Source organism: Euphorbia lathyris, chromosome 3 (genome assembly GCF_963576675.1).
Source record: "Euphorbia lathyris chromosome 3, ddEupLath1.1, whole genome shotgun sequence".
Taxonomy (NCBI): Eukaryota; Viridiplantae; Streptophyta; class Magnoliopsida; order Malpighiales; family Euphorbiaceae; genus Euphorbia; species Euphorbia lathyris.
In genome coordinates, this window is record NC_088912.1 from 29,707,629 (window position 1) to 29,851,807 (window position 144,179).

The 144,179-nt window shown below is 36.8% G+C and overlaps 7 protein-coding genes across 10 annotated transcripts; 3 read left to right on the plus strand and 4 right to left on the minus strand.

The window, feature by feature from the left end:
- Nucleotides 1–57,344: 57,344 nt before the first annotated feature.
- Nucleotides 57,345–60,685, plus strand: LOC136223954 (transcription factor MYB54-like). The gene is made up of 3 exons (XM_066012129.1): nucleotides 57,345–57,747; nucleotides 58,568–59,029; nucleotides 60,328–60,685. The coding sequence occupies exons 1-3, from the start codon at nucleotides 57,633–57,635 to the stop codon at nucleotides 60,516–60,518; spliced, it is 768 nt and encodes a 255-aa protein (XP_065868201.1). The 5' UTR covers nucleotides 57,345–57,632; the 3' UTR covers nucleotides 60,519–60,685.
- A 12,817-nt stretch (nucleotides 60,686–73,502) lies between these two features.
- LOC136223356 (uncharacterized) lies at nucleotides 73,503–74,186 on the minus strand. The gene has a single exon (XM_066011308.1). It carries the CDS (start codon nucleotides 74,144–74,146, stop codon nucleotides 73,628–73,630), a length of 519 nt encoding a protein of 172 aa, XP_065867380.1. The 5' UTR covers nucleotides 74,147–74,186; the 3' UTR covers nucleotides 73,503–73,627.
- A 1,531-nt stretch (nucleotides 74,187–75,717) lies between these two features.
- Nucleotides 75,718–84,184, minus strand: LOC136223074 (uncharacterized). Its single transcript, XM_066010869.1, has 20 exons — nucleotides 83,946–84,184; nucleotides 83,801–83,835; nucleotides 83,596–83,717; nucleotides 83,380–83,469; nucleotides 83,123–83,242; nucleotides 82,931–83,014; nucleotides 81,794–81,871; nucleotides 80,980–81,105; nucleotides 80,769–80,858; nucleotides 80,348–80,383; nucleotides 80,200–80,255; nucleotides 79,549–79,696; nucleotides 78,426–78,861; nucleotides 78,240–78,331; nucleotides 77,594–78,140; nucleotides 77,349–77,484; nucleotides 77,089–77,130; nucleotides 76,773–76,938; nucleotides 76,501–76,584; nucleotides 75,718–76,048 (listed from the first exon to the last, which is right to left on the minus strand). Exons 1-20 carry the CDS (start codon nucleotides 84,182–84,184, stop codon nucleotides 75,947–75,949), a joined length of 2,829 nt encoding a protein of 942 aa, XP_065866941.1. The 3' UTR covers nucleotides 75,718–75,946.
- A 145-nt stretch (nucleotides 84,185–84,329) lies between these two features.
- On the plus strand, nucleotides 84,330–85,899 carry LOC136223076 (pentatricopeptide repeat-containing protein At1g62350-like). Its single transcript, XM_066010870.1, has 3 exons — nucleotides 84,330–84,641; nucleotides 84,719–85,108; nucleotides 85,614–85,899. Exons 1-3 carry the CDS (start codon nucleotides 84,330–84,332, stop codon nucleotides 85,641–85,643), a joined length of 732 nt encoding a protein of 243 aa, XP_065866942.1. The 3' UTR covers nucleotides 85,644–85,899.
- A 12,070-nt stretch (nucleotides 85,900–97,969) lies between these two features.
- Nucleotides 97,970–109,233, minus strand: LOC136223531 (uncharacterized). 3 transcript variants are annotated; one of them, XM_066011583.1, is made up of 10 exons: nucleotides 109,037–109,233; nucleotides 107,827–107,989; nucleotides 107,543–107,726; nucleotides 105,364–105,434; nucleotides 101,922–102,059; nucleotides 101,739–101,830; nucleotides 100,545–100,816; nucleotides 100,034–100,119; nucleotides 99,770–99,871; nucleotides 97,970–98,387 (listed from the first exon to the last, which is right to left on the minus strand). In XM_066011583.1, exons 1-10 carry the CDS (start codon nucleotides 109,108–109,110, stop codon nucleotides 98,226–98,228), a joined length of 1,344 nt encoding a protein of 447 aa, XP_065867655.1. In that variant the 5' UTR covers nucleotides 109,111–109,233; the 3' UTR covers nucleotides 97,970–98,225. The 3 variants fall into 3 exon arrangements, with proteins under 3 accessions (XP_065867655.1, XP_065867657.1, XP_065867656.1); XM_066011585.1 differs by having other exon boundaries at nucleotides 107,827–107,963; nucleotides 109,037–109,220; XM_066011584.1 differs by having other exon boundaries at nucleotides 107,827–107,978; nucleotides 109,037–109,220.
- A 3,707-nt stretch (nucleotides 109,234–112,940) lies between these two features.
- On the minus strand, nucleotides 112,941–116,369 carry LOC136223254 (protein GAMETE CELL DEFECTIVE 1, mitochondrial). The gene is made up of 4 exons (XM_066011158.1): nucleotides 116,128–116,369; nucleotides 115,160–115,926; nucleotides 113,983–114,172; nucleotides 112,941–113,578 (listed from the first exon to the last, which is right to left on the minus strand). The coding sequence occupies exons 2-4, from the start codon at nucleotides 115,876–115,878 to the stop codon at nucleotides 113,360–113,362; spliced, it is 1,128 nt and encodes a 375-aa protein (XP_065867230.1). The 5' UTR covers nucleotides 115,879–115,926; nucleotides 116,128–116,369; the 3' UTR covers nucleotides 112,941–113,359.
- Nucleotides 116,370–130,458: 14,089 nt separating this feature from the next.
- On the plus strand, nucleotides 130,459–135,102 carry LOC136223683 (uncharacterized GPI-anchored protein At1g61900). 2 transcript variants are annotated; one of them, XM_066011805.1, is made up of 8 exons: nucleotides 130,459–130,683; nucleotides 131,778–131,911; nucleotides 132,092–132,946; nucleotides 133,536–133,781; nucleotides 133,879–133,893; nucleotides 134,293–134,433; nucleotides 134,569–134,616; nucleotides 134,890–135,102. In XM_066011805.1, exons 2-8 carry the CDS (start codon nucleotides 131,881–131,883, stop codon nucleotides 134,961–134,963), a joined length of 1,410 nt encoding a protein of 469 aa, XP_065867877.1. In that variant the 5' UTR covers nucleotides 130,459–130,683; nucleotides 131,778–131,880; the 3' UTR covers nucleotides 134,964–135,102. The 2 variants fall into 2 exon arrangements, with proteins under 2 accessions (XP_065867877.1, XP_065867878.1); XM_066011806.1 differs by lacking the exon at nucleotides 130,459–130,683 and adding an exon at nucleotides 130,916–131,122.
- Nucleotides 135,103–144,179: the final 9,077 nt, after the last annotated feature.

The following is a 144,179-nucleotide window of genomic DNA, read 5'->3' on the forward strand; positions in this document are numbered from 1 at the left end:
TTGAAGCTTCACATACACCCAGTCACCAATTAAAAACTCCCTATCTGTCCTGTGAGCGTCAGAATGTTGTTTCATCCTGTGTTGTGCACGTTGCAGGTGATATTTCATAACCTGGAGTGCCAATTCTCGATCCTTCAGTAATTGATCCACCGATTCAATTTGAGAATCCTCTGGGAAATAAGGGATGTGCAGTGGTGGAGGAAACCCATACACAGCTTCAAAAGGAGTTAATTGCAAAGCAGTATGAAAGTTTGTATTATACCACCACTCTGCCATTGGAAGCCACTTTTCCCATTCCCGAGGCTGCCCATTAGTCATGCATCTCAAATATGTTTCCAAGCACCTATTCACCACCTCAGTCTGTCCATCAGTTTGAGGGTGATAAGCAGAAGATTTCAGCAAAGCTACTCCCTGCAGCTTAAAAACTTCTGTCCAAAAGGAGCTGATAAAGATGGGGTCTCTATCACTGACTTTAGAAGCTGGCATACCATGTAATTTAACAATGTTGTTGAAAAAGAGAGAAGCTACGGTTGTGGCAGTGTAAGGATGGTTCAAACTCAAGAAATGAGCATATTTGCTCAGTCTATCAACAACTACCAATATGACCTCCTTACCATTGGATTTTGGCAAGCCCTCAATAAAGTCCATGCTCACTTCAGCCCATATATTCTCTGGTAGTGGCAAAGGTTGCAGCAGTCCTGGTGTGCCACTAGTATCATACTTGCAGACTTGGCAGATAGGGCAGTTTCTTACATAATTACGAACATCTCTCTCTAACCCCTTCCAATAAAACAAGAGTTGCATTCTCCTCGAGGTAGCCTGTATACCAGAGTGTCCACCTAGCGCTGAGTCATGAAATAATTGCAAAAGTTTCAGCCTGGTAGCTTCATTGTCTCCCACTACCAGTTTTCCTTTTCTCCTTAACAGCCCACCTTGCCATGTATAAGGGCTATTCAACAAGGTATCATCTTGCAACCCTTTGATAATTCCTTGCAAATGAGCATCTCCACCCCAACTGGCTTCAATCTCAGAAAGTAAGCTGCTCTCAGGTGTGGAAATTGTTAATGCTACAAGTTCAGCAACAGGTAACCTCGATAATGCATCCGCAACCGTGTTTTCTTTACCCTTCTTATAGGTAATTTCAAAGTCATAACCAAATAACTTGGCTATGTATTTCTGTTGATGAGATGTAGTGATCCGTTGCTCCAACAGGAATTTCAAGCTTTTATGATCAGTTTTTATGAGAAACTTCCTGTGGCCCACATAGTGATCCCATTTCCTAACTGCATATACCACAGCAAGGAGTTCCTTCTCGTAGACAGAGAGGGCTTGATGTCTTTGGGCCAGTGCTTTGCTGATGTATGCAATGGGATGAGATTCCTGCATCAAAACTGCTCCTATCCCTATGTCACAAGCATCGGTTTCTATGACGAATTGCTTGTCGGGAGATGGCAATGCAAGCACTGGGGCAGTAGTGAGTGCTAACTTGAGCTTCTGAAAAGCATCAGTGGCTTTGCTGGTCCATAGAAACCCATCTTTCCTCAGGAGATCAGTAAGAGCCTTGCTGATAACTCCATATCCCTGAATGAACCTCCTATAGTAGCCTGCCAGACCAAGGAACCCTCTGAGCTGTCTGATATTAGTAGGAACTGGCCAGGTAGCCACTGCATCAATTTTCTTTGGATCAGTAGACACTCCTCCTCGGTGAATGATATGGCCCAAGTACTCCACAGAGTCACTTCCAAAAGTGCATTTGCTTCTCTTAGCTAAGAGTTGGTTCTCCTGTAATTTCTGGAAAACAAGCTCCAAGCTGCAAGTGAGAATTCATGTCCTGGCTGTACACAAGAATGTCATCAAAAAAGACAAGTACAAATTTGCGCAAGTAAGGTTTGAAGACCTCATTCATCAAACTCTGGAATGTAGAGGGGGCATTGGTAAGGCCAAATGGCATTACAACAAATTCATAATGCCCTTCATGTGTCCTGAAAGCAGTTTTATGCACATCTGCAGGGGACATTCTAATTTGATAATAACCATAGGTAAGATCTATCTTACTGAAAATAGTAGCAGCATGTAATTCATCAAGGAGTTCTTCAATTACTGGTATAGGAAACCTATCTTTCACAGTCTTGTTGTTGAGCTCCCTATAGTCAATGCACATCCTCCACGAGTTGTCTTTCTTTTTTACTAGGACCACTGGTGAAGAGTAAGGACTGACACTGTGTTGTATAGTGCCCCCATCCAATAGCTCTTGAACCATTTTTTCGATTATATCCTTCTGCATAGGAGAATGTCTGTAGGGTCGAATGTTAACTGGCGAGGATCCCTCAATTAAAGGAATGCGGTGGTCGTGTGACCTATGTGGGGGAAGTGAGGTGATTTTGTTAAAGAGGAAATGGTATTGTTCAAGTAGAGGTTGTAGTTCTGCAGGAGGTACATCTGCTTCAGTTACAGAAGGTGGGACTTGTTGAATTTGAGCTAGAAGATTGAATAGCCATGGTGAATCATTCTGAGCATATTTCCTTCAGTAATGACTTTCACCAAAGTGTTTGACAGTCCCTGTAATTTGTAATGAACCCCTCCTAACTGGAATGACATACTAAGTGAATTGAAATTCCATTTTATATCTCCCAATGTTGCCAGCCATTGTATTCCTAACACCATTTCACATCCTCCCAAAGATATAACTAAGAAATCTGCTACAAACTTCTGGCCCTGCACTTCCCATTCAAACATCTCACAAACATAGGTACAAGTAATCTCCTGACCATTAGCTACAATTATCTTAATTGGTTCAACCAATTTCAATACACATCCCAGTCCTTTAGCTATAGTTAAGTCAAGGACATTAAAGGTACTACCTGAATCCACTAGGATGTGGAGTGCCTTTCTCTTATGACTTCCAACTAGCCTCATAGTCTGCGGTGATTGCTCCAGGATGCTGCCCATTGCACAAAGAGATATGGTAGGAATAGTGGACTGCTCTCCTTCAATATCTTGGATCTCTTCCCCCTCCTCTCCTTCAGGACATTCCTGCACCATGATCATGTGCAGGTACTTCTTCTTGCATTGATGTCCTGGGGTGAATCTCTCATCACACCAAAAACAAAGGTTCTTGGCTCTTTTCTCTGCCAATTCTGCTTCTGTCAATCTTCTGGTCTTAGGTTGAACATTTGGTTTATTATTTGGGAATAAGGGAGCCTTGGTAACTGGTTGGGTAGAATTTGTAAGTAATTTTGGGACATTTGGTGTGGGAAGCAAGGGTGGTTTATAGGTATTGGATGTGGATGCTGGCTGTGAGTAAGGGGTCAGGGCCTTGCTGGTGCTCATAGCTCTGCCTGGTCTAGTGGCATTGAGTGAAGCATCCTGCAATCGAGCTAATACATAGGCTTGCTGTAACGATTTGATGCTAAACATTTGTAAGGGATAACTCAGTTCATCCTTGAGTCCACTAAGGAAGCAGCTCAACACATTCTCCTCAGAGAGGGTGACCTTATGTGCACAAATATCAAAAGCTTCAATGTATTCTATTAAGCTTCCTGTTTGGGTGAGTCGTTTAAGATCAGCCATGGGATCTTCATACACTCTTTCCCCAAATCTTCCCCTAATGGCTATTAGGTACTCCTCCCAAGGTGGATCACCAGCGCTTCCTCTATGCTTAAGGTAAGATTGATGCCATTCCAGTGCTTTACCCAATAGATGCAGAAATGCGAGTTTTACCTTGGAGTTGGGAGGGGTCGCATCAATTTGAAAGAATCGCTCACAGCGAAAAAGCCATCCATCCAATTCAGTTCCTTCAAATCTGGGAAACTCTACCTTGGTGAATCGAGTCGATAACTGATAAGAAGGTTGCTCCAAATCATTTGTGTTGAGATTGACAGAAGAATGAGGATTAATTGGTGACTGATTGATGTGCAAAGAAGCGATGAGAGCCTTGAGTTCTGTCATGGAGTTCTGCTGTTTGTCCACAAATTCAGTGATGAACTGCTCATGTTTCTTGTTATTCTCGTTGATCATTCCCTTCATCATCGATTTCAGGTTGTCCTCCATTCTCTTCAGTTCCTGCGCTCTAGTTTCAGTCATCGTAGAGTTTGGATTTGACGGGAATCGGAGTTACAACGGAAGACGGCGATCCGATGAGAATCGAATGCTCTGATACCAAATGATATCACTAGAATTCTGATAATAAGAATCTAAGAGAGAAGAGAAGATTTCTGGTATTTTCATTCATGAAATCACAAGATGACGATTACAACCTAGATATAGAAAAGGCAAAACAGCAAGGATGGTGCTGCCTAACACGTGGCAATAGGAACTCTCTCTCTATAACTAACTTCTTAACAGCTAAGAAAACAAAACGCAAACAAGGAACCCAAAACGACAATGAACTAAATTTCACTCATAACAAATTGTTTAGGTTGTAGTGCTCCAGAGAAAAAAAAGAGAAGCTCTCACAAAGAAACTCTCAAGAAACATGAACTTGATTGATAATAATTGATAAACAAATTACAACTTATATTCTTAGGGTTTAAGTACCCAAAGAGATAGAAAAAATAAGACTAATAAACTCTAAAACTCCAAGGCCTAAAATGTAAATGAGCAAAGCTAAAATAACAAAAACCAAAGAAAAACTCGTACAACCCGTGCTTGACTATGAATTAAAACCAAAGCGACAGAACAGTAGTCTTTCTCTTTTCTCTCTTGAAAGGATACTTGGGCTTGAAGCGTCTTACAGAAATAAAATGGAAAGCTAGAAGCTTTTGTTACAATGGAAGGAAGAAAGTCGAACAGGTGAGCGAATGAAGAAGGAGAGAAGAGAGACCTTTCGGTTTCTATCTAAATCCAAGAAGAAGAAGAAGAGTTTTTGAAGACTTAATCAAGTACAGGAAAGGTTAAGTACAAAAGGAGCCGCCCCCTATTAATTACAACAAGGGCTTTTTTGGTCTTTGCATTAGACCAGGGGCAATTCGGACCTTTCACCAACACAGTAGATTCTAGAAGGGGTTCCACAAGGCTATCATGGAATCAACCTCATCCAATCTTCTCACAAAGTCATCTCCACCATCCATTGTATCAAAGGCTGTGATTAGGACATCTGTTTTTGTTTTCTTGCCCATTAAGTTTACTTGATTGGCACACCTATCATTTTCATATAAATGTAATAGTTAGCTAAAGTTTTATTTTAATGAGAAATCAAAAGGATTAAGCCTTACCTCATTCAATTTAATATGGTATCAGAGCAACTCTGAATTTCTTTTTCTGCTTCAAGTAAGCACCAATGGGTACCCCCATCATTAATTCCGGCAGCCCTTACCATTTGCCCCCAAATGAGACCCCGGCCTTGTCCCTCGTCTCGCAAGTGCTTGCTGGCCCTAATTACCACCAATGGTCACGAGCCGTCAAGGTGGCCCTTATGTCAAAAAACAAGTTTGCCTTCGTTGACGGAACTATTAAAGCTCCTGCTTTAGACGACGCCATGTACAACCAATGGGAGAGATGCAACAACATGGTTATATCCTGGATAAACCATGCCATCTCTCCCTCAATAGCTCGGAGCATCATGTGGCTAGATAAAGCGGATCAAATCTGGGCCGATTTGAAGGAACGTTTCGCTCAAACAGATTCATTACGAATCTTGGAGCTCCGACGAGAAATCCACAGCCTGAAACAAGGTAACGGCAATGTTACTGACTACTATACACATCTGAAAATACTGTATGATGAGCTATTCAACCTGCGGCCTATGCCTAAATGTACCTGTCGCATTGCTTGTGCCTGCGGCGCTTTCAAGGTCCTACGAGATCAACAAGATGCAGATCAGGTGATCACCTTCCTTCAAGGATTGAACGAGTCCTACTCTGCTGTCTGCTCTCAAATCCTCCTCATGGAGCCACTACCTTCACTCAACAAAGTCTACGCTTTGTCAATCCAGCATGAGCGGCAAATAGGCCTTGCACCTGTCAAAAACGACGAAGGAAGTGAGAGTAACCCATTCGCAGGATTTACAAATGCACAGAACAAGGGATACAAACCAGGCAACTCAAGGTATAATAATCGAAAAAACAACAATAAAAACTCATGTTTGTGCACATATTGTGGCAATACAGGACACACAGAGGAGATTTGTTTCAAGAAACACGGGTACCCACCAAACTATGGCAATAGAAACAAAGGGAGCCCTTTCAGAACTAATTCATCCAAGGCAAATGCAGCAGTAAGTCAAAATAGGGACAACGGGGAATCAGGAGAGGAGGATGATAGACAGCCAAACACAGAACCTTTCGCCCTAACAAAAGAGCAATACCACACATTAGTCGCCCTATTGCCACAGAAGCCTTTGGGGAAAGCTCCGGCCTCGGGGAGTAGCGTTAACACCTTCGTCAAGGGAGAAGGTTCTGGTAATGCTCAAAATCCTAACTCTCTCTCATCATTTTGGATAATAGACACAGGGGCCACTGATCACATCATTTGTGACACTAGACTATACAGTTTGTATATTCGAATAGAAAAGTGTTGGGTCAATTTGCCAAATGGAGAAAGGGTTCGAGCCCAGTATGTGGGCACAGTGATTCTTAGCACACAACTCATACTACATAATGTCCTATGTATACCTGCTTTTGATTATAATTTGATCTCAACCAGCAAATTGTTGCAAACAGGAGAGTTACGCATAGTAATAACCGGTTCCATATGTGAAATACAGGACACAACAAGTTGGAAGAAGATTGACTTGGCTAGAGAGCATGAGGGACTATATTACCTGGAACACCCACAACCAAACACCTTTCATTCCGTTTTTTCAATTAAAGCCGATTTGTGGCATTTACGTTTTGGCCATCCCTCTTACGATCGATTAAAAGGCCTTAACTTACCATGTAATGATTTCAATTCCTTCAAAGCAATACCATGCGATATTTGCCAAAGAGCCAAACAGAAAAAACAGCCATTTTCTTTAAGCCACAATATAGCAGTAAAATGTTTCGACTTAATTCACGCTGACATATGGGGACCAGTAAAGGAATCCTACTCTAGCAAGCATTATTTCTTAACCATACTTGATGATCACAGCAGGTATACATGGATAACATTACTGCAGACCAAAGGTGAGGCAAGCATAGCACTGCAACAATTTTGCAAATACATTGGCAATCAATTCAACGAAACTGTAAAGGTCATCATAACAGACAACGGCCCCGAGTTCATCATGAAGGACTTCTATGCCACACATGGGATTATACATCACACATCATGCCCAGAAACACCACAACAGAACGGTCGCGTAGAAAGAAAACACCTCGACATCATGAACACTACAAGGGCCCTCATGTTCCAGAGTTGTTTGCCTAAAGAATTTTGGTCAGAAGCAGTCAGCCATGCCGTTTTTCTCATAAACAGACTACCCTCAGTGCCTATTCAGGGACAGACCCCTTATGAACGCCTCTATAGGGAGCAGAGCAATTTGGAAAATCTCAAAGTTTTTGGGTGCCTAGCTTACGCATCACCCTTAGACAGGCACAAAACCAAATTTACAGACAGAGCAATCAAGTGTGCCTTCTTAGGCTACAGACATGGCACAAAAGGTTTCAGATTACTGAACCTAGCAACTAACATCATTTTTTTTTCCAGGCACGTCAAATTCTTTGAGGATCATTTCCCGTTCAAACAAATGACAGGCACATCATACTGCAGTGAGGAGGAACTAGACACCCTACACATGGCATCTATGAGTGATGATGAAATTGACTTAGAAGATGAACAGCTACCACAAGAAGAGATACAGCAAGTGGATATCATACCAGCAGAGAATGAAACAATAGAGGAAACACATGAACAACCAACAAACAGACCAACAAGAACAAGGCAACCACCCTCATATCTAAAGGATTACCACCTGGCCTTAATACAAGGCACCACTCTGCCTTGCCCCACGAATTCACCGCATGCCCTTTCGAGGTATCTCTCCTATGATAAGCTGTCCACCACCAAACGCATCTTCACCATCAATCTCACTTGTCACAAAGAACCTGCAACATATAACGAGGCCAAATCAGATATACAATGGCAGAATGCCATGCAACAAGAGCTTAACGCTCTAGAAATGAATCACACATGGGACTTAACCTCATTACCCGTTGGGAAAAGACCCATTGGCTGCCGCTGGGTGTATAAAATCAAGCACAATGCAGATGGAAGTGTTGCACGGTACAAGGTCAAGCTCGTGGCCAAGGGCTACTCACAACAAGAGGGAGTTGATTTCACGGCTACATTCGCCCCTGTAGCAAAATTTACAACCATTAGAACTCTCTTGGCTGTAGCAACATCAAAAAACTGGTATCTACATCAACTAGATATTGACAACGCCTACTTACATGGGGATCTTGACGAGGAGGTCTACATGCAACTACCACCAGGAATGTCACCAAAGGGTCCTCACCAGGTCTGCAAGTTACGAAAGTCCCTTTACGGACTCCGGCAAGCCGGCAGACAATGGAACGCTAAGCTTACAGCAACCATAAAAGCCATGGGCTTTGTTCAATCCGTTGCAGACCCCTCCTTGTTCACAAACCGAGGTAAAGAGCACACAACCGTTTTGTTGATATACGTTGATGATGTTCTATTGGCAGGGAGCGACATGCAGATGATTGATTTTGCCAAAAAACATCTCAACCAATCTTTTCGCATCAAGGATTTGGGGCACCTTCATTATTTCCTCGGTTTCGAGTTCACACGGAACAGGCACAGACTCCACATGTCACAAAGAAAATATCTGTTAGAATTGTTACAAGAAACAGACTTTCTACACAGCAAACCAACCTCCTCTCCCGCACTACCAAATCACAAACCTAGCCCAAACACAAAAGCACTCCCAAACATCACACCTTACAGACAACTCATAGGCAAGTTATTATATCTCACACATACAAGGCCAGACATTTCATACATCATAAACCAACTTTCACAACACCTTACTCAACCAAACACAGACGACCAAAACAGGGTACACAGAGTGCTACGTTACCTCAAAGGGACGATTGGTCTGGGTCTATTTTTCCCTGCATGCAATGACTTGCGTCTCCAAGCCTTCTCGGACTCCGATTGGGCAACTTGCCCTGAAACTTGAAAATCCGTCACTGATTACGCAGTTTTTCTCGGCTCCGCCATCATCTCCTGGCGTTCTAAGAAACAGAACACTTGTCTCCCGTTCGTCTTCCGAAGCCGAATACAGAGCCATGGCGTCTACATCGTGCGAACTCCACTGGCTCACCAATCTCCTCAAAGATATGCACCAACCGTCGCCTACGGCGTCTCTCCTCTTTTGCGATAACACTTCGGCTATGCACATAGCCCAAAACCCCGTCTTCCATGAGCGAACAAAGCACATAGACATTGATTGTCATGTGATCAGAGAACGGGTTCAGGCCGGACTTATTCGTCTCATGCCGATCTCCTCCGCTCTCCAGCTCGCCGATCTGTTCACAAAAGCTCAACATGCGCCACATCTGCGCTTTCTCATTGACAAACTAGGCTTGAAAAACCCCTATCAAGTCTAGTTTGAGGGAGGATCTTAATCAAGAAGGAGAGAAGAGAGACCTTTCGGTTTCTATCTAAATCCAAGAAGAAGAAGAAGAGTTTTTGAAGACTTAATCAAGCACAGGAAAGGTTAAGTACAAAAGGAGCCGCCCCTTATTAATTACAACAGAGACCCATATTACCATGCCCTGCAAATAACTCAACAAATGGGACTGCCAGGAATCGAACTCAGGACCACTTGATCACACTGGCTCTGATACCATATCATGAAACCATTTTAGCTAGAAGCTCAAGCTGATAGTTAAAGGTCCACTTCATATTAATAGCTGACACTTTCTACCAGAAACTGTAAATTTCTGCTCTACAGGAGATTGCTGATTGCTTTTTGTGGAAAATATGAATTTTGTTTTAGTGAATACCATACGTTCTCAGAAATTGTCTTCTTGGTGATATTCTTTTTGCTTCGGTTGTTTCTCATACAGCTATTGACAGTATGGTATTAATACTTCTTTGGACAGAGTAGTGTTATTGTATTGTAACGTGGCACTTGATCTTGAATTTTCAAGGTGTCACTGTATAATCTTGATATTTCTCATTACTGAATTGTGCTATAACCAACGTATCCTTCCCTACTTATCAGGTCTTAACATTACATTTTAAAGCTTATCCTTGTAAAGCTACTTAATCTTTTGTCCCTTCTAGAATTTTTCTTAAATGTGGTGCTGGGTTGTTAATTGTTGAATTTTATTTCACATGAATTAACTATTTTTTCCCCTGTCGGTACTATCCGAAAAGCATTAATTCATCATTCTTATTTGTCCTACTTTTTGACTAGTTCATTTACTTAATCCAACTTTTATCATCTTTCACTTGACTTTTATGTTCTAGAGTTTTGTTGTTGATCCCACTCATGATGAGACTAATGCTAATTATCTCACTTTTTTGTGATTTTTGTTTTATTAATTAATGTGGTGTTTATTGAAGGAAAAGTGGATAATGGGGAAATATGTGAGGTAGGAAGGAAGTAGAAGGGGGATACTCTTTTTAGATTATTTGGATTGGTTCCACAATTACAAATCTTTTCACTGATGAACATTAAACAACTCAAGGGTAAAATTGAAATTATAATGTTCTATTTCACAGTGAAGTGATATTGTTAAATTCAATTAGTAGCATTGATTATATCCCTTTGAGTTTTTCATCCATCATATACAAACTATAGAAAAGAAGGATGTGTGCAGCCTTTGTCCACTTCTTTTCACTTATCTCTTCCTTACTTTCTTAACTTCAGCCATCATAGTCTATTTTGTACAACAACAACAAAGCCTTAGTCCCGAAATGATTCGGGGTCAGCTAACATGAACCATCATATAGAACCATCATATAGTCTATTTTGTACAAAAAGAAAAAAATGGAAAAAGGAGAAGAAAAATGCTAGCCTAATTTTGATACCATCTATATCAATTAAAAGCATAAGGCTGTTCAATTTTGTTAAATTAAAATAGACGTATATCATTTCTAGCCATCGTTTAATTTATTGTTCTCTGTCCCACATTTCAGTTCGGACTTCTTGTACATCTTTATTTATATTTCCTTGTACTATTGTCACACAAACCTTTTGTTGACTTAAATTACTTGCTGTTCATCTACTTAATTTTTTTTATTTTTTATTTTTTTATCATTCCAACGTCATTGGGTCTACTTTTTAACTGAAAAATGAAAATAAACGTAGCCAGGACAGAATGGTATAAACAATTTTGTATTCTTGGCTTTTGAATACGTAGATGGACCAAATGAAATGTGTTCACATTGAGCCATGTTAGATTACAAGCTACCGGGAAGACAATACAGCCTAATTAGTCATAAATCATAATTGATTAAGCTGATAAAACAATGCAATTTATCAAGCACTTTAGTGAACTTCCAATCACTTCAAATCACCAACAACCAAATATATAGTGAAAGTTACTATGCATCACTATTTTTTTAAATTTTTTTTTAAAAAATTATGTCCCTTTAATATCATTAAATTTTGACTCATATGCATCAGAATAAGATATTGTGTGGGAGAGTAGACAAACTAGATGTCTGGATATACCTTTGTCTAAACACAGACATTATATAATGATTTACAGCTATGTGGATTAAACTGTTTCAGTGATTTTGACAACTTGGATTGTTTAACATCGTTAATGCAGTGTGATTGTTGTGTAATAATGTAAGTGCCCTTTGCTGCTGAACTTGTGTAGCCTTCAAGATTCTTTTCTTTGTGATTGTCTTGGAGAGGGTTGTTATATGACGTATTCTGTCGGTCACTGAATCTAAATGAGACTAAAATTTGGACTTCTGAGTTATTTTATCAATCAACACTTTAGCCGAAAGTAATGTTCAGTGCATTTGTTCTTCTTGCTATTGATATATTTGTACTACTTGAGAGGATTGTTTTCTTCAACTCCACGTTCATTGTCATATTGAGTTTCTCAAAGTGGGAGTTACATATTGTTGAAAACTACTTATTGATGACAGCAAGGTGGTTATTTTTGTAAATATCCCCTTCAGTTATACTTTATGATTGCTAGTTTGAAACCTTGAAAAATAGGTAATGAAATTAAAACCCCATTAGATTAGAATATTGTTTAGTGGGAACTAATACGTTGTTTGAAAGGCACCTTATTGTTATTTGAGGCATGTGTTTGTTTTGCAAATATCACAATCAACTGAACCTTTTGATGCATATTTCAAAACTCTAATTAGTTGTTGAGCCTGTGACATAAAATATGTTATCCCTATTCAAAGAAATAAAACTTTGATCCCAAAAGACTGAGATCAAATTGCATTAAGGCTTTCGTTAAGAGAATGTAAAGGTGCTGTATTACATCATGGTTAGTATAAAAATTCATTTGAAGGAATGTACCTATGCCGACATTTGACATTTTGCATCCTTGTCTTCTACCTAATACCCACAAGATTAAAAATTGTTTTGTACTCAAAAGAAGCATTTCTGAGTCCATTACTATATTTTTGTGGTCTGGAAAAGTCAATATGGTGGTGGTATATCTATTGCATAGGAGTAGAAAATGATAGAATTGAAGTATAGACAGATATTTATTTGAAAATACTTGGTTTGGCAGGTTGGTGTCCCTTTTGGTGTTAAGCTAAAGAAACTAAAGAAACCTTTTCAGATGGGTTATGAAGCTAGCTTTCAGCAGTTATACAGTTGAGAAGTTTAGTTAACTTGTGGACCCAGTTACCCCTGATTCTTAAATTAGGTAACTTAGGTGTCATATCATCATATCAAAGAATTTTCATCAAAACATCAAGCAGAAAAGGACCTTTTTGGATAGAAATAGAATGGCTAATTAAGGAATATAATCAACCCTGTGTTAGCATTGCAGCTATTTGGTAGGTGGAGTTAATGCTAGTGCAAGTTATTCACCAATTAGATGTTACTCAGGACATTCTCTCAACCACTTTAGCTCAAGTTTATAACTCATACTTGCAAAATAAGAAAGTAAGAAACAACAAAACCTTTCTGGAGAATAAATTAGTATGTCTGTGTGTCACTGAAGTTGCAAAAAAGATTTGAGCTTTAACTCTTAGGGATAATTATGATAGTGTCTGCAGGAGTAGGTAAAATAGGTGAACAGTCAAGGAAGAGTTTTATATGCATGAAATAGCCGATACTTGTGAAACACACTGGTGATGCTATGAACATGGACTTGGAGATTCTTAGACGTATTTAGTTTCCAATTTGCATCATTCAAGATAATTTTATTCTAATTTGTCACGAAGCATTTAATCCGAAAAGTTTAAGTTGATAAGTAAGACTTAAAAATAGTTTTTATGTATTTTTTTTTTCTGATACATCCATGCACATAAATGCTTCATAGAATTTGTCAGGTGATTAGACTCATATTATTTCATGGAACTATTCAACTCAAAAGTTTAAAATTAATTGGTAAGACTTAATAGTATAGTCCCTACCTTATTTTGGGGTTGGAGATCCACGTAAGAAATGTTAAATTTTGTCTAATACCATGTTATGAAACCGTTTGAACTAAAAACTCGAATGGATAGTCAAAATCCAATCATATATATATATTAATCTCTGACAACACCGTTGCTTCCGCCTTTGAACCCAAATAAGAATCTCGTTTTATAGGCTTTATTATTTAAGTCCAAAATTATTTTAAATTGGAAACATTAGGAAGAAAATTTTACTCTTTTTTTTTATATATATTAGATGTATATTTGCACTTCTCCAACCACTTGAGAGGTAAATTTGAAGCTTATTTCCGTTTATATAGTATTTGTGACAATTGAAATTGACAAGATTCAATTCAAGCCATGATTTCATGGTGTAGAAGTAATGAAAGCATATAATTCAAAAGAAAATATTTGCAAGAATAGTTTTGTTTGTATGTATTAATTGTTACAGAAGTGAAGGTTTAGTTGTGCAGGGCAGGGTATGTGATGATCACAACAGTCTACATGGTTTACCTGTGCAGCGTATTTCAGACATGTGTTTAGAGAGAGAGAGAGAGAGAAAGTTTTGTTAAAAGTTGAAGAAAACGGCTGATGAGATGAGATGAGAAAAGGTATGGTGGGTGTAAGATGGAAGATGGCTTTCTCTCTCTGTTTTAACAAGCTATTTCTCCTACTTACACATTGGTAGGCCAACGGTCTAAACAAGTCACTGCTCCATCTTTGTTTTTTCCTTTTATTTCTCGCAAAAATACCGCTGCATGAGTAATTTTACTCCTAACGTCTAAAATGGTGCAATTTTATCTCTAACGTTGATAGCTAAAAGTAATTTTACACCTAACTTTATCAAGTTTAATCAATTTGAGGAAAAATTTATCAAACTGATTTCTCGGTCTAAATCTTATCATTTAGGGGTAAAATTACTCATGATTGCCAACATTAGGGGATAAAATTGCACCATTTTACACGTTAGGAGTAAAATTACTCATAAGTGTAAACTTTAGGAGTATTTTTATACCTTATCCTTTCTCAAGGGATGATTTTATGTAATATTTTACATTTCAAGTTTTTTTTTTAGCTTAAAGCTCTATTCACGTTTGATCTATCCAAAATGTTAGTCTTTATTTAGGTTTATTATTTAGTAATCATGGTTCAAAACCAAGACCGTTTGTATGTTTAGGCCATCTTTAGATGCCTAATATTATTCCATGATATGGTTTAGTACTAAGACATTATTTAATAACATTTGATGAATTATATTATTTGTAAACATTATATTTTATTTGTTTGAATTGTTTCAATGATATTATTACTGAAATGTTGATGTTTACACATTTTTAAAGATATATATTACAAATATACATGTTTTTAGATAGTATAATACATATTTAATTGAATTTATGTAACAATTTTATTGATTTACAAATAAAAATACAACAATACACATCCGATTAATTCTTGGTTAATCTCCGATTAATCCTCAAGAGCATGTTCGTCTGATTAGGACCTAACGTTTTTTACAACCTTATTAGTAATATTTGTCTTTTGACCCATTTAAAATGTTGATCTTTGACCATTAATATTAGTATAATATTTAGTAATATTTTTGCACTTAACCTATCAAAATTTGTAAAATCTCAACCAATTTTTATAAATTGTATTTTCATTAGTTTGATTAAGGTTTTAAGAGAATTGTTAAAATGTTATCAAATAGTAAACTTGTTGTCAAAAATTAACATTTTGAATGGGGGCCAATAATACTTAAACCTTTTTTTTAATGTTTTTATAGTTGTGGGCAAATTTTATGGAAATAATCATTGTTCTTTTTTTTTTTTTTTGACACTGGAATAATAGTTAAGATGTGTTTGATATAGGGGATAAATATGGTGAGGTTGGGATAAAACATGCAATGTAAGGTTTTTTTTTATCCCATATTTATTTTAGGGACACGGTAATTGAATCTTAAGATATAAATTAAAAATCTAATTGACTTTTGAGATATATATTAAGTTTTTGTTTGGGAGTTGGGAAGGTTAACAAGAAGAGAGTTAGAGAAGGTAACGGATGGACAGGAAAGTGACGGAAATGAATGTTACTCCCTCCGTTTCATATTACATGTCGTTTTAGAGAGTTGTATAGAAATTAAGGATATTAGAGAAAAGACGTTGTTGCCCCTTATTTATTTATTCTATAATAAGTACATTATACTAATTAATTTTTATAAACTCACGTTTTATAGCAGGAAAAAAGATAACTTAACACGTACTGATCATATAAAATGACATGTAATATGAAACAAAAAAATAATCTCTAAAAAGACATGTAACATGAGGAAAAAAATCTGTTAACAATTTTTATCTTTTATTAACCCTGAATTAACTCTAACTCAGTTAAGACTCTAGTTAACTGCCCATTCCCATTCCCAAGCTTCAGATTCTTTCTGAACGTCTTTTATTTTCAGCTTCTCCCTCTTCCAATTTCTTTTTCTTCCGATTACAATTTCATTCTCTTTTAATTTTATTATTGTTATTGGTGATATTTCTTCCTCTCTTCCAATTTTGCTGATATTAAACCCCTTCCAATGTCTTTCACAACAAATTTCTTTTTCTCCTTTTCCATGAAAATGGACTCTAATTTTTCCTTTTGTATTTGAAACTAACTGATTCAAAAGAAGAAAAAAGAGGACTCGCCTTAACAGCAATCATAATGGAATTGAATCTCAAATATTGGGCAGAATTGGACACAACGGATTGTAATAATGTCAAGTTACCAGGGAAAAAAAAGAACTTATACCCAATTCTGTGGCAATGGATTGCAAGCATTCCCTTCCATAATCAAACATAATTTCATACATGAGAAAATTAGTCATAAAGTGTGTTGGATTATTATTAGAATTATACTATTTGAATTAATGAATGAAATTGAAAAAACCAGAAAATGAAACTGGAATAAAAACAGAATGAAATCCCAATGTTTTATGAGAAAGAGAAACAAATTTTTTAATGAACCCAATATATACAGAAAGAGAAAAACATGGAAGGATGAACAACAATATAAAGTTCAAATGGATGTTGGTGTTCACACAAAGACAGAAAATGACTATGTAAATATCAATAGAGAAAAAGAAGGACGTGAAATATTGAGTTACTCATGGTTAACACAGGTTAAAAAAATTTTAAATGATTAGAAATACATAACACATGTCAAAAAATAAAAGGGAGACACGGAAGGGGATAGACAATTTGAGACAGCAGATTTTTTCCCGTAATATGAAACGAAGGTAGTAAAATTTAATAGGTGATGAAATATAAATGAAAGTTAAAAGATAAATTTTTATTAAAAAGTTTTCATTATTCCAATTAATCCCATTTTGGAGCTTAAAATATAGAAAAAATGATACTTAACTTTCATTTACTCTAAGGTTCAAAAAAAAAAAAAAAACTTTCATTTACTCTAACAAAAAAAACTCTTAAATAGGATTAATTTATTTATTTTTTTTACATTTCATTACTTACGATTTTCCACTCTAAGGATCTACTTGAACTTTAATTTCATTGTTTTCATATTAACAAAATACAAAAAATTATGTGTTATCGATCTGTAACAACCCGAATAAGTAAAATTCAAACCTTTCCAATTTCATATATATTGAATTTATGTCGTCTTCGCTCATGGTTTTTTTATCCCGTATTTATTTTAGAGATACGGTAATTGAATTTTAAGATATAAATTAAAAATCTAATTGACTTTTGAAATATATATATTAAGCTTTTGTTTGGGAGTTGGAAAGTTAACGAAAAAGGAGTTAGAGGAAGAAACGGGATGGGTGGGAAAGTGATGGAAATGAATATTAAAATTTAACATTATCTGAGAGTTGATGAAATATAAATGAAAGTTAAAAGATTAGTTTTCATTCAAAAGTTTTCATTACTCCAATTAATCCGCATTTTGGAGCTTAAGATATAGGTCATGTAGTTTCTTTCAAGCAAGAAGAGATTTGAACCACTGGTTGGGAGTGGAGGAAGCTTTTTGGAAGCAACGCTCGAAGAAGTTCTGGTTGAAAAGCGGAGATAACAATACCAAGTATTTCCACGCTTGCACGAAGGAGCGAAGAAAACAAAATCTGATCCAGCAACTGAGGGGTGATGATGGCGTTTTGTACACAAGCCAGAATGATATGGGTAATGTCATCCAATCCTATTTCATACAATTATTTGCTGCTCCTCTTCCTAATTCATATGATTTAGTAAATGTGGTGCCGACATTAATCAACAATGAGGATAACCGATTGCTTACTGCTGATTTCGTGATTGAGGAATTCAAAACAGCAGTATTTCAGATGCAAGCAGACAAGTCTCCTGGGCCGGATAGATTGAATCCGAGTTTTTTTCAGCATTATTGGGATCTGATCGGGGCTGAAGTGTTCTGTGCGTGCAAGGGTTGGTTGGATAAGAACGATTTCCCTGAAACACTAAACGATACCATTATTGTTCTTATCCCGAAGAGTGACAACCCTGAATTAATGAAGGATCTTCGACCTATATCACTATGCAATGTTCTGTATAAGATTATTGCCAAAGTACTGGCAAATAGACTGAAAGTGCTGCTTCCTAAGGTAATATCAGAATCACAATCGGCTTTTGTACCTAGGCGATCTCTGATTGACAATGTGCAGATAGCTTTCGAATCTATTCACTACATGAAGAGGCAAACACGAGCTCGAATTGGGGAAGTGGCTCTGAAACTGGATATCAGCAAAGCATATGACAGGGTTGATTGGGGTTTTCTGAGGGCAGTCTTGACCCGAATGGGGTTTAAGAACACTTGGATAAACTGGATTATGTGGTGCGTTTCTTCGGTCAAGTATACAGTTTCAAGCAGCGGAATGACTATTGGTCCGATAAAACCTGCTAGAGGGCTTCGACAGGGTGATCCCTTGTCCCCCTACCTTTTTATCCTGTGTTCGGAAGTTCTCTCTAGACTTATCCAGCAAGCTGAAACTGCAGGACATATACATGGATGCTGTGTGAAGAGAGGTGCCCCTAGTGTCACCCACTTGTTATTTGCTGACGACAGTTTTTTGTTTTTTCAGGCTACTACAGATGAATGCAAAATTATCACTGATATGCTGACAGAATATGAAATTGCATCTGGGCAAGCCATTAATCACACGAAATCCGGCATATTCTTCAGTTCAAATGTGAAAGCCCATGACAGACAAGCAATTAGTTCCGCCCTCTGGGTTCACACCCCTCTCAATACGGGTAGATACTTGGGCCTTCCGTCACTGATTGGAAGATCTAAGAGAGCTGTTTTCGGTTTTCTTAAGGAGTGACTTTAAAAGAGGTTCAACAGTTGGAGTTTTCGTTTCCTTTCAATAGCTGGTAAGGATGTGCTGCTTAAATCAATTGCACAAGCTATTTCCACGTTTTGTATGAGCACTTTCCTGAACCCCAGGTCTATCTTAAATGATCTCCAAAAAATGATGAACTCCTTTTGGTGGGGTTCGAAGGACAATGGAAGAAAGAATATACACTGGTTTAGGTGGGAAAAACTGTGTAATAAAAGAGACAAATGAGGTCTAGGTTACAGGGACCTGCATGACTATAATCTATCGCTGCTACGAAAACAAGGGTGGAAATTGATCCACAATCCTCATAGTCTGGTAAGCGGAATCTTCAAAGAAAAATATTTTGCAAATGGTTCTTTCCTATCTTCTCAACTCGGAAACAATCCCAATTACGTTTGGAAGAGTATGTGGAGTGCGAGGTCAGTTATATCCATGGGAGTGAGGTGGAACGTGGGTACTGGTGAACTAATTGACGTTTGGAAAGACCCTTGGTTACTACAGGCACCCCAATTCAGAGTACAAACAGAGAGCCCACCAGGGATAGAAGGAATGAAAGTGAAGGAACTGCTGTTAGAGGGAACCAGAGTTTGGGATAGAGGCAAAATTGAAACACTTTTCTCATCAAATGAAGGTGGGCTGATTAGAAGAATGGCAGTCCCGCATACCTCCCGTGCAGACAGGCAGATCTGGCACCACACTAAAAACGTTATTTACTCCTCCAAGTCCGGCTACAACCTACTGGCTGATAGCCATCACGCGCAAACCACCACACCAGACGGGGGATGGACTCAGATTTGGAAGTTGAAGATTCCCCCAAAAGTAACTTTCTTCCTTTGGAAACTCTGCTCAAAGGTGATACCTTGCCGCTGGCGATTACAGAACAAGCACGCACAAGTCCCATCTACGTGCCTGCACTGCCCATCTGATATTGAATATGATTTTCATTTATTTTTGGGATGCCCATATTCTATAAGTTGTTGGTCTGCTGCAGGTTTGAACACACCAGTATGTGATTTTGAAGAAGTTAGTGACTGGTTCTTGAATGTTCGCACCACAACTGATGGGGAAACTACCAGTCAGATGGCCATGGTGTTATGGGGGATTTGGCAACAGAGAAATTCTCTACTTTGGAACGGTTGTGCTGCTGAACCGTCCTTTGCCATGCGATCGGCTCTCTCATTACTAGAGAAAGGCGCATGAGAAACCAGTAACGCATCAGCAGGTGGGGTCGGTAAATCGAGGCAGAAAGGAGGTCCATTGGAGGCCGCCGGATTTAAACTAGTGGAAATGCAACTTAGACGCCTCATTATTCGACATGGAGGAGAAGTTCGGGTTAGGGGCTGTCCTACGCAACAGCAGCGGGGATTTTATCGCATTACATAGTAGCTTTTGTGAGGGAGTGGTGGACGTCTGTTTTGCTGAAGCTGTCGCACTGCGACAGTGCATTGCGTGGGTACGAGGAATGTCTTACCGCCGAGTCGTCTTCGAAACTGATGCACAAATCGTTGTCAACAGCCTTGCATCTACGACTCCCGACTTCTCTGATTTCGGTTTGATTATTAACGATTGCAGAGAAATGTTACTTTCTAGGCCAGAGTTTATTGTGTCTTTTGTTCCAAGGCTAGCAAACGGGGTTGCTCATGCTATTGCATGCAAAGCCCTTTCCAATGCTAGTTCTTATGTTTCGTTTATTTTCCCAAATTGGCTTGAAAGCGTTTATTGTAAGGATTACACATCTGATTAATAAAGCTTTCAGTTTATCTCATATATATATATAGGTCATGTTTGGCAAATAGCTGTTAGCTGATTACATTAGGTGTTAACTTATTACCTTTTTGGTTAGCTGATTTGACCAGCTGATTGTGTAAACTTGTTCGGTAAAACTTAGCTGATTGCTAATAGCTGTTTGTGTAAAATGGCAAATAAGAATATGACAAAACCTTTATTTGAAGTTAAAGGGTAGTAATTAGGGGTGAAAATGTCATTCAAAATAAGTTAATTGAAAAAGCTCATAAAACCAGTTTTTTTAAAATTAGCTTTTTGGATCCAATAAACTGTTTCAAACCTCTCTTTACCAAACAACACTATTAAAAGTTTGACCGGTCAAAACTTCTAAAATAATTCAAACCTCTAATTTTACTTCAAAAAATTATTTACTTTCATTAATCTTTATTTATTCTAAAAAATTCTTAAATATGATTAATTTAAAATTTTACATTTCATTACTTAGGGTGGAAACCCTAAGGATCTACTTGAACTTTAAATCAATCTAATTTCATTGTTTTGATATTAACAAAATACAAAAATTTATGTGTTATCGATCTGTACCAACCCGAATAAGTAAAATTCAAAGCTTTCTTTTTTTTTGGTAGGACAGGAAAGAAAAAACAAACCACCATAAAAACAAAGAAACTTAGTCCGGGATCAGTCTAGGAAAACTGACCCCCACCATATCATCCATCAGAAGAGAAGAAAGGAAGTTAGGAGGAGAAGAGAATGTAGAAACTCCCAAAATCCTCATGTGGCCCTCTGCTGCAAGACGGTCCGCCACCCTGTTCTGCTCCCTGAAAATATGACAGAAACTGATGGTCTCAAAGGAAGAACAAAACCTTCTAATCCCTTTGATTAAGTTCTCGCTATTTAAACAAGTAGCATTAATATCAGAGATCATTCTGATAGCTTCCATATTGTCAGATTCTACGATCAGCCTTTTCAACCCCAGATTAATAGCTAAATGAGACCAGAATAAATCCCCCAAAGCTCCACAGAAAAGGAAGACCACATACCCAAATTCTGAGTAAACCCAGACACCCAACCACCTCCTGCATTTCTCAACACCCCTCCAGCAGAAATTTTACCATCTTTTCAGGCAAGAGCCGTCCGTGTTTAATTTCACCAACCCTTCACTAGGCCTACTCCAGCCAAAGAGATGGACATCCTTCCTCTGAATAGACCCAGCTAAAGTGTCCTCTTTGAAGCTATCCACAATAGTTCAAATCTTTTTTGGAGAAGAAATTAAACAGATTGGGAATAGCTACAGTTTCTCCTCCAAAAATCTCCTTATTTCTCCATTTCCAAATTTGGTGACATACCACTGCAAAAATGGTAACACCATGCTCAAGATCAGCCAGCAGTTTCCCACTAACACCATCAACAAACCAGTCGAGATCAGAATGGGACAAGAACGCAGGCAACAACTGGTCAGGGAGAACTTTTCTCCACACCTCTTTACTCTTAGCATAATCTCTAAGAGCATGGCAAATGGTTTCTTCATACCCACTACATCTACTACAATCTCCAGATTCCACCAAATGCCGCCTTTTCCTATCCGTATTAGTAAGCAGCCTGTTTTTAACACCCAGCCACAAGAAGCTCCTAATACGGTAAGGCACTTTCAAGTCCCAAATAATTTTCCACAGCTTTGGGTACGGAGTCTCCAAGCCTTGACTAAAGGCCTCAAATGCAGATTTATAGGAATAAACCCCATTGTTTGTCATAGACCAACAGTGACCATCCCTATCCTCCTCCTTGCTACTCACTTTGATTTTTCCTAATCCCCAGACCTCCCTTATTTTTAGGTTGACAGACCTCATTCCAAGGAACGAGGTGAATTTTTTTCCCCTCCTCAGATTCCCCCCATAGGAAACGACGATTAATTTTATCAAGGTCATTAAGCACAGGTTCAGGCAGCCGACAAGCTTGCATAATATGATTAGGAACCGCACAATTAACTGACTGAATTAGAGAAAGGCGGCCTGCAAGCGAAAGAGTCTTAGCTTTCCAACTGGCACATTTACTATTAGTTTTATCCAACGTCTCCTTAAAGGAAGCTTTTGAGACTCTATCACTATGGAGGGGAATCCCCAAATACTTCCCCAGAGAATTAGTCAGAGGAATGCCAGATATATCACTCAACCTTTTGCAAACTTTCTGACTCATCTTTTTTGAACACAACATCCGGGATTTTTGGATATTCAGCTTTTGGCCAGAAGCAGAGCAAAAGCAGTTAAGGATATCCATAATCACACCAATTTGCTCCTCATTACCTTCCACAAAGATCATAACATCATCAGCAAAGAACAAATGGGTAATCTGGGGACAAAATTTATTGATCGACACCGGATGAAAAACCCCATTACCGACGGCTTCTTGGAAAAGGTGAGTCAGCCTCTCCATAGCAATTACAAATAAAAAGGGGCTCATAAGATCCCCTTGGCGGATACCCCGGGAAGGAGAAAATTCCTCAGACATATCTCCATTAATCAAAACTTGAAAAACAGGAGAAGAAATGCAGACCTCAATTAAACTCCTCCAACTATCCGGAATCCCCGCTCTCTTCAGACTATCAATAAGAAAACTCCAGTTCAGACGATCATAAGCTTTTTCCAGGTCCAATTTAAGAGCCACAATACCCCTTTTTCCCTTTTTGATCTTCATAGAATGGACCATCTCTTGGGCAATAACCACATTATCCAACATCTGTCTCACAGGAACAAAGATGCCTTGATTTTGGCTGATAATATCAGGAACAACACCCCGGAGTCTATTAGCCACAATTTTGGTAATAGTTTTATACAACACATTACAAAGGCTAATGGGCCTCATCTGAAGGAAAGAATACGGCTTCTCAACTTTAGGGATCAGGACCAGAAGAGTTTTGTTCACCAATCTAATATCCTCAGAACCACTAAAAACTCCTTTAATAAAACTGTAAATGCCTTCTTTAACAGTCTCCCAGTGTTTATGAAAAAAACCAGCTGGCAGGCCATCAACTCCCGGAGCTTTAGTAGCCCTTATACTGAAGATTGCTTGATCAATCTCTTTTTGGTCAATAGGATGGAAGGCTTCCCAAACTTTATCATCTCCCAAACTGGGAAACGTAGTCCTAGACAGAGCTTTATCCAGATCCACAGGGTATTCTTTGAACAACTCTTTATAGAAATTAAGGGCCATGCGACGAATGTCCTCATCCTCATAAACCCAATCTCCATTAGGATCTTTGATGGCATCGATTCAATTCTTCTGTCTCCTAATAACAGTAGAGAGATGAAAATACCTGGTATTGCGATCTCCATCTCTAATACAAGCTTTCCTAGATTTTTGAAACCAAAGTAATTCTTCCTGCCTAAGCACAGCTTCTAATTCCTTTTGGAGCGTTCTTAGAAGGCCATCAAAACTGTGATCAAATCTAATCTCCAACAAACGTTGGATGCCCTCCATTCTTCTCAAAATTTTATTCTTTCTTCTGATAATATGGCCAAAGATATTCTTATTCCATCTGACCACATTATTCCTAAACCCTCAGCAGCTTGTAGGACATTAGAATGAGGTTTCCAATTATCTTTAACAAAGTTTTTAAACTCCGGATGAGATTCCCAAGCCACCTGATATCTAAAAGGTCTATCCCCTCTAGGCCGATGACCTCTCACCAACTTGATTAAGATAGGACAGTGATCAGAGTGATGGAAAGGGAGATTTAACACGGATACTTCAGGAAATCTACTCTGGGCTAAAATATTCGCATAAACTTTGTCTAAACGAACGAAAGTACTATTTCTTTTCCAAGTAAACTTATGACCAGCGGCACCCAGATCCGAAAGACCACACAAATCCATACTCTTTTTATGATTCAAACAACGATTTATATAATGATTACCACCCCCCTCTTTGATCACTCATAAGGGCAATGTCATTAAAATCCCCAGCCACAAACCAAGAATCATTCAAATTAATGCTCATAGTATAAAGAACCTCCCACAAACTTTTACGATTGGCCTGGATAGGGTCAGTATAAACAAAAGTGATAAGGAAAGGTTTATTTCCAGGGTAGCTCACTTTACGGTGAATAAACTATTTGTCCAAGGTAATGATATCAATATGAACACGATCTGGCTTCCAAAAAAGCCAAATCCCACTAGCCCGGCTAGTAGCTTCCGATCTGACACAATTCTAGTTCCTAAACTTCTTAACCACCTCATCTGCTTTAACTCCACTGATCTTAGTTTCCATTAAGGCAAAACAAGAAGGGTTAAATTGTTTGATTAAATCTTTCACATGGATACGGGTAGCCTTGCTAGCCGCTCCTCTAACATTCCACTCAAACAAATCCATCAAAAAGGAAGACTACTGACCCCCGGCCCAATACTTTAACTCAGGTATTTATTAGGGGCTCCTAAGAGCCTCGAAGCGGTACCAGCAGGCCCCCTCTTGTCCAACAAATCCATATGATTGTGGATCTTTTTCTGATTACCTTTCGGTTTTTTATACTCATTTTATTAACACCCATAGTATTCCCATTACTAGGCTCAACACAGGGTTTAGGGACACTAAACTCTTTATTCTTCTCTTTTGCTTTTGAAGTGTAAACCTTGTTGCCTTCCTGGGCCTCTTCTTTGGTAACAAAAAGAGGATTAACTGCCTCCACAATGTTAACCATCGGCTCAGCAGATTCCAAACCTGGCATGCTCAGATCAATATTCTCGTTAGGATGTTCAGAGTCTTGCTCATCTTCAATAGAGAGAGCCCCAAATCAGGATCCTAAAGCGATAATCGGAGCAACCCCAGACCCTTCTTTCTCCTTTGGCCGAGGCATCTCCTTGACTCCTGGATTTGATTGGTTTAGAGTAGACTCGATGTTGATATCCAGAGGACGATTCTGAACCACTGATGCACGTGTCCTTCGCCTTTCCAACCTCTTAGCAACCATCCAGGGGCCAAAATTCCTCCCATCTCCTTCAATCCCTCCTTCTCTCACTTTAACAGTTTCAATAACCTCTTCCCTCACCTTCTCCCTTTTAGGGCATCCCTCATAAGTATGACCAAACATACCACATTCATAACAAATATTATGTAAACCTTCATACTCAATAAAATAAACTGTATTCTTAACACAGAATTTAGATAAGAGGGGTTTAGCCAGGTCAATATCAATGTACACTCTTGCAAACTTGCCTCTGACTGCCCCAATAGTAGTTTTATCCACATGGTGAACTTTGCCAACTAACCCCCTATCTTATTAAGAAAGGATTCATTATAATATTCGATTGGTAGGTTCGGAAACCTAACTGTTAGACGAGGTGCCGCGGCCTAATCTCCCGGACGGACCGGGGGGTGGACACCTCATGGCGACGTAAGCGGTGATTGGCGCCGAAAGCAACCAATCGTGGAATCAAGCTGCTCGGCAGGACCGGAGCTCGGAGATATGGAAGAGTCGCCACCCACGAATGGGAAAATGAACACCGATCCCTTGCGGGAGACCGGTGAGGGTTCGGGAAACTTAGGTACGAGCCGAGAAGGCTAGCTCCTTTCCGGAGAAAGGCTACTAGGCACCCCGACATCGCCCGGTTATGAACCACCGACCTCCTACTCAGCGTGTTAGGCGATAACGGACTAATCGCATATTTCTTTAAGTTTAAAATTCATTTGAAACCTTTTCTTTCTCGCTTTGAAAACCGTTTTGAGCATGTTATTTGAAAGCCATTTTAGTAAAGAATCACCCATTTTGCATAAATTTAAAGTATATAGGAGAGAGAGGGGGAGAAGAAAGAATTGATTTATTCACAGTGTGATTTTATGTTTTAGACTATATTACATCTATGCTAATCTCACTCCCAAAAACGAGTTTATTTACATGGTTCGTACCTTAATCGCCGTTGGAACGATTTAGGTACGTTTCAAAGCCCTGTTAATGATGATTACTCGAATCGCCGTTGGAACGACTTGAGCATTTGAAAACGTTGAGCAAACAGTTTTAGTCTAAAAACGTGATTAAGCATACAAGTCAATTTATTTTGTACAAAACCATTTAGTTAGGAAAGCAATTCAAAACTTCATTATTTACAACGAAACAATTTACAATGTTCGCTTAATCCGTCGTTGGAACGGATTAAGGTTTCAACACGTGATGTTTTGTAAACGGTTTAAAAATGACAAAAAAAGTTATTTACACTTTAGGAATATCTAGAAAAACTTTTAATTTAGACAAACAACTTGAAATCTTTTTTTGTCTTTTATTTTCCCCTTTTCACTCAATTAACCTTTACTTGAATATATTTACAAGAATGAACCATTTAAATCCCCAAAATTCACCAAATAAAACAAATTTTCATATATACATATAAAGGTCAAAAAGTGAAGTGAATATACATATATACATATATATATATATATATATTTTTATCTAAAAATAAGGATATATGTATCTATAGATTAAAAAAAATAAGTAAAAGATACTAAATATATGTATAATAATGATAATGAAAAATACTAAGTATAATACACTTTTATCTTAATTAAAAACATGTAAAGCAATGAACAAAGTTCATTAAGAATAAGAAAATAAACCTTATATCCCAAAATAACTATTATAATAAATATATAGAAAATAACCCTCCCCAAATATACATTAAACATCAAAATAACATCTAATTATCCCCAAAACGTCTACTAATTAATTACCACAAAATGCCCAAGTAAATAACCCTCTAAAATAATACCCAATATAGTTTAAATGAGTTAAAAGAAAATATATACATATAGTTTTGCAAAATCAAATTAATGAAAAGGATACTCAAATGTACAAAATAAATAAATACATAATAAGTAATTATTAGTTATATACCTCAAAAATAATTTTAAAAAACATATTGCATAATTATACATATACATATACAAGAATAAATGTCAAAAAAGATGAGAAAATAACTATTATAATAAATATATAGAAAATAACCCTCCCCAAATATACATTAAACATCAAAATAACATCTAATTATCCCCAAAACGTCTACTAATTAATTACCCCAAAATGCCCAAGTAAATAACCCTCTAAAATAATACCCAATATAGTTTAAATGAGTTAAAAGAAAATATATACATATAGTTTTGCAAAATCAAATTAATGAAAAGGATACCCAAATGTACAAAATAAATAAATACATAATAAGTAATTATTAGTTATATACCTCAAAAATAATTTTAAAAAACATATTGCATAATTATACATATACATATACAAGAATAAATGTCAAAAAAGATGAGAAAAAAGTTGAAAAATGGGTTTTTTTAAGTTCCAGCAGCTTTACCGACGGAAATTCCGTCACTAAACTGCCTTTACCGACAGAAACGGAAGAATTACAGAAACAGCTCCTATATTTTCCAGATTTATTAAAAAGCTTTAGATCTGATCTAATCTATAATTTTGGCCACCGAACTACCCAAATCGGGTCATAGTCTATAACGGAGCATCCCAAAACGATGTTTTATTTCAAAACGTTAATCAAAAATATTTTTAAATTTTAGATCTACAACGTTTTAGTCCCGAACTACCCTTAAATCGGGTCACGGTTCGTATTGGGACTTAAAACGAGGTTTTCCGTTTCAAATCAAAACCAAAGATTTATTTAATGAAAACATGAAATTAATTCAACAAATCTAAACAATAAAAGTGCAAAAACAAATAAATAAATAGATCTAAACAACCAAAAGAGATGAATAAATAAACGGGCCTAGTTCCTCGGATTATTACCTCTCAATCGGTAATAGGAATGTCAAATCAAGTCGATTGATAGTGTTTTGAGTCGGATTTTTTGTGTTTTTGCTTTGTTCGGGTCTCGGGGAATTTTTCCAGGGGTTCGGGTTTTTTTTCCCCTCTTTAATGCTTTGGACTCCATCCTATTTATAGGCAAATGAAGCCCTAAGCTTAATTTATTTTTGGCTCCAAGCCAACTTGGAGCCAAAGACAAGCTAAATTAGCTTAGGAAATTACATAGCAATTTCCTTTTCATCATTAATCATCATTATTATTATTATTTGTTATTTTATTTATTTTTTATTTTCTTTAAAAACAAATTAAAGCACTTGGCCAAAGCCAAGTGCAATTGGGTTGGGCTTGGACGGCCCAACCCCGTCACGGGCCGTCCAACGGCCCGTGACGAAAATAGCGGCCCCGACGGGGCCGAGTTTATATTTGTAATAAAAAAAAAGTAAAAAATATTTAAACAAATAAAATCTACCTAAAATTAACCGAAATCAAAAAAAGGATTTTTGTCAAAACCGATTTTATAAAATTAGCTTTTATAAAATCGATCTTTTTTACAAAACTATTTTTTTATTGTTCAAATTCTACAACCAAAACCCCTATCGATCCGAGATTTCATTAATAATGAAACACCCCGAACTCGGCGAGACGATTTAAGATTTCATTCTTGGAACCGATTCGCCCGTCATCTCGATTCGATTTCCGAATTCGATCAAACCGGTCTCCACGGTTCCTTTGAACAACGTTTTTTTTATATTTATTATTTTTATTGACTCATCATTTATTTTAATCGACTGATTTGGATTCCTTTTTATAATTTTTCTTCATCGGTCCTCCGACCCCGGTGTCTACAGTTGCCCCTACTTTCTATTTTTGGCAGTGACGTGTGTGCTTTTTCGAAAACCTCTTTTCGTGCATTCAACACATGCAATGCGAAATATATTAAAGTAAAAGACACCTATAGAGTGGGAGGAGAAATACCTGATCTCCATGTCGCAAGTTCCTATCTTGTCTTCAATCTTCACTTTGGCTGTCCCGTCCTTGCCTCTGAATCGGCTGCCGGAGAACGCTCCTTTTGGGGCCCCTAGTCTCTAAATCGACCGCATGTAAAATGGCTCTTTCTAGCAACCCTAGTCTAAATCGACCGCAGGTAAATGGCTTTTTCTAGCGACCCTAGTCTTTATCTCGACCGCAGGTAAAGTTGCTTTTTCTAGCGACCCTAGTCTTTATCTCGACCGCAGGTAAAGTTGCTTTTTCTAGCGACCCTAGTCTTTATCTCGACCGCAGGTAAAGTTGCTTTTTCTAGCGACCCTAGTCTTTATCTCGACCGTAGGTAAAGTTGCTTTTTCTAGCGACCCTAGTCTTTATCTCGACCGCAGGTGAAGTTGCTTTTTCTAGCGACCCTAGTCTTTATCTCGACCGCAGGTAAAGTTGCTTTTTCTAGCGACCCTAGTCTTTATCTCGACCGCAGGTAAAGTTGCTTTTTCTAGCGACCCTAGTCTTTATCTCGACCGCAGGTAAAGTTGCTTTTTCTAGCGACCCTAGTCTTTATCTCGACCGCAGGTGAAGTTGCTTTTTCTAGCGACCCTAGTCTTTATCTCGACCGCAGGTAAAGTTGCTTTTTCTAGCGACCCTAGTCTTTATCTCGACCGCAGGTCAAGTTGCTTTTTCTAGCGACCCTAGTCTTTATCTCGACCGCAGGTAAAGTTGCTTTTTCTAGCGACCCTAGTCTTTATCTCGACCGTAGGTGAAGTTGCTTTTTCTAGCGACCATAGTCTTTATCTCGACCGCATGTACTCTTTCGTTTTGAAATTAATCATTCAACCCTAATCTCCACATCGATCGCAGGCGTCCTTTCGTTTGCGTATCTCCACATCCATCGTTCGACCCTAATCTCTACATCGATCGTAGGCGTTTTCTTGTATTGCAGATCTCCAAATCGAACATCTGACCCTAATCTATACATCGATCGCAGGCGTTTGCTTGTTTCGCATATCTCCAAATCAACCGTTCGACCTTAATCTCTACATCGATCGCAGGTGCTCTTCGTTGATGATAGCTGGGCTTTATCACTCGTTCGAGAGTTGGAATTGAGACCTCGTCCAAGAGGTTTTGACCGCAGTCGCTTTGATATTTGGGCTTTATCACTCGTCCGAGAGTTTGTGACCGCAGTCGCTTCATGCCGTAGACTGGAGTCCGTAGCGGGGCCTGTGCCCATTGATAATGCCGTAGACCGCAGTCCGTAGTGGGGCCTGTGCCCATTGATGATGCCATAGACCGCAGTCCGTAACGGGGCCTGTGCCCATAGATCGAATCCTAATTTGCCTATCGAAGCCTGCCTAGACTTGCACAAATTTCGTGGAGCTATCCAAGTATTTCTACGTGCGGCTTGACTTAAGTCACGCCCATCATCTGGTGAGTATTGTATAACCTAGTGTAGTGATATGTATGCACATGATTATGAATGAATGTATGTATATTTTCTCTTTTTTTTTTCTTCTTTCTCCTTTTTTACATTGCTTCCCTCCTATTTTTCTTTACAGGGAGGCCTCCATTCTATGGACCGAAGAGTACAGGAGGGCGTGGCGGCCGGGCGAGGAGAGTCACTACGGAATGATGACGCTCAGTTTTTACATCGTTATCGAGAGATGGAGGATGAGTGCTCCAACTGGGAGGAGCGAGGTCGGGCAACCGAGGAGAGGAGCCGTGTGGATATAGAGGTCCAGCGAGCTGCTGAGGAGAGTTTGCGGATTGTGGTAAAGGGTCATCGGGTTGCCGAGGAGGCCTTAGCCGAGGAATGGGCACCTTACTTCAGAGGCTTTGATTCGCTTGAGGGCTTTTGGGACTTTGGGGTTCCTCCTCCTTAATAGTCCCGTCATTGTTTTGGTTTACGACTTTATTAGTACTATCGTGATGTATAGTGGGTATATGTGAAAAAGATGTTTGTGTAGGCTTTTTATTTGGTGGTGGGGAAAAGAAATGTATAACTCATGACTTGTAATACCATACATTCAGTCGATCATAATCATTTCAAATATTCTCTTCGAGTATATTCATGCCTTTATTTATTTACAAGCAACAGAAATACTTAGCCACTTACACATTATTTCCATAATTGCTCAAGATATAACTACTGTTACCAAGACCCGCATTTTTTCGGTTTTCAGGTCCCAGCGATTTTTCAACTCTCCTTTTATTATCCCGGAATTTTCAAATGAGCGCCCTCTTGGGTTTTCACTCATTGGGATGTCCCTTATTGTTGCATAGATAACCCTTTGCGGGTTTTCAACCTATCGGGAATTTTTATTTCTTTTTATTTCTTTTTTTTACGAAAAGTATTTCTTAAGCCTATCTAGATTGGTAGGTTTGGAGAACTCAATGCCATCCATCGTGGTTAGTTTCACCGCCCCTTTGTTTAGGATCTTCTTCACGAGAAACGGTCCTTCCCAGTTTGGCCTAAACTTGCCCCTAGGGTCGGTGCGCGTCATTCGGATCTGTTTCAGCACCATGTCTCCTTCTTTGATAGGACTGACCTTAACCCTTTCGTTGAAAGCCCGGGCCATCCTCCTTTGATATAGCTGTATGTGGTAAAGGGCCTCCATCCTCTTCTCGTCTACCAATGCCAGCTATTCATAACGCTTCTTCACCCATTCTGCTTTAGGAATCTCTACTTCTATCGCGATTCTCAGCGATCGCTTCTCAACCTCAATAGGCAGAACCGCTTCTGCCCCATATACTAAGGAGAACGGCGTTGCCCCAGTTGACGCTCTAACCGTCGTGCAATAAGCCCATAAAGCGAGCGGAAGCTGCTCGTGCCAATTCCGATGCGATGCTACTGTCTTTACGAGAATCCTCATAAGGTTCTTATTGGCCGCTTCTACTGCCCCGTTAGCTTGTGGGCGATATGGAGACGATCTATGATGCTCAATACCGTACTCTTGGAAGAGACTTTTCACTTCCCCTTGAAACTGGATCCCATTATCCGTGATCATGTGGTGAGGCACCCCAAACCTGGTGATTAGATGCTTTTCAATAAACTTTCTCATCTGCTTCGATCCCAGCTTACTAAACAATTCTGCCTCTACCCACTTGGTGAAGTAATCAATGGCAACTGCGATGAACTTGTGTCCATTTGATGCATTAGGCCTCACCTCACCGATGATATCATTGCCCCAAGCTGCAAACGGCCAAACGGGTGCCAACACATGCAGTTCCATAGCTGGCAGGTGATTATAATCGCCATGGATTTGACAATCGTGGCATTTCTTCGCATATTCATTGCAATCTCTTTCCATAGTGAGCCAATAGAAGCCTTGCCTTATGATTTTCTTTGCTAGCACTGCTCCTCCCTTGTGGGCTCCACAAATTCCCGAGTGCACTGACTCCATTACTTCACGGCCTTCTCCCTCGTCTAAACATCTCAATTGTAACCCATCGGTGTGCCTTTTGTAAAGCAGATCGTTGTGGATAACAAATTGCTGAGCTAGCCTTCTGATCACAGCCTGATCCCTAAGTTCTGATCCCGCCGGATACATCCCGTTTTTCATGAAGTTCACGATGTCGAAATACCAAGGCTTTTCATCCACTCCCAGCAACATTACGTCTTCATAGCACGGTTTGTGAGACCTCTTTAGCACCAAAGGCTTTGAGGCCAGATTTCGTGGATTATCCCAAACTGACACTAGAGTGGCCAAAGCATCCGCCGCTTGGTTCTGTGCTCGAGGGATGTGATAAAAGCGACACTCGTTGAATCTCTGTGCCAACCCTTCTAATTGGTCCAGGTACGGGCGCAACCTTTCCTCCCTTACTTCCCAATTTCCTTGTGCCTGTTCGATGATCATCTTTGAGTCGCCCCAGATTTCGACATACGATGCTCCCAATACTGCTAGCGACTCTAACCCGTAGATGCACGCTTCATACTCGGCCATATTGTTAGTAAGATGGAATGATAACTTCTTCGCCATTGGGATCCTTTCTCCTTCCAGTGAGATGAGTAGCAGTCGTACCCCGGCTCCATTCGAGTTAACTGCTCCATCGAAGAACATTTTCCACGGTATAACTTCTACTGCGTTCAAGTGCTCATCGGGGAAGTCATAGTTTATCTCTTCTTCTTCCGCAGTTAGAGGCTGATTGGCTAAAAATTCTGCTATGGCTCTCCCTTTAATAACCTTCTTCGTCATATATTCGATGTCGAACTCTGATAATAACAACAACCATCGGGCCAGCTTCCCAGTTAGAGATGGAGTTCGATACAGATACTTCACGGGATCCATCCGGGATATAATGATCACCTTGTAGGACTGAAAATAGTGCCGTAGCTTCCTTGTTAGCCATACTACTGCCACACACGTCTTTTCGATCATGTTATACTTGAGCTCATATTCGAGGAATTTCTTACTCAGATAATACACTGCATGCTCCACACCGATGTCCCCTTCTTGGGCCAGCATTGCCCCAATAGATCGCTCCTCGATCGCCACATATAGAAGAAGTGGTTTCCCGAGTTTAGGTGGCCTCAAAACTGGCAGATTAGTCAAATAAGTCCGTACACCCTCCAGCGCTTACTGACACTTATCGTTCCAAATTGTGGGTTGATCTTTCCGTAACAGCTTAAAAATGGGTTCACAGATCGTGGTGAGTCGTGCTATGAACCGACTGATATACTAAACCTGCCCCAGGAATCCCCTTACTTCTTTCTCATTCTTCGGTGCCGACATTTCCTGTATGGCTTTCACTTTATCGGGATCCACCTTAATCCCCTTGTTACTGATTACGTAGCCTAGGATTTTCCCCGACGAAACGCCAAAGAAGCACTTCTTCGGGTTCAACCTTAGCTTGAATTCTGCGATTCGGGCCAAAAACTTCTCAAGTGCTATGAAGTGCCCTTCTCTTTTCTCCGACTTGACCATCATGTCGTCCATCTAAACTTCCACCTCCTTGCGTATCATATCCTGGAACAGTGCCGTGACCATTCGTTGATAAGTTGCCCCGGCATTCTTTAAACCAAACGGCATTATCCTATACCAGTAGGTTCCCCACTCAGTTGTGAATGAGGTTTTTGCTTTGTGCTTCTCGGCCATCTGAACTTGCATGTAGCCCATGAAGCCGTCAACATTTGTGTGCAGGACGCTCGATGTTGTACTATCGATTAATACGTCGATGTGAGGCAATACGAATTCATCTTTGGGGCACGCCTTGTTAAGATCTTTATAATCAACGCACATTCTCACCTTGCCATCCTTCTTCGCGATTGGCACTACATTCGCGACCCAAGGAGAATAGTCGATTACTTCGATGAATCCTACTTCCAACTGCTTCTTTACTTCTTCTCTGATCTTATCCGCCCATTCCGGTCTCATGCGTCGGAGCTTCTGCTTTACGGGCTTCGCATCGGGGTATGTCGGAATACGGTGAGTTACGATTGATTGATTGATTCCTGACATGTCTTCGTATGTCCAAGCAAACACTATTTCGTAAATTTTTTATTATTCTCTCAAATTTTTTTCTTCTCTTCAGTAGTTAATTCTTGAGCAATTTGTATAAGTTTAGGATTTTCATCCGTGCCAAGATTGAAAGTTGACATTTCTATTGTATTGATTTCAAATGTAGGCATGTTATATGAATGAGAATGCATGGAATGATCAGAATCAACCTCAAGCAAGTAAGCAAAATCAGAATTCATTTCATTGATAGTATTGGTGAGTACATCATCGGATTCAAACAAAGCGGTAATCTAGTTGTTATCAATAGGGTTCTCGGGTTTCTCATAAGTCTTGGAGGTACTAGGCTCATCCACCGCTCCCACGGTAGCCTCAATAGTGATCACCTGCTCCTCGGCATTAAGATCTAACATCATGATCTCCTCGATGAAACAGCTTGCTTCTCCATTGCCCCAGTTGGTAACATCATTGAAGATCTCAAAACCTGGCAGAATCTTTCCTTTGGTGCTAGCAGCCGTTTCCAGCTCATCATCAGACTCATCCCAGATGTTGATCAGAACTCTCTGATTGATACCCTCCTCATCGGAGGAACTTCCACAAATATCCACAACCATCAGATCAATTACGTGTGGGACGTTCGGATTTACATAGGAAGGGTCCGACGATCCATACCGTGCCCAGCCTATCAGTTCTTCATAGTCCTTGAGGAATGCTCCATTCATTCTCCTAGTGACGAGTGGAATAGCACCCCTTCGGATACACGTGAGTTGCTCCTGATCACTCAAAGTGACCCGACATAAGGCATACTTGAACCTCCATCTCCTAGCATAATCCGCGAATGCCTCCTCGGGAAATTGCTTGATCCTTCCTAAATCTTCCGACGACCTAGTCCATGGGATGTACATCTCATATCTCTGCATGAAAACCTCCATTAGGGACCCCCAGTCCCCTTTTGCCTTTGTCGAGAGCATTCGGTACCACAACGAAACTTCTCCTACAAGTGTCTTGGGAAAATGCTGAACCAACTCACTTCGAAAGAGTCCGGCGTCAAACATGTAGGCATGGAAATCGTTTACGTGGTCGATGGGGTTCTCACCTCCTTCGTACTTAGCCATGGTTAACACCGCCTCAGGTGTCTCCTCATCGGGTAACATCGGCACTTCCTCTGGGTATCCCCCTGCGATGTACTTCTTGATGAATCTCTTAGTCATTTCGGCCCAGTTCACCTTAACATTCATCGGAAGAGACATATACCACACCAGCGATTCTCCTGCCAACGAGTTGCAAAACAAACTCGTGATTTCCTCCTCTTTGAAGCCCAACGGCCCCATCACTGACAAGTAGAAGTGCAAATGCTCCATAGGGTCTTTGTTGCCGTTATACTTACTAACTGCGGTCAACGGGCGCTTGATGGGCCCAACATGCATTGCGCCACTTTCTGCCGCTCTCTCTTTAGCCTTCTTATAATTTTCCAAGAATAAACGTGCCAATTGTGACCAATCACCCTTGATGGAATCAGGCAAGAATCGGAACCACTGTAAAGGCTCGCCTATCAACGAATGGTGGAACCACTGAGCGATCTTATTAATCCCAAACGGTTCAACAAACATAGCACACATATATCCATACAAATGAGCTTCGGGGTCTTCTACCCCACTAAACAGTTTCAACACAGGCATGATCCTCCGAGATGATATTTCCTCGATTTTCTCAGTTTTAGTTCCATCATCCATTACTTCTTCCGTCGGCTCCTCTTCCAAAGCCGACACATACAAACCATTTCCCACATTATTCTTCTCATCGGAGTCCAACAACTCCTCCTCGTCTTCCCCGAAGGGTTCCACAATCAAACTCTCTCCGAGCCCAAACCCGATCATGCTCACCCTATGGTTAGGCAAGGGATTACGCCTAGTGGAAGGGTTTGCTGACGAAGGATTAACTATTTTCTTTTTATCAATCAGATCCTAGATCTCATGCTTTAGCCTCTCACAATTTTCAATGGTGTGCCCGTAGTTACTATGGAACTCACAATACCCCCTGGTCATCATCCGTGGTGTGGGCCCTGTCTTGTTTTTGGGAGTAAGGGCTTTCAGCAACTCCTTTTTCTGCAATCATTCGAAAACTTTTGCATAGGTCAGATCAAATTGGGCGAATTGCCTTTTTCCGATAGCGTTAAGTTCAAACACTTTCACTGCGGTAGGTTCTATATTAGTACTTGGCCCTCCGGCACTATACCCCGACTTCGTACATTTGGTATAAGCTTTTTTCGGCTCTCCATCCCCCTCAACTGTCAAAGCATAGCCATACATCTGATTAAAATCGGTGAAAGGCATACATCGCAGCTCATTCCTAACATGCGGAAAAGTGTTGCTGATTACCATTCGGATCTGATCCTGCTCCGACGGCTTCTGTTCCATAATTGTTGCCTTTGCTCTCCACCTACTCACAAAGTCGGACAAAGACTCCCCAGCCTTCTGCTTGGTGCTTTCTAGCTCCCTCAAAGTGACCTCAAATATAGTGTTGAAGCTATATTGGGCGATGAATGACTTCACTAACTCCTTCCAATCCCTCTTTGTCACCAGCGGCAACACATGAAACCACACGAGGGCACCCCCCTCCAGATAAGCACTGAACAGCCCCAAGATCTGTTCCTCAGTCAGAATTGTATGCTCCATTGCGGCCACATATTGGTTCATATGGGCGGTAGGATCCCCAGTTCCATCAAACTTCTTCATGTCAGGAAGCCGGAACTTTAAAGGCAAAGCCGTTGCCGATGGATAGTTTTTCAGATTATAAAAGTCTTAACCTCCAGAGCTTACCCCACGTAGATCATGCACTTCCTGAGTGATGTGCTGCTTCCATTCCTCTTCCCTTTGCTTTCTCTTCCCTAAACTGCTTGTTACGCAATCCTGGTAGTTATCTCCAAAATGGGGACCCGCGCTCACGATGTTCTCAGCTGGTTTACTGCTACTCTTGTTACTCTTAATTGCAAGCTCGTCCAGCTGGACTAAAATTGCGGTTAACTGATCGTTGAGGTTGTTTACCACTCTTTCTAACTTTGATATTCTCTCATCTGGCGTAGACATACTGACCGAATACTGAGCTGATTCTGACAACGATGATTCGGACCTCACAACTGCTGATTTGGAACTGTCCACCCGTAGCTGATCAGACTGTCTGGCTAGTCGATTACTCTCGCGAAACCACAACCGCTTAATGATGATGTCTGCATGGACGGTCCTCCATTAGTATGTATGCATGATTTTATATGCATGATTCGTGGTGTGTGCGTTTATTTATTTACGGATATATAAGATAAGAAGAACAAACGTTAGTTCTATTTACACGTATCACAACATCTCTCTCCCACCCTTATTCCTCCACACACTCGTTGGTCCAGGTCTCTTTCCTAGGATTTTGATTTTGGGCTCACATTGCGGTCCAGGGGACGCGTGATGCCGTCGATTATTGCGAAAATTTAAAGTATCAATCAGACAATACGGTTCATTTCGACGTATCAACATTCAGTGACTAAGAAATCGACCAAGTTGGATTGTCCTTTCGGAATAACTCGTTTTTTGTCCTTTTGCGAGACGCATTAATTCGGGTTTTGACTCCCTTTGAGCGCATCTCAGTTTTTTTAGACGTGGTACGAGTTACTCTTCTAGTCCAATCGTTCGTTATCGTCCATGACTCGTTCCCTTTTATTCGCGTGGATTCGTGTCTCGATTTTTGGATTACAACGGGATCTTTTTGGATCTATCGAGAGACGTAACCATGCGTTTATTTAGTGATGAAATCACTTTTGGATTTTATTTTAGGGAACAGACTCATCGCGTAACGTGTTTGTTCTTAGCATCGAGGATTCGTTTGCTCATTTTGCTACACGAAAAGACGGCGAGTCTTATTTTGAGCGCATGATAATCTTTCGGCTAGCAACAATTCGTTGTTCTTCCCTAATCCACGGGATATATCATCTTAGTGTGGTTATAGAAAATCAACGTTTCGTTGAATCGTGTGTTCGTTCGAAGCGAGGATATCACCATTTTCTTTCCTTTAGGCGCGAATTTAAGCAAACACATACATCGGGCCATATTTCTTGCAGTTTTGGTAACGGTCGAAATGATCGAGTCGTTAGTCAAAACCCGCAGTCTCGTCTATATGGCGCAATTACATGGTTTGGCTTAATTCGGCTTCGAAGTTTTAAACGGGGTATATACTCGTTCGAGACACGTATTCAACGGCATTGGTTTATTTTCTTTAACTACCCTCGGGATTGACATATATCGTAGACTCGGAATGATTTTGGTCGTTTAGTTCATTTTTCTTTTCTTTTATTTTCTTAGTCACCTTTGCGGACATATCCATTTCTCTTAAGAACAACTCGAGGCATAACGTAAAAGCTCGTCTTTTATTCGGAAGGGACGGGCTACGTGTGCGAAGCTTTTTACGTTACAACAGGGTTGTTCGAAACAGAAATGTTCTTCGTTTTCGTTTCGTCATAATTTCGTTTCATCCCAACCTATTTAAAGAATGTGAATAACGGCTACTGTTAATATAGTCTTTTGTATCGAGATGTAACTATCCTTAACACCGAACCGATTCATACTAATACGTGCTTACATCATAACGCATTTCCTGAACACGTGCCTTCGTCGGGAAACCGAAAGGGACAAGGCGGGTCGCACATGTTCATTCATATGAGATGACTAAGTCGTCTTTAGTTCAAATCGTTTCAATGTTTTAGGGTAATTAGTATGTCGATTCACGAGTATATATTAACGCATCGTCTCATTTTCTTTACATAATTTAGGATTAGACACGTATCATGGCGGTTTGAAAACACGAACTGATTCATTTATCACATCAAAAATAGTAACAGGTAATCCTATGGCAACTTCTAAGGCTAATATATGCTGACACGGCTGATTGCGGGACCTCACAGGATCGCACAAATTCGCCCCTAACGAATGGATGGGGACCCTTTGGCGCCTTACTGTAAGGGGGAACTTACACTAGCCTCTTTCGAGCGACGAATGGACTCTCGCTAGAGCTTTCGCGGAAATTACCCAAAAGGTTTGCAATAATGCTGATGAATGCATACGAAAAGAAATAATACGATCCGTCCCCGTTAAGGGCTTAATACACGCCTTCCGGAATCAAATTTCTCGCTTCCCCAGCAGAGTCGCCACTTGTTAGACGAGGTGCCGCGGCCTAATCTCCCAGGCGGACCGGGGGGTGGACACCTCATGGCGACGTAAGCGGTGATTGGCGCCGAAAGCAACCAATCGTGGAATCAAGCTGCTCGGCAGGATCGGAGCTCGGAGATATGGAAGAGTCGCCACCCACGAATGGGAAAATGAACACCGATCCCTTACGGGAGACCGGTGAGGGTTCGAGAAACTTAGGTACGAGCCGAGAAGGCTAGCTCCTTTCCGGAGAAAGGCTACTAGGCATCCCGATATCGCCCGGTTATGAACCACCGGCCTCCTACTCAGCGTGTTAGGCGATAACGGACTAATCGCATATTTCTTTAAGTTTAAAATTCATTTGAAGCCATTTCTTTCTCGCTTTGAAAACCGTTTTGAGCATGTTATTTGAAAGCCATTTTAGTAAAAAATCACCCATTTTGCATAAATTTAAAGTATATAGGAGAGAGAGGGGGAGAAGAAAGAATTGATTTATTCACAGTGTGATTTTATGTTTTAGACTATATTACATCTATGCTAATCTCACTCCCAAAAACGAGTTTATTTACATGGTTCGTACCTTAATCGCCGTTGGAACGATTTAGGTACGTTTCAAAGCCCTGTTAATGATGATTACTCGAATCGCCGTTGGAACGACTTGAGCATTTGAAAACGTTGAGCAAACAGTTTTAGTCTAAAAACGTGATTAAGCATACAAGTCAATTTATTTTGTACAAAACCATTTAGTTAGGAAAGCAATTCAAAACTTCATTATTTACAACGAAACAATTTACAATGTTCGCTTAATCCGTCGTTGGAACGGATTAAGGTTTCAACACGTGATGTTTTGGAAACGGTTTAAAAATGACAAAAAAAGTTATTTACACTTTAGGAATATCTAGAAAAACTTTTAATTTAGACAAACAACTTGAAATCTTTTTTTGTCTTTTATTTTCCCCTTTTCACTCAATTAACCTTTACTTGAATATATTTACAAGAATGAACCATTTAAATCCCCAAAATTCACCAAATAAAACAAATTTGAAATATATACATATAAAGGTCAAAAAGTGAAGTGAATATACATATATATATATATATATATATATTTTTATCTAAAAATAAGGATATATCTATAGATTAAAAAAAATAAGTAAAAGATACTAAATATATGTATAATAATGATAATGAAAAATACTAAGTATAATACACTTTTATCTTAATTAAAAACATGTAAAGCAATGAACAAAGTTCATTAAGAATAAGAAAATAAACCTTATATCCCAAAATAACTATTATAATAAATATATAGAAAATAACCCTCCCCAAATATACATTAAACATCAAAATAACATCTAATTATCCCCAAAACGTCTACTAATTAATTACCACAAAATGCCCAAGTAAATAACCCTCTAAAATAATACCCAATATAGTTTAAATGAGTTAAAAGAAAATATATACATATAGTTTTGCAAAATCAAATTAATGAAAAGGATACCCAAATGTACAAAATAAATAACTACATAATAAGTAATTATTAGTTATATACCTCAAAAATAATTTTAAAAAACATATTGCATAATTATACATATACATATACAAGAATAAATGTCAAAAAAGATGAGAAAAAGGTTGAAAAAGGGGTTTTTTTAAGTTCCAGCAGCTTTACCGACGGAAATTCCGTCACTAAACTGCCTTTACCGACAGAAACGGAAGAATTACAGAAACAGCTCCTATATTTTCCAGATTTATTAAAAAGCTTTAGATCTGATCTAATCTATCATTTTGGCCACCGAACTACCCAAATCGGGTCATAGTCTATAACGGAGCATCCCAAAACGATGTTTTATTTCAAAACGTTAATCAAAAATATTTTTAAATTTTAGATCTACAACGTTTTAGTCCCGAACTACCCTTAAATCGGGTCACGGTTCGTATTGGGACTTAAAACGAGGTTTTCCGTTTCAAATCAAAACCAAAGATTTATTTAATGAAAACATGAAATTAATTCAACAAATCTAAACAATAAAAGTGCAAAAACAAATAAATAAATAGATCTAAACAACCAAAAGAGATGAATAAATAAACGGGCCTAGTTCCTCGGATTATTACCTCTCAATCGGTAATAGGAATGCCAAATCAAGTCGATTGATAGTGTTTTGAGTCGGATTTTTTGTGTTTTTGCTTTGTTCGGGTCTCGGGGAATTTTTCCAGGGGTTCGGGTTTTTTTCCCCCTCTTTAATGCTTTGGACTACATCCTATTTATAGGCAAATGAAGCCCTAAGCTTAATTTATTTTTGGCTCCAAGCCAACTTGGAGCCAAAGACAAGCTAAATTAGCTTAGGAAATTACATAGCAATTTCCTTTTCATCATTAATCATCATTATTATTATTATTTGTTATTTTATTTATTTTTTATTTTCTTTAAAAACAAATTAAAGCACTTGGCCAAAGCCAAGTGCAATTGGGTTGGGCTTGGGCGGTCCAATCCCGTCACGGACCGTCCAACGGCCCGTGACGAAAATAGCGGCCCCCGACGGGGCCGAGTTTATATTTGTAATAAAAAAAAGTAAAAAATATTTAAACAAATAAAATCTACCTAAAATTAACCGAAATCAAAAAAAGGATTTTTGTCAAAACCGATTTTATAAAATTAGCTTTTATAAAATCGATCTTTTTTACAAAACTATTTTTTTATTGTTCAAATTCTACAACCAAAACCCCTATCGATCCGAGATTTCATTAATAATAAAACACCCCGAACTCGGCGAGACGATTTAAGATTTCATTCTTGGAACCGATTCGCCCGTCATCTCGATTCGATTTCCGAATTCTATCAAACCGGTCTCCGCGGTTCCTTTGAACAACGTTTTTTTTATATTTATTATTTTTATTGACTCATCATTTATTTTAATCGACTGATTTGGATTCCTTTTTATAATTTTTCTTCATCGGTCCTCCGACCCCGGTGTCTACACTAACCCAAGTCAGAATTCTACTCACCGAACAATCATAAGGATTAAAATTAGGAGCCCATGGCCTTAAGGCCAAAACTTGATTAGAAATAATATAAGGTCCTCCATTAATCACTGCATTATAATCCTCAGCCCGGGTAAATTTAATTACATAGTAATCATTTTCCAAGTCAGTAATACTGACTTTTCCTTTTTTAGCCCACTGTGCATGGATCCTCTGGGCAAAATAATTGAAACTAATTTTTTTTCCAAGCACCGTCACTATTAAAGATAACTTCCATTTAGCCCTAAAAGCCCGCTTATCGGCCGAGGAAAGCCTGATCACAGGGCATAACGGATCGTCTTGTTCACCATCCTCCTCGTCTGAATCAGAACAAAACTCATCTGAATCATCCTCCATAAAACCTTCATTCAAACTCGGCTCCTCCTCGACCACTCCCATAATAGTATCCTTCCAGGATAATTTCCCCATTACTAGATCAGAATTATTCTTGAACTCCAAATCCCTATTAGACCTAGGAGACCCATTCACAACAGACGGGGCCTTGATGGTCACCTCATCCATCTAAGAATGAATTCCCCTGCTAACCAAATTTCCATCCAACACCCCGCCGCTAGCAATGGCAAGAGACCCTCCTGCGCCTGCCCCTGCCAAGACACCAACGCCCGCAGCCAGCGGACCGCAAGCCATCTACCCCGCCAACGGCCTGCCCCCTCTGCCCCTTGGCCAGGCACCATCCCCTACCATGCTGCCCGCGAACTCCACGCACCCTACCCCCATCGCTTCCACGTTGCCGAGGCCGCCCTCCCCCTGCTCTATTCCCTGCATTGCCGAGGCCGCCCGATCTCCCTGCCGACCCTCGCCTAATCCATCTCCCTGCCGACCTTGGCCTCCCGCCCAATCCGCACGCCCTCAGACATCTTCACCTCCCGATCCGCCATCAACACCTCCTCCCGAAACCGCAAAGCTCCTACCACCTCCCTCTATCTCCCCATCCGGCCCGAGGAACCCATCTATACCCTTCTCCGCCAGCCGATCCCAGCGCTTCGCCCAAAAACGCCCTCCTCCTACGACCGATCCGCCACCAGCCGCCCTCTCCGCCGATCTCTCCCTAACCCTAGCCCTGTCTCTCTCCCGATCTCTCTCCTTCGCCATCTTAGGTTTTTTGGATATTTTTATTTCATATAGACACACATTTAATATATATTTTCTTTCCTCGATTAATTAATATATTTTCTAATTTCATATATTTTTTTTGATAAAATTTTCTAATTTCATATATTGAATTTATGTTTGTCTTCGCTCATGGTTTGGTAATTGACTATTCATATCATCTCGGTCTACTTTCAATTTGATATATAAGAATTAATAATTCCCTATGATTGTACCACAATGAAATAATGAGTAGTTGAGTTTATGGCCCTGTTTGGTAAAGAGCGTTTTGGGATAAAAAGAGCGGTTTTGACCAATTTTAGAGGTTTGACCACTGAAACCGCTGATTGGAGTGTTTGGTGGAGAGAGGTTTGGGAGAGAGTTTTGGGATGAAAACGCTAATTTAGAAAAAGCTCTTAAAATGAGCTTTTTCAATTAGCGTTTTGGAATATTAAAATTAATGGACTTCTTTAACCCTAATAGATAGACTCCCTCTTCTCCTGCGCCAAAATTAATGCCCTTATTCGTCTTTTTGCACAAACCGCTATTATCAATCGGCTAATTTTTACCAAACAGGTCTACACAAACAGCTAGTCAAATCAGCTAATGTAGTCAGCTAACAGCTAATTCCCAAATAGGGCCTATATCGATCAGGAAGCTTGAACATTTCTAATAAAATCGTTGTATCCAAAAATCATTTACAGGGAAGTTTTTTTTTTTAAGAAAATCATAACTGATGTTTAATAATCAAGCATTTAGAGCATTTCTAACAGTCTTTTAGTTTGGCTCTTAAGTTAAAACTAGTCGAAAACCCGTGCGTTGCATGGGATATAAAACTTTTATATAATTTAGATAAATAAATAAATTGACATATTTACTTTTAAGTAATTTTATATCATTCTATGAAAAAAAAGGGTGTTGTTAAACATAGCCTCCATTTCCCACCTCTAGCCCCGTGAAAGGATGAAAATACCCTTTGAGGCTTTGGGGTGGGAAATGGAGGATAATTTCCTCTCCCGGCACGCGGGCGTGAGGTAATCATGCCTCACCACAGGGTGAGGCGTGAGGATATCACGTCTCACCGGTGAGGCGTGAGGATATCACGTCCGCGCCTACGGTGAGGTTTGATAGCCTCACGCCTCACCACAGGGTGAGGTGTGATTACCTCACGCCCGCGTGGCTTGGATTGGAAAAAAACGTATAATTTTAACTCGGATTAATCTTTTAGAAATAAAAATTACAGAATTTAACTCGGATTACCCTTTTACAAATAAAATTTAACAATATAAACATTAAAATAAATTAATAAACATAAAAGAGTACATATAATCTCAAAAGTGTTAAAATGTAATAAGTTCTAATAGATAAACTCATAATAAGTGGAGCCTCCTCATCAGATCGGTTGGTAGCCGCTCGCTGGGTGATACGCCACAACTAGCTAACCCACTACAAAAAAATAAATAAATATTAAAAAACAAACACATGTAAACTAATATTAAATAATAATAAACTTACAAATTCGCTGTTGGAGCGAGCATGCTGGACCGGTCCATCCTATGGGGCATGAAGGAGATGAAGATGCGAATATCGCATGTACCAGTCCATGTAAGCAGCATCACATGCAGTGGGATCGTATCCAACTGGCCGGCATCTCCTCCGATCAATGTCCCGAGCCGATGGAAATCTCGACCAGGTATCCTCAACTGTGATAGAGGAATGCGTGAGCCTATACGATAAAGACTTCCATGGTCGTACTGCTCTATTAGGTCTAATACGCTCAGCTGGGATATGCTGAGTATATCTAACCTGACGTAACGCTCGATCCGACATATACGGCTCGACAATGTCTCTACACCGTATCCAACCGGCGTAGGACACTCGAAGCTGATCATTATCGGGGATAGGACCATAAGGCAACCACGTCACCTGTAAAAAATAATACTCAATAATAAATAATAATATACTATAAATAATACTTATATTAAAATTAAAATTACTATACTGAACTTATAAATAAAAAATATACCAAAATTATAAAATTTAAATTAAAAATATAATTAATACTAAAATTATAAATAAAACTATAATTAATAATAAAATTTTATAAAATACCTCGGCTGCCGTCATGCAGTCCAGCTGTGCACGTATGGTCTCTAGTCGGGCGGTCGTCTTGCCTGGAATCCCGACCTCCCATCTGCATGCACGGGGACGGTCATCTGGGATCCTATGTGGTAGTCTATGCGGCCGGAACACCGAAAAATACTCGTATATCCACACCTGTAGTAGGGTCAAACATCCGCAAATACCAGAACAGTCTCCTCTGCTCGCTATCCCCAGCTGCCGATATAACGTGGCAAGTGTAGTAGACCCCCATGAAAGTCCAGCTGCCCCTCTGACACCGCCGTGAACCTCAGCCAGATGGGACGGCCTAATCCTATCGCCACTCTTGTCAACAAACAAGGTGGATCTGATCATAAGCCACATCCATGCCGTGGCCCGAGTAGCGTCATCCCTACCCTCGCTGGTAAGTCTGTGTACAGCATCAACAAATACACCTCCACCACTCCAGTATTTTCGGATCGGCGACAGCAACTCCTCCTGATCCACCCCGAATATCATCATGCACATGGCATGCAGCCGCTCAGTACTGAGAGACTCGGAGACCATCGCACCGTCGATCGGGATACGCAGAATCTGCCATACATCATGCAGTAGAATAGTCATCTCCCCGAACGGCATGTGGAAGGAGTTCGTATCGGGCTGCCATCGCTCCACGAACGCAGTTAACAGCGGAGTGTCGAGGTTCCTGAACATGGTGGATGGGAGGTGCGACAACCCAGTCCACTCGACCATATCCCGCAGCTGTAAAATGACACATATACAATTAATAAAAAGAATTTATCCGTTTAGGGTTACAAATAATAATTAAAATAATTTTGACAAACTAAATTATTCTTACCTCAGGTGTCGCACCACGTAACCACACCCCCAAATTCTGACATGCTAATGATCTGTTGTAGCATGTCAGAAACGATCGAAGCTCCCCTCCCAGCATCTGTTAGGCAACATGTCCTAGAAAACTAGGAATCACAGAATCATTAATGGGGCCACCATCCATCGGCCTAGAAACAATCCAGTTGTGGTCCTCACTAGCTTTGGGACGTTTGCTGGTCCCTAAAATTTTAAATAAAATTATAAAATTATAAATACTATACTAAAATTATACTATACTATACTAAAAATTAAAAATACTATACTAAAATTATACTAAAATTATAAAATTATACTAAAATACTATACTATACTAAAATAATACTAAAATACATGTACTCGCAAAGCGACCACCTCTGCGCTGTCTGCCCTGGGTCGGCTGCTTATCGCCATCCTCACCCTCACCATCACCACCAGATACAGGTTGTCGCTGTACCTGGACTACCTCTTGGAAATAGTCATCCACAACATCAACATCACGATCTCGGTCATCATAATCCGTCGCCGCCTCCGCTCCCCAAATCTCGGGCTGATCCAATACAGCCTCCACAATTGGACCCCTCCGCACCTGCTCCGTTGCAGCCCCTCTCCGCCTACGATCCGATATATCAATACCACGCTGTCTCGTATGCCGTGGTGTATCCTCCTCCTCATCCATATCTAGATGACGAGCAGATGATAAAATAGATTTCCCCGCGATAGTAGACCGCTCCGTCTACAAAATTACATTAAATTAATCTAAACATTTAACATATAAATTATAATCAAATCAATCTAAACATTTAACATTTAACATATAAATTATAATCAAATTAATCTAAACATTTAACATATAAATTATATTCAAATCAATCTAAACATTTAACATTTAACATATAAATTATAATCAAATCAATCTAAACATTTAACATTTAACATATAAATTATAATCAAATTAAAGCTAAACATTTAACATATAAATTATAATCAAATCAATCTAAACATTTAACATATAAATTATAATCAAACATTTAACATTTAACAATTTAATTAAATGTAATTATAATTTTTTTTAAATAAAAAAAACACCAAATACCACTCGGGCGTATGAACATTACGCCCGACCTGTGGTTCGGGCGTTTGAACATTACGCCCGACCTATGGTGCGGGCATGAGGCTATCACGCCCGCACCATAAGTCGGGCGTGATGTTCAAACGCCCGAACCACAGGTCGGGCGTAATGTTCATACGCCCGACTGCGATTCCGGCGATTCTAAAAAAATAGGCATAGATTCAAAAACGAAGCTAAAATCATCAAACGAAAACCGTAAATCGTACCATTTTTGCTTTCCTTTTACCGCCCCTGTCACGATCCATGGTTTGGTTGAGAAATTAGTCCGGATTTGATCCAATAGCGTTTAGGGTGTTTGAGAGGTTTTGGGTTTTTTCAAAATTTGTCCAAAGGGTATTTCCATCTATTCACGGTGCTAGAGGTAGGAAATTGTGGCTATGTATAGTAATACACAAAAAAAATTATATTATATATATTTACGATACAAAAAAAATTATAATCTATGTTAAACAAAAATTGAATTAAACTACACTTAAAATTAAATATTATATGTACGATACAAAAGAATTACAATCTATGTTAAAATGGAAGCAACATCATATATTATGTTATAAACTATTACAATCAATACTTTTCTAATGTTGTACATGAAGAAACTTTATCAATTCAATGTATTACATATAAAAAAAAAAATTTATAAGAATTAGTCACAAATTCATCTTGATGATAATCATTTTGCTTGATGGAATCTCATGATCACCAAGTATTCGAATTCAATTATTCATTCTACTACAATAACCTAATATATCCAATTGAATCAGCTTAAGGTGGTGATTTCTCTTATTTTCATCTCGTAATATCTCATCAAGACTTTTAATCAATTTGTTTTTCATTCTTTCACTGTATAGAACATCAGTCACGGTTGCAGATATCACTTATTTGACTTTATTAATATTTTCTAATAATTATATATTCTTGAATTTCGTAAGCAAGAAAAACAAACAAAATAATAGAAAACAAAAATGAAGGGGCAAAAAAGATAATTAGGAGAGAACTATCTTTCTCTCGTTTTTTTTCGAAAATAATAGAGAATGTCAAGATATAAGCATATATAAAGAGGAGAGTGGAAATATTTTTTGTCCATTAATTAAAAATTTTATTTTTTCTTAATGAAGTATTAAGTCCATAAATTAATTTTAGTTAAATAGAATTAAATCGCAATTGTCACCACTCATTACAAAAAAAAAACGGTTTATGATTAATATATGAAATTAATTCTATTAATTAGAATCATTATGCTTAACATTTGAGAATTTGAAGAGATTCAAATAATAATATTTTTTAATTAATATTTTCCAACAAAATGTCCTATGATCAAGTTTCATTTTCATCTGTTAAAAAATCTTGAAATACTAACAATTTTATCAAGGATTAGGCTATGCTTACTTTGTTTTTGACAAAGTAAACCTTACTTTGTTTTTTCCACCATCGGATGGTGATGAACTTTGACAAAGTAAGCTCATCCAATGGTAGAAAAAATAAAGTAAATAATACTAATATAACATAATTTATAATTGAAATAAACTTCATTGTAAGTATAATATTTCAATACCTTTTTAATATCTTATTCAATATGTCTCAAACTTCAATTAACAACTATTGTGTGAAACTTTATATCTATTTGTACCAAAATGCATAAAAATAAAAAAAATACAATCTATCTCAGTTAGATAAACTCAAACTAAAAAAATGAGTGGATTTCAACAGGTTCCGAATTAGAAAAATTAATCTAACTTCAATTAAAGTTAAAAATTGAGTTCATATAAAGCCGGAAATCTAAATTTTAGTTAGAGTTAACAATCGAAACGATAACATCTAGCAACATATACTAAAAAAGAATGCAAATATACAAAATCTTTATTTTAGTCATTTTGAAAGAAAAAAAAAAGACAAATAAAAAAGAAAACATGGATAAGGTAGCGAGAGCTATGGAACCTAGGTAACGACAGAAACGGAATTTCATCTCTGAAAGATGAAACTATAACAACTATTGTTTAATAAAAATAAAACAACAATACAATTGAGAACAAAAATGACTACAACATATGAAAAAAAATCGAATAATTACCTTGAGAAACATAAGAATTTCTTGTAATTTTTGACACTTTTGTGTTTCCCGATTTTAGTTGTCCATGCATCTTCTATTTCAATTAGATTTTTTCAATTGGAGATATCAGTTTGAAAAAAAAAAGACAAATAAAAAAGAAAACTCATAAGGTAGCGAGAGATATAGAACTTGATAATGACAGAAATTGATCTGAAAGATGAAACTATAACAACTATTGTTTAATAAAAATAAAACAACAACACAATTGAGAACAAAATAACTACAACATATGAAAAAATCGAATAATTACCTTCAGAAATATACTACTACCTATTATGGTCAATGAATATAATGGTGAAATACTATCTATCATTCTTTATATAGAAGTTTATTTGTGACTTTTTGATTTACTTTGTTTTGTGTTTTTTCATCTTCCCGTAACTCCTACTTTCATTTATTATTTTAATTAATAGGCTAATAATTGTTTAATATATTATAAATATAAATCTGTTATTTTTAATTAATTAAATCTTTTTAATTTTGATTTCTTACTACGTTGACAACTCATTAAAAAGGTCTCTAAAACACTTCTCCGCATTTGTCTCTGCTTTCGCTATTATATACAGTATAGATTTGAAGAGGGATGGTTAAAAATCAGCTCCAACAACTTCTCAGTGGCTCCTCAAATCACTAAGAGGCCGTTTGTTTTGGGGGTTTCAGGAAAGGGTAAGGGAAAGATGAGGTTTTATTATTTTTGTTGTTGTTTGTTTTATCAATTCAATCATTCCTTTTACCCTCTTTTAGTTTTGGATTTACCCCTAACTCATCTAATCTCATTCCCCCAATCTCCCTAAGGTTTTCCATTCCCTTTCCCCTCTCACTTACTAATTTGAACATCTACTCTCCTTATAAAATTTTATTTTAGTCTTCTCTCTTGCTAATTTGAACATCTACTCTCCTTATAAAATTTTATTTTAGCTTTTATTTTATTTTTAATTTTTATTTTAGTCTATATATTTATTTATTTATACTTTTTTAATCCTTGGATTAATTTCACTTTTGATCCTTATACTTATATATTATTTATTTATTTATTCTCAAAAAATATTTTTAACTAATTTTTACTTTTTTATTTTTATTTTGATCATTATATTTATTTATATTTTTTTATCCTCAGACCAATCTAACTTTTGATCCTTCTACTTATTTGTTTTTACTTTTTTATCTTGAAAAATAATTTTGACAAATATTTTTCTTTTATCGTCTTATTAGGTTTTGGTATTTATTTTTAATTAATTTAAAATAATTGTTTTCTTTTTAAAATAGAATATTTATATATTTTCTTTGATTTATTTTATTTCAGTTTCATCGTCTTTTGATTTTAATGGTTGACTAAATTGATTTTCATTCTACATGTGATTAATTTATTAATATAGACACATGTATGTATAGAAATTATTGTTAAAAACACAACTCTAGTTTATTACCTCATTTGAACCAAATAGCCACAAAAGGAATCATGTATATATCATTCCCTTTGTAGAACTGAAACAAATAGAGAAGGGAATTCATGGTCATTCCATTCCTTTCTCATTGTTTCTCTTTCTTGATTCCATTCTGTTACCCATGTGCGAACCAAACGCCCCCTAAAAGTCTCTCCATTATCTCTATTAATAGAGAGTCCCTCTCCACCTCTTAGTGCATCCTCAATTTATTTTTTATTAATAATTTACTATTGATGAGTCTCTCTCCTTTCACTATTGGTAGATAGAGAAATAATTAATAATTTTAATGATAAAATAATAAATAAAGAGCGAATATAGAAGTATTGTTGGAGGTGATATGTCTTAGACACTCTTAAATGACTAAGAATCAATTATTTTTATTATTTTTAGATAGTACACTAAGAGTCTCTTGGAGATGTTCTTAGTACATCAGAAGCCACCAGGTGGCTGATAAAAGAAAAGCTTTGGGGCTAATAAGACAGACATGATTTAGCCACTCGAGGTAACTCATGAGCAACCAAATTAGGTTGACGTCGGATATAAACTATTGTAAGATTTGAATTTAAACCAATAGTATGGATACAATGACTTAACAAGTTACCAAAATCACTAAAATCATCCTACCAGAGATTAAAAGTAGCAACCACGAGTTGGGAGTCCGTTTCCAGGATGACGTTGTCCAAATCCCTAACGAGCAACCACGAAAGGCCCTCCTTAACGCAAAGGGCTTCTATAATATGGACCTCCATATTTCCCATGTACATTGTCGAGAAACAACCATGCGCAATACCCAAATGGTCTCGTAGAATAAAACCGCAGCCCACTGACCCGATCTCTAAATATCGCAACATCCACATTCAATGTCTAGGCATTCGGAGGGGGGCTTCGCCACATTTGAGCAGCAGTCAACATACTAGGAGCTGGAGAAGGCACTGACATGTAGTTCCGAGTAGCCTGAAAATCCCCCCAAAATGCCAAACTCAGATAGACTGGGAGTCCGACTGGCCTTCTGGGGTTCTGCCAAACAGTGCCGTTCCTATACTGCCAAATACTCTATAGTATCATGCTACATTTCTCGACAATCAATTTGTCTGGAAGGTTTAATAGCTGAAATTCAGTCCATAAAAGAGGAAGCAGGGGCTGGGAAAAAATTAAAATCCATGGTACTCCTAAACCCCCAAGCTGTTTGGCAATCCACAAAGAGGTATAAAGTGTGCTCTCCAAACTCATAAGAAATGGGACACTGATTCACCACATCCATTCCCTTCAAGTACAAACGATCCCACATCGGGAGGATGTCGGTTGCTAACTTCCACTGAAATAATTTTACCTTTGAAGGAATAAAAAGTGCCTAGAGTACATGACATCGTACCTCAGTTGATCTTGCTTAATGTGGTACCAAAACGCAATTAGCCACCACATTATAGCTTGACTTGATACTATACCATCCTCTCCTCTCAAATAGCAGCTCCAACAATCAATGCCAGTCTCCATTCCCTTTGGAAACTAAAGCACAACCGACATCTCTAGTCCAGTCAGCAGGTGCGCAGTAGATCGGCATCCCGGGGTAGGTGTTCACAAGCCACATCTGGTTAATCGTGAGCTCATCTATGCTCACAAGGCGCAATGCTAACGACTCAACCATCAAGGTTGGGAGCCAGAGGTCCTTCCATACTCGAATGCTCTCCCCATTCCCAATACGCCTTCTGAAGTCGGGTTTGATAAGTGAAATCACCATCCAGATACCCTTCCATGTTTGGCTCGGGTTAGAACCTACATGAGCAGAGAACAAATCCCCATTAGGAAAATATTTAGCTTTAAGTAGCTTATTAATCGGGGCATCAGGATTAGAGACAATATTCCACACCTACTTACCCAGGAGGGTAATATTAAAAGAGAAGAGGTGACGGAAGCCCATGCCTCCCTTTTCCTTCCAACTACATAGACATTCCCAAGACCTCCAATGTATATGTCGGTTCCCATTATCGTTAAGTCCCCACCAGAACCTGTTCATAATAATTTGTAATTCCTCACATAAGGTTTTAGGAAGTAGGAAGGTAGTCATACAGAAAGTTGGACTTGCTTATAAGACTGACTTGATTAAGACCTTGTTCCCCACCTGCAAATAGGAACTTATTCTGCCATTGGTGTACTTTCATCCACATTCTATCCCAAAGTTGCTTCGCTTGCTTCTACCAACAATAAGCGATGGGAGACCAAGATATCGTCTTGTGTTAATATGGTGAGCAACTTGTAGCATTGTCTTGAACTCTTCCCGTTGGGCTTCACTCGTGTTTGAGCTGAAGAGGACTCTCGACTTTTGGAACTCTATCTAGAATCAATAGCGTATCGAACTTTGTTAAGGCATCAATCATTTAAATATGCGTCGACCTCTATCGAGTATATTGTATTATCTTCGTGAGGTAAGGGTTAAGGAAAATGGGTACGCTTTAACATCAGATTGGTGGCTAGGCTTAACGCGGGCTAGTAGGGGCTTTTCCGGCCCTAGACATAGGATGAGATGTTCCAATTAATCCCTCCAAACCGAGATTTGCATACGATTTAATTAGGACAACCAATCCTCTAATGAGATTCCTTTACGTGTAAATTCCCTCCATGGTTGCATTCTTACTGTTACCCGCCTTTTGTTTTTAGTGAACTTAGTATCTTTATTACCTTCAGGAACCGACTCTTTATTCTTATGTAAAGCTCTCGATCTGTTTGTGGAACCTCATTTTGGTTCATGTAAGAGCTGATGGAGGTACAAATATAGTAAATACTATGTATATGAATATAACATTTAATTGTAATTGCTATGATTAGGGACAATATAATTATTGTAATTGTTCTTATTGCTAGGAATAATTATTGTAATTATATTACGATTAGGCTTCCTTATTTCTTTGTCTAAGTTGTATATATTTTCTTATTATTATCAATTGCCTTTTTAAGAGGTGTCTGTATGGATCTTGATGAGTCGACCTTTAGCTATTGACTCATAATTGATAAAGTAACTCCAGGAGATATTTATTTACTTGTCATCATATATGAATCTTGAGCTAGGGTTTGCGCCTCCTACATGTATAAATATGCATGCAATGTTTTGTGAATAATACAGATTAAGAGGAATTCTCATAATATAAAAAATAGGCTCGCGTGTTGTACACATTTCAAGCATAAAGGACATTCACATATGGAGGTGTGTCAAAGATTGGTTATCTTTTTGACATCCTCGGTGTGACAATCTTAGTTTTGTTTACTTGACTGCTAATCTCGTTTTTCATAATCAAAATAAAATAAGCATACATGAAGATCAATTTTTACTTTGTTTGAAACAAGGTACATTCCAAAGCTCTCAATGTGTGACATATCTCCACATTTGATTACACATCGAATGTCTCTATGAAGCCACTTGCTCGGTCTTGCTTATTGTAGTTGTGTAACAAGCTCACTATTCGATCACTCGTGTGTTCACTTGAGGGGGTGTAACGGAAATAATATTGATTTAGAATTATTGTTTAAATATGATTCAATGTATATAGAAATATTGATCTAGGTTTTGCACCTACATGTATAAATATATGTATAATGTTTTGTGAATAAATTAAGAGGAATTCTTTATGTATTGTACACGTTTCAAGCCAAGCAGACATTCGCGTATAAAGATGTATTAAATTAAAAGAAAAACTATTATTAGTTGAGACTTCACCACAAACTTTGCTTGCTGAGTTTGGTCGCCAAGTTTAATTACAAAAGAGTATATATAAGAGATAGAATAGATAGATATAGCATACATTGGAAAGTTTTAAAAACATGTACTTGTTTGACTAAAATTAATGTTTACACGTGCACTTCTAAATCTGGATTAAGATAACTAATTAAAACGTTAATATAGTTAGGTCTGAAAGCTGATCAAAACCTAAATAATTAACTCTACGTACACTCTTTTAAATAACTACCTCTCTCTTATAGTCTTAGAAAGTTCACCAACCTAATCTCTTCCCCTTCACATAATAAATAAAAGCCTAAATCTGTACTTCTCATTTCTTACAATATAATTAAGTTTTAGATTCTCATCAATTATTATCTTAATTAAGGTGTTAGTAGTACCTATTTGGTAACTAGCAAACTAACTAACTTTAATCTAATTTTTTAATTTTATCTCAATATTTTTAAACCCATTTTCCGATTTTATTTTGGTCTATGGATCTGATCTATCGGTTTAAGGTTAGTCAAATATCTTTTAGGTGGTTTTTTCTTCCCATAAAAGTTTTATGCGAATATAAAAAAATCGAATAATAAACCTAACGTGACTTCAAATTTTTTAATTAATTAATTAAGATAAAATCTATATATAATATAAAACAGTAATGATAGAGCTAATATTTCACTTCCTCTTTTTTACTGATAAAAAATATATATAATATATAATAAATTAATTTTAATTATATTATTATATTTATGTATAAAAATATTATTCTATTCGTATTATATCTATGAGTTCTACAAAATTTAGATTAATCCCTAAAATCTCTCTAATACTTTGCATATTTGTTTATAATATAAAACAGTAATGATAGAGATGTCACTTCCTCCTTTTTTACTGATAAAAAAATATAATATAATATATTATATTAATTTTAATTATATTATACTTATGTATAAAAAATTTATTTAAAGTAAATGCAAAAACAAAATAATAAAATTTAATTTAGATAACACCTTTATGTCATTAATTTTAATTATTAATTTTTTTTAATATTTATATGTCAAGATTAATCCATGCATCGTATGGGCCAAAAATTAGTTTTACTATATATCAAGAGCATGTGCTTCGGTGTATACTATAACTTCTCTACCTATAGAATGTGACAGTTATTTTATGATTATCTCAAAATTTCAATATAAATTTCTGACAAGAAAACACACTTAACAGAGACAATTTGACTCCCTAACATGATTGATAAATGTTCTTTTATATTTATATCATATATAATCATATGGAACATATATATGAGATAACACAATTCTGACAAGAAACCGAAATCACCACTAACGAAAAAGATTGTAAATTTCTTTTTTTATAAGAATAAATTTAGAGATAGAAGTAAAAGTTCTACTGAAAACCGAGTATAATAGATCCAACTTATAAAAAGAGGTAATACATACTATTTCATTAGAACATAATTGATGTAAGATTGTCAAATTTTCATTAGTAAGATCCAAATATCGGAATCATAATAAAATTTGTCGTATAAAAAAGACATTTCTAACCTAGGGTTATGAAAGGATGAAAATCATATCTAAACATTGTGATGAAACCGAAATGAGAGTAAGTATTATGAGAGTCGCTTTCTTACGGTTGAATCCATATTCATCGGCAAATATTAAACCTTGATTAAACAAAATAACTCAAAGATGAATTAAATATAGTTAAGGGTAATATATATAATATAATAAAATGATATATATATAGGTGGGTTATAAGTAGACGTTGTAGGTTGGAAACTGAAGGAGACGTTGAAAGGAGAACGGAATTCAGCCCACCAAGCAACCTCTCCTATCTCTCTCTCCCTGTTTGTTAGCCAACACGTTTGCATCAATTGCTGCTCTTCTCTGCTACTTTTCCTTCTACTCTCTAACGGATTTTTTCTTTTTTATTTATAATTTCAACTCTCTCTTCTCTTTATTTCTTCTTCTTCTTCTTTCTCTCCTTAATTACCATTTATGCTTCTTCAAACTACCTAGCTAGCTACTTAGGGTTTCATCTCTTTCTCTCTTTTCAACTTTTGTTTCTTCTTCTTCTTCTAAGAAGATGTGTACCAGAGGCCATTGGAGACCTGCTGAAGATGAAAAGCTTAGAGAGTTGGTTGAACGATATGGTCCTCATAACTGGAACGCCATAGCTGAGAAGCTTCAAGGCAGATCAGGTTCATTTAACTTCTATTTTTCTATCAACACCACAAACCCTAATTACCAAGCTTCTCTTTTTCTAAAAAAGATTGAATTTTTATTGTATTCTGGAAATTTTCATATAGGGTTAGGTCAAGGGAATTGATAAATGGGTTATTGTTCTTCTGAGGAAATATAACTGTCACTAATTAGTATCAAAAGATTATAATAAAAGCTATTATCGTTTTAAATCTTTGTTCAAATAGTTTTCTATATGGTATTAAGACTCTGTTCGGCCAAGTGGTTGAGGGTTCGAAAATTTTAACACGTAATCATATGAGTCTATTGTACAAGCTTAAACGTTTAGGGATTTGTCAGAAATTATAACAGTTACTATAAACTTTATCTGTCAGCTTAAACTATTTCATACAATTAGAATAACAAATATTAATCACAGAATGGGATATAATATAAATAATGGATAAAGGGTCAATTTCACCTCTAAACTTGACTTAAAGAATTAATTTGATTTTTAAAAAAAAAAGTATTTATTTGATGCTTCAACTTGGCATTTGTGGTCTAATTAGTTCAAAATGAAGCTACTAATTTAATTAAGGGTCCGTTTGGTTTACGTGATGTCTGCTGTGTCTAACCAAACATTTAAAATTCTACTTTTTAAAATGAAAAGAAAAAAATGAGGTGAAAAAGGAGTAAACAAAAACCCGAAACATGTTTCATATCGAAGTGTTAAATTGCATGTAAAGTTCATCTAGGGCAAATTAAACCTTAATTATTATCATTCTTAAATCTTATTATCTATCAACAGCTTAAATTTTGAGTTAAATGATTGATTTACAGGAAAGAGTTGTAGATTGAGATGGTTTAATCAACTCGATCCACGGATCAACCGAAGCCCTTTTACCGAAGAGGAAGAAGAACGTCTTCTAGCTTCGCATCGAATCCATGGGAATAGATGGGCAGTGATTGCTAGACTTTTTCCTGGTAGAACAGATAATGCAGTAAAGAACCATTGGCATGTTATTATGGCAAGAAAATGCAGAGAAAAATCAAGGATTCAAGCTAAAAGAGCTGCTCAAACTTTAGTAAACAATCATGATCACCATAAACTTTCTTCCTCTAAACATCATCATCATCACCATCATCATGATCTTCTTCTCGTCGATTCGGATTCTACCAATCTTTCTTCTTTCGTCGATAAATATCGCGAAAGATACTACAATGTTCATCAATATCCTTACTCTCATAATCAATTTAGATCATTTTGCCAAGCAAGTGCCAGTCCAAGCCTCCATTGTGAAGGTATAATTATATTTTCTTCATGAAATAGTCCAAATTTTTTTTTTTTTACCAAATTTTGGTTTTCAGTCATTAAACTTTAATCTAGAGACACTAATTTTGGTTAAAATATGTCTCCCTTAATATGCAACATCCTGATGCTTGAACTGTCACACATTGTGAGATGAAAGTTTTTAATAAAAAGGTTCAAGTTTATAAGACCATATCAAAGTTCAAGCATGGTGTTTAAAAGTGAGAGTATCAATACATTATGGGGGCTATATTTTAACTAAAATCAAAGGTTTTTGAAGCTGAATATCACAATATTAGAGTTTAGAGGTTGAAAGTTAAAATTTAACCAAATAGAAGGACCAAAAATATTATTTTTTGAATTATTTACATTCTATTTTACATACACTTAATTAGTTTATGTTGAAATTTTAGTTAATGAGAATAGTAAAACACACACACATATTTATATATTGTACTATACACACATAAAAAAACCTTAATACATCATTTATATATATAAAAAAATGTCATCTACCCCTATACTTTGAAAACGTTCTATTTACCTTCAGAACTTACTTAAATTGACCTATTAAATCTCTTAAATTTCTTAAGTGGCCTATTGGACTTAGTGCTGTAAATTAGCTGTGTTGTTCATGAGAAGCTCTGCGTTCGGCTCGATAAAAGCTCGACCGTGTTTGGCTCGATTGATAAACGAGCTGAGCTTGAGCACGACAAAGCTAGGGAACAGGCTTGATTATAAGTTTATGAACAAACTCATGAACAAGTTTAATTATAATATTCATGAACACACTCATGAGCAAGCTTTGTTCGATTTTTTTAAATAATAATATTTTTACAACGCGGGAAATGTAAAACAACATAGTTTTATATAAACTTTAGTTTTGTAGATTTTAAAATTATGTAGTTTGTTTTAAAGAAATTTCAAATCACTATAATTAATGAACATAATGAGTTGTTCGCGAGTGAAGTTTATGAACTGAAATAACGAGCTGCTCGCGAGTAAAGCTCGTTAAAAAGCTTGCGAATAGCTCGTGAGCAACTCACGAACAGAATATTGAGCTGGAGAACCAAAGCTCGATTTGGCTCGATTACAACCTTAATTGGCCCCTAAACTTACGTATAGTGTACACACATCAACGTGCATTTTAGAAGGTCAATAGGTCTCTTCCATCAAGTTCAGGGGCAAAATATAAATAGCTATTGATATATATCTAACATATTATCATATATAATATCATATTTTGATTATTATTTTTTTATGTTTGATTTTGTTGTATGGATAAATTCAGGTAAAAAACAGGCGATTGAGTTCTATGATTTTCTACAAGTAAACACAGATTCTAGCAAAAGTGAAGTGATAGATACTACAAAAAGAGAAGATGAGGAAGTAAATCAGAAAAAGAATGCTTTGCCATTTATTGATTTTTTATCCGTCTCTAAATCTTCACAGAAAGAAGCCCTACTCACTCAACTGATTTAATTTCTCCATTTCTAAAATCTAATTCACTAATTAATGTAACCATAACCACATAAAAGACATTATATTATATTGTATTTAAAAAGAAGAAGACATATGTTATAATATTTGCTGCAGAAGCATGCAATATGTTCATATGCATTATCAAAACAAAATCATAGAATTCATTCTTATGCTCCTCATGCGTCTTCCATTTTCTATATATTTATTTTCAATTTTTTATTCTATTTTTAGGGCTTAGGATGGTGTATTGGGTGCCAACCTAGAACAAGGAAATACAACTATACAACTAATAAATTGCAAGATTGTAGGAAATATATTCGGGTGGAATATAATCCGCGCGCCAGTAACTTAGATGACCGTATCACGGTTATGTGGATACTTATGGTTTATCGTAATTATAAACTATAAATAGATAGCTACATCACATCAACTCTAACCTAAGCTAACCGTTAGACATACACAAGAGAAGCAAAAAGTTGCAACCCTATCTCTCTCTCTCTGTGATTGGATTTAGTTCGTGGAATCACACTTCTCTCCTCCCGAATAATTTGGTATAGGACTAGTGTGACCGGTAATATGAGATCACGATTTATTCTTATATTGCAACAACCTAATGGTAATCTGCGTTACAAGAGCTACCCGATTACCCATGTTTACTGTTCATATTTATATATAATTAAATCCTTCATATGAGAGCCACATGAGTCATGATTTAGTGCAAAAATATATTTTTGTATGCATAAGAAGATTTAATTTAAAATGTATAAATACATGCTTTAAACCTATAAGAATGTGATTAGATGAAAGCTATGTCTTTGAACTAATATTAAGCAAAGAAACAAAATGGACACATAAACTAATCATATTGTTATATAAAAAAAAATTGTACATGAATAAAGTGTTATATAAACAAAACTAGTTAGATAAGTAACATGTGCTTAGCTCAGTCTTGATCACATGCACCTTAATGAGTATGTAGAATTTGCTCATTCACCATTAGATCTAGGCTTATTAGAATCCTAAGGTGGAGATTCAAAGCATCCTAAGGCTTAGATTTAATAAGCCTAGATGTAACGGTGAATGAGCAAATTCACTTGCTCATTAAGATGCATGTGAAAATTCCTGGTGCTCAGTCTTGATCACATGCACCTTAATGAGTATGTAGAATTTGCTCATTCACCATTAGATCTAAGCTTATTAGAATCCTAAGGTGGAGATTCAAAGCATCCTAAGGCTTAGATTTAATAAACCTAGATCTAAGAGCATCTCCAAGAGACTCTTAGTGAGCTCTCTAAAAATAATATAAATAATTGACTCTTAGTGATGTAAGAGTGACTAAGATACATCATCTCCAACAATGCTATTTATCTTCACTCCTTATTTATTATTTTATTATTAAGATTATTCTTTATTGTTACATTACCAATAGTGTGAGGAGAGAGACACATCAATAATAATTATTAATAAAAAATGAAGTTAGGAGGCACTAAGAGGTGGAGAGAGACTCTCTATTGATAAAGAGGATGGAGAGGCTCTTAGTGATTTGAGGAGCCACTAAGAGGCTGTTGGAGATGAATTTTCATTCTCCCTCCTCAAATTTTAACTTAAGAGCCAACTTAAGAGGCTGTTGGAGATGCTCTAACGGTGAATGAGCAAATTCACTTGCTCATTAAGATGCATGTGAAAATTCCTGGTGCTCACCATTAGTAAAGAAAGAGAGAACTACATACATATGGTATTTATAAAAAAAAAAACTGATTAATTTCAAACAATTATAAATTTTTATAAAGGTAAAAAACATAATTAAGCCTATGAACTTTGGTTGTTTTAAGAATCAAACTCTTTATCCATTATTTTTCCGCATTAAACTCTTGATCATTGATTCTGTTATGGATCAGTCCTTTATTTAACTTTTCCGTCGAGTTTGGCATGCATACATCGTTAGGAAGATTCGACCTGTTGACATACCCTCAAGGGAAAACACATAGAAAACTGTTTGGAGAAGGAACTAGAGTTGAATATCCATTATAATTGATTCATTTAGACGACTGTGGTCCAATGAACGTGAAGGGCTATGAGACAATTCAGTGTGTAGGATTTCGACCACACAAGCAAGTTTAATTATGATGGATAGGATAGCGTATGATGTAAATATTTTCATGTGTTCACATCTTGGAATTCTATTTTTCACTATGCATTTGTGTGTAATTATGGAAATAGAGAGATGTGAAATTATTATAGTTGATGTGATATGTATAATCTAAGATAAAGTACACAATCACTTATGATACATTTTTCAACCAAAATGACTATTGTGACCGGTGCAAAAGCTGACTTATTCCCCAAGAGGAACCAAAAAGCTTTCATTATTTAAATGTTTCGACCGATATTTAGGATCCGCCGTTTATTTTATGCATGGTTCGGTTTTAATGGGACGAACGTATGCTTTCAAAGAATAATGAGAGTCAACGCCCGGTGTTTCCACTATTTATTGAAAATAATCGGTATAATAGACGTCACAATGGGAATACCATACCCTTCAAAAAGTTAACGGGTCTATGGACGCTTTATCTACTTTATCTTAATTTATAATGTCTTAAATATTATTCAATCAACTTCTTTCATGAATTCTACTTTTCACTTTCACCCCTAAATAATTACTATAATGCTAACGCGCTGAATAAATGAATTATTAATAATTGAGAAATCGGGATTTTCTTCACTTTTCCAATTTATTCAAGTATTTATGGGACATAAACACTATAATGATGGAATAACATACAAATGAATGAATTTAAGTCATTAATGAATAAATGAAAATGGATAATGAATGAAACTATATTCACAAACAGAATTAAATCAAATATCGAGCTAATAATAAAGATAATATAAATCTTCTCAAATAAAAGAAAGGAAAAGAATAAAATCCTAGTTTTGCTTGTTGAAATTATTCACGAAAGGTATATACTTATATATTTACTAAATGTAGTGAAAAAAAAAATTACTTTTATAAATATAAAGGTTATTAGCTAGAGAGCAAATTATTTGTGACAATTACCCCAAATATCACCAAGGAATGTTCTAAAATCTTGAACATTCATTATTGCGTTTCGGAAGGTTATGGGAATAAAAATAGCTATAGGCTATGCAGTCAAGGCCGGCTCTAGGGGGAGTTCCCCTAGGCCAGCGCCTAGGGCCTCATCAAAGGTGAGGCCTCCTAATTTTTTTTTTAATATAAAAAGCATTCCTTTTCTTCTTCTATTTCTTTTTCTTTTTCTTTTTCTATATCTATCTATTTCTTAATTACGTCCCCTAGTTTTTTACTCTTTTTTTTAATATACACCTGTATTAATAATAAAATTATTACTAAAGATGAGGGCTATAAAATAAAAACAAAAAGTTACCTTTAGGAAAAAATACAAGATCATATTAACAGACACATCCCTATAATTATAAATTGGAGTTAAGATGTAAAAATACCCTTAACATTTTGGATATGAGTAATTTTATCCCTAACGTCTAAAATGATGCAATTTTATCCTTATATTGGCACCGAATAGCAATTTTACCATACATTGGCAGCGATGATCAATTTTACTCCTAATGTTAATAATTTGAATCAATTTTAGACATTATTATAAAACACAGATATTATTGTTCCTTATTCTACACCAATTGCATATCAATTCGTTTTAAAAAAATATTTCATGTTTTTTATAATTTAATAATAGAATTTCAGATTAATATTTATAAAATTCAATGAATTTTTTCGTCTAATTCGTACAAAAGATAATATTTTTTTTTCACATCCCAATATATATTTTTGATTTGTTACTGATAAAATGACGCACGTGTGAAGTGTAGATGGTAAGATTCATGACTGAGAAGATAGATTGATGAATTATTTCTCAAATTAACCCAATTTATCAACGTTATGTGTAAAATTGCTCTTGGCTTCCAAAGTTAGGGGTAAAATTGCACCATTTTAGACGTTAAAAATAAAATTCTTGTAACACCCTGGTCCAATTCCATGTAGATATTGTCCGCTCTGGCCCAATTCCAACACATTGGGCCTCACGGCTTTAAAACGCGTCTGCATGTATTGGATTCACATCTTACTAATAAGCCCCAATCACTCTCTCTCCATTTCCGATGTGGGATTCAGTTCATTCCTGCCCCCATCGCCATCCCTTAGGGCCGCTCCTTGCTCAGGCCTTCTACCCCGGCGCCACCCACTCCGGACCGGGTCTTTACAGGCCCACCAGCTTTCGCCTGGTTCGTCCCCGAACCACACATTGTACGTGGAGAGTCGGCTCTGATACCAATTGTAACACCCTGGTCCAATACCATGTAGATATTGTCCGCTCTGGCCTAATTCCAACACATTGGGCCTCACAGCTTTAAAACGCGTCTGCATGTATTGGATTCACATCTTACTAATAAGCCCCAATCACTCTCTCTCCATTTCCGATGTGGGATTCAGTTCATTCCTGCCCCCATCGCCATCCCTTAGGGCCGCTCCTTGCTCAGGCCTTCTACCCCGGCGCCACCCACTCCGGACCGGGTCGTTACAATTCCTCCTGATCCAAAACGTTAGGGTATTTTTACACCTTAACTCTATAAATTAGAACCTATTATTTTGTCAAAAAAATTTAGCAATAAATACTTAAATTTTTATAAATTATTGACACTTTTGTGAACTAAAATTTATAATTTGATTTAAAGTGTTATTTAGCCTATAATTCATTCAAAATTTAGTTATTTAGCTATTGGTTTATTATTTAGTCATATTTGACTCTGAACTATCCAATTGGTGAAATTTTACTCAATTTTAATGGAGACTGACTAAATCCTTAATTCTATAATATGTAGTGATATTTTGATATATATCATCATGTGTCAATAGAATAACAGTTTTATTAAGTCATCATTTAAATTGGGTATTTCACCAATTGCAAAAGGTCATGGTCTAAATGATAAAATTTTGGATAAAACGAGAGTCGGATTATAATTTTTGATAAATTGAGGGTTAAATAATGGTTTAAACATTGTAATTCATAATGAAGACACGAATTCAATCAATCTCTTAGTTGATTTTGATTGTTAAGTTTAATATATTAGTTTTATTTTTTGTATTTATTTTTTATAAAATAAGATTAGATACGGAGTAAAGGTATAAAATTGTCTAGGGCCTCCAAAATGCTGGAGACGCCTCTGTATGCAGTAAAAACATCAAACATAGCTTCAATAGCTCCATAAACTGTAAATAGTGTCAAATTGAACTCGTGTAAGCTGCAAAAGCCCATTCTCTCTGCAAATTTAGGAAAACATAGATTACGCCAAACCTTCCAATATATGTCGATCGGGTTAGCAGTGTTAAATTTCCACAAAAACTTATTGACAAGACGATTAATATCATCACAGAATTGGCTCGTCATAAGGTAAATACTCATTAGATAAGTTGGAATTGCTTGAAGCACCGATTTTTTTATTAGAAATAAGAATAATGTGATATTGTGGATGTCTTCAATTATAATTCTTTTAGTTAGTTTAAGTATAGATATGTGTTATTGAGGAAGCTTATATATTTGTTAGATCAAATTTGGGAACCTAAAACCTAACCTAAGAATTCAAGAATTTCATTAATTAAATCAAACATAAATTCTACATTTTGAAGATAGTGAAAGTATGATCTTGACACGACTTATAACCACCTCCACTTTAATTAATTTTATATTTCTCCATTAACAAAATTATTATTATTTGTTATTTTCCTACTCTGAATTTTTCCACATTATCAATGCTTTTACTCAACACTTAACTTGCTAATCTTATATCTAATTAATTAAACTCAAATCCCACCTTAATTTCTTAATCACGTTTTAGCTGCTGTAGATCCCACTTAAGTAACTGTCTTAATTTTGATTGATGATTCCTTAATTATCATCTTCATCATTACATCTGGGAAATTAGTAAAAGGGGAAGAGATGTTTTATTTCTCTTCTTTCTATTAAGGATAAATTACAAAACTGGGATAATTGGAGACTCATTTACATATTAACATCTATTACACAACACTTACATAATGTAAACTATTTCATTTAGGAATTACCCACAATACTTTTCATATATATATATATATAGGCCTATTATGGACAAGTTTAGGGAGCTGGTGAGACACTTACAAAGTTCAGGAAACCAATCTACTATTATGGACAAGTTCAAGGAGCTGGTGATGTATTAAGCCTATATATATTAGAATCTCCTTCATCTTTCTTCTTTCTCACAAAACTAACTTTTTTATTCTATTAATTGAGAATCCTTCATTTTCATACATCAATTCAAGATCCAAACTCTTCGCGGATCAGCTAAAACCGTGAAGGCAAAACATACATATACTTCGCGGTTCCATTAAACCGTGAAGTAATGCGAGTTCGCAGTTAAATAATTTTCTTTGCGATTCAAGAAACCGCGAAGTACATTTGGCTTGTTCCTTTAGTACATTGTTTTACACTACCTTTGTCTTCCTTGTTTGTTAATAGTAGCAGTATGTCAACCGACCACTGCTTGTATGTGATCATGTGGAACGACTAACGGAAACCATGAGAAAAGTCATGACATACAAGCGGGGTGAATCGAAGTTGCTTAGGCTTTCAACGAAAATCAACTTCGAAATGCTTCAAGAGAGAGTCTACACTTCTGCTAGTATTGATTCAACATCATTTGACGTATGTATGACTATGCAAATTACATACGGACCAAACAAAGTTCATGTGGTATTAGTTCTGATTGTTGATTCAAGTGATGTCGAGTGCTTCATAGAGTATTGTCAGATGAATCAAAACGATGTTATCCCACTATATGTTAATTTTGAATTACGAACAATACATCCACAATATCATGAGCTATGAAGATAGAGAATGTTACTCAATCAAGTTGTGATGCCACCATTGAAGTGGACACAACCGCTGAAGTGGACAAAACCGTTGAAAACAAAACTCATCGGCCAGACAAAGAAAATATCACTGATTTCAACTTCGCATCCAACCCTAGTTTAGATGATATTAGCTCGAATCTGTTTTTTGATCCGGAAGAAATGGTAAATGAAGAAGTTATCTGAAGTCATTTTGACCCTGATGAAATGGTATATGATCAACAACCTATCCCTTGGGAACAATCTCGTTGCGAAGGTGTTCCTGAAAGTAATGTATCAGTAAGTATCTATGAGGCGGATGATGGAAAAATGAAGAAAGAGGATTGATCCATTTTGATGGTTGCCCGAGGTTCATGATGCACCTGTGCTTCCTATTGAATCTAGTGCATCAAAAGGGGTTTTCGAGTTAAAGGTGCATGATATATTCTCAAACAAACAAGAATTGCAAGATGCACTTGGAAAATATGTAGTTAAGAACAGGTTCGAATGGAGAGTGTACAAGTCTAATAAGTCCATATTTGAAGTTAGATGTAAGCATGACTGAGTAATGCATACTAATGGGTGGATAATTACTACACCAACAACGCGAATAAATTATCCTACGTTGAGCCTATATACTCAGTCGAACCCTAGTCGGAATGGACAAATTGAAGATGATAATGACAAATTCATAAATGAACATAATTAATTTAAATTGATGATTAGGAATCGTGTAGATGACAAGATTCATGACCGAGAAGATAGTTTGATGAATTATTTCTCAAATTAACCCAATTTATCAATGTTAGGGGTAAAATTGCTCTTGACTTCCAACGTTAGGGGTAAAATTGCACAATTTTAGACATTGAGGTAAAATTACTCCTGATCCAAAACATTGGGGGGTATTTTTGCACCTTAATCCGAGTTAGTATTATGGTTTTTGTATTTAATTGTAACAGAATAAGCAAGTTTAGGGAGTTGGTGAGAAACTTGCAAAGTTCAGGGAGCTAATCAATTTTTATGGACAAGTTTAGGGAGCTGGTGATACGAAATAAGCACGTTTAGAGAGATGGTGAAACACTTGCAAAGTTTAGGGAGTCAATCTACTATTATGGACACGTTCAGGGAGCTGGTGATGTATTAGGCCTTAATTAAATTCTTATTCTACACCTAAAACGACAGATTTACTCAAGAAAACTATGGACAGAAGTTCCATTGACACTAATATGATGGATGCATATATGATTGATGTTGATATTTTTGAAGCTGATATGGGCGACACTAATATGGTTGAACCGACATGACTGGCATCGATATGGTTTACACGGATATGATAGACATTGATACCGATATGATTGATACTGATATAACATATTAGTTATCATGATCTAATTTGAAATTATGAATAATATCTTTTTGAGCTTCTTCTTTCTGAAGTATGTCAAAAGCATTCTCAATGGAAAGTAGAGGTGTAAGAAGTAGCAATTGCTTGTGTTGAGGACCATACACATCATCAGGTCCATTAGAAAATTTGAAGAGTTTAGATTCCTCCTTAGAGATCAATTACATCTAACTTTTTAACTCCTGGTGTAGAATTGGAAACAGTGGGAAGGACATTTATAGAGTTCAACTCCTCCGCAAAGCACACAAAGAAGTATACTATTAATTGATAGTCATAACATGTTGTTTCATTTCATATAGATATTTATTCAATTTATATTAGCGAGGTCTATTTCTTACAGAAAAATGTTATATATAATATAATTTAATAAATTTTATGATTGGTAATTTAACATGTCATACTATTGTTTTATGTCTTAAATTTTATTTATTTTTCACTGATAATGTGTGAGTTATAGTTATATGTTTTGTATTATAGCTGTAATCTATACTATATATAATAGCGGAAGCAGAGAGAAATGAGAAGAAGTGTTCTAGAGGCATTTTTGATGAGTTGATATCTCTAATTGAATAAATCCGATAGAAATAGAAGATGCATGGACAACTAAAACTGGGAAACACAAAGGTGTCAAAAAAATACAAGAAATTATTACGTTTCTCAAGGTAATTATTTGATTTTTTTCATATGTTGTAGTTATTTTTGTTCTCAATTGTGTTGTTGTTTTATTTTTTTATTAAACAATAGTTGTTATAGGTTCATCTTTCAGAGATGAAATTCCATTTCTGTCGTTACCCAGGTTCCATACCTCTCGCTACATTATCCATGTTTTTTTTTTCAAAATGACTAAAATAAAGATTTTGTATATTTACATTATTTTTTTTTTTTGAAACCATATATTTGCATTATTTTTTAGTATATTTTGCTAGGTGTTATCGTTTCGATTGTTAACTTTTAACTAAAATTTAGATTTTCGGCTTTATATGAACTCAATTGTTAGCTTTAATTGAAGTTAGATTAATTTTTCTAATTCGGAACATGTTGAAATCCACCCTTTTTTTTAGGCAAACAGAAAACTTTATTCAAAAATTAAAGAAGCATCCCTAGATAGGCTGCTTCCTATAAATACAGGGAAAAATAATGAATGAAAAAATTAGCATAGGAACGAGCGTTTCGTGCCAGCAAGTGGACCACTTCGTTCGCTAATATCTTGGAACAAAAACTAACGAAAAATTGGTGTGACTACGAAGCAAGGTCCTCACCTCTTTGATGATAGAACTGAATTCAGTGAGATCCTTGGGATGAACTCATTTTTTTAGTTTGAGTTTATCTAACTGATATGTATTGTATTTTTTATTTTTATGCATTTGGTACAAATAGATATATAAAGTTTTACACAATAGTTGTTCATTGAAGTTGGAGACATATTGAAGATAATATTAAAGAGGTATTAAAATATTATACTTACAATGAAGTTTATTTCAATTATAAATTATGTTATATTATTATTATTATCAAGAAGTTATTTTTTTCAGTTCTCAAGACAAAGAGATTGTAGGCATCTAATACACTTGATAAAATATTTATTCTTGAAGAATTTGGATTATGCTAGATACGAATTCAAAATGAAGGTAAATAAAAATAAATTTTGATCTCAAAATCCTAAAAATATACATTAATTATGGGATATTGAGATAATTACTTTTGCAATATTGGTTTATATAGTTTTTAACTATTATATTGTGGTTTGTACAAAATTGTTAGTATTTCAAGAGTTTTTAACAGATGAAAATGAAACATGATCATAGGACAAGTTGTTGGAAAATATTAATTAAAAAAAAATTGGTAATGAAAAGATATTATTATTTGAATCTCTATAAATTCTCAAATGTTGAGCATAATGATTCTAACTAATAGAATTAATTTCACATATTAATTATAAAACATTTTTTTTGTACTGAGTGGTTACAATTGCGATTTAATTCTGTTTAACTAAGATTAATTTATGGATTTAATACTTCATTAAGAAAAAATAAAAATTTTAATTAATGGGCAAAAAATATTTCCATTCTCCTCTCTATATGCTTATATATCAAAGTCTAAATTCTCCCAGTTCTTGAAAAAAAATTATATTAATACAGTTTATTAATGAAAACCGCTCTTAAATAAATCTGAATCTCTTAATGAAATAAGAACAAAATTATAAGACTATATTATTTGAAGTAAGAGCAAAATTATAAGATTAAGAAAAAAACTAATACATAATCAAAATTAAAGGAGGTGTTTGATTTTCGATTACCAATGAATATGATGATGGAATACTATTCGTAGAGAAGATTTTATGGAGGCTGCCCATAAAGTCGATTATCAAGTGCAGGGCCGTGTGTAAATCATGGCGTTCTTTCATTACAACTCCTCGTTTCATTTCAACCCACCTTTGCAATACCAAAACCGAAATAGTTCTGCAGCAACGAAATAATAGAACTGGAAGTTACTCATTTCTTTTTGAAAATGAGAATCAAGATTACTTCCGCAGCATGTCACTACATCTTCCTCCTCCTAGTATTCATTATAAGTGATATCTGCGAGCGTGACTGATATTCTATACAGTGAAAGAATGAAGAACAAATTGATTGAATCTCTTGATGATATATTACGAGATGAAAATTGGAGAAATCATTACCTTAAGCTGATTCAATTGGATATATTGGGTTATTGTAGCATAATGAATAATTGAATTCGAATACTTGGTTCTCATGAAATTCCATCAAGCAAAATGATTATCATTAAGATGAATTTGTGACTAATTCTAATGAATTTTATTTTTTTATATATATAACATATTGAATTGATAAAGTTTCTTCACGTGCAACATTAGAAAAGTATTGATTGCAATAGTTCATAACATAATATATTGATGTTGTTTCGATTTTAGCATATATTGTAATTTTTTTGTATCGTAGATATAATATTTAATTTTAATTGTAGTTTAATTCAATTTTTGTTTAATATAGATTGTAGTTTTTTTGTATCGTGGATATAATATTTAATTTTAATTGTAGTTTAATTCAAATTTTGGTTTTTCATTATATTCTAATATATTTCTTAATTAATCTCTTATTTTATTATTATTGTCACACAGAATTCCAGTTATAAAAAATATGAAAATTTATTAAAATTACTAAAAAGTACAAATCATTGAATTTTGTAAAAATAAATAAATCAGTCACCTTTAATTAAAATTCTATAAAAAATTTAATCAATTATTTTCAAAATTAATTTAATTTGAATTGAATTATCAATACAAAATATATATTAGTTTTAAATATATATAATATAATTTTTAGCATTATATAAAATTACTTAAAAGTAAATATGTCAATTTATTTATTTATCTAAATTATGTAAAAGTTTCATATCTCGTGCATCGCACGGATTTTTGACTAGTATTTTATAATAATAATAAATAAATTATTTTTTACATATTGGTAGGTGTTTGTATATCATTATACTTTGTTATTGTATAGGTTTTTATAATTTAATATTTTTTTAAGGATTTTAATAATTATCTTCTTTTTAAATTTTATATATATATATATATATATATATATATATATATATATAACTTGTTCTTTTAATAATTATGATAGAAATTTAACTTGTTGTTTTATAGTTTTTTTAAGGAGGATTAATACGGGTTCCCTAATTTCACTCTGCTTGTTGTTTTATAGTTGAAAAAGATACAAATTTCACAATTATCGTGGTCCTTGTATACCAATCTAGGGAGGCAGACGAATCCAGAGACTACTTATGGAGCTAAAATGGATTAGTATCGAAGGGCTTATGAATTTTTGAAGTTGGACCATAAATTACCAAGTCCAACTCTTGGACTGCTATTTTGTGCCATTTTCTTCAACAAAGTTGCATCATTTTCATCACAAATCTGCGTTAGGAAGTTAATTGAGGTAATAGGATTAAGGATGGGTGAAAATACGAGACAAAGGAAGCTGATGTGTGTCAAATTTAGCTATAAATAAAGTTTGTGCTCTTCCTTTTCAAATCCCCCTCGACTAAATCAACAACCAAATAAATCAAACAATCAATCTATCAATAGTTAAGCTCTGCGAAATCATCACTTATCTCGTCCATTTTGTTCCTACAATCTTCAATTCCAGTTTTAAATTCATCTTCTTTGATTTTCAATTCTCAGTTTCAACTGAAAAGCTCAATCAAGTCATACCTTCCAATAATTCTTTCTCCAATTCTAGTCGATATAAGGCTCTATTTTTTATCATTTAATTTTAGTATCAGTAATTTCAGTTCAGTAACATTCCGTTCAGTTTAATAATTTATCATTATTTATTATAGTTCAATGAGCTGATGATGTATTAGAAAAAAAAAACAATAAAAAATACATTAAATTTTTAAATTTTTTAAATGTATATTAAACACATCAATTAAAAATTTAACTTTTGACATTTAAAAAGCATATATCAATTCCTTCAAAAAAAAAAAAAAGCATATATCAATTATATTATTATGATAAAATAGGTTAAATGCTTAAAATAAATAAATAAAAAGAATATATTATACCATTAAAAATGGAGATAATTTTTGGTAGAATATTTTTTAGCTAGAGAGTTTTAGAGTTGCTCTTAGTTATTTATCATCATCAAAAAAAATCTCAAACATTTTGTAATTGCCTAAACAAGTTCAAGAAAACATATGGATGGATTATTACTTTTTACCAACAATTAATATGTAATTGACCACTAAACTCAATTAGTTACAGGGAAATTAACCGGACAAACTCAGATAAATTGAAGTCGCGACCCCAAGCGCGTAAATCCCAATCGCCGCACCTACCAAATCCTTTCCCGATCTCGTCGCCGCTCCAATTCCAACGATTCCGGCTGCTCCAATAGGAACTCGCGCCATGATAGCCTTTCCAGCGTTTCCGACGATGGTTTCCGCGTACAGAACCACCGCCCACTCCTTAAACGGCGCGGGGCCCAGAATCAGCTCCTTCGTCTCATCCCCTTTCTGTTGACGAGCGACGAATCGGAGAGCTGAGTCGATTTGGAGACGAGTTGGGGGAGATGGGACCCAGTTGTTGAAGATGAGAGGTTGTTTGGAATTAGAGAAGATGGTGGCGTGGATGTGATCGGAGGCTGTACGGAGTTGGTACGGCAGCACCCCTTCAAAAGCATGCTGAGTTAGTGAGATGCAGTGGCTGTAGGCTGAGTCACAGGCTGATGTGAACTCGGTTGAGTTGGTGAGTGAGGTTTTGACTCGTTTTGAGACTGATATTCCCATTTCTGATTATCAAACTTGTGGAATTGTTGTGTTATACCTATTTCCATTAAGACTATATTATCCTCTTGCTTGTATCATCATTTTTTTACATATTAAATAATAATATTTTTTTATTTTTTTTTAAATGCTTCTAATTTCATGAGATGAAAATAGAAGAATGTAAAAACCTTACACACGATTAAACGCTAAAACAAATACAATATCCACAAAAGTATGAAAATAACTATAAAGAGAAAAAAGATGACATAAAAACACAAAACATCGATATATTTTTCGTAAATCCAAATTTCATCCTTCAGACCATTTCGAACATTCGGATCTGAGTCTTTTTTTTTATTGCAACCACGTGGATTTATTGATCTACGGATAAGATAAATCATTTCCGCTCTTACTAAATCTGAAAAAAAGCATAAACGACAAAATAATAAAGAGCAGATACAATCAGACGGATAAAGAGTTCTAATGAAATATATGGATACAGACTAAAAAAACAATAAAAAGAAATACAGAAATCTAACCTGGTATGAGGAGAAAGAATGAATCATCCTCCTCAAAGTAGATGAACAGAATTATCAATTTGTTTCTTTATATGATGTTTTGTAACAAAACAAAAATCTTAAATTTACTTTGATAATCTGGTTAACATTTTATTACTTTTTATATATAAAAAAAAACCTTAAACGACATAAAGAAAATAGGGACAAAATGCAAAAATACTCATCACATTTACACCTAGGAGTAATTTTACCTTTAACGTTAGCAGTTAAGAGCAATTTTACCCCTAATGTTGATAAGTTGAGTCAATTGAAAAAATTATTCATCAAATTGTCTTCTCGGTCATGAATCTTGTCATCTACACTTCACATGTTCGTTATTTTATCATTCATTAGTAACAAATTATAAACATATCATTAAACGTGATTTTTTTAAAATAAAAAACATAATGTATTTTGTACGAGTTTGATAAAAAAAATTCCAATATTTCACCGAATTTAAAATTACTAATCTTCAATTCTAATATTAAATCACAAAAAGTATGAATTTTTTCTAGAATCAACTTAAGTAGGAGAATAAGGAACAAAATATCTGCTTTTCAAAAAAAAAAAAAAGAACAAAATATTTATGTTTTATAATAATGTTTAAAATTGACCAAATTTACCAACATTAGGGGTAAAATTGCATCATTATAGACGTTAAAGGTAAAATTACTTATATAGATGTATTTTTTGCACCTTATCCCAAGAAAATAGGAAAGCATAGCTCTACCAGTAATATATAACCTTTTTTCTATAATATTCATTACTTAATTATTATTTATATATATAATTACATAGATTGATTAATTTTTTAACTCCAGCATCATTAATTTTAAATGAAATGAATCACTAATGCATCAAGTTAAATTAATTTAACTTTTTGGTCAGCTTTAACTTTAAATAATAGATTTTTCAACATATTAGTTTTGATTTATGGGGGAGAATAATTAGACAAATAGAATTTATGGTATGCTTGATTTGAAAGGATGATAGAAGATGGGAAAGAATGATGAAAATCTCTGTATTTTGTTTGTTTTAGAATGATGGAAAGGAATGAAATACATTCTCTTCTAATTGCTGTCTATCAAATCAAACAAAACATAGCACGTTCTTCTACAACTTCTAAAAAAAAGAGAATAAAATGAAATTATATATAGTAATTTCTCATCTCCCTGTATTGTTTCAAAATTGTGAAATTGTTACAGCATCACTGAATAGAGAAGGATGAAAAGTAGTAGTAAGATTGAACATCAATTCCATGAATTCATTCTTCAGAATAGAATAGCAAACCCAAGCAAATCAGCACATCTGTCAGCATCAGACCCACCACATCAAATACAAATTTCGGAGCAAACAAACCCCATACCTGAAATACACATTTACTAATAGTAATTAGCAAATTTCCAATATACACGGGTTTGACACTGTCAGCTATTAATATGAAGTGGACCTTTAACTATCAGCTCGAGCTTCTAGTTCAATTGGTTCCATGTCATGGTATCAGAGCCAGCGTGATCAAGTGGTCCGGGGTTTGATTCCTGGCAGCCCCATTTGTTGAGTTATTTGCAGGACATGGTAATTTGGGTCTGTGTTGTGCACGCTTCAAGCCCAGTGGGCATTCGCGTGTGGGGGTGTGTCAGCTATTAATATGAAGTGGACCTTTAACTTGGTTGTGACTTTAGTTCAATTGGTTCCATGACAGACACGATTATCATTTTGATTGCATTTATATCATATATAATCACACCCCTAAATTTATATATTTTTTCATCAATTTCATCCTCAACATGAAAAGAAGAAAAGAATGGATTAACTTGCCATTAGATGCCTCCTTTGAATAGTGACGCACATGATGGTGGCTGTGACTGTGGCAGTTGTGATGAGTCCATACATCAAATACATCTGAAACAATCAACACGGGATTCATTAAACTTAATCCATGGTGTTATGAGAAAATTCAAACATCAGTTACGCAATTGCTCCTCTAAAGCAACGTTGAAACCGTTTTTGGATATCATGTGTCAGATGTCAATATAAACATAATATTGGGCAGGAATGATATAAAAACAATTGACAGATAATTAACTCGCCTGGGACAGCTGTAAGAACATAGAACTTTTCTGACCGTTGCTGTGACCTGACAAATATTGGTGTACAACAAGAACTGGAAGCCCGAATATAGGAAGGATGATAGAAAAACCAAAAGTTTCAATTGTAAGAAGGATGGCTTGACGAACAAGGATGAACTCGTCGAACCTGAAAAACATTATGACTATTATGCTTTGACTACTAATGACTATTCATACTATTTAATGGAAAAATTACCCCATCAAATGTAGAGGGTTAGAAAAAGTAAATTATGAATTATGTAAGACAATTGCAAGTGTGCAAACACCCAAGACTCACCCAACAAATGCCGCACCGTATCGCAGGCCGTCAAAAGCGCACCTGATAAGCAGTTACAGGAAATGAAACAGTGGTCAGATGCATATATTATTAATGAAGTACTGATCTGAAGAGTTATTGAAGTTTATGACAAGCAGCCTGCCATAATTTAAGGAATGAGCTGCAACAATTAAAAAGGAAATAGAAAGCGGAGCAAGAAAGTAAATACTAGCTCAGCTTATACGTTGCAGTTAAAATAGATTGCAAACATGTTAACTTACCAGTGACCTGTGGCAAAAAATAGACACACAGCAAAGAGATTCCATTGTGTTATGGCCAGCGGACTGAAATTTAACATTCTAGCATTCCCACTGAAGGTGTCTTCTTCCTTACTATCCAGCCTCACTATACAATACCCTACAAAGAGACTTTTATAAACAATGAGAAATCTTTACAAAAGCAAATAAAAGTACATTGCACATGAATATGGAGCAGTAAGTTTTAGTTGATAAGAAAGAAGCAGCACCTCCAATAACCAATGCTAATGCAACCAAGGAACCTTGTTTTCCCGACAGAACGATGATTGTTGAACTCCAGGCAGACAACATAGCGAGTGTTTTCATCATCAAGCTGGATTTTCCATCTAAAGCTTTCTCTTGAGTAAAAAGTTTACCAAATGCGAGTAACAGTTGACCCAGGCCAATAGCATATACTATCCTAGGTATATGACTTTTTTCAATTCCTTGAAGCAACAGAGCCAGATTTGATATATTACTTTCAGATACCCAGTGTAGTGCTATGAGGATATAGCTCAAAATGGTCCCCATGATAATATACTTCCAAATTCCCGAACAATATCTTCTAACAATAGTTCGGTATAGTAACCATGCTAATAAAATTAGAATTAGACTCGGTCCAATTTCAGATATATACGCCCATACTGGATGGCCTGGGGCAATCCAAAGCATCCATGAGGGAGATGCACTCATAAATGCAGAAGTAGCAGCCTGTTTCGATAGCCCAACGTCAATGCTGAATCTGAGAATCGAGTTTAACAGAAGAAAAGTAACTGCCTGCAAATGAATCCCTAGAAAAAGTTAGTATGACAAAAACAACAGTGAAGCCTATGACCCATATCATGTTAATGACCCTTCAAGGTTACAAGAACATACTTCAATTAGCATCTTATTTTTCATGACTGAATATCGTAACTTGGCAATGCCAATTGTTGCCAACAGAAAACTTGCCACTTTTCCTTCTTCCACTGAGGTCAAGATTAATGGGGGGAAAAAGGAACGTCAGCAAAAGCAAGGGAAATTTGGAAAAGCATATTTAGAAGCTGATAAATCAGAACTTACAAATATAACTATTGGAAAACAAGCTGCATGCACGTATCGCCACGACGAAGAACACAAATATTATATCAAAGGAAATCACAGAATTCCCAGAAGGAAGAACAACATGTAACTTATTTGCCTGCTGAATAGCGAACAATATCAGGGAAAGTGACATCACCAAAACCACAAAACCAGTGGCCATCATCTTCAAACTAAACTCAGTCCATTTGGAGCGTGCTAGCTCTGCAACATTTGATAGAAAAGTGAAGTAGGCATTAATTTGCTTTGTAAGAGCAGGCAACAAGGAGTTGCAGCTTTCATTTTTGTGTAGTAATATATTCTGAGTGTTTGACCAATTCTCTTCTGCCTGATTATATATATCTGATATGTGTAGCAAATCTTCAGAGGAAAATCCAATCATCGATGAAGCTGAATAGACATCAATATATCGTTTGACCTACAGAAGAACTCACAACTTTAAGATGGATGAAAGCCATATCAAAATTACTTTCAGTTGTACTACATGTAGATCATGCATTTTGGAGGACCTTACGTTAATGGTTATCATATTTTACATTCCAATGACTATGCTGTCTGCTATCAACCTTTACCAACATCAACTCTCTCGTGCCAAACAAAGTGAAAAATAGAGGGTAAAAATACTGTCCTATCAACTGTAATACCATGTTGACCCTCACCCACATCTATATTGCAAATTGACTAAAATGCCACAGATGACAGGGCTAAGAAGCATTTCAGTTATCAAATTTGCATCAGAACTTTCCTCTCATAATGCAAAAGTAGAATTCAAAGACTGTTAACTGAAGCACCGACAAGTTATATTTAGCAGAAGAGTTTATTAAGCCAAATAGCCAATGGAGGAAGCTTTGAACTATTGTTCTCAGTGCCTAAGGTTATTATTATCAATCTTAATCTAAGTTTTCATTCCAATCTTTCCCAGAAGGTTCTAACCGGGGCGAACTATACCAACTCCAGTTCGCACCTACTAAAGCAAAGTCGATACTAGATTAGAAAAACAAAAAATAAAAAAAAGTGGTCTATGTTGAAAATCAACATGATAATTATTCAAAAACAGCATCATGCACTTCAACTTCAAACCCACTAAAAAGGGAAAAAAACATACCTGCCAAGAATTGATGCAAAGTGTGTTGACGTAATTCTTTAACCATTGTTGCAATTCTAAATGATCTTTGCAACTTCCCAGTCCAATGCCCTCCAAATTCCATGTACCGGCACCTAAAGCATATAGCTCAGGATTAACTCGCCCAATGCTGGAAATATATAAAAAAAAATCTTGAGCACTGAATAATCGTTGCAGCAATCAAGAATTGAGACAATGTAGTGGAATATATGCAAGTTATACCTAAACAATGCAAGTACAGCATAAGAGTTCCTTTTACTAAGAGAAAACAGCTATAAAGCTGAACAACAAAGAATTTTTCAAATTTTAGAAACAATTAATATGCTAATAGAATTGGAACTTCCAAACAATTACTAGATAATCCAAACACTTCAACATATACGCTGACTTCAATGAAGAAAAATATGACCAAAATGAAATCAACCTTGGAGCATAAAACAACCCTATTTCCATTCTATTAATTCTCCAACACCAATCACTTGAGATACCACAACAGAAATAACACAGAAACATGGTAGAGTAGAAAATCTGATTTGGTCAATCAGTTCCAAAACCATCACACAAGTAGAAAGGCCACTACATGTATATACTGATAAAAGAAGAAATTGAAATCCAGAGATGCTTACACGGCACCTTCCAAAAGGAAAGGAAACACCAAGTAAAGCTGACACTGTCGCAGCAAAATCAAGCTGCAAAGAATTAGCTGAATCAGTCCCTTTCATATGATGTGAATGATTTCAGTAATAAGTGAATGTGAACCCAATCCAGAAAGAGTAATCACCTGTTGGATGGAGCTAATACACATGTTCTTCCCACCCTGAAATCAGTATAGAGAATTCACTTCAGCATGATTTACTAAAGTCATGAAGTGCTAACATTATTTCTGAGAGTCTGTTAGTAAGCCAATGCAGTTCTATTTGCTTATAAGTTGGGACAAATAACTACAATTGGATCATCTTTCAAAAAAATTGCAAACACTGTCTAAGAATTCTTAAGGTTTATTCAGATCATTTCTATGTCTGTCATGTTCTTTTACATTTTGGTAAAAAAACAAAAAAGTAACAAGAGAGGCAAAGATAACACCCTGCCAATATAGGGAATATCAATATCAGCAAGAATAAGTGGTACAAGTAAGAGTGGGAAATCATAGTTATCCTGGAAATAGTAATATATGTATATTCACGTAAGGATAGTAGCAATACCGAATCTTGTTTGCAAGATGAAGTATCGAGTTCAGATGGAATGGAAAATGGGGGCTGCTTGAAACTCATGGCAAAGAGTGATGTTTCCACCTATACAATATTAATGATCAAGCATCTGTAACTCAAAAAAATAAATAAATAAAATGAACCTGTAAGAAAAAGGAAACAAATCAATTTTTGACAAGGCAAGATATTGTGATATACAGCACACCTCTTCAGCACTCCCCCCACCATGATCTCCATTCAAGGTTTGCCCATGGTCACCCATCACAAGCAAAAGTGTATTTTCATGTTTTCCACCTGGACCAGACTGGTTCTCCAGCTCTTTGATCACTTCCTAAAGCAAAATACGTAGCAAAATCAAAGCGCATAAATTTAGTAAAGCAACACGAAGCAGGTGTAGCACCAAAAGTTAGGCATGCCAAGTCTAGCCTACAATTGGGTAATATAATACAGGCAGGATTACAAGCAGCAACTCTACCAGCCAGACATGCTGAGACACTATTACCCTTTTACAGTTATCAGCTCCTTACTCAGAGAAAATATTTTTAGTATCCAAGCATAGATAATCCAGATTACCCAAAAGGGAAAAAAAATCAGCTAACTAGGGTAATCTTGCTATCTTTGATGCCTGACATAATCTTACCATAACAAGTTAATGGATTTTCTGACAACCAAACACAACTTTGATGCCTGACATAATCTTACCATAACAAGAAGAGACCACACTGGTTTCTGCTACATAAATCCTGGCATGCTTGCATATGATGAACAAACGAATGTAGTGACTCAAATGCTTTAACGACAGGATTGAAAAGGTTAAATCAAATATATGTTGAACTTAACAAAAAAGGGCAAAGAATTTCTTGTTGTAGGGACTAGGGAATCAGAAAAATCTATTGGCATGCAGTGACATGTCAGACTATATGACAGTTACATAGACTAGGATATGGTTTCCTGAAATTCAAGAAAGCTAAACGCAATACAATACAATACAACATCAATTTGCAGAAATAAGAAACTACCTCTAGAATGAGATTGTACTGGTCCAACTTTTCTATCATTGGATTGGAATCAACACCAAATATATGTCCAGCATGATCCTGTACCAGAAATGTTGAAAGAAATCAGTTTCCTAATACAAGCAGATAATAAGTATTTTCTCACGTCAAATCAAACCCAAAAGAACTTGGCGAACTTTTTTGGAGATATGAATGACATTTACGGTCAGCATTAAGACAAGATGCTGGCGCAAGAAATTCCAACAGAGAGAGAGATAATCAACAGGTTTTCCATTGCAGCTAATAAGGAAGAACTCAGTTCATTCCTCATTCTTGATAATTTTAAGCAGAGTTCTTCCTTAACAACTCATGATATTAATGTTCATACTTGCAAATAGAAAACGATTGCATAGTAAATGATCTAAAATTGGCAACTGTGTACATTTGTTAACAAATACTCCACAAACAGGAATAAGTCCCAAAATTCATACAGAGAATCATGCATCTTTTACGGTTCTCCAAGCAATCATGCAGATATTGATACAGGTTGGTTAAGGAATGGCAAGGTAAGCACAAAAAAGTAATAGGCCTACATGATAAATCTATTCATACCACAAGAAGCGCCACTAGGTGTCAGAGGTAATAATAAAAAAGTTATTCTTGGACCTTATCTATCAGCTTAAACTTGTGGGTCAAATGGTTCCTAGATATGGTATCAGAGCCTTGTATTCAACTTTCAATGTTGGGTGACCCATGTAGAATTGCTTAACGCTCCAGATGGCTCTAGGCATGAAGGGGGGTGTTACATATTCCACATTGCTTAATTAAAGAGCCATATGGCTCCTTATATATGTGAGTGAGGCAATCCTCCTCCTTTGATATACCTTTTGAGGTGTACCAAAGACTACCACGTGGTCGTGGGTTCAAATCCGAACAACTCCATTTGTTAATGGAATTTCAACACATGATAATATCGGGCTCTATTGTACACATCTCAAGCCCAAGAGGCATTCCAGTGCGGGTATGTCAGAGATAATAATAAAAAGCTATTATTGGGTCTTACTTAGGAGCTTAAACTTTTGGGTCAAATGGTTCCTTTATATGTGGAAATAATTTATCAACACAATATAAACTTTCACTAATAAGATACTTCAATCTTACCACACCAAGAAAATGTGCAATAAGAACATCCCAATCTTCTTCATGTAAGGATGGAAATAGATGGTCAATGCATCCATTATCTACCTGGAACATTACAAAGTTGCCAAATTCTCTAGTGTATTAAATTATGAATAAATAGCAAATGAAAACTATTGAAAACTGCACTTACATGATCATGATAAAATAGCATACCGTGTGAAGATCTTTAACATTGAAAGATGGGTAAGGATAAGACTTATTAAAATGATGAGGAAACAACTGAACCCATGTGTCATCTCCCATCATCAATACTCGTTTCCCATTTATAACTAACTGCAAGAAGGATTATCATGAAAATTCAAATTCAAATAAGATATAACTTAGAAAATGTTCAAATTCAGAACTCTTCTTATAACTGTAAATACCAGAGAACAAAAGCCAACTAGATCAAGGATGGGTTGTAATTAAACCTGATTTATGAAGTTATCTTCAATAATTGCAGGAGCACCAAAGCTGTTTCCAACATCAATAAAAGTTGGAAGTCCACCTGTTGTTAAGCCCTGAAAATTACATGGGGAAAGTGAGTAGCGTATACTTTTTCCTTGATAGAAATTAAGATTAATAAGCCTGGAAAGCAGGCATCCAAAAGATATATAGAGAAAGAGAACAATTCACTATAAGTAGACCTTCAAGCGTTGAAGACTAGTGGTAGGAGGATCTGCAATAGCTTTGAAAATCCTGGAAGATGATCCTTGTTTAAATGCCAACTTCTGCAAAACAGGGAGTCTGTCCATCCATGGCTTCTTCTCTACACCAATGAATATCATGAAGCAGTCCATATTAGTCAATCACTGGTCGAAAATACATATAAGCATAAGAATTAGAGCTAACCTGGGAAAAAACTACTGGGGGCGACGAAATCAAACCTGGATATGAGAAATAATTGAAGAAAGAGTCCACGCATCAGAAATTATTTTAAGAGAAATAGCTAAATTAAAGAATAACATTGAATCGAATTGAATGGAATTGCTCATACCTGAGAGCATCAAGAACAATAATTACAACACGATCGACAGCAGGTTTAGTCCAGCAATGCTGACCTAGAGAGTTATTCTGAGAAGGCGGGAAGCAAGGAGATTGAGAAATATCAGAACATTGACTATAATAAGGAAGCTCAGTTCGAGTCAATAAGAATCCTCTAGTGAATATCAGTATACCAACTCCATGAATCGCCATTATCACCCAATAAAACCATTTCCTCCTCCTTCCCTCCATTTCTCTATTTTTCTCTATTTTTGGGCAACGGGAGAAAGATAGCTGCAGAGTCCACTTAAAAAATCAAAACGTCCTAAACGCCGTCGTTTATTTGACCTATGCTCAAACATAACAACAAGAAAGCTTCTTTTGTGCAGAAGATAACATGGCTACTTCAATGGATTCTCTGAAATTCCAATTTTCTCAACTGAAATTTTGCGAGTTTTCTAAGAAATCCGACTTCCGCAAATCCATTATAACCTGTAGCTTGAGAGGAGGACCAAGGAAACCTTTATGGAAAGCGAAGAGATTATCAACAGAAGCAATACAAGCAATCCAATCTCTCAAACTAGCAAAATCATCCAATCTCAGACTCGAACAAGTTTTCAACGGCAAAGTCTCTAGGCTTCTCAAAGCTGACTTGATAGCTACACTTGAAGTTCTGCAAAACCAAAATGAGTTAGAGTTAGCTCTCAAGGTATTTTCTGATTCTAAAGTTCTCATCTTTTTTCCCCAATTGTAAGGTCTTTTGTCTAAATTGAAATCAGGGTTTAGGTGTTTGAGTTTGTGCAAAAGGAAATATGGTACAAACCAGATGTATCGTTATATTATGGAATGATTCAGATGTTGGGGAGGAACAAGTTGATTGAAATGACTGAAGAATTCTTATGTAAACTAGAAGAAGAAGGGTTGAAACCTGACACAAGAGTGTTCACTGAGATTATTGGAGCTTATCTCAATGCGGGTGTGGTTGAGAAAGCAATGGAGACCTATGGAAGAATGAAGGAATCAGGTTGTAAGCCAGATAAATTAACCTTTACAATTTTGATTAGGAATCTTGAGGAAGCTGGAAGAGATGAACTTGCAGCTTCTGTAAAGAATGAATGTGGTGTTTACATGGATTATCCTGAGGAATTCCTCAAAGAACTTGTGCAGAAGAAAAATGTATGTGCCCTTGTACTTTTCTTTTTTTCTTATTTGTTTCATTCTGTGCATCAAAGCTGGTAAAAGAACAACGTTTATACTGAATTTTCTGGAAGAAAATGGAGTGCTTAGTGAGCTTCATTTCTTGCTAGGACTGTTAATTTGTGAACGAAAATAGGAACAACCCTGCATACTCATACACATTCGACATGATAATCATTTTTGTTGCATTTATATCGTATATAATATAACACGATTACAACAGGACAATCTGTTTTGACGCCCTTACCATGAGTGTAGTTGGAAAGGAACTTCATGTAAAGGTTCATATGGGTAGGGAAGAGGATAGATTTTTTCTTCAGGTACTAGCAAGTCAATTAGACCAGATAGTGTAAATCCAGATAATTGTTATTATTTGGAAAGAAAATATTCACCATTATCTATGATATGATGAATCTGAGGTTGATAATGTTGAATTTTCTCTGCTCTAAGTGTATAGCTTTTTATGTTACTATTTTCCCGGCAGGCGAAAAGGCAAACAATCAAGCTTGTCTGAGGACACTTCCATCTCTTGGTATAATTATTCTGTTGAGTTTCAATGGTGGCAAAACTGCTTTATTAGGAGTTGTCAAAGCCGTTTGCAGAAGAAGAAATGAGCAAGACAGTAGTCAATCGTCATATGTCACTCAGGGCATCAAAGAAAATCAGGAAACTTGGTTTGTGTTTTTCTCTAGTCATTTTGTGCATTGAACAACCTTGTTTCTGTTATGTAAATGATCTTGCACTTGCATAATAGTAGTATTGTTGTCCTTTTTGTTTCTCTTCTGGAAATTTTAGAAGATCATAATGTTCTGATGCATGTTATAGCAAACCAAGTAGATGGACTGATGTATGCTTTACCAGTTAGAGCTCTTCAACAATTCCCAAAACTCAGAAGAGTATAGCCTAACTTAAGCCAATACTCAGATAGCTTCCGAATACTTCCCGCAAAAATCCCTTGTGAATCAAACACTGATAACATTGTGATATTATCCCAAGGATCAAAAGGGATATTCGCCTAGAACGCCACGTGTTGATCACCTGATACCGGAGTATCACGGCGTATTGAGCAAAGAGATCCGACAGGCGGATCACCAACACCTCACCACAAGAGATCCGCGGGCGAACCTGTGAGGTGAATCGCCATAACCATACAATCCGCCATTGAAACAGCTGAGCCGATCCCGCAATAAAAACCATTAATAAGCTATCAATAAGCTAACCGGCATACTTAAAGGAAACCAGTAACCGCCATTAATGGAGCATTAATGGAGACTTTCTAGTTACTAAAAGTTACAACTTCATGACTATATATAGCTTGTATCTCAAGCTATCAAGGTACACATTCACTTACCCTTTGTCAATTCAGTTTGCTCTCTTGTTCTTCTATACTGACTTTGGCATCGGAGCTTCCCCCCGTCGAACCCAACGACGCCCCCACAGAGACGGCAGCCTATCAGAAATTCTCCACTAGTCATCAATTGGTGCGGTGAACGTGGACCCTTAATCAAATAAAGGGTTTTCATTCACGTTAAGAAGATATGACGAATGGAGAACAGAACCCCACCTCGGGGGTTGAAACACCATTGGTAACCCCATCAAGCCAACCTGTAACCAGTGCTGGTCGCGCTGATTCAAGTGCTCCTACGACGCAAGCTGAAGGGAGTGTGGCGCCAGACGCATTCATCGACATGTGTGCGGAAGCAATAGGAAGAGAGTTTGGACCTGAGATGGGTAATCGTCTACGGTCATTCATGATCATTCCTCCGCTTTGGAGCATGGCACCCACGTCTACGGTATCTCAGTGGCCGCAGGCGGCTATAGGATCGAATGCCCATAACTCTTCATTTCTCCAAGTTCACACTACGGACTCCTTGGTGACCACCACATTACCGCTTAGTGAACGGCCAATCAATCGGGAATTATTTCCTGATGGCGCAGGAGAAATTCGAAGGGATAACCAAACTCTCCCTGGAGGATCCGCAGGCCAAGGGCTAAATCTGGGCGGATCAGGTATCCCAAGTCGCCCACGGTCGAGTCTCCCCGAGGGCGGATCAGAAGGTCGAAGGCACAAAAAGCGGAGAAAGGGGAAAAGTAGGCGGTCGAAATCACCTTCGCCCCCGAGACAGAGATCTTCCCGTAGGGGTAGATCACCCCCATCTACTGGTCGTAGACAAAGCAAGAGGCCAGTAGAGATGCTGCGTCCGGATAGGCCACCGCCGCCACCAAACCAATGAGAGGATAGACACGTTCCTCCAGGAGACCACGGAGGTGATAACGGCCAAGCTCCTCCTGGAGGGCAGGGTGGTGGAGGTGGGCGTTCACCATCAGATCCGTCGTCCGGCTCCAGCTCTTCATCCTCTCCGAGTAGATCTCCCCATAGGAGACCTCCGAGTAGATCGCCACGAAGAGGACGCCCCAGGGCGGGTCTGGAAAATTTTGATGATCGTGTTAGAGCTGCGGTGCTCCGCATTAATGAAGAGAATGCCCGACATAATCCATTCGCTAATCGTGATTCGCCCTTTACAGCATGGATAGAAGCTGAAGAAACGGAGCGGCATTTTAAAATACCTAATATACCCGTTTACATGGGTGCGGACAACCCGGAGGCCCATGCAAGAAAGTACCGAATGTTGCTCAGCCTTAACCGTGCAAGTGAGGCGGTCTTATGACGAATGTTTATCACCACCTTAGGAGGCCCCGCTTATGATTGGTTCCAATCTTTACCTCCCGGATCAATCGACAGCTGGGATCAATTGAGTAGGGAGTTTTGTGCTAAATTCGCCGGATGTATTCCTCCAGTGGTCAAATCACGAAAGCTTTTTGAATTGAAGCAGAAGACGAATGAAACCCTCCGAGAATATGTAGACAGTTTCAACAAATTGTGTATACGAATTGTCGATGTGGATGTCTCCATGGCAGTAGAAGCTCTAGTGAAAAACACCATGTGCAAAAGCTTGCAAGAAGATTTAATTCGGAAGAAGCCCCGAGATATGGCAGAATTAATCGAAAGATGTAAGGACTTTATGGAGGTAGATGACATTCGCCGAGAGTCACTGTCTCCGCCTAAGAAGGACAAAGGCGAATCTCGCCATCGAGATAGAGAGGACAAGCACCAGGATTCATCCTCTAGAAGCCGACGAAGGGGCTCTAAGAACAAATCGGCATTTGTGTCGTCCTTTACACCACTCAATGCCTCTAAAAGCGAAGTGCTAATATGGATTGAGAACAGCCAGCACAAGCGGAGCATTTCATACCCCGAACCAAAAGGGGGGGAGTACACCAACACCGGGAAAAATCCCAAAAATTATTGCAAATACCACAGGAAAAATGGCCATGACATAGACGCATGCTGGGAGTTAGCCAGAGAGATAGAAAGGCTTATCGAGAGAGGAAAGTTGGACCGGTTCGTCCAAAATGATGGCAAGAAGGGAGATGGTGATAGATCCAGAGATGATCAGAAGAAGAAGGCAAAAGGGACCATCAATGTCATAGCAGGCGGACCTGGGTACCAACCTGTGTTGAAAAAGGCAAAAACCACTACTCTAGATAGGGCATCACTTAATCGTCCTTTTGCAGATGTCGGCCCGGAGATCTCTCCTCATGCGGACGCCCTGGTCGTTACTATGATGGTGGAAGGCTGGGAAATGAAAAGAGTGATGATTGATACCGGGAGTTCGTGCAATGTCATCACAAGAGGAGCATTTGCTAAGCTTATGGTTGACCCAATCCAAGTGGAAACCACCATAGTGGACATTCTGGGAGTAACAGGACACACCATCCAAACAAAAGGCCAAGTAACATTAGATTGTGAGTTAGCGGATGAAGATCAAATTTGGAAAGGAGATCTGGAATTTTCCATCCTAGATGGCCAATTAGCTTACAATATCATCCTTGGGCGACCCTTTATCTCCGAAGCTGCAGCCCTTATCTCCATACGCCACTTAACTCTTTACATCCCCACGGCCAAGGGAGGTGTAATGATCAGAGGAAGCCAAAAAGTAGCTCAAGAGACGTATTCAGCATCGTTAATGATTCGCCCACAGTCTAAGGATGAGGACGAGGAAGAGCTTATCACAATGGCCTTGGGTGAAACAGAGATGTACCTCATGGCGGATGAAAAGCAGCTATAAATGGCTAAAGGGCTAAAAGGAGAAATAAAAGAAGCCATCACAAAGGTTCTCCATGAATCGGAAGATGTTTTTGCGTGGAAGGATGAGATTCTTCTGGGGATTAGTCCAGATATGATCACTCACAAACTCAATATCGACAAGGACGCGATACCAGTGGTGCAAAAACAGAGAAACCATGGCCCTGAAAGGCAGAAGGTGATAGAAGAAGAGATCGCCAAGCTTAAACGGGCGGACGCCATCGAAGAGGTACTTTATACACAGTGGCTGGCGAATGTGGTTCTAGTCAAAAAAGCAGGTGGATCATACCGCATGTGTATTGACTTCACAGATCTCAACAAAGCTTGTCCCAAAGACAACTATCCCCTACCATGTATTGACATCCTAGTAGATGGGACCGCAGGACACGCTATGTACTCTTTCACTGACGTGAAGTCGAGTTATCACCAGATCCCAATGGAGCCTTCGGATAGAATCAAAACTTCGTTCGTGACTCACCAAGCCACCTATTGCTTCAAAGTCATGCCCTTTGGACTCAAGAACGCGGGTGCAACCTATCAGCGGATGATGAACAAAATATTCGAGGAAAGCAAAGGTGATAACTTTTCTGTTTATGTGGATGATATGATCATTAAAAGTACCACTGTAGAAAAGCATGCGGATGATATAAGGGAGGTACTGGGCGTACTTCGAGACCACAACATTAAATTGAACCCGGAGAAATGTACCTTTGGGGCAACGTATGGAAAATTCTTGGGATTCATGATTAGCCAGAAGGGAGTGATCCCAAACCCTGATAAAGTCAAAGCAGTTTTGGAGATGAAAGCGCCACAGAATATTAGGGAAGTGCAACGTCTTAATGGGCGTATCGTAGCCTTGGGCAGGTTCATCTCATGTTCAGCTCGACGATGCCAACCCTTTTATGAAGTAATCAAGAAGCAAAAGGCGTTCGAATGGAGCGAGGATTGCGAGAAAGCCTTCCAGGGGATCAAGCGGTTTCTCACGGAACCACCCCTTATGAGTCGCCCCCTGAAAGGTGAGAATCTCTATATGTATGTTTCAGTTACAGATAAGGCCGTTTGCACGGTCATGATAAGGGAAGAAGAGGGCCAGCAATATCCAATCTATTACGTGAGCAAAGTATTAAAAGATGCTGAAACCTGATATTCCAAGCTGGATAAAATGGCACTGGCCGTCGTCACCACCTCCATACGCCTCAGACCTTACTTTCAAGCTCATACTGTCATAGTTCGTACAAGTATACCAATGAGGAAAGTTTTGCAAAAGCCAGAAACTTCAGGAAGGTTGATGGAATGGGCAATCCGCCTAGGCGAGTTCGATGTTCGTTATGAAAGCCGATCAGCCCTGAAAAGCCAAGTCTTGGCAGACTTTGTGAATGAATTCACCGAAGAGGGAGTGAATCTTCCCAAGGCTAAAGTCGAGGAATGGACAATGTACACCGATGGGGCTTCCTCGGCGGAAGGCGCAGGTATAGGTATCGTGATCAAAGGTCCCCAATATATAAAGCTACATTATGCTGCAAAATTGGGTTTCCTCGCAACCAACAATGCAGCTGAATATGAGGCCTTGATATTGGGACTACGCCTACTAAAGGAGATCACTCCTGAGCGGATCGTGATCTACAGCGACTCCAAACTGATGGTACCAGGTGATCAAAAATTTCGAGGTCAAAGATGACATTCTTGCCAAATATGTTGAAGAAGTTAAAAAACTGCTAAATCACCTCGAAGCTAAAGACACCAAATGGGAATTAATCCATGTACCCCGAGGATCCAACACACAGAGGCTGATCACCTGGCCAAAATGGCTTCAAGCAAAGAGCATTGGGCGGATCTGCAATGCCCGTTTGAGGTTAAAACAGCCCCGGCATTCGCCTCGGAGATGGTATCCTTACTCATGCCTGTGGAGAACGATTGGCGATCGCCAATCCGCCAGTATCTAACAGATGGAACATTGCCTTTGGACAAGGAAGAAGCTCGGCGGATCGTAAGAAAGGCGGCCTATTTCTCCATGGTAAATGATTGCCTATACAGGAAGTCTTTTAGCCACCCCTGGCTGAAGTGCATCGTGCCGGAAGAGGGACAACAAATCCTCTAAGAGTTGCATGAGGGCGCATGTGGAGCTCATGAGGCATCTGCCTCCATTTTGAAGAAATCCAGGTTAGTCGGATTTTATTGGCCTACGGCAGAACTTGATGCCCAAAAGTTTGTGGAGTCTTGCCATAATTGTCAGATTCACGCAAATGAATCGCACACTACAAAGCATCTTCAAAGGCCCATCATCGAAGGTCGACCCTTTGCGGTCTGGGGAATCGACATAGTTGGACCCTTCCCTCCTATCAGAAGACAGCGGAAGTATGTCGTCGTGGCTGTGGATCATTTCACCAAATGGGTAGAGGCTGAGGTTGTCTCCTCCATCAATGCTGAACGAATGGTGGAGTTCGTCAAAGATAATATCGTGGGAAGGTATGGAGTTCCCCACACGATTATCACTGACAATGGAACACAATTCAACTGTGGAGAGTTCAAAACTTTCTGTGCACATTTGGGCATTCAGAACAGATTCGCCTCTGTTTACTATCCTCAATCCAATGGTATGACTGAAGTCACAAATCGGACGATCGTAAAGGGAATAAAGAAAAGATTGGGGGAGCATGACAAGAAATGGGCGGATCAATTAATGAGCGTCCTATGGGCGTATCGCACTACTCCCAGAACGGCCACAGGCGAAACACCATTCGCCCTCTCTCATGGCGTGGAAGCTGTAATCCCAGTTGAAATACAGGTCCCAAGTGACAGAGTTGCATTCTATTGCGAGGATGAAAATAGTCAAAGACTGAAAGAAAGTCTTGATCAAGTGGAAGAAAGGCGAGAAAAGGCATATGTACGTATGGCGGTATACAAGCAGCGGATCGCAGCTTATCATGATAAAAATGCAAGGCTTGTAGACTTGAATGTGGGAGACCTCGTGCTCCGCAAGGCAGACAAAATCCAATCTAAGGAAGGGAAGAGAAGGGCAAGCTAGGACTCACCTGGACAAGTCCGTATCGAATAGTGGACAAGATTGGGTTCGCCACATTTAAAATTCAAGACATGGAAGGAAATACATTGTCGCGTACATTGAATCTCCAAAATCTCCGCAAATATTTCGCCAGAAAATAGAATGTAAACAAGGTCTTGAGTACTCTTTTTCCTTTAGTAAGTTTTTTTCCCATGGGGTTTTTCTTATTAAAGGTTTTAATGAGGCTCACATATAAGACCCGCTTGCTGTAATAAATCGTATCTCCAATCAATAAAAAGCAATTGTTCAATTGTCAATATTCTTTTTAAGTATTTTCTTGCAGCAATATAAATATTCCAGTCTGAAAAAGAAGGGGGGGCACCCAACGCTTCCCACGCCAAAAAAGTACTGCTATCACATAGCTACTTTTTCTCCTCAAGGATAGGAGATCAATCTCATGGGCGAATCAATTCTTAAATGACCACCATTAGAGATAGAGTTAAAACATCTCTTGGACACGAGACCTTTACACTCTCTTACACCCTTCCCAAAGAAGGGTTCACAAGTCCTAAAGGCGGATCGATTCACCTCAAAGATAGGTAGCAAGACGATCCCTAAGGCAGCTTAACTTCCTCTAAAGGAATAAAACAGCTTCAAAACCTTCATAAAGGTTCGCACAATGGAGTATGGCTGGCCACCTACTTCAAAACAAATCCTGAAAGCCTATAAATTTACTTACGCAAACGTAAAAGTAAAATAAATAATAGCAAGGATTAACAAACTGTACTCAAGTTTTACAAACAAAGCTACACATTAATAGGAGCATTCTCTTTAACATTTGTTTTCCCCGATGCGCCCTCCAAAGGGGCTTCCTTCTCTACAACGCCAAATACGCCCTCCAGTGGGGCTTCCTGCTCAACAGAGATAATTCCTCCTAGAGGAATAGTGCTATTGGTTACTAGCTCCTCACTCTGGTCACCTGTCTTCGAGGGCATTTCATCGAGGTCCACAGGTTGAGGGTTGGCGAGAGGTTTGCTTTCTTTGGCGGATCCCTTCATCTATTTCCGAACGTGATCACGGATGTAATCCTTGACGTCCGGGATTTTGCGATATTTGAGGACAACATCCGGGTCGGGAACGGCGAACTCCGGATCTGTAAAATCAATCTCAGGATACGCCAGTTGGACATACGCCATGATCCATTCGCCGTAAAAGAAAACTTGCTCCCCTGCCATGAATTCCGCGTCTGCTAAGGCATCCTCATGCTCCTTAGCATCTGCTTCGATCTTTTCCTTCAACTTCTGGATCTCAGCATCCTTGAGTGCAATAGCGGACGCGGCATTCGCGTTAGCATCAGCGACTTCTTTCTCCAACTTTTCTATAGTGGCCTTATCTGCCACACCTTGAAGGAGCTCAGCTTCCATGGCACGCAAACGAGTATACATCTATCAATGCAAACAGTCCATTCAAACGAAAAAACAATAGTAAAACTCTCCTCAAAGGAGATCACTCATTCATCCAAAAAATAGCAAAAGGACAGAAGGAACTTACCGTTAGAAGCTCCGTTTTTCCCATTTGGACATGGGCTGATCCTGGGATCTGGTTCTGGCTCTTTTGCACCTCGCCCAACTGACCAAGAGCCTCGTCCAGGTCATTGATGACAGACTCATTCTCCAAAGATCCATTGATACCATGTTTGGCGAACCAGTAACCGCCCAGGTCAGGCTTCGCCATCTGCACAAAGATGGGAAGGTCGGAACTTAGATTCAAAATATGGCAAAAGGAAAAGGTAAAAACAGCTTACTTGTTCCTTCTCCACCAAGGGCATTGCGGATTTCATGGCATCCGCCATAAACTTTTGTCCGCCAGAAGCTGTAGGCTTCCTCTTCTTCAGAGGCGGGTTGGCCGTTGTATCAGCAGGACGTTTCCCTGCACTCTTTTGGGGATCCACTGCCTGCCCTTTCTTTCGAGCCTCATCCTCCTTCAGTTTCTTGCGCATCTCTACAAGAGCGTGATTGGCCTTAGATAAACCCCTGACAAAGAGAACAATAAGGTAATCAAGGTTCAAAGAAAAAAAACAAAGTTACCTTGATAAAATTGTGCAAACTTTGAGTAAATGAACTTGTCCCCTTCTTGGCGAATCAAAGGAATGGCATTCATCATGAAGTCCAAGGCGTCAGCGTATGTCCAAGCATCCGCCTTGACATTCTTCATGAGTTCCGCCACTACCTCATCACTATCTGTCAATATGCGCATGTCTCCCGCCATATGCAGAGGTTTGGCATTCCAGAACGATGGAAAGCCTAAAGACTCGCCCTCTTTTATCTTTACATAGAAGAATTTTTTGTCCCAAAGATGGACGTTGGACATCTTACCGCTAAACGGCGAATATGTTCCAAACTTTGCAAAAGTGAGGAAAGACTCAGACTTTCGCTTTGACGGTTTATGAAGAGATCGAAAGACACGAGGGGTACACACTACCCCTAAGTTTGAAGCTAAGTAGCAATCTAAAGCCAGATCTAACCAGCCATTTGGGTGTAACTGGCTGGCAGTGATATCAAAGTAAGCTAGAATGTCCGCCATCATCTTAGGGAGAGGAAGTCGGAATCCTCTTTCTACATGACTACAATATACGGACAGATATCCGCTTGGCGGACAGGCGGGTCGTTGATGAGGGGCCGCCAATTGGGTCTCATAGTCCTTTATCCACGGAAAGCGATTCGTCAGATCCGCGGCGCTCATGCGAGATGGACTAGATTCCGCACGAGGCGCCTTTCTCCTAGACGGGGCAGAAGAAGAGGCTTCCATCCAGGAAAATCGCCTAAAAGCTATTGCCGGAGCAATACCAGGGACGGTGACGGAAGAGTTCTGAATTCTACCTGGACGAGTTCGACTACTATTACGTGCCGAGTTACGCAACTCAGCTAAATCAGAACTAACTGTACCTTCGGAGGAATAAGAATTTTCCGATGAAGAAGTAGTCCAGCTAACTACGATTTCAGAGGAAGAGGTAAAATTAAAAAGTTCGAAGGTCGATTCGGAGGATGAAGAAGAGCTCCTAAACATTCAGAAAAAATAGAATGAAAAAGATGAAATTACATGAAAGTAAAAGCTTGGAGGACTCTGAAACTCCGGAAAAAACTCTGGGCAAAGAAAACGCAAAGAAAAATGGAAGAGAAGAACAAATGAGGAAGAAAGAGAAAGGAAGAAGGCGTTTTCTCTTCTCTCGAGCGGCGCGCCCACAACACGTGTCACCCATCGATTGGCATCAAACATAGTGACCATTAATGCAGGTAATCATGACGGCGCGCGAAGAAGCTCAAAAGCCCTAAAGGACTTTAAAGGAACTTTAGAGGGGCTTCTGATAACATTGTGATATTATCCCAATGATCAAAAGGGATATTCGCCTAGAACGCCACGTGTTGATCACCTGATACCGGAGTATCACGGCGTATTGAGCAAAGAGATCCGACAGGCGGATCACCAACACCTCACCACAAGAGATCCGCGGGCGAACCTGTGAGGTGAATCGCCATAACCATACAATCCGTCATTGAAACAGCTGAGCCGATCCCGCAATAAAAACCATTAATAAGCTATCAATAAGCTAACCAGCATACTTAAAGGAAACCAGTAACCGCCATTAATGGAGCATTAATGGAGACTTTCTAGTTACTAAAAGTTACAACTTCATGACTATATATAGCTTGTATCTCAAGCTATCAAGGTACACATTCACTTACCCTTTGTCAATTCAGTTTGCTCTCTTGTTCTTCTATACTGACTTTGGCATCGGAGCTTCCCCCCGTCGAACCCAACGACGCCCCCACAGAGACGGCAGCCTATCGGAAATTCTCCACTAGTCATCAAACACCGATTATCGTAGAAGTGTGCACTATGGGCCCAACGGTCCATATAGTGTCCATACAGCTCATTCTCTACGGACACATTTGTCTCTCTTTCTGGAGGCTGGGTAGCCACCTCCCAGTTCCCTGAAGGACTAGGATGGGATCATTAAGCCAAGTGTTGGTTCACCGGCTCAAGAGCTGTGGAGATCCAACGCCGACGAGTCCCTCTCTCCTTTAGTAGTCCATATACTAACTTAGGATCTCGGAGAAACAACAAAATTGTATTGTAAATGATTTCTGATACTATAATATTTCGGCCGATTCTAACATTCAGAGAAATGTACTTTGTTGTTTCAGAAAACATTCAAATTACTTACCAAGGGTCTGGTATTTTTACAAAGGCATTGGAAACTTTTCCTCCCCTACACACGTATCTCTCAGATAATGAATACTCCCTCCGTTTTTTCATTTTTTATTATATGACGTTTTAGGTTTTTTCATTTGTTCTTTTTTATATATTGTTTTGTATTATCAGTGTACTTTTAGAAATAGTTTCTCAATTTTGCCTTTATTTATAGTAGGAGAGAGAAGTTTAGTGTTAATGCAAATAATCCTAATTAAGCCATAAAAATTGAGAGAATTTTTGCATAGAAACTAGAAATTTAGGAGAGATGTATTAAGAGTAAATTAGTCATTTTAATAGTGTAATTAATGTTGTAAATTTTGATGAAAACACTTAAACGACATATAAAGAAGAACGGATGGAGTTTGGTTTGTAATTTTGATGCAAACTAAAGGGAGTTGAAAATTGCTTGAATTTCAGCCATCCTTTTTTATTATTAGTTTGCTCCATTAAGAACTTAATAGAAATATTCTCAATTGATTAAGAATCATCAGCGAAGGATTTTGGTTGGTCACTCTCACAGTGGATTGTTAATAAGAGGAATTAGAGCGTGTTGGTTCCTCTTTGAAATGGCAATTCTCCATAATGCTTGGAGAGTTGCAATTTTGCCGGTGAGTTTAGTCTATTTTGTAGCATCATTTTAGTCTTAATATTTGTAAAATTGTATAATTATAGCACTAGGTAACGAAATTTGATACATCGACATTTGTGAAATGTTACAAATCTCAGGTAATGATTAGGTAATAAAACTTGATATCTAACATGTGTGAAATGTTACAAATCTCAAGTTTCATTACTTATGACTATAATTGTACTATTTCACAAACATTGAAACTAAAATTGTGCTATTTTGTATGTTAAGCTAAATTGGCACTTTTCTTTATCCCAAAAATTAAAAATATAAAATTCCATAAAATAAAAAGTATATAAAATCAAGACAGGGAAGAGGGTAAAAGTAGTGACAGTTTCTTATAAAATTCACAAAATTTGCTCTACTTGTAGAATGATATATTTCTAATCAATTTGGGTGTAAATAAGACAATTATTAGGGGTGGTAATTTTTGACACGATAACATGATTTAAAAGAAACAATTTGACTGGCAGGACAATTGAATTGACCCATGTACCATTTTTCTTGCATTTATATCATGTGTGTTCATATGGAACGTATAAATAGTACAGCATAGTATAATTATGACATTATAAACCCGAATTTTCCACCATTAAGAAATATACCGTGAGCATGTAAGTTAAAAGCTTGATTGAGCAAAACAATCAGCTAATTTGCTTGATGCATCCAAAACATTTATTGACATTCATGCCAAATTAATCAATGACCATTACAAAACCCCATAAGTATCATAGAGTATACTCAATGAGAAACTATTGTTCATGTTTTTCACCAACATTCAAGTTAAGATAGAAACAAAACCTGTTCTACAAGGAAACGGCAGGCATTTCATTCATTAACTTCAAAAATTGTTCTACAACTTCTCTTTCTTTCTTCACTCAATTGTAAATATACAAGGAAAAATGCCAAGAAACTTATAAAATTACAAACCACAACTCAATGGAATGAGAAAGGCCATACATTTTGTTGATAACAAACACTTCAAGGAACCCATAAATAAATAAACAAATAATAATAAGTTATGAGAAGGAAATTAGTACGAGGCTATGAGAAAATTACTTCCTAGCTAGCTAGCTAAGTGACTGGGGGAGCTGTTGAACATAGTATGCCACATGTATGCTCTGGAAAGTACCATCTCTAGCTCTTGGTGTGTCCAGTTCTGCGTCGGAAGGTGCTGGAGAAACATCACCAGCTCTTGGAAATCCAGTTTCTGTAGCTTCTCAGACCACTGACCAAAATTACACCACCCGTTAAGTCAGTTAAATATGTCTCGAGTTAAATCTTCCGGCACAGAGCCATGTTGCATAGTAATTTTCATTTTGTACCAATTTCAAAGACAGACAAATTTACAGTATCTTAGAATGGACAAATCATTCAAAAACCCCAACCTTTCAGTTTTTTCAACTTTCTATAATCCTCAAAATTTCATAATCCAAATCTAAGCAAACTTTCAAGTTCTATGCAATCCTGTAAATTTCATCAATTTTAGCATAACATATTGGCATTGGCAAAAACTTAGTCAGTAGGGAGAATAAAAGTTGTCAACATAAGCCTTGCTATATGAGAAAATAATCAAAATAGACTTGTGGGTAAATTGCATAAACCCAATCCACCTTTTGATAAAATTTACTCTCAGAATCCTCGTTCTGTAATGCCTAATGACAAAATAAAGCCTAAAGTTTCCTATTTTCTAATTATAGCATATTCTTCTAGTTTTATCAGTTCGTTAGCCTATACTATTGCAATTGATAACTATTTAGCCTATTAATATTATACACAAAAATCCTGTTAATTTGTTCTCATTTATAATACTAAGAAGCATGGAATATTAGTCTTCATTTTTTCCTAAATTTCAAATAATAGTTGTATTAATTGGTTTCTAATAATTGAAAAAGAAAGAAAGAAATTTACTCAGAAATGGATAAGTTAAGAAAGATCATATCATTTGCTATTAGTATTAAAAATAGATAAAAAAGAAATCATATTTATTTCTCCTATGATGGCAATTTTATAAGTTATATATTATTTTTTATCCAACTCCCTAAAAGAGACTAAAATTTGTTCTCAATTTATATGTTATAAATTATAATACAATTCAAAATTGATGAAGTTGAAAGATGAAGAAATTATTGGAAAAAATAAGTACAGGGCAGGACCCTTTTTGTTGTTTTGCCCCTTCTAGAAACGTATTCCATAGCTTTCTTAGTATTTACAATTTTTAGTCCTTCCAATAAAGTATTATAAATCTATGTCATAAAACAAAATTTCTAATTCCATAAATTCTTAGATATTTTCTTTTGAAAACGAATCAGATTTTTTGTTTTATTTTGAATGAAACTGAATTAGATATTTTGTTTCATCAGTCATCACTATATTTATTTTTTTAAAGTGCAAGTAAAACATAAGATGTTGACCGTTTCCCTTATGACAAAAGTTTTTGGATTGTCCTTCAGTTTTCTCATTATCTAACAAAAGGAGTAGAAAGATTTTTTTTTCAGATAAGCAGAGGAGAGGAGGAAGGGGAAGTAGTTGGGGCACCTATAGTGTTTATATCATACCATAAACCTAAGCATATGACATCAGTACAGAGGAAGTGGTTATGACTCTTACCGTCAAAAGAAAACTGGCATATATGTACACAAGGAAATCTGGCAGCGCATCTCCTTCAGCTAGATATGTGTCCCACAGGCGAGTAACAAGATGAAAAGGGATCTAATGACAAAAAAAAAGAGCAAATTAATTATATAAATCACCAGAGCACAATAACTGCAAAATTCTCTTAGTTAAAACTGAAACTTGATGATTTGGTTGAATATGAAAATTTTGAAAATGTATGACTAGATACAATTATAACAGTCCAATGTGAAACCAAACCTCGCGTATTAGAAGACAGTTAAACCAGCGAAAAGCAAATTGCAGGAATTCAAGCCCTTGCTCTTCCATGTGCCTCGAAACAGGTTCTGGTACAATTAAAAAATAACCACTCTGAATACAACTAATAAAGAAGATAGCTTCTATTATACATATATACTGAGAATTTGAGATGTGAAAGCAGTGTGAACCATTGTGCAAACAAAAGCATATCTAGTAATACAAATCAGCTTGATAACTTTGATGGATTTCTAAAGGACAAGGAATAGGTCATACCTAACATTGACACAAGGCTATTCTTTATACACAGTAATAGTATTACTTAAGATATCTTTAAATTCGTCATACGCTCTTTTGGTCCTCGACCAAGAAAATACAAGTTGAGTCGAAGACATAAAGATAGTTTACAACATAGCATTATTCTGTTAATAAGGAGTAAATATAGAATGGAAGCATAGATTAAAAATGCAGACCCTTAAGAAAAAGAAAGAAAGAAAGAGGAAGTAGTGTTTACCATCAATCCGTCTAACCAATTCCTTCAACTTAAACACAAGCCTCTGAATCCCTGGTTGAGCAAATGTATAATGGTCTTGCATGCCGTCTAGTAACTTCGATAGACACCAATAACAATCAGCCTCTACATCGGAGATCTTATCTGGAGATAGATTAGATATAGACCAGCCTTCTATGTCTCCTTCTAAGTATTCGGACAAGAAAACAACCAAGAAGGGTGTGGCAAGATCATTTATTCCCTGAACATATCCACTCGCAGGATGTCGTATTGCCCTGGAAAGAAATCAACAGGCACAACACCCTAAGATAAAACATATTGCCACTAGAATAACAACGAAGTAGTATAGTGAGGTTATTACAGCAAAACCAGTATATAAGCAGATTCTTCCGCTGTTAAAATATCAATCTAAGAAAATTTCAGCAACAGGAAAGACCAAATCTCAAAACCAAAAGATGAATATTTAATGCAAGTTATAAAGAGCAAAGAAGGTGATGTATGCCAAACATGCGAAGAATCCAGTATTTTCAAATAAAAGTTAAGTACTGAGATATCTCTCTAGTATTCTTTCTCATAAATTATTTGATAGGCAACTATGATCCCTGGCATCTAGTTTTCAAAAAAAAATCATTAGTTTCACATCCTTGAGGTGTCAAAATGCCATCTCCGTGGTCAAATATACTTATCAATAAGACAGCAATGAAACTGAATTCCAGATTCCATGCATGTCCATTTAATTCTAAAGAATGTTAGTGTGCACTGATCAATATGTGATATATGCATCTGGAAAATTTTTGCCAATATAACATGCGCTACCAATCTAGCAGTTAGGATTTGCATGTGGTAGCATTTTCACTCTCCCTTCAAAGAAAAACCCATGTACGCATCTAATAGAAGTTTTAACCTTTTTAAAAAAACTTGAACCTGTATTGAATTTAATACCCTTCACCAATAAACAGAATCAATATTTAATGTGGATGGTAAGCTTGTGGGAAATCCCTACCTAAACTAGATGTAGCAAGACAGTAAGCAATATTTCTTTCAAAAATATGAGCAATGTCCTTCAGAAATAACAATGGACAATTGGACACTATCTATCATTATTCAAAGATCAAACTGGAGGGCTATATATATATATATGTATAAAAAATCAAATCATTGTCAATAAAACATGAAAAAATATGATTAACATCTAACCATGTATACAGAATACGCTCCAAGGACTTTTGTACTTGTGCTTGCTGAAAGAAAGCTACATCAGGTACTGTTCTAGGACAGTCAACAGAAATCTAAGAAGAAAAAATAACCAATTGTCAAGAATATGTGTTGCTATGATATATGATTAGCAACACTAAAAGTGTCCCTTCAATCAGGAAATACCTGGCGAAGCATATTGATCTCATCATCTGAACGTTCAGTATCTGGAATGTCATAAAACTGAGCAACACAATCAAGATACTCAACCCGCTTCCTCCTCAAAATCCCCTCCCTTCGATCTGAATTAGGTGATGCATATCCCTGTTGTCAGTTCATATTTAAATTCAAAAACAAGAAAAGTTTGTTCACAGAAAACAATTCATAGTTAAAAGTTAAGAGGCAACATTACACCGTCAGATATAATGATTACTCAGACATGCCAATCCCTAGTAACCAATATGTGCACAAGTAAATATAAAAGTAAAAAGTTATTGGAACCACAAGAGCATAACAAAAAATAGGCACATCACAGCTCCCAAAAGCTTAGTTCTGCAGGAGTACTTAATAAAAGCAACCATATGGCATAATCACATTACACAAGTGGAGACCATGTCAGATTTTGCAGCAATAAATGGGTGATTCTCAAGCAATCATATATAATCATTTTGTGTAGGCTATATACAGAAGCATATTGCTTCATCAATTAAATTCATCTTACACCCATATGGAATTGTAAGCAACTGCAGTTGAAATGAGAACAAGATGAAAAAAATAAAAAAGAAGGTTTAGCCCACACGATAATAACATATTTAAAACAGACTTGCAACTAAGCTATTATTACATGGTGACATAATCCACTTGAAATTAAAGAAAAGTCTATTGCCAAAAGAATGGAGATTGAATTAGCAGAAAGACTAGAACTAGCATAATACATTACAGGATATATGGCCCTGCACAAATAGGAGAAGAAAACATAACTGAGACGAGACTGCCAAGTTTCATTCAATTTATTACTAATATAAGCCAGCCTCTTTTAGACAAAAGCCCATCTCAAGCTTAGCATTAACAGAAACAAATAATGTCTAAAATTAACAGAAGAAAAAGATTCTATTGCAATTTATCCTCCTAAATTCCAACTCTTCAGGTAATCTGATTAATGTTTATGGAAATAAACAAATGTTAGAATAAGCACAATTAAAGTTCAGACAGAATTTAGTTATTTCAATGAGGATTCATGATTTTATTTTAACCCACACAACTCAACTTTTTTGAATTGTATCCACTTCGATATGACAGATAAGGATGTCTACTTCATGGATGTAAAAACGTATAAATCTAACCAGAACATAGTTATTAAAGGCATATAGTTATTAAAGGCGCACCTGAGCTACAGAAGGTGCAGTAAAAAATGGAACTATATAACATAAATGAGAAAAAGTGATAAATTCTAGGGATAATGGTCAATTTTGTCTCTAAGGTTTAGGAACAGTTTGTACAATTTACTAGCAGAATTTGTGAAAGTTAAACTGCAACTATACCATTAAATCCACAATGTACCCATTTATGTCATACACAAAAGTTATTGTCATAGTTATTAAAGGCGCAAGGCGCACTAAGGCGCCAAGTGGTCCTGGAGCCTAGGCTCAAGGCGCAAGGTGAGGCAAGCGCCTTAGAAACACGAGGCGCATAAAATAAAATAAAAATATATACTCTTTTACTAGTTAAGCATAAACAAAAAAAAAACAAAAAAAAAAAAAAAAAAAACTCATACAAACAAAGCAAAACCACATAAAAACATAATACTAAATCATAAATGCAAAAAACACCAAATTAAGTTCATACTTCATAAAGACACGTATACTTAACTTCTTAACCTAAAGTACCTAACTATAACTAATGCTGCTAAAATAACCATTCATTGTCAATCAAAAAGAACACACAACAAAAACTAATAATCATCATCATCAAGATCATCCTCCAAATTAATATGGTCATCTCCATATACTTAACGTGACTTCTTCTCCTAACATATACTTAACGTGACTTCTTCTCCTAACATATACTTAACGTGACTTCTTCTCCTAATCTTTCTCTATTCTTTATATATTTAATTATGACTGGGACGTTTCATATTCTTATTTAAATTAAGGGTTAAGATTAATATTATTTAGGGTAAATTCCAAAAAAAAACCCTGTGGTTTCACCGATTTCCAAAAAAACCCGTGTGGTTTGTTTTTACCAAAAAAAAGGACTGTGGTTTGCGCCGTTACCCGAAAAACGGAAAATGGGTTAACACCGTTAAAAATGCTGACGTGGCAAAGGGTAAAGTTGGAAAAACGATTTTTTTTTTATTTTTCTTTTTTCTTATTATTTTCTTTTTTCTTTTTTCTTTCTTTCTTCTTCTTCTTTCCTCCTCCTCCTCCTCCTCCTCATCTTCTTCTTCTTCTTCTTCCCCTCTCTCTCTCTCTTCTCTTTTTCTTCCCCTCCAAAGAACCGACACCGCCACAGAAGACGCAGTAATGATGCGAATTCTCCAGGCTTTAACCGCCATTATCAAACACAAAGCTTCAATTCTCCTCACAGATCAAGCCGTCTGCACAATCGTGAACGCCTGTTTTCAAGTGGTTCAACACTCGTCAAACAGAGCAGATCTACTCCAAAGAGGCGCGAAATACAGGATGAGAGAATTAATCGAAGCGATTTTCGCGAGATTGCAAGATATAGAGGTGAGAAACGAGGAGGATTCAGATACCGATAACGATGATATTGATATCGGAAACTGTATCGATTCAGGATATGGAGTCCGATGTGTGATTGATATTTTTCACTTCTTGTGTTCGTTGCTGAATGTTGCGGAAGTTGTGGAGACAGAAGGGGGAATAGGGGCAGGGCGTACACACGAGGGGCATGTTCAGATATTTGGATTGATTTTGATAAGTTCTGCAGTTGAATTGAGTGGAGACGCCATTGGTTCTAGAAATCTGGAAATTCCAGATTTCCAAAATCGGAAATCTGGGAATTTCCAAAAATCCGGAATTTCCAATTTTACCCCTCTATTTTAACACTGTTAACCCATTTTCCGTTTTTCGGGTAACGGCGCAAACCACAGTCCTTTTTTTTGGTAAAAACAAACCACAGGGGTTTTTTTTGGAAATCGGTGAAACCACAGGGGTTTTTTTTGGAATTTACCCTATTATTTAAGTTAGATTAGTGGTTGAGATTAATAAAGCAGTTATTTTAATAAATAAAAAAACTGTAAGAAAAAACTAAGTAAAAACTGTCAGGAGCACCAGACTCACAGCGCCTCAATTTTAAGGTACAAGGCTCAAGACCTTGAGCCTTGCTCGAGGCGCGCCTTTAACAACTATGGTTATTGTTCGTAACTGCAATTTCATTTGGTGGCTTACACAAATTTATAAACTCCATCCTCACCTCTCTCTCTCTCTCTCTCTCATCTTCTAATGGCATCAATGCCGAATTATCAGTTCCTATAATATATGCTCTGCCTATGCACTTGTATGGAAATAAGAAAACAAAATGAATCCAAGTTGCAGTTGATACCATGAACATCTAGTCCAGTTTTAAATTGGGAAGGACCAAATATGTGTAGCTGAGTAAAACTTACCAAGAGAAGCCTCCAGATGTTGGGGCGCATATATGGTGGTATACCACTCCAAGCTAATTCTCGCAATCTCTCTGTCCAGTGGAAAAAGAATGTAAAGGAAAATGGAAACGTTATAGCACATGAAGAGCAATTTCTATTTGTAAAAAAAGAAAAAGACAAGAACAAAAAAAAATATCAACCGAAACCTCAAAAATCATATGGCAAGATGTTGCAAGTCATAATCAAGAAAATAATCAGACAGCAAGCAAAAATAGCATAATAGTGGCCACTGCTCATGAACATACATATTAATATATAAAAGTGGGAATGCCACCAGTAGAGAGATATAAAATTAAGAATGTCGGTAACCCTCTTTTGCAACCAAAAAACCAATAACATATCAACAAAAGTGATATTTAAAATAGGCACAAGCTTTAGTGCACTAATTCCTGAATTGCATATTATATGCGTCATTGGTAAATTTCTTGAATTACATATTAGTTATAGATTTTGTACACTGCTGTCTAAATCCAATGCAGAAAGAACCCTCCTATTTTTTTATCCTTTAAGTCATCAACGTAACCTGACTTTGAAGCATATATACATTCTTTCATACAGAAACATCATTGCCTACAGATTTTAATTAGATGTAAATGCAGAACTAATAGAGTGTTAAAAGTCTGAAATGGGCCACTTTCAAGTCTTTGTTTATTGAGTAGTGTTAAATAGTAGATCATGTCTTTTTGAATTCTAAGTCTTCTAAGACTTCCTGAGTCTTTGGCCTGCCTAACTAGGAGTCCCAACACTACAAGAACACCAAATATCTGAAAGAGTATATGCGAATAATGATGTATCAGCAGTCTTTCCAATGACTTGATAAAATGAAGTATTAATTAAGGCCTACATGGCTCTAAACTGTCCCTCTTCCTTTATCTTTGCATTACTGTTTTCTTGATCAGCAGCTGCATCTTGACATTGATTGAACCATACTTAGCTATGTTAACTCCCTAACAGTCTTGTTTTTGTACGTGTACATCTTCCCTCTCACCACACTAGAGGCTAGAAATAAGAGCAGCTAGGATATCTGATACTAGGAAGTAAACAAACAACCAATGTCTGTTCTTATTCCAAAGGCTAGTTAAAATGAACTAGAGATGGAAAAAAAAATGGTAAATGGGAAGGACAGAGAAAGAACAGAAGAAAATTACTTTTGCTTGTATGGTAAATAACCTAATACTTATAAGTACGGCCTAAAGTTCAAAAAAGTCCAAACCTTTTCATGAAATTACTGTTTCAGTCAAGTTCTGTAATTTTATGAATTCATGCTTAAAACTTTCGATTTGGTATCAATTTTATCCAACAGACAGAAAAATTAACTAAATATTGAGAAAAAAACGGAAAAAAAAAAGTTTGAGCAACTTGTTAAGTTCAGCCAACTTTTTCATATTAATAGCATTTTTTCGCAATTCTATTCAGATTTAGATGACATTTTTACACTTGATATACCTTTATTGTTAGATCATAAGTGACACAGATTTAAATATTACAAATACTAATTAATAGAACTTATGAAAGAACTCAGCAAAAATTTAAAAGTGTGCAAGGGTTTGCTCTTTTCAGCTAACAGGCAATTTTTCTATTTTGCGTGTAAAGGCTGAAACTGATGCAAAGTTGAAACTTTTAGGCATTAATTGATAAAATTAAGACGATTGGCTAATAGTTTAAGTGCACAAAACGTTTGGCTCTTTTTTTTTCCGTGCCCTTTGTCCGAAAAAGAATGAAGACAGCAATTTTTTCATAATTGACCACAAACAAATATGAAATATGTCATATTGTTGATACAAACTACAAAGGGTACATTTGGGAAGCATCCATAGGAAAATTTTCTACTACCAGTCTCAAATTGGATATACAGGGCTCATCTAATAGACGGATGTGAATTGATTAATTTTTGTTGAAAACAACTAAAAAATCTCAAAGGAACCAGTCGTCGTCATATAACACTAAGTTGTTTATATATAACACTGTTTATTATGGAAAAGCAAACTACTTAGTTAAAGACCATATGTTCTGTTACTTTGGCAACATTTAACTTAATTATGTTATCTTATTGCATTCCAACTTTAATTAATGTGACATGAACTGAATATAAATCAAAAGATGATAAATAATATAAGGCAACTACTTCACTGTAAAATACCTAATATAACTGTTGTTCCTGATAGCTGCCGGGTGAACTTTGTAACTCGTGCAGAGTCAGTAGCTCTAGCACCCATGGGCGGCTTGTGAGTTTCTTTCGATGTAGCCTCAACACTGAAAAGTGTAGGTTTCAACCTATTTGCAGTTGCACTATTATTCGGCATGCTAGGATCTTGGGATTCAGACTATAGGAGAAATAAGGACACCTTATAAATTCCACTAAGCTATAAATCAATCATACCAAAAGACAAACACAAATTGATAGACTGAGTATCAATTACTTACAATTAGCTCTCTTGATGCTCCCATGCGATCACTTGTGCCAGCATCGTTCTCCGATAAACTCCTTTCAAAAATGGGAGAACGTTCTTGTGAGCTTTGACCTTCTACTGGATCTGTTCTCCTGGTCAGTAATATTTTACCTGGAATACTGCGACCTTTAAGCAAGCTTGATCGCAATAAAAGGAAAAAGAAAAAGGTCAAGTGTCATTGGACACAGCATAAAAAAAAACGTTAAATAAAACATTTAATAATAACCACTGTGGTCAGAAAGGCACCTTCAAACTGAAGAATGTCAACAACATGCATCTCAATTCTCAACTTTACATAATACAATATGAAGCTTTTCAAGCACATAAGTATATACATAAATATGGATTGACACATTACAGATATAGGGAGGAAAAAAAGAGCAATAATATAATTCAAAGACTTGCATCATCAAGTGGGGAAAAATCACCATCTGTAAGCTTTAAAATAATCATAAATAACAGACATGGAATTTTATCCAGTTAAATTTGTCTAGTTTTCTTTCATGTAGCACACGAAATCTCTCTTGAATGCATCTTTTCACATGTGCCAATGTTTTCAAGACCTAAAATTTCAAGCATGCATGCACATAAAAAAAACATATTCTCACAGAATTCAGCTGCTAGAGATTATATATTATGTTCTCATATTGGCATACAAGCGCAAAAACAATCAATAATACTTCATTTTTCAGATGTTAAAACATTTCTAATACATTTCACAATTGCACGGCTTTTTCAATTCACTACAGACTGGTCATAAAAAGCCAAATCCACATCAGTGTTGTAGCCATAGAATCAATTCTCGAGATCCAACTTACAGAACTTTTAAACCGACTTCTAAGCAACTAAAGCTATTCATAAGACACTGCCAGACTCGTAAGCCTAATTTAAGAGATCCGTGCCTTTTAATCTAAGAATAGCCTAGAATAAGTTAAAGCTATGTGAAAAGAAAATGTGAATGCTTTCGATCTTTAGCTATTAGCGAACACCACAAAGTGTATGATAATCGCATAACAAAGAATCGAAATGCCCCATCCAGCCAAATTCAGGAATTAAATACTGATCAGAGATCTAACTTTTTCAAATGGATTCATTAAGTGAAAACAAGAATCAATTGACAGGAAAATTGAAAATGAGAATCGAGAAATGAGAGTTAGAGAGAGAAGGTGAAAATGGAAACACACCCTTGGACATTTTTGAGGGTCTGATTGAATCTGGAATCGAGACTCGAACGGTTGTCGATGTCGTTGTTCTTCATGGCTTTCTTCTTCTTATGTTGGGTTTGCTGTAATTGTGCTATGGAGGAGAAGAAAGAGGAGCAAAATCTGAGTTGTGCTTCTACTTGGTCCTTTTTCTTTTCTTAATTTTATCAGTCGCCACCACTTACATAAAAACTCCAAAATTTAACTAAAATATAAATGAAAATTATGTTTTTTTTAATATAAGATTTATGGGTTTGAGACTCGTCACGGCTCGAGATCTAGTTTAAACGATTTGAGTAGCATAATTTAACGATCAGCCCAAAATTAAAAATAGGGATAATGTGTAAAAATATTTTTAATATTAGGTATTAATCTTATTATTTCCACCCTACATATACATCATATTGTAGACCTGGCAATTATCGTGTTCGTGTCGTGTCATTTCGGGTTCGTGTCAAAAAGAGTAAACCCAAACCCAACCCAAAAACTTTCGTGTCAAAATCGTGTTAACCTGTTCGGGTTAGTGTCGATTTCGTGTCGTGTTTCGGGTTACATGTAATTTTGTAATGCATATATATTAATAATAACTCTTAAAAATATAAGAAGATATGGTACTGTCTTTAAACATTTTATATCATTTTTAGATTAGTATGTAAACAATAAGTATCAAAAAGTTCGATAATATCATGTTAGAGAGTCATGTAATGTGTTTATAACAATTTAGGAAATTCAAATCAATATTTGCAATTAATAATTATAATTTTATTATCTTTATTAATAAAGTGGCATAAAAAACACGAGAGAATATAACAATAATTTTCAATATCCGTGTCATTTCGTGTCGTTTTCGGGTTCACATATCAACACTAACCCAACCCAAAAATTAGCGTGTCAGTTTCGTATCAAACCAAAAATGACCCATTACCTATTAAGCTCAACACTAACACTAAAAATCCGTGTCGTGTAATCGGGTCGTGTGTCATTTTGCCACCTCTACCATATTGTCACTCGTCAATAGATGAAACCTTCATGATCACGTCTCTGCCGAAGCCGGCGGAGGATGAGGGCGGAGGCGATTCTGCCTTCATGGATACAAGAGAGACAATCTCGTATAAGGACTCGTTAATTGGAAACCAAAACATGGAGGAAATCCACGTATCCAAATATTTATTGGCTGAAGGGTTAATATCGATTTCACTCTCGAACCCATTGAAACCTAGCTTCGTTGTGTCCCCTGAAACTCCTCGATACACGGCCCACCCTGTGGTAGAAAGCACTCATCATTAAGGTGCTTGGCAGGATTGTTGGTTATATTGCTCTCAAAAAGCGCACAATGGAGCTGTGGAAGCCTAATTTAGATCATGGATGTAGGGTATGAGTTACATATTGTTCAGTTTCATGATTTACAAGATAGGGAGAAGGTCATCAGAGAGAGGCGATGGGTTATCCAAGGTCATTATCTATCTGTACGCACTTGGTCACTGGATTTCCATGCAGCTTCAGCAATAATTGCGTCAACATTAGTGTGGGCAAGATTTCTGCACTTGCTAATGCAAATGTACGATACTGATTTTGTCATGGCGTGGCAAACTCTATAGGAAAGGCGGTAAAGGTTGACAAGAACACCTTGAAAGCCTCAAGGGGAGGATTTGCAAGGGTATATGTTGAAATTTACTTGCAGAAGCCTCTTATTGCTGAGTTCGAAGTTAATAATGTAACACATAGGATTGAGTATGAGGGCTTACCCGTGGCATGTACCAATTGTGGAATATATGGACATTCCAGACTCGTTTGCTCGCTTCCTAGTATCTGCCATCTAGATACTGAAAAGCATGGGTCAAATCCTTTACAAGTGTCGAAAGATGAAGACGTAGTGAAGGATGATGCGGTAAAGAGCAATGTTACTAATAATGATAGTGAATCGGAATATGGACCATGGATGATAGTTCCACGTCGGAGATATAGCCCAAGGACAGATAAGCTGGCTCAGGGATGGTAGTAAACTGAGTACTGTTGTTGGCGTCCCAACATCAGGGGGTAATATTGGAGAAACACAAGAGCCTTCGAAAGATAAAGGGAGGGGACCAATGCTGACGGGATCAAAGACAACTATAAACCTCATTCACTATTAGATCGGGAGTTTCGCGAAGTAAAGTTCTAAAGTGAAACCAAATGGTTAAACTGCACAGTCCTTTTCGTGCCTTAACTTCGGAAAATGAAAGCACTCGAACTGATATTGATGATTGTGCTGGCCCTCCAAACTGTGTCAATCGTAGTCGAGCAGATCAGGTTAGCATTCTAGCTTGGCAAAATGAAAGAGGTAACTCATCTATTATGATTTTTGGAGGGGATACACATCGAATTACAAGCAGCAGAAAGGATATGGCAGGTCCGAGCAATACCGCTGGGAAACAGCCAATGGTGATACAGGCGGATACATTACAGTCCGTGAGCATGGACACTTCGACTCTGAGGTGTTAATTGTTCTTCTTCGCTCTTTTTCCTTCCCTTTATTCTGCATATTATTTCTTGGAACTGCTTTGGTGCAGGTGACACCGAATTTCTACAAGCTTGTCGGTATCTTATTAGAAAAATGATCCTGATATTTTAGTTTTGATGGAAACAAAGCTTCCAGATACTAGAGTTATAGATCTCTGCAAGGAATTGCATTTTCGTGATGTAGAAGTGGTGGAGGCTAAAGGGTTTAGTGGAGGAATATTGGTCTTTTGGCATGAGTTGAGAGTTTCTTTGGCTGCCCATCAAGTGAATGAACAGTTTCTTCACATGGTAGTAACAGTACTAAATGGTAAGCTGAATAGTCTGAGTTTTTTTTGCAACTTTCTCTTATGTTCGCCCTCAATGACTTTCAAAAGACAGTATATGGCTGATCTTCTATCCTTAAAAGAGAATGTAACCCAATCCTGGATAATTACGAACGATTTTAATTGCATAAAGTCGGCAGATGAAAAACAAGGCGGATCGTGTAGAACACTCAATTGATGTTCGGTAATTGCGGATTGGGTCAATAACATAGAGCTTCTTGATCTGGGGTTTCAAGGTCCCCGTTTTACTTGGTTTCGGTGGTCATTACCACGAACTCGGGTTGCTTGCGAACTTGACAAAGGTATGTGCAACAACAGCTGGCGTGCACTTTTCCCAGAAGCGTCCATCCGTCACCTTCCTAGGCACTGGTCAGATCATTGTCCGATTATGCTATGTGCACAGAATATTGAGCCTCCTGCTATATCCAAACCCTTCTGGTTCTAGGCAACATGGCTCCTCCATGGTAACTTCCCTAACTTTTTTTGACTTAGCCTAGTCGTCAGACAAGACATGAGGTATATTGGTTTTGGAAGTCTCAAACTATTTCAATGGTGCACTGCTACTATTTCAATGGTGCACGAGTTAATTGATGAATTGAAGTGTTCAAAAATGGCATAAATGAAAAGTGTGTTGAAGGTGAAGCAGTAATTCAAATTCCTATGAGTAGGAGGTTGCCTAAAGATGAACTCTACTTGCCAACAACTAGAAATGGAGAGATTTTAGTTAAAACAACATAGTTTGAGGTTTAGAAGAAATGCACAAAAATTATGATAAAGCCTCCAGCTCAAATTTGTTGTCAAATCACCCAAAGCAGTTGTGGTAAAGCTTCTACTCAACATTTTCTTTGGAAAAATTGCCACAATGTTTTACCAGAAGTAAATCTTTAGAATAACTTTATTGAAATAAAAATGAAATGCAATGACCATTTTAAACTAACTCCGAACTTTAATGACGATCGATACAATTAACCCAACTAAACTATGCTTGGGAATTAGTTCTCAACCAGGTATAAATTAATGCAAACATGGTTAAACTTGAATAATAAGACAACATCCCAGTAAAATTTGTGTTCAGCTTCTTTTTCCAAGTTACATTGGAACAAAAATTTATGCAAAAATGCTTAAGAATCCACCTTTCATGTAGTCATTGGCTTTGAATCTTGCAACAGAAAAAGTGGAGTTACTCTTATAAGAATATTTGGTTAAAGTTCCCCTCTGTTCTTGGTAGTCGGCAAAGAGTTGAATTTCTTGTGTTCAAATCTGACAAATTTCAGCTTCAAACTACCTAATTTACCTTCCCTTGCTGTGCAAAGATTCACAAAGATTCTTCTCCTACCTCTAAAACCAAAACCTTACCTGGATTACAACATGTAAGAACAATAACACAACCATCCCTGCCTATTTTATTTTACTTTTTGCTCCTTTTCAGGTGTGACCAACAGAAGCACATTAGAAAACAAGTCTAAAGGGCAAAAAAAATTCATCAAGGAAGAATCTTGCGTCTGCGGCGGGGAGTCTCTCGCTTCACATACATTTTCTCCGTCTCATTCAGTGGTCTGCTGGATCCATCTGGTAAGCTTACAAACTTCCAGCCACCGCCGTCTCCACGTTTCCCCTTTGCTCCCATTTTCTCAACCGTGTAATTCCAGCCCTCCGAAGGACGCCGCCTGCTATATTTATGGCACTTCACCTTCCCTGCAAACTGTACATGGGAAACACAAGGTATGACTAAAATTAATCACAACTGAAAATCAATTGTTTCCAAAACAGAACATGTAACACTGATTTTTCCAACCCCTCCTATCCCTGGTACTGTACATATATTTCCAATGGAAAAATACCATCCATGTTTTAGCTTATAGCATCCAAGTTCAGTCACCTGAACTTAGTGCTTCAGAGAGAGTGAAGTGATAAGGCAGTTAGGTTGGTAGGTGATGATTTTTGAGATTTAACTGGGTATTTGAGAAACAGGATAAGGGGAGGAAACAGTTAAAAAGGATACCAAAATACGAAGAATTATCACAAGCATTTAGCATCCACTGTCAATTTTCAGTCTCTCTTTTTCCCTGGTTAATGCAGGGAGAACATGAAAACAATGTTACTCACTTTCATTTTATTGAAGTTCATCTTCTGGACAAACTCTTGATAGAGCATCTCATCCTCTTTCATGGATATATCATAATGGACTTCATCTGGATCTTTGATGGTACCATCCCAACCCTCTGGCATCACCTTAAAATCAGGCTTATAAGGAAGGGATGCCACATGAAATTCACGATCATGCGAATTAAAAAATCTGGAAAATGAAAAGAGTAAATCTTATTAGAGATAAAAGTTGACATCAGTGTACAATTCCATACTATTACCTACATAGTAACTATATATTTTGTGAATCTTCAATGCAATAAAAACTTTCCTAGAGTTTAAATTGAATATTTTTTTTTTAAAATCCAGAACTATAAAGCAATTTTACTTTAAACCCTACATCTTAAATTATTTCAATAAACAGTACCATCCAAAGACAAGGCTTACACTTCACAATATCATTCAATTTTCATGCTTAGGAATTATGGACTACTTGGATAGGCTCTTAATAGACAGCCCCTCTATATCTCACTCTATAGTGTTTTCTTCCGCATGTTAATGTTCCTTCTCAGTGGAAGAAGACATCATATTACCACTAACGATGAGTAAGCACATCCTAGAATTCAAGAGAAAGAGAAGCTACAAACTATGCCTCATTGTTGAGCCTGAAGTGACACAATCAAAAGCATCTGTCTCCATTCTATATAAGTATGAATTCACAAAGGGAAAGGGCCAAGCGGGTACACCATCAACGACAACAAAAGTTCCGCAGCCAGCTGAAGCAATTTTGAAGTTAAGGCCAGTAGTTAAAAGCTTTTTTGTACTTGTCAATGATAGACATTTGGGATAGTAGATAAGGTGGATTTATAGCCTATACATTAGGGATACTCAAGCAATAATATTATCAAACTGCCCGCCAACGAAGTAAAAAATGAAGGAAAAACATGGATATTTTGTGCTTAATTCAGTATGTAATTCATCAGCATCATAATCTACGTCAACCTAAGTTTGGAACCAAATGCAAGAAGGAAGATAAAAAAATATTCTAGTACTCCAGGTTGGTATGAACACATAAAGCATGGCAAATATTCTAATCAATGCAAGTCCTTAAAAGTGGCACAATGCAGCCATTTCCCTAAGACAGAATTTTTGGTTGCACTCTATAAATTAGAAATACTTTTAGATTTATATATCTTACTCTGGGCAAGTATCAAGCAAGAGCTCAACGGAGTCATCCAAGGGATGACCAAGTTTTTTCTCCTCTTCTTCCTCAATTTGTTTCAACCAAAGAATGGCATGCACCCGCTGCCTCATAATCCTATAGTCCTTAGCCAGTTTCTCGATTGTGTAGACTTCAGGGTTCTTCTTGTGCAAGCGATACATCTCAGCCTTCTCCGAATCCTTCAAATAAGATCCTCTTGCACCAGGCTCCCTTACTTGCTTCAACAACACACTTATCTCACGCATCCTGTCACCCCATCCTTCTACAAAATCCCTTGATTCTTTGGTCGCTGAAGCAATTTCTTGCATTATTCTATCATCCATGTCTTCCTCGTTTTGCAAAGTAGAGACATGTGCAGCCTTCTCAGCATTCAACCCACCAACTGTAGAGCTAGAATCTATCTTTTGACCCACGAGCTCCCCATCAAAATGATCCTTCGTAATTCCGGTTGACCACGAAGAAACAGAATCCCAACCAAAATCATCAGAACCAGTCCCACCAAACGATTGGCCAACCACATTCCCCCAGTCATTTCCCCCTTCATTTCCATTACCACCTTCTGAATTAGCTGAAAATAAGCGTGCTCCTTTCGTAACAACAGGTGCAGTTGTTCCTTTCACAAACCTAACAACATCCGTGCCACTACTTAGTGACACTGAGGAGAACCGTGATATAACCTGGCGAATATTCTGCATACTTCACAATACTTATTCCCAAAGCAAAATTAAAACTCTTTGCCTATCCTGAAAGCAAGAAAAACTTCACCTTAACCATCAAATCAGGCAATATCACTACCTAAATAACGGGCATACGCATTTAGAAATTTTGCATTTTGAATAAGAGACATAATAGATCAAATTAAGCAAAAACAAATATTTTTGAAGCTGATGTGTAGAAAAGAAAAGGTATCAAGAGGAAGACTGTGATTGAAATATAAATCTTACATCTAAAAGCTCACACCCAAGTCTTGGAAAGAATTCTAAGCGTTCACTAACATGCGCGAAGTGAAAAGAGGCGGTGCGATAGCGAGACAAATTGGATCAATGGAGGCTTGAGAGTTGAGGGAAATGAAACTTTTCTGGGTTTGAGAAGCGATTTTCAGAGCCTAGACTGTGACTGTGGCGACGATGAGAATGATGAGCGGTAGAGAGAAAAGGAGGGAGACGCCGTAGGGTTTTCTGATCCTATTTCCTACGACGTCGTTTTCGTATAAATATAAATATCTATATATATACTATAAAACAGTAACGATGGAGCTGAGGTGTCGACTCCTCGATTTTTGTTGATTAAAATAATATTGATTAATTATCATTAAATATTTTCAAAATGTTTTTTTTATATAATGTGATAAATCCATAAAATAACTAATCCAATTATTTTTTTTCGTAAATCAAATGTTTAATGAGATAAATCCATAAAATATAATGTGATATTATCATTGAATATTTTCATTTTTTTTATATAATGTGATAAATCCATAAAATATCTAATCCAATTTTTGGTTTAATGTGATAAGTCCATAACATATAATGTGATATTATCATTAAATATTTTCAGTTTTTTTTATTTATTCACTTTAATTTATTTGTTGCATTTTTCACAAAAATGGGCTCAACCGTCATCGCCGTTTGAATCTACACCTTCATCACCAGCACGTAGACTTTTTTTCTCACACAAACACTATCGTTCCTTATCTTACAAATTCTATTCGGTATATCACATTACACGGTTTCAATCAGTAGAGTTGTATTAGAACTAAACTTCAGTTAGCTTTTCCAAATCTATCATAAGATTTATATATATATATATATATATATAGATATATACCGTGCATTTCAAATCAAAGGAGCTGAAGTTGTTAGCTTCTTTCAAGGTTCTCATGGTGCATTTCTGATTCATTTCTCTTTCTTTACTTTTACTTTTGTTGTTCGGTTAATTGAAGTTCCATTTGTATAAATATAGTTTACCTTTCCTTTTCCTTTTAATTTCTTTTATCATTTTATTTCTGATTGTTTTTGTTATGATATTTCATTATTTTCAGGTGGATTTCAAAAGATTTAATTGCTGGGTTTGATTTCGTTTTGATTTTTGTTGCTGGTATTTATATTTTTAATAGAATCTATGTTTTTGGTAATCTGATGATAGTTATGCTTTTGGCAAAATTTACCAGGATCTTACCTCCATTTTGATCCAATTGTCCATTCTAGCTTTTGGGTATTTGATAGTCATGTCAGTGAGTCAAAATTCAATCTTTTTGCTTTTGTAATATGATGATGGTGAATTAATTTGAATGAATATGCAGCCTATAATTATGAATTGGCTTAGAGTAAGATGGTAGAGAAGAAAGCTCCTAGAGATGAACTTGCAATTCATGTTTGTCTTCCTTTTCTTTCTAGGGTAAACTTTCCTTTTCTTTCTTTCTAAAGATTCATCCTTTGTGTATGTTGTAATGTTTATAATTACTAAATTTTCCTGATGCACCAAGACATGTTCGTCATTACTGGAAAATCATATTTGTATATTATAGTTTCTCAAATGCAAATTGCAATATACTGATGGAATTTTGAACTTATATGCTTTAATTATTGTAAGAGCAAGACTTGTGTGGTCTTAAGTTTAATTGTTCTACCATTAAGCTGTTAACAGGGTAAAGATTTTCTTTTGTGGTTATTCCTATGTGTGACTGAATTCTACATTTATATCATGTCTTATTTAGTTTTTCATTTTGTGTTAAGAGAATCACTTTTTTATTCTAATTTAGTTCAATTTTGTTTGTACTTGAATTCAATTGGGTCATTTCAAAGTTAATGATACAAAAACGAAAAACAGACAGCACCAAATTTACACAAATACAAAGGCTATAAAGATATATGAATATTCAACAAGCTAATGAAAGAAATAGAGTTTTCATAAAAAATAAAAAAAAAGAAGTTTAGAATATGCATGCATTTACATTATTAGGATGTACAACTTTTTGCTCAATATATGAAAATGAAGTTGCAGTGGGATTATTGAAGCCTACGGCTAAGATATATATTGTACTGCTGCTTTTATAGACTTTGTAATATCTACATTTAAAAGAAACATATATAATGCCTTTATATAAAAAAATAAAAAGTTTAAAAGGCAAATCGTTTCTACTTATTGCGTTTTTTGCACTCCTCGAAACCATGTTTCACTTGATTTTTTTCAACCACAAATACATTCATATAAACACCAATAGGAATGGATGTTCAAATTTCATGTGCATTTCATTCTGAGAGAAAGTTGCATCCTGAAAATTTTAAGAATAAGTTAGTTAATCGGATATAATAATGTGTTATGCTTTATGTTGGAAATAGGTTGTTGCATATAAAAATAAAGAGATACATGGATTTGGTTAGTTGATTAGGTTATTGCATAATTTCAAATTTGTTTTTAGTTTAATTCTACTGGGTTGAATCACTGACTTTAAATTTGCATTTATAAGCTATGGCTAAATCAACACTTTTCTCAAAACGGCAGGATTAAATTTGGTTAACTTTTCAAGTGAAGTGTAGATTTAACATCAAAGCAAGATCAATTTTGGCCCACTAAATATCTTATGCATAATTGATATTTGGAAATATCGATTATGTCTAAGATATTTAAGGTTAAAATTGATCTTGCCTAAAAATATTATGGTTAAATTTAATTAAAATGTTAGGGTTAAATTTGATTTTATCGTAGAAATATTTGTACTATCTATATCTCCATGGAACTAAATATTTGTTACATCATTAACCATAAAACCAACTAATGATTATAGTTAGAAATATTTGCTACATCATTAACCAACAAAATACCCAATTAAGATTATTATTCTCATACTCATTTACAATTTTTGTTAATTTAGCATTTCATTTTAAGTTGTTAATAATATTACCTTCGCTTTTTTAAATTAATTTTTAAGTTGTAATTCATTTTATTATTTTTTTTACATACGTAGACTAGATGAGGATAAGAATAGGCTTTTTTTTTAATTATTAGAGTATATCAAGGATAATTTTGTAACAAATATACATGAATATTAGTAAGAGTATTTGAGTTGTGACACTGTTTGCAGAAATGGGAATCATGGTGTTATTAAAGATTGGGTACCGATAATGTTACTTTGAAATATTGATCAGATTTATGTACTTTATTGTATGGTTGTTTGTTTCACAATAATAAATAGAAATCAAGAACAATCACTTTCTTATGTTGGATTATATCTTTCTCACATGATTTTTAATCATGTTGCTGTTTTTAGAGTTAAAAGTATGAGAGGATTGAAATTGCTCCTATGTGATGAGAAAATATATAATTGTACACAAAATATAGTGTTTCAATAAGTTTTTAATAATATATATTAATTATGTTAATTTTTTTTAATTATGTTGTTCAAATTTTATTTTTATATAATAAAAATTTAAATAGAGGGGTAGTATATGCAAACCGTGCTTTTGCACGGGTGACAAACTAGTTGTATATAAGATTTCTTTTGGTAGGAAAAAGTGCAGGTAAGGTAGGTCTACTCACTCTCAAAGTCAGGACAATATTGTATATAAGATTTAATAACACCAATGTAAAATCATCAAAGATGTAAAATGTACAAAAAGTGACTTGTAAGCAACAACTCCATTCTCTCTCTCTCTCTCTCTCTCTCTTTTGCCTAGGGTTTCATGGTGAAGCGGGTTCAGGATCGTTCGAGGGAGAGGGGGGCGGCGGGTGGCGGATCTAGGGGGGAGCAAGGTGTGGATGGGCGGGGCGGCCAGGTTGAGGGGTGCGGGATGGGTATGGGAGGGATGGAGGGGGGTGGGCGCTCGAGGGATCCGGCGATGGGAGGGGATTCGGGAGGCGCGGCTGGGGGATCGGGGGTGGTGAGGGCCGAGGGTGAGGCGAGGGGGGCGGTAGGGGGCCAGGAGGTAGGCGGCTGGGGTTTTACGGGCCAAGGGGTGGCTAGGGGCGCGGCGCCTGCGGATCTTGGGTGGGAGATCTGGGCAGGGGGTAAGGCACCGCCGCTCGGCTGGAGTGCCGAGGGGGCTGGGCGGGGGGGTGCCAGGCGCCGAGTGGAGTGTGCTCGGTGGGCTTGGGGCAGGCTTTGCCGAGCAGGGGGTTGGGGGCGGCGCTGGCTGTGCCGAGCAGGGGGCTGGGGGCGGCGCTGGCTGTGCCGAGCAGGGGGCTGGAGATGCCGGGAGCTGTGCTGGGCAGGGTGCCGGCGCTAGGGCAGACACTGTGGGCAGTTCCCCAGGCAGTGCTGGGCAGGCTAGGGCGACGGCTGGGGGCCAGGAGGCAGTAGGTCAGGCCTAGATCTAGGGTTATTATTAATGGGATTGGGAAAAGTTCTTGGAAAGACCCTGTTATGGGAGTAGTAGAGGAGGAGCCTTGTATGGAGGAGGTGATGATGGTGGGGGAATCCGAGGATCTGTACTCGGATTCTGATGATGAGGAGGGTATCCAAGACGATCCTCTTTGTCCTGTGATCAGACTCTCTTCAGCCGAGAAGAGGGAGCTTAGAGAGAAATGGAAGGTTTCCCTAATTGTTACGGTGTTTGGGAAGCGAATTAGCTTTAACTATTTTGCCCAAAGGATCCAAGCCCAGTGGGCAAGGAAAGGGAAAGTCAGTATTACTGACCTGGAGAATGACTACTATGTCATTAAATTCACCAGGGTTGAGGATTATAATGTTGTGATTAAGGGAGGCCCATATATTATTTCCAACCATGTTTTGGCCTTAAGCCCTTGGGTTCCTAATTTTAATCCTCACGATTGTTCTGTTAACAGGATTTTGACTTGGGTTAGGTTCCCGGGCCTTCCCATTGAGTATTATAGCGAAAAGTTCCTCAGCAAGATTGGAGGTCTGGTTGGAAAGGTCCATCATGTGGACAAAACTACGGTGGGAGCTATTAGGGGCAAGTTTGCTAGGGTTTGTGTTGATGTTGATCTTGCTAAACCTTTGTTATCAAAATTTTGTATTCAAAACAAGGTGTTCTTTATCGAGTATGAAGGGTTACATAACATTTGTTATGATTGTGGCATGTATGGTCATTCTCAGGAGGGATGCCCAAAAAGGGAGAAGGTTATAAAGGAGATTGTGGTGGATGGTGTGGATAGATCTGAAGTGAGCCAGGGGAATGGTGGGAATTTTGGGCCATGGATGGTGGCTAAAAGGACTAATAGACGAAGAACACAACCTTCAGTTGGGCAGAATCGTCCTCCTGATGTTAGCATTAACTTGAAGGCCTCCTCTGCTAAACCTCTTGTTCTTCCCAGTATCAAAGAGAAACCTATCTCTAATGCTAGGGAGGAGCTTGGAGCCGGTTCAGCTTTCACGTCAGGATCTAGGTTTGGGGCCCTGTTGATGGAGGAAGTTCATGATCCTGACCAGGGGGATGTTCAAAGCATGCCGGGTTTGGAGTCGGTTGAACCATCTGAGAGGGTGGTTGAATCTGTTAATCCCCTCTTTGTGTCTAAAGTCGAAGCCCAGGGGGGGTCACTGGCCGTGTCTAGCCAGAGTATGAAGAAGATTAATGAGGTTAGTATTCCTATTCTGTGTGGTGATCCTGGGAATGGGAAATCAATGGGAGTTACTAAAACTAGTTTGAAAAAGTAGATTAAGGGTAAACAGAAAAGTACCCAAAATACTTTGGGCTTACCAGAGAAGAGAGGGCCGGCAGGTACCTCGGCGAGGCTCTCAGGAGCCCCTAGCAAATACCTGGCTTAGGGGTGTGGGTGCGGTCAGTTTTCCTCCTTTCTATGGATTTGTTGTGTTGGAATGTTAGGGGTGCGGCTAGCAAGGCTACCCGTGTCCATATTAATGATCTTATTAAACAGTTTAATCCTTCTTGTTTCGCTTTATTGGAAACTAAGATTAGTGGAGATAAGGCAGATGAGGTGGTTAAAAAGTTTAAAAACTGGAACTGTGTTAGATCGGAGGCAACTGGCCGGGCTGGTGGGATTTGGCTTTTCTGGAGGCCAGATCGGGTTCATTTCGATATTATTTGCATGGATAAGCAGTTTATTCACTGTAAAGTGAGTGTCCCCGGTAATGTTCCTTTTTTGATTACCCTTGTGTATGCTGACCCTATCTTAGCTAATCGAAAATGGCTTTGGGAGGTTCTCTACTCTATGAGTGTCAACATTTCTGAGCCCTGGTTCGTGGCGGGTGACTTTAATGATATCGCCTTTATGAGTGATCAAAGAGGGGGTTCTATTCATTATGTTAATCGCTGCCTTCATCACAAGAATAGTATGGATTTATGTGGGCTGTCCGATCTGAGGGCTTCTGGTCATAGATTCACTTGGAAACGTAACAGTACCTTTGTTCGTTTGGATAAGGTCTACGCTAATGTTTCAGCTCAGACTTCTTTCCCCGAGAGTTCTGTGTTAAATCTCCTGTTCTGTCATTCGGATCATTGTCCTATTTTATTTAGGCTTTTGAGAGGTAACCGCCCTAGGGGAGAGAGACTGTTCCGGTATTAGTTGGCTTGGGAGTCCCATCCTAAGTTCAAGGATTTCATTCAAGAGAATTGGAAACCTCATTCGAATGTCCTTCAAGCTGCGGAAGGGTTCAAGAATAATGTGCTGGGGTGGAATAGAAATGTCTTTGGGCATATTATTAGAAGGAAGAACAAGTTATTAAATAGGATGGAGGGCATTCAGCGTAGGTTGGAGGTGAGGTTTGATCATAGTTTGGATGGCCTCCTCAGAACCCTTCAGAAGGAGCTAGAAGCTGTGCTCAGGCAGGAGGAGCTTCTCTGGTTTTAGAAATCTAGGAAGTCCTGGATTAAAGATGGGGATCGGAATACCAGATACTTCCATCTTTCTACCATGATCAGGAGGCGGAGGAATAGAATTGATGCCATTAAGGACTCTAATGGTGATTGGGTGTATGAAGATGAGGAGATTCGGAAATTGGCCCTGGAGTTCTATAAGGATCTGTTTAAAGAGGAACCGGTCCAACTGGAGAGGGCTCACTTTGTCGCTACCTTTCCTCTGATTAGTGTGGAAAGCAGTCAGGATGCCTTTAAACCTATATCCCGTAAAGAGATAGACCAAGCCATTTTCAGCATTGGGGCTTCTAAAGCTCCTGGGATTGATGGTCTGCCTGCTGGCTTTTACCATAAACATTGGGAAGTTGTGAAGGATGATCTATAATTTTGTCATAGGTGTGTTTAATGGTTCTCAGGATATTGAGATGGTGAATAGAACTCTTCTGGTTCTGATTCCTAAAATTGATAAGCCTACTTTATTTTTGCATATGAGACCTATCAGTCTTTGTAATGTTCTTTATAAGACGGTTACAAAGATTGTGGCTAATAGAATCCGTGGCATTCTTCATGCGATCATTTGTCAGAATCAGGGTAGTTTTGTGCCCGGTAGACAAATGATGGACAATGTGGTGATTGCCCAAGAGATGGTCCACACTATGAAGATTAGGAAGGGGAAGAAAGGCATTGTGGCTATGAAGCTGGATCTGGAGAAGGCCTATGATCGTATCAACTGGAATTTCCTGATGGAGAGTTTGGAGAGAGCTAGGATCCCGGACAGCTAGAGAAGGTTAATTAAGGTATGTATCTCTTCTCATGTGTTTCAAGTTATGGTTAATGGGGATATGTCGGAGGAGTTCTCCCCGGGCCGGGGTATCCGTCAGGGTGATCCTATGAGTCCCTTCCTTTTCGTTATTGCTATGGAGAGATTATCGCACCTGATTCAAGATGCAATTGATAATGGGAGTTTCCACCCGATAGCTATCAATAGCTTCTGTCCTTAAGTGATTCACTTATTCTTTGCAGACGATGTCCTTATCTTCCTGGAAGGTAAGGAGGAGCAGTTGAGTATTATTATGGATATTCTTGATTGCTTTTGTTCGGCCTCTGGGCAGAAACTTAATATCCAGAAATCCAAAATGATGTGCTCTAAGAATATGAATCCGAGAGTCTGTAAAAGGTTAAGTGATCTCTCTGGTATTCCTCTTACTGATTCTCTTGGGAAGTATCTGGGCATTCCCCTCCACAGTGAGAGAGTATCTAAAGTTTCCTTTAAAGATACTTTGGACAAAGCTAATATGAAGTGTGCCACATGGAAAGCCAAAACTCTTTCTCTCGCTGGCCGCCTCACGTTAATTCAATCAGTTAATTGTGCAATGTTACGCATGAAATTGACTTAGTTTAACATAGTGTTTATAAGAGAATTCGAGTGTTTTATTATGTCATTTGGTAAGAAATAAGGACTAATTACTGTCCTTGTGCAGATAAGCAAAGAGAAATGCTAAACTCGCTGGAAACAGCTTGTTTTGCTAAAGCCAAGAGGAGTAGAGCTTTACTTGTATCCAGCGGTCAAACGCCGGATTTTTCCAATGACGGACAACGACAAATCATGGTGACAGTGGCAGGGAAAGCGGCAGAGCGGCAGGTGAAAGTGTGTGGCGATGGGATTGCCTAAAGAAGCAAGATGACTTGAAGTATCATCCCCTTGAGTGTTCAAGGGTTAATCGAAAGTTAATCATTTTAGTTTATTTTAATTGTAGTTGGTAGTTGGCTTATTTTGTAGAAAGGGTACGAACTGTTGTACTTATTTTGGCCTCTGTCTTTCCCTTTAAATAAGTGAAGTAGAGATAAGTTTAAGGACTTCGGATTTTTAATATTTGGTCAGTAACATAGAATAGAAAAAAAGAAGAGAGCTCCCATGGAGTCTCAAGCTGTATCAAGAACCATTATCTGCTCACTGCTCGATATGAGTGAGTAGTCCTTTTGAACGGGCACGGCCTGGCCGACCCGGTGATGTAAGTGTTGCAATGTTTTTATGAATATTTAGTACTTTGCCAATGTTGTGGTCAATGAGGATTTAACTTTCTTGCTTAAGCATGTATGTATGTGTTAGATGAATGATAGGACACTGCTTTCATCTTCACCGATATCTCTATTGATCTCCCAACTTCGAAGATGACAAGTTAGAAGGTTGTGTCAAGGGTTTTCTCATCTAGAAATTCAGTTTTGTTCTTAATGCTAGAAAGAACGTATCTTTAGGACGCTAAAGGTATTAGTAAATCTTAGGAGTTTGAGAACACACGAAAGTTGACTCAAACTCACTTCAAAACTGAAACTTTGGCTTCATTGGCATTGTCTTGTATTCATGGAATGTTGTAAGACGTAGCACACCGTGTTCGGCTATGTCGAGCCTGTTCTATTCTCTGAAATCTTTGCAAAGTTGTTTCATTTTCTTGTTTCATTAGTCTGCCTACATTGTTAAGTATCCAACATCAAACAATCAACGATAAAAGAAGACTCTGTTGTGACACACACTGTTTGGCAACGATTTCTAATATTGATTTGAATCACAATCCCTGTGGAGACGATACTCACTTATCACTTTATTACTTGTATCTAGTGCACTTGCTAGAGTCTAATCTGAGGACAACATGCAGCTCCCAATCACATTATGCAGGCTTGTCAGCTTCCGGGTCATGTTCTTAATGATCTTGATAAGATCAACCGTAGGTTCCTGTGGGGGGAAGCTGTGGAGGGAAGAAAGATCCATCTGGTGCCTTGGAGTGAGGTTTGTCAGCCAAAAGTTTTTGGTGGTCTGGGCATTAGGAAAGCAAAGGATAATAATAAAGTTTTATTAATGAAACTCCTTTGGCGTATGTGGCAGAGCCCCTCATCTCTTTGGGTTTGCCTTCTCTGTGGTAAGTATAGGAAAGACAAAATCTTTGGGGGCCCTAAGGAGAGAGTTGTCAATTGTTCTTTCCTCTGGAAAGGGCTTAGCGTCGTGTTTGCAGAGTTCTGCTTGGGGGTTGGTCTGGAGGTGCGTAATGGTAAGACCATCAGCTTCTGGTTTGACACCTGGATTGGGGATCAACCGTTAATTGATGTTTGTAGCTCCCCCCTCCTAGTGACATCCATAACTGGAGGATTGCAGATGTAGTGGACTCTGAGAGGGACTGGATCTGGTCAAAGTTTGATACATTCTTTAGCCTAGGGACTCTCCTTAGAATTCGGGGAGTGAAGGTTAGTAATCAAGAGGAGGACATAGATAGGCATTGTTGGGCGCTGACTAATAATGGAGTTTATTCTTGCAAGTCTGCCTTTGAAGCTTCTACCCTCAACAGATCCAATCCTCCCTCGGATATTTGGAAATCCATTTGGGCCCTCAAAGTCCCTTACCGTATTAGAAGTTTCCTGTGGCTGGGAGTTAAGGACAGGTTGCTTACTAATTCGGATAGGCACAAACGACATTTGGCGGACTCAGGAGCTTGCAGTAGATGCAGTGGCCATGTTGAATCTTTGTGCCATGCTCTTAGGGATTTCTCTAAAAGTAAAGAGGTTTGGAAGAAAATTCTCCCTCACCATATTCTCTCTTCCTTCCTGGCCCACTCTGAGTATGACTGGTTCTCTGATGGTATTAGTGGGAAGTTACTAACTTACATGGAGCATAGGGACATTCTCTTTGTCATCATCTGTCACCAAATCTGGAAGTGGAGAAATGAGGAGATTTTTGGTAATAAAACTGTTGTTATTCCAAACTTAGCTGAATTCTTCTCGAAAAAACTATCCACTATTATTGAGAGTCTTAAAGGGGATTCCCTTACCAGGTCTACCCAGGAAAGTGATGTCCATCTCGTGGGGTGGAGCAGGCCGAGCGAGGGGGTTGTAAAATTAAATACGGATGGCTCCTGCCTTATCAATGGTAAGATTGCTGCCGGAGGTGTTCTTAGAGATGCGGGGGGCGCTTGGCTCTCTGGGTTCACACAGAATCTTGGGTTGGGCTCTTCCTTCTCTGCGGAGCTCTGGGGTATTCTCTCTGGTATCAAGCTTGCTAAAAGCCTGGGCGTTAAGAAGCTGTCTGTGGAGTCTGACAATATGGAGGCCATCAAAATGATTACTGAGAATCATGCTATTGGTCTTAATAGCCGCAACCTTATCAAAGCTATTAAGAGGCTTTGCCCTTCCTTTGAGATCTTAAAGTTCAGTCACATTTTCAGAGAGCAGAACCGTGTTGCGAATCGTTTGACTGCGGCTGGCCATGAGGGGATGTTAGGTGTTACTACCCTTTCTGATCCCTCTACCTTTCTCTCTTCTCTTCTTTTAGAAGATAGGGTTGAGGTTAGCTTCCCTAGGCTAATCTCAGGTTAATTGTTCTTTGTTTTGTTTTTTCCTTTCCTATTCCTACCAAAAAAAAATCAAAGATGTAAAATAGTTTAGTGTATCCACCGCCGACAGCGGTGACTATTCACTTTCACAGATGGTTATAAGTAGTAAATAATTAAATAAACTATTTAATTATTTAAATTAAAAGATTAAATATTTATTTAATTTAAGTGCATTTGATAACAATTATTTTTCTATCACTTAAATTATTTAATTAAATTAAAATCACTTATTTTGATAAGTTAAAATATTTAACTTAATATTTTAAGTTAAATATTATCAACTACCATTTTTATAGCAGTTACACCATTTAATACTTTCAGCACTTATAATATTTAAGACTTAACTTTCAATTTTATCAAACATCACCTTACATTAGTTGAAATTTTATTTATTAAACTTATTATTTATATTAATTAAAATTTTACTAATGTTAATAGGCAGAGATAATAAATAAATGTTACTAAATGATAAGTTAGAAGAAAAATAATGAATAGATGAAGCACCAAATAATGCTTTAAGAAAATTTCTTATTATTATGGAAAATTTAGTTTAATTTTGATATTTTATAAGTAAATGCAATAAAAATTAGTATTACTCTTACCTCTGAACATTAGTAATAGCCTATAGGAAACTTCTTTTAGTTTTTTTTTTTTTTTGTTATAATGGAGAAGATAATTTTGAAGAAACATCAAAAATAGTTAAAAATGGATCATTTTGGGAAGTCCAGACTCATAAAAATTAGAAAAAAGAATGTCCTAGATGCATGCAAAAGGTGCACCACACTCATGAAGACCCAAACTCAAACTCCTTGTGTAGTTTACCATCCAATCAACTGTCATGTTCTCTTCCCGTAGGATATGAAGGAGTCACACCTTCTAATCTATGTCATATAAATCACAACACGCTATAATAAGCCAAGAAAAATGATGTCGTTGAACCACCTTATGATTAACAAGTCGAATTACTACCAAAAAGTCCATTTCGAATACTACCTTGCAGTAATGCCTAGCTCGAAAACTACTTTTAGTTAATAACAAATTTGAAATTAAAAAGATATATGGATTGGATTTCTTTTATTTGGAGTTTTAATGAAGTTTTAATTTCAACCATTAATTTGCAATTAATGTTTGAAATTTAATTATTAAATTCTAAAATTTTTAAGTATTTATTTATTGAATAATTAAATGTGAATCAATTTTATATTAGAATATCTATAACAGAAGTGCTTGAATATATACCAGTGTTGAAAATACAAAAATTGTTTGTTTTTCATGTCAATGTTGCCACTCTTTTTTTTCAATAAGAAATAAACTTTTAAACATTAAAATAATGATTTATGAGATTATAATGATAATTTTTAGAATTGTTTAGTATTATCCGATTTATTATTAAAAATTTGTTAAAAGTAATGGAATGAAAAATAAACATTAAAGCTGTTGTTTGCATTTGAGGTGCTCTTAATAGTTGAGATGTGTCAAATATGACCTCTCAAGTCAAGTTGAAATCCAAACCCAATATAAGAGGATTCAATCCAAAATTAAAATGTAATATAAAAAAAATTGTTTGTTATTAATAGAGAATCACATGATGAATCGTTGTGCCACGCTCAAATAGATACAGAAAGCATTTGGCGACCTCTGGAGCTTGCGGTAGATGTAGAGGCCATGTTGAATCGTTGTGCCACGCTCTTAGGGATTGCCCTAAGAGTGAAGAGGTTTGGAAGAAAATTCTCCCTCATCATACTTTCTCTTCCTTCATGTCCCATTCTGTGAACGACTGGTTCTCAGATGGTATTAGGGGAAAGTTATTGTCTTATATGGAGCATGGGGACATTTTCTTTGCCATTATCTGTCATCAAGTGTGGAAATGGAGGAACGAGGAGATTTTTGATAATAAAGATGTGCTTTTGCCTAACTTAGCTGAGTTCTTCTTGAAGAAACTCTCCTCTATTATTGATAGTTTCAAAGGTGAGTCCCTTGCCAGATCTTCCCCGAGTAGTGATGTCCACCTCGTGTGCTGGAGCAGGCCGATAGAGGGGGTTGTGAAGCTGAATACTGATGGTTCCTGCCTCAGTAATGGTAAGATTGCTGCCAGAGGTTTCTTAGGGATGCGGGAGGCGCCTGACTTTCTGGGTTTACCCAGAATTTGGATTTGGGTTCTTCCTTCTCTGCGGAGCTCTGGGGCATTCTCTCTGGGATCCAGCTGGCGATTAGGCTGGGTGTTAAGAGGCTTTCTGTGGAGTCAGATAACTTGGAGGCCATCAATATGATTTTGGGTAGTCATGCCATGGGTCTTCATAGCCGCAACTTTATTAAAGCTATTAAGAGGCTTAGCCCCTCATTTGATATCATTGAGTTCAGCCACATTTTCCGGGAGCAGAACCGTGTTGCAGATCACTTGACGGCGGCAGGCCATGAGGGGGTGTTAGGTGTTTCTACCCTTACCGTTCCCCTTATCGCTCTTTCTCCTCTTCTTTTAGAGGATATGATTGAGGTTAGCTTTTCTAGGCTAATCCCGGTGTAGTTACTTGTTTTGCTTTGCTTTCCTTTCCTTTTCTAAAAAAATAAAAATAAATAAAGAATCACATGAACGATGGTTTAAATTTAGAATACATTTAAGTTGAATTTTATTTTCATTTAACAAATTATCAAACTTTATATTTTATTTCAATAAAATTGTTAATTCAAACAATTTTTTTATTAAAATAATAACGTGTCCATGTGATAACTTATTTTTATTGAAATTAAAAAAGTTCAGTAATTTATTTAAAGAAATTTAGTGACTTTTATCAGTAAACTACAAATTTCAATAACATTCTATATAATTTAGTGATATAATACATCCAATAATTTAAATAAGAAATTTTTTTAGGATATAATACATCCAATAAATGAACACACATGTATATTTATAATTACATTATAGTAAACGTATGCATTATTAATTTATTTTCTATTACAGTAAACTTTAGCTTAATTTCTTCTTATTATAATTATTATGTATAATGAAAAAGACAAGGCAGGATCCGAGTAGAAGCAAAACTTGACCCAGGACAGGACAGGCCGGGTTGAGCGAGTCTAAAAAGGTAAAGTAGGCTCATCTAAGTTCTTACTTTATCCTCCAACTCAGTTACAATCACAGAGAGAGAGACTTTCTACTGAGTGAGCTAAAAAGCTCTGATTTAGGGTTTCTACCCGTTCCTTTTTTTTTTTTAATTAATTTTACCTTCTTTACCAAATCGATCCACTCTTCAGTTCATGTACTGAAATTTTCCATTTCTTTTCATCTCCAATCTCTTTAACCACTTTGATTTCTGGTTAATATCTTTCATGGGTTCAACATCTTCAGGTACCTTTCTTTTTCGCTTCTTACTTTTTTGATTCCTTTTGTTTGGTAGCCAAGGAAATGCGAGAAATGATAAGAGAATACTAGTTGCTGAGTAGATTTTGCTGTATTTGGTACCTTCTGCTTTATTGAGTTGAGCTCCTACTGTTTGGCCTGCTCTTAGTATGCTATGCCTTTCATTTTCTCAATAACGATAAGATCCTCTTTTTGATAGTTTAGAAGTTGCGTGGATAGAGAGGATATATGAATTGTTGAAGTTTTTTTTTCTGTTCCTAGGGAGTGTTTCGACCTTTATGTTCTTTCAGGAAATAAAGAAAGCTATATCTATGTTTTTTACTTGTAACTGAGAAAGTAAAAACCGATTTTCAAGTCAGATGCTTTGATCCTCCCCTGATATTTGGGCAAACAATTCACTTGATTGAGCATAGTGAAAAATGTTTTGGTATGATCTTCAGAAATTTATTATTATCTGAACTTTTTTTTTTTCCATGATGTTTCTAAACAGTTATAGCATATATTATTTGGAAATATTATGCTTAATTTTGTCTGCGTGAATCTCAGGGGCGAGACTTTGTAGTATAATCAGTCATTCGATGTTTGATTCCATATATGAAGAACCAGTTCAGGGTAAACAAATAAAGCCACAAAAGATGAAAAAAGGTTTTCTTGAGATACAAAATTGAAGTGCCTTCCACTCATGATATTGAGCAAAGTTTTTTTTGTTTAGCAATTAGAGAGTGACAAGGCCTTGCTTTAAGGGCAAGCTGATGTACAAAACACCTTTGTGCTGAATAACATCAACATGTATTTTGAATAGAAATAAGATACTCTTTGTGTAAGTTAATAACTTGAGCACGGTTGAAGCATTATGTCCTTGAAAGATGTGCATAATTTGATGATATTCACCTGGTCTTGTGTCGACAAAATGTTATAACTTAAGTCCTAAGCCTTAGTGGAAGTTTGAATATTCTTTACATGGAAATTGAAATGGAGAATTATTTTTAAGTGTGCTTTTTATGGTTTATTTGAACTTTGAAAATTTTGTTGCTATTTGCTGCTGGATGTATCGGTTTTGCTCTAATATGAAGCTTCTGCAGGTATACTAACAGACTGCATTACTATGAGCAAGTTTTGGGTGTATAGTTAGGCCATAGGGTTTTCTTTTGTAAAACTCAATGGTGCCAGAGGGTTAGTGGAAATATGGGCTGTTTAACCATCACAAAACGCAAGGGTAAGCCACTGTAATTCATTAATAGCTGCAAGTATTTCTAGTATCCAATACCCTCTGGACTCTCCCTCTCATAGACAAATGTGCTTAGGGATTTTTATTTATTATATCCACTGAATTTGTTTTTTTTAATCCAGTTTAGTAACTTTTATATTTATGTTGATGAATGCTCATATCTCGCAGGTTCATTGTGCCAGCAGTTCTTATTGTTCATTATTTGGGTATCCAGTTTCCAAGATTTTGGGGATATGCATATTCTGTCTGAATCTAATCATGTTTCTACCACAACTGAGCTAGCTACTCCCCCTATTACTGGGCTTTTTGATCCCATAGAAATATCACCTTCTGTCTTCCCACATGACCCCTATCCTAGTGACTCTTTACCACCTATGTACCCAACCTTTCCCACCACATATGAACCAAAATTAACTGGGAAATGCCCTGTAAATTTCTCTGCTATGTCAGATCTCATGGATAAAACAGCATCGGATTGCTCTCTACCTTTAGCACCACTTGTAGGAAATGTTATTTGTTGTCCACAGTTTGGCAGTTTACTCCACATCTTTCAGGCTCATTACGGCATCAACTCTGATAAGTTGGTTTTGGGTAATTCGGTTGCTAATGATTGTTTTTCAGATATCATTAGCATCTTAGCCAGCAGAGGGGCCAATAGCACAATTCCTACACTTTGTTCCGTAAAATCATCAAATCTTACCGGTGGGTCTTGTCCAGTGAAGGATGTAGTTAGCTTTGAGAAAATAGTTAATACAAGCAAGTTGCTGGAGGCTTGTAGTACCATTGATCCTCTTAAAGAGTGTTGTAGACCGATTTGCCAACCTGCAATTATGGAAGCTGTTCTTCAAATTTCTGGAACAGAATTGACTATCAATGAGAATAAAGAGGTAGTGAATGTGCCCAATCATGTTGATTCTGTTAGTAATTGTAAAGGAGTGGTATACTCATATCTCTCTAGGAAACTCTCACAAGATGTTGCAAATGCTGCATTCCGAATATTGTCTTCATGCAAAGTTAACAAAGGTATAGTATTTAGTCAAACTATGTTTCTATGTTTTGAAAGTTTCCCTTTGCAGTACATTTTTTTCTTTAAATAATCTATCAATGCTAAGTTTATGAATTCTTGGGAATCTGTTTGGTTCTTGCTGATGAAAGTTCCAAGTGTATAGATTGTGTCATGATATGATAATGTAATCATAGATGAGAGGACTAGATGCATGGGCATTATGTTTGTGACTATTATAGTAATATAATTAGGCTACTCTTCTGATTATAGAGTTCTCACCATATTTTTATTCTTTCAGTGGCAAGAAGAAATCATATTTTCCTTGAGACTAGAGACCTATAAGTAGAACAGGATATAGTCTGCATCAACTTTCGACTAAAGTTTACCTAGTTTTGTAGAATGTCATCCCACTAGAATCTTTTCCTTCAGCTGTTGACTTGGTTGAATTTGGGCCTGCACAGTAAATTTGCTTATTCATATGCTGACACGTTTGTGTCACTTAGATGATCATGTTTTGATATATTTTATGGAACATAGTGTCATTTGTAAATTTTTCATGGATTGTTTGGTTGTTTAATTTTAATTGAAGTAATTTTGTCTGTGCAGTTTGCCCTTTGAATTTTACGCAGCCATCAGAGGTAATTAAAGCATGTCGCAATGTAGCTGCTCCTGATCCTTCATGCTGTAGCTCATTGAACGTTTACATTGCTGGCATCCAAAAGCAAATGCTGATCACAAACAAGCAAGCCATAATCTGTGCAACAGTTTTTGGGTCTTTGCTTCGGAAAGCTGGGGTCTTGACAAACGTATATGAGCTTTGTGACATTGACTTGAAAGATTTCAGCATTCAAGGTTTGTTTGCTCCCTGTTTTAATATGAGCTGAGTATCTGCCCTTCCATCTGATGTTGTAATTTGGTTTTGTGGTTCATGTATGGATGACTGGAGCAGCTTATGGACAACAAGGTTAGCTTGTGTTTCCTCCTCTTCATTGAACATATATGTTTATATTGTTGTGAAAATATTGGTCTCATTGATCTCAAATTAGTAAATCAGTAAATTTAGTTTACTGGATTTGGGATGCCTTAAGATGCTGGATTTTTGCTGTGCACTTGAGATGCTTAAAATTCTTGCAGATTAACTGGTAAATTTATCTCATGTTATAAGTCAAGAATCCAAGTAAACTCACTGCTGGAAAATGGTGTTTTTTGAGGATGTAATTACTAATTAGAATTTTGTTTGTGTTGGCTGCATTGAAGAATAGGGTTTTCTTTTTAAAGTTGGTGAAGAAACTGAAACTTTGCTTCTTTTGGGGCCCTTACTAAACATTATTTTTTGATACAATTTGATCTTCATATATAATAGGATGTCTACTTCGGAGCTGGACTACAGATGTTGTGTTTGACAATTCAACTGGGTTCAGTTTTACATGTGACTTGACTGACAACATTGCTGCACCATGGCCATCATCATCATCCATGTCATCCATGTCTCTTTGCGCTCCAGGTAACTTATCAACAAAATTCTGTTAGTTCTTTGCTTCCTTTGCTGAAAGATGATAAAAGACCTATTATATTTAGGAGGTATGTATGTACAATCCATATGTATGTCATATCTAAATGCTTCTACCTGTTCTTGCAGAGATGTCCTTGCCCGCCTTGCCAACATCAGAAACTTTGAAAAACCCTGGTGTGTACTATTGCCCTGTACTTGTTTATGGCTCTTTCCTATTAGCAGCCTTATTGGCATGCTGTTAACTCGAACAAATTCATTGCTCACACGAAATACATATAATTTACTGATGCACAAAACATTATTTTGATATAAAGATTGGAAATCATGACTCAAGCTTTTTAGAAACTGAAAGTATTAAATTCTTAAATGAGTTCAAACTTATACTACAATTAAATATGCATACGTTATTATTCGGAAAAAAGTCTTGACATTACCCTACTAATGCAGGCAATCGAGGTGGTGGGTTGGAGTTTGTGGTACCCATTTTTTCATTTTTTATTTTCAGTACGATGTTGTACTGAAAAAAATATTAGTTGAGAGTTGGGAATATATGCTTCTGGCCTGCAAATTTTACTTGTATATTTTGGGTAGCTTTTTATGTATAGCAGTTTCCTCTTCTATGTCCTCCCTTCCTTCTTTTAAGGTATTAATTTTTGTCCATTTCTCTCTTCCATTTTTTATTGGTTTTGTTTTGATAATTAGAAAGAGTTTGTGGTATTTCCCAGGAATTATGTACTGTTTTTCCGTTTAAACATGTTCAGTTAGGTCAACTCATGTGCCTTTTTTTTTGGTGGGGTTTGTTAGTTATAAGGTAAAATGCATCTTGAGGTCCCTGACCATTCCTATTTTGGTGGATTGATCCCTCGATCTTTGATTTCTAGTCACATTAAGTACCTAATGACCAAAAAAGCAAACTTATATGTTTTCAAATTTGGCGTTTTTTTACAGTTACAGTTTCTATATAGATATTACACAAAATAAACTTCTTTTCGAACTGTTAGACATACAAATTTCGAAAGTGGAACATAGTTTTATGTTTAAAACGAGTTTTCTAGCCATCAATGACCTAATGTGACAGAATAAAGGAACGATTAGGGATCTATGGATGCTTTTTGGCTAGTTGTAATGAGGTACATTCATTCAGAAATCAGAATTAAATTGTTGAGGTGGACCAGGCCTAGCAATGATGAGCGTGGTTTAGTGGTGTGGTGGGGACTGTAATAGTAATAGGGTTTTGTCAAAATAGGCAGCCAGCCATGATAGTTTTGCCCAAATGATTAGGTAGGTAGGTTCAGTTACATTTTCTTTCAATCCATTATAATGTGATTGTTTCAATACTTTACTTAATTCAGTGGACAGGTGTTCTCAATATTTATCCACACTAGTTTTTGACCCGTGCTATGCACGGATTCATCTTAACATATAAATATTAACAAAAATATAATCTAATAATTACAATTAATGATATAAAGGTGCTATATAAATTAAATATTATTATTTTATTTTCACATTTACCTTAAATAATCTTTTTTATAGATAAATATAATAATATAATTAAAATTAATATATTATATATTATATTATGTTTTTTATCAGTAAAAAAGGAGGAAGTGACACCTTAGCTCCATAGTTACTATTTTATATTATATACAGATATGCAGAGAATTAGAGAGATTTTAGAGATTAATTTAAATTATGTATAACTTTTAAATATAGATATGCAGAGAATTAGAGAGATTTTAGGGATTCATTTAAATTTTATAGAACTCTTAGATATAGTACGAATAAAATAATCTTTTTATAAATAAATATAATAATATAATGTGAGCTGCTATTTACCGCAATATTTTTTTCACCTACCGCACTTTTTTTGACAATTTTGCCCTTCTCATAATTTAAACTCAAAAAATCAAAACTCTTAAATCCTCTTTAACTTTTTGGATTTTCAAAAAACCCGACCTAAAACGACATGCCGCCAAAGGCATGAGCGGGTAAAGGCTTCATGAATGCTCCCGTAAGGTTTTTTTAAAAAAAATTACTTCGAAATCACGGGTTCCGCCTCCGAAACGGAGGCGGAATCTGTATGAATTTAGCCTAAACGGACGGGACGTGCCGTTTCCACCACGGGTGGAATGGACGAACTGCCCGTTCCACCAGTGGTGGAAATGGCACGCGCCGTTCGTTCCACCGTACGGTGGAACGAATGGCGCTCCCATTCCACCGTACGGTGGAACGAACGGCATGCTCGTTCCACCGTACGGTGGAACGGGAGCGCCGTTCGTTCCACCGTACGGTGGAACGGTGCGCGCTGCCCGTTTAGGCCAAATCCATTTTAAAAAAAATTCAAAAAGAGAGAAAAAAAAAATTTTGGTTTTTGAGAAAAAATTATGAAAAGGGCATAAATGTCAAAAAGAGTGCGGTAGGTGGAAAAAATATTGCGGTAAATAGCATTACCCTAATATAATTAAAGTTAATATACTATATTTTATATTATATTTTTATCAGTAAAAAAGGAAGAAGTGATACCTCAGCTCCATCGTTACTGTTTTATATAGATATGCAGAGAATTAAACAGATTTTAGGGATTAATTTAAATTCTATAGAACTCTTATATATAGTACGGATAAAATAATATTTTTATAAATAAATATAATAATATAACTAAAGTTAATATAGTATATTTTATATTATATTTTTTATCAGTAAAAAAGGAGGAACGCTCCATCGTTACTGTTTTATATTATATATAGATAGATTTAGATATGCAGAGAATTAGAGAGATTTTAGGGATTAATTTAAATTATGTAGAACTTTTAGATATAGATATGCAGAGCATTAGAGAGATTTTAGGGATTAATTTAAATTCTGTAGAAGTCTTAGATATAGTACGGATAAAATATTTTTTTTCATAAATAAATATAATAATATAACTAAAGTTAATATATTATATTGTATATTATATTTTTTATCAGTAAAAAGAGGAGGAAGTGACACCTCAGCTCCATCGTTATTGTTTTATATTATATATAGATATGTAGAGAATTAGAGAGATTTTAGGAATTAATTTAAATTATGTAGAACTTTTAGATATGGATATGCAGAGAATTAGAGAGATTTTAGAGATTAATTTAAATTCTATAGAACTCTTAGATATAGTACGAATAAAATAATTTTTTTATAAATAAATATAATAATATAAGTAAAGTTAATATATTATATTTTATATTATATTTTTTATCAGTAAAAAAGGAGGAAGTGACACCCCAGCTCAATCGTTACTGTTTTATATTATATATAGATAGGGTAAATTCCAAAAAAACCCATGTGGTTTGTTATTACAAAATAAAGGACTGTGGTTTGCGCCGTTACCCGAAAAACAGAAATGGGCTTAACAGTGTTAAAATGCTGACATGGCATAGGGGTAGAGTTGGAAATTCGAATTTTTTTTTATTTTTTTTCTCTCTCCTCTTCTTCTCCTTCCTCCTTCTCCTCCTCATTCTTCCTTCTTCTTCATCCTTCTCCTCCTCCTTCTTCTTCTTCCTTCTTATTCTTCTTCCTCTCCTCCTCTTCTTCCTCCTTCTTCTTTTTTTTTTCTTCCATTCTTTTTTTTTTAATTTCCGATTTCCGAAGAAATTTGGAAATTTCCAGCCAGATTTCGGAAATTTCCAGATTTCTCCTGAAATCTAGAATTTTTCCAGATTTTCGGAAATCTGGAAATCCAGATTTCTGGAAATCTGAAAAAATTCCAGATTTCTGGAAAATTTCCAGAAATCTGGAAATTTCCGAAACTAAAAAAAAAAGAAAAAAAAAGGTAGAAGAAGAAGGAGGAAGAAGAAGAAGAAGAAGAAGAAGGAGGGGGAAGAAGAATAAGGAAGAAGGAGAAGAAGAAGGAAGAAGAAGGAGGAGAAGAAGGAGAAGAAGATGAGAGAGAAAAAAAATAAAAAAAATTTCGAATTTCCAACTCTACCCCTGTGCCACGTCAGCAAATTAACGGTGTTAAGTCCATTTCCGTTTTTCGGGTAACGGCGCAAACCACATTCCTTTTTTTTTTGTAATAACAAACCACAAAGGTTTTTTTGGAACAACATCAAACCACATGGTTTTTTTTTTGGAATTTACCCATATAGATATGTAGAGAATTAGAGAGATTTTAGGAATTAATTTAAATTATGTAGAACTTTTAGATATAGATATGCAGAGAATTAGAGAGATTTTATAGATTAATTTAAATTCTGTAGAACTCTTAGATATAGTACGGATAAAATAATCTTTTTATAAATAAATATAATAATATAGCTAAAGTTAATATATTATATTTTTAATCAGTAAAAAATGAGGAAGTGACACATCAGCTCCATCGTTACTGTTTTATATTATATATAGATGCCAACTTGTCACATTTTGGCAAATTGGGTTGAAATCAAAATCAACATTCTATAACTGTTATTTTCTTTAAGAAACAAAAAAGCATCATGAGGCAGCACGCCAACCTCATGAGTTTTGTTCCGTAGTAGTCAATCTTTCAATTCCATCTCTTCGAACTTCACTTACATCCATTGTTAGCTCTCCGCTAGCCTATGTCAGGTCAGTCATAAGCGGTAAACCCTATGAATACAATTACCTATCCCTTGGTGGTGCTTCCCTTTTGAAGCGGTTGTTGGTAAACAAAGTGTCATGACATAATCAAAAGGAAGGTCGCCGGTAACCAAATTGTCAAGACTATAATCAAAAGGAAGGAGTGACACTGACTGAATCCAATCCATAAACCTGGAAATGAAACAAAGTTTGTTCCCTTTTGTCAAATAGGTAAAGTAGGCATATGAACCACATTTGCTTTGCCTTATACTCTATTAGAACAAAGCAAAGAAAGAGGCGGAATGGAGGGGCAAGGACGGTCTTGCTTGGTGCGAAGGCTGCTGGTTTGGGGACCACGAGCCACTGACCATATATTCCTTTCAGCAAGCAGCTTCAGATGAAAGGTAAGGTAAGAGCAACCATCCACTGAAAAGACGAATAAGTAGTGGTTGAGATCGGATACTTGGAGTGGGGTAGGGAATTGGTCAATTGGAGGGCTTAGATGGCACCTAACCACCATAGGAAAGATGCATCCCATCTTCTTATCATCTTATTGGCAATTGATTATTTTACAAACTCGGGTGAACCGACATCTTATCGAAGACTGACATCGGCAAAAGTGGCCGAAAATGGTTGGAAAGGTCCCGATTGCCAACCATGCTTTGCCGTATTGCCACAACTAACCTTCTTTACCTTTTTCCCGTAACGAAAGACATCCAACCAAAAGCTTAAGACAGTGCGGTAAACCCATCTGCTTGCTTGTTTTTTCAAATTTTTTTTATCTTCTAGTTAAGGTATGGGGTTAAACGCACCATTAGATACTGAACTTATATGGTTATCTCAATATAATCATCCAACTTTCATTTGTCTTAATAAAATTACAGCTTTGAATTTTGTTTTATATAGGCCACTCTACCAATTTCAATGGTTAAAATGCATTGAAATAATGACATGGATGGCACGTCAACATGAGTCAACTCATATCTTTGATCGAAATAAAATATGACAGTCACGTGTCAGTTATTTTTATAAAAAAACTAAATTTTGTTTTTTTATTTCATAAAAATAACTGACATATGATAGTCAAGTGACGCACATGTGGATCTCATGTTTTGTTTTGGTCAAATATCTGAGTTGATTCATGTTGACACGTCACTTGTGTCACTATTTCGATTCCTTTTAACCATTGAAATTGGCGGAGTGACCTAATTTAGACAAAATTCAAAGTTGAGTGATTTTATTGAGACAAATGGAAGTTGAGTAACTATTTTGAGAGAGCCATATAATTGTGAAGACATTATAGTAAACCCATCTGCTTGCTTATTTTTTCAACTTTTTTATTGATCTTCTAGTTAAGGTATGGGTTAAAGGCACCATTAGACACTGAAATTGTATGGTTGTCGCAATATAATCATTCAACTTCAATGTCTTAATAAAATTACAGTTTTGAGTTTTGTCTTATATAGGCCACTCTGCTAATTTCATGGTTAAAATGCATTGAAACAATTAAATGGATGACACGTCAATATGAGTCAACTCATATCTTTGATCGAAATAAAATGTGATAGTCACGTGTCGGTTATTTTTATGAAAAAAAAACAATTTAGTTTTTATTTCATAAAAATAACTGACACGTGATAGCCAGATGATGCACATGTGGATGTCATGTTTTGTTTCGGCCAGAGATCTGAGTTGACTCATGTTGGCACGTCACCTGTGTCACTATTTCGATTCCTTTTAACCATTGAAATTGGCGGAGTGACCTAATTTAGACAAAATTCAAAGTTGAGTGATTTATTGAGACAAATTGAAGTTGAGTGACCATTTTGAGACAACCATATAATTATTAAGACAGTACAGTGAACCCATCTTCTTGCTTATTTTTTCAATTTTTTTTATTGATCTTCTAGTTGAGGTATGAGGTTAAACGCACCATTAGACACTGAACTTATATGGTTGTCTCAATATAATCATTCAATTTGTCTTAATAAAATTACAGCTTTGAATTTCGTCTTATATCGGCCACTCAACCAATTTCAATGGTTAAAATGCATTGAAATAATGACATGGATGACATGTCAACATGGGTCAACTCATATCTTTGACCGAAATAAAACGTGACAGTCATGTGTCGGTTATTTTTATGAAAAAAAAACTAAATTTTGTTTTTTTATTTCATAAAAATAACTGACACATGATAGCCAGGTGATGCACATGTGGATGTCATGTTTTGTTTCGGTCAGAGATCTGAGTTAATTCATGTTGACACGTCACATATGTTACTATTTCGATTCCTTTTAACCAGTGAAATTAGCGGAGAGACATAATTTAGACAAAATTCAAAGTTGAGTGATTTTATTGAGACGAATTGAGGTTGAGTGACTATTTTGAGACAACCATATAGTTGTTAAGACAGTACAGTAAACCCATCTTCATGCTTATTTTTTTCAATTTTTTTATTGATCTTCTAGTTAAGGTATGTCGTTAAACGCACCATTAGACACTGAATTTATATGGTTGTCGCAATATAATCATTCAATTTGTCTTAATAAAATTACAGTTTTCAATTTTGTCTTATATAGACCACTCTGCCAATTTTAATGGTTAAAATGCATTGAAATAATGAAATGGATGATACGTCAACTCATATCTTTGGCCGAAATAAAATGTGAAAGCCACATGTCGGTTATTTTTATGAAAAAATAACAATTTAGTTTTTTATTTCATAAAATTAACTGATATGTGATAGCTAGGTGATGTACATGTCACCTGTGTCACTATTTCGATTCATTTTAACCATTGAAATTGGCGGAGTGATCTTATTTTGGATAAAATTCAAAGTTGAGTTATTTATTGAGACAAATTGAAGTTGAGTGACTATTTTGAGACAACCATATAATTGTTAAGACATTACAGTGAACCTATTATCTTGCTTATTTTTTCAATTTTTTTATTGATCTTCTAGTTACGGTATGGGGTTAAACGCACCATTAGACATTGAATTTATATGGTTGTCTCAATATAATCATTCAACTTCAATTTGTCTTAATAAAATTACAGCTTTGAATTTTGTCTTATATAGGCCACTCAGCCAATTTCAAGGCAAATTATTAGAAGCAACCGGTTCTCCATGTCAAATAGAGGACATTCCATACATATTTTGACACGTGTAATATGGACACACACATTTTATCAGAGGCCCCACTATTTTAATTATTACGTGGGGTCACAATACACGTGTCCAAATGTGAATTGGTGGTCCTTCGAGTGACATGGAAGACCCGGTGCTTAATATAAGAACTCCAATTTCAATGGTTAAAATGCATTGAAATAATGACATGGATGACACGTCAACATGAGTTAACTCATATCTTTGACCGAAATAAAATGTGGCAGTCATGTGTCGGTTATTTTTATGACAAAAAGAACTAAATTTTGTTTTTTATTTCATAAAAATAACTGACACGTGATAGCCAGATGACGCACATGTGGATGTCATGTTTTGTTTCGGTCAGAGATCTGAGTTGACTCATATTGACACGTCACATGTGTCACTATTTCGATTCCTTTTAACCAATGAAATTGGCGGAGTGACCTAATTTAGACAAAATTCAAAGTTGAGTATTTTATTGAGACGAATTGAAGTTGAGTGACCATTTTGAGACAACCATATAATTGTTAAGACAATACAGTAAACTCATCTTCTTGCTTATTTTTTATTGATCTTCTAGTTAAGGTATGTCATTAAATGCATCATTAAACACTGAAATGGGAGGTAACTAACCAAACACCTAAAACTCTGTCTTTTGAAGTGCAAAGAAGGAACCAAACACCCTCCAAACTTTTTTCCATCCTTAGAGCATCTGATGCGCCTCCCGTAAGAAGGCTCACTAAGGGATAAGTGTACCCCGTCGTTATCAAGTAATAAAATTTGGACAAGTATCGAGCTACTTGGTCTCAGGTGTTATCTAGGCTATGGGAGGTTTGAATTGGTTTTGATTAAATTAGCCTACTCCTAATTAAGTTACTTCTACTCCTATCTAAGTTATTCTACTTCTAAGTGATCTTTTACCAATGTAATTGCCCGAAGGGACATGAGGTGATATGATAATAATGAGAATAGATTGTTTAGACAACGGAATTAAAACCTAATCTAAGTCACTTGTGTCCGAGGCGATTAACCCTATCTATCCTCATGAGGTCCCTAGTTCGTGATTCTCTTGTAAGGCCGAAACTAGCTCTAAGGCTCAGCAATTTGGGCTTAATCTTCTATAGGGTCGTCAATCCTATAGGCACTGACTAGGTCAGATTCAGCTCGCAATATGTGCCAACTTAATTTTGGGATTATCGAATGAGTTAAACCAATCAGACAAAGCGTAAAACAAAGAATCAAGCAATAAAACAATGGAACAAACAAAACTATAACATATATTAAAGATGAAAAGTATTGTCACGAAGATACAATGAGCCTAGGATGCATAACATGGATCAGAGGCTAGACAGAATATAAAAGAAGAAAAATCTCTTTCAGGGAACCTGTCTACCAATGCAGGCGTCTTCCTAGGACTTAAGGATGGAACTTGAGCAATCCTCGATGAACGGAGCTTCGGAGGTGTCTTCAATGGAGGTTGAAGGAGATGGAGGAGGTGGAGAGGATTTCTCAAGGTGTGAGCTTAGGTTTTTACAAAGATAAAAGATATCTAATTTACATTTAGAAAATCCTATTTATAGACGCGGTTCGGGCCCTCTTTCTGACCTAACTCGTATCCTTTTGCAGGTGGGAAGACGTGAGGTCGATCGTGGCGTTGTGGGACCGGGAATCATCCCGCAGGGTAGCTCGCCGAGCTGGCATAGCCAACTTTGCGAGCTGGCCTCCAGGGGCCTGCTCGACGCGAGCTGGCCTCCAGGGGCCTTCTTGACGGGCTGGCAGTGCCAGCTCGCCGATCTGGCCCCAAAAAGGCCATTTCGACGAGCGGGAATGCCCAGAACGCCTTGCGCGACTGCTGGATGTCCCGAAACGCAACTTTCACCCGAACTCGTTCCTGTTTTAGCCTGCACATGCACGAAAACTCCAAATAACATTAGTTCCGAGGCTAAATTGACCCGCCAATCGCTTATTTTAAGTAAACACTCCGTTTGGTGCGACTTTTGGCGGATCAATT

Bases quoted from the DNA above. Each gene is read 5' to 3' on its own strand.
- LOC136223683 (XM_066011805.1), top strand. From the start codon at position 131,881: ATGGGCTGTTTAACCATCACAAAACGCAAGG. The intron at 132,947-133,535 runs GTATAGTATTTA...TTGTCTGTGCAG, and splicing joins TTCATGCAAAGTTAACAAAG to TTTGCCCTTTGAATTTTACG. The intron at 134,434-134,568 runs GTAACTTATCAA...CTGTTCTTGCAG, and splicing joins CATGTCTCTTTGCGCTCCAG to AGATGTCCTTGCCCGCCTTG.
- LOC136223356 (XM_066011308.1), bottom strand. From the start codon at position 74,146: ATGGGAATATCAGTCTCAAAACGAGTCAAAACCTCACTCACCAACTCA.
- LOC136223254 (XM_066011158.1), bottom strand. From the start codon at position 115,878: ATGCAGAATATTCGCCAGGTTATATCACGGTTCTCCTCAGTGTCACTA. The intron at 114,173-115,159 runs GTAAGATATATA...TTCATTTTCCAG, and splicing joins TTGCTTGATACTTGCCCAGA to ATTTTTTAATTCGCATGATC. The intron at 113,579-113,982 runs GTGAGTAACATT...TCCCATGTACAG, and splicing joins TGAACTTCAATAAAATGAAA to TTTGCAGGGAAGGTGAAGTG.
- LOC136223954 (XM_066012129.1), top strand. From the start codon at position 57,633: ATGTGTACCAGAGGCCATTGGAGACCTGCTGAAGATGAAAAGCTTAGA. The intron at 57,748-58,567 runs GTTCATTTAACT...ATTGATTTACAG, and splicing joins GAAGCTTCAAGGCAGATCAG to GAAAGAGTTGTAGATTGAGA. The intron at 59,030-60,327 runs GTATAATTATAT...GGATAAATTCAG, and splicing joins TCCAAGCCTCCATTGTGAAG to GTAAAAAACAGGCGATTGAG.
- LOC136223074 (XM_066010869.1), bottom strand. From the start codon at position 84,184: ATGGAGGGAAGGAGGAGGAAATGGTTTTATTGGGTGATAATGGCGATT. The intron at 83,470-83,595 runs GTCTACTTATAG...TGTAATTTTCAG, and splicing joins CTAGTCTTCAACGCTTGAAG to GGCTTAACAACAGGTGGACT. The intron at 80,859-80,979 runs GTGTGCTGTATA...AATATTGTATAG, and splicing joins GTGGGGGGAGTGCTGAAGAG to GTGGAAACATCACTCTTTGC.
- LOC136223076 (XM_066010870.1), top strand. From the start codon at position 84,330: ATGGCTACTTCAATGGATTCTCTGAAATTCCAATTTTCTCAACTGAAA. The intron at 84,642-84,718 runs GTATTTTCTGAT...ATCAGGGTTTAG, and splicing joins AGTTAGAGTTAGCTCTCAAG to GTGTTTGAGTTTGTGCAAAA. The intron at 85,109-85,613 runs GTATGTGCCCTT...TTTTCCCGGCAG, and splicing joins AACTTGTGCAGAAGAAAAAT to GCGAAAAGGCAAACAATCAA.
- LOC136223531 (XM_066011583.1), bottom strand. From the start codon at position 109,110: ATGAAGAACAACGACATCGACAACCGTTCGAGTCTCGATTCCAGATTC. The intron at 107,727-107,826 runs GTAAGTAATTGA...TTTCTCCTATAG, and splicing joins GAGCATCAAGAGAGCTAATT to TCTGAATCCCAAGATCCTAG. The intron at 99,872-100,033 runs GTTTGGTTTCAC...TTTTGTCATTAG, and splicing joins ACTGTCTTCTAATACGCGAG to ATCCCTTTTCATCTTGTTAC.